The sequence below is a fragment of the Bufo gargarizans genome, chromosome 5 (assembly GCF_014858855.1).
Source record: "Bufo gargarizans isolate SCDJY-AF-19 chromosome 5, ASM1485885v1, whole genome shotgun sequence".
Lineage (NCBI taxonomy): Eukaryota > Metazoa > Chordata > Amphibia > Anura > Bufonidae > Bufo > Bufo gargarizans.
Window position 1 is genome coordinate 75,763,575 of NC_058084.1, and position 113,672 is coordinate 75,877,246.

Here is a 113,672-nt window from a genome sequence, read left to right on the forward strand (position 1 = left end):
AACAAAAAAGTGTGAAAAAACTGAAAATATGTCATATTCTAGGTTCTTCAAAGTAGCCACCTTTTGCGTTGATTACTGCTTTGCACACTCTTGGCATTCTCTTCAAGCTTCAAGAGGTAGTCACCTGAAATGGTTTTCACTTCACAGGTGTGCCCTGTCAGGTTTAAGAAGTGGGATTTATTGCCTTATAAATGGGGTTGGGACCATCAGTTGCGTTGTGAAGGTCAGTCAGTCCGAAAAATTGGGAAAACTTTGAAAGTGTCCCCAAGTGCAGTCACAAAAACCATCAAGCGCTACAAAGAAACTGGCTCACATGTGGATCGCCCCAGGAAAGGAAGACCAAGAGTCACCTCTGCTGCGGAGGATAAATTCATCCAAGTCGCCAGCCTCGCAGGTTAACAGCAGCTCAGATTAGAGACCTGGTCAATGCCACACAGAGTTTTAGCAGCAGACACATCTCTAGAACAACTGTTAAGAGGAGACTGTGTGAATCAGGCCTTCATGGTAGAATATCTGCTAGGAAACCACTGCTAAGGACAGGCAATAAGCAGAAGAGACTTGTTTGGGCTAAAGAACACAAGGAATGGACATTAGACCAGTGGAAATCTGTGCTTTGGTCTGATGAGTCCAAATTTGAGATCTTTGGTTCCAACCACCGTGTCTTTGTGCGACGCAAAAAAGGTGAACGGATGGACTCTACATGCCTGGTTCCCACTGTGAAGCATGGAGGAGGAGGTGTGATGGTGTGGGGGTGCTTTGCTGGTGACACTGTTAGGGATTTATTCAAAATTGAAGGCATACTGAACCAGCATGGCTACCTACAGCATCTTGCAGCGGCATGCTATTCCATCCGGTTTGCGTTTAGTTGGACCATCATTTATTTTTCAACAGGACAATGACCCCAAACACACCTCCAGGCTGTGTAAGGGCTGTTTGACCATGAAGGAGAGTGATGGGGTGCTGCGCCAGATGACCTGGCCTCCACAGTCACCGGACCTGAACCCAATCGAGATGGTTTGGGGTGAGCTGGACCGCAGAGTGAAGGCAAAAGGGCCAACAAGTGCTAAGCATCTCTGGGAACTCCTTCAAGACTGTTGGAAGACCATTTCAGGTGACTACCTCTTGAAGCTCATCAAGAGAATGCCAAGAGTGTGCAAAGCAGTAATCAAAGCAAAAGGTGGCTATCTTGAATAACCTAGAATATGACATATTTTCAGTTGTTTCACACTTTTTTGTTATGTATATAATTCCACATGTGTTAATTCATAGTTTTGATGCCTTCAGTGTGAATCTACAATTTTCATAGCCATGAAAATAAAGAAAACTCTTTGAATGAGAAGGTGTGTCCAAACTTTTGGTCTGTACTGTAAATGCCCTCAAATTAAAGCTGACAGTCTGCAGTTAAAGCACATCTTGTTCGTTTCATTTCAAATCCATTGTGGTGGCGTATAGCGCCAAAAATGTTAGAATTGTGTCGATGTCCCAATATTTATGGACCCGACAGTATGTCCGCAGATGTTCCTATAAGGACTCATTCACACAACTGTGCCGTGTATTGTGGTCTGCAATTGGGGATCCGCCAAACACGGACACCAGCCGTATGTGGACCGCACAAGGCCGGCGCTATATAGAAAATATATATCCTAAAGTGGCAATTAAAACATCCTCCCTGTGGGTATACAGTCTGATACCCAGCCAGATCATTCCCATCATGGAGATGACTACCTACTTCTACCATATGTTTAAGTGGACCTGGTCCCACTCTATATCTTGACCCAGGGCTAAGGTCTTCTGAATTCTATCAAATTGGTGGCTGCCATTTTGCAAGATGAATCCATCTCTGTAGTTGATAAATTTCCCAGTTTGTGGTTCCTCGTCCACGATCTCACAGGTGTTCTCTGTTCTGCCTATGACCTCTTAATCAAAACTACTCACTTCTTAAGCCCCTTTCACATGAGCGAGTTCAACGCATTGGACTCGCAGCTAGAGCACCTATCTTAACCTCCCAGCATAACATATTGTTTTATGATGCTATGTAACCCTTAGGGGTCTGGAATGTATTGTATAAGGGCTCTTGCACAGGAACGTGTGCTGGTGGTTCCCCAATGCACTGGCAACATCCGTGCGGTTTCCGTGATTTGCGAATGGGTCCACATCCGTGATTCGGTGCACAAACTGCCGATGCGCGCATATTGCGGAGCCGCTGTTTGCATGCCACAATACGGGCATGGCCGGGCAATGGTCGTGTGTAGGGATGAGCGAATTTCATATTTTGAAGTTCAGGTTGTGGTATAATCTGAACCATAACGCAATACCATAACGGAATGCCTTCCGTTATTCATTCCGTCATAATAGAAATCTATGGCCTGCATAACGGATCCGTCCAGTTTCCGTTTGCAGGAGAAGGGTATATTTCCACTGGACCGGGGGTCGAGTGGAGAGGTGGACCGTAGGTGCAAAAAAGCAAACCAATAGTTTTTTTTATATTGTTATCGTGACCGCGTTTCGGGGTTCTGCGGACCCCTTTTTCAAGTCTGTGGATGATATCGCTGGTGGAGACAGCGCTGCTCCCAGCTCCTTGTATGGGGTAGAAGTTTTGGTTTATATATTATAGGCAGAGTCCCTCAACCACAATGCTGCACTGAGTGAAACTGTAAAACATAAACCTATACCTATGAAAAAACTGTACCTAATTATAGGTCAAGTTTTTGAAATCTAAGCAATCAACCATTCTAGTGAAAAGATTGGCAAATCAAGATGGAGTTCAAAACACTATTTGAACCTTGATGTATGTTGTGCAATGAGATTTTCTTTCATAGGCCTCTCCACAGCAGCAATATTTTCTGGGAAGGATTTCTTGCTTGCGTTCCAAGTCCAGTCTCGATGTCCAGCGGCTATTTCGACAGGCTCTTTGATCAGTTCAATAAGGAAGTCTTAATTAGAACTGTTGTATATTGCCCTGAGAAACCATGCTCTACGGGCCTTGGAATACCGCACCTATTACCTGGGACTGCCTACTGGAGACCCGCGTCGAGTAGATTCTGTGACAACTGAATGGACTTTCTTGCAGTTCTGATTGCGATCCATAAAGGCTAACTGGGTTCCTGCTACCATGCCGTCCATAAAAAAATGCTGCCTTTTAGTGGGCTATTTTAGAATTGCACTATGAAAGACTTCTAAGTCTCTGGTATGGCAAAAATGTGATATTTTCTTTAGGTCGTTCAGTAAACGCTTGTTTTGAACAATCTTAGGCTCCATTCACACGTCTGCAACGTGTCTTGCGTATCCGCAGAACACGGACAGCGGCACTAATAGAATATGTGTCACAACCAGACAGCTGAGAAGCTCTGACAGAGGCCTTTCAGAACCTCCTCCTTGAGTTTCTTTGTTGTGGTATTCAGTTCCTCATCTTGTTAGCCTCTCTCACCTGTCATGTGTTGGACTAATTGCTTCCCTTTAAATTCCTCCCCAGAATGCTTTTCTGGGCGGCTTATACTACTTCCTGGAGTGTGTGTGCATGCTGATCTTGTTCTCCTGTCTGCTACAAAGTTAAGTGTTGAACATTTATCTGTTATTTTCTGTTTGCTGGATCCCAGGTGACCCTGACTCCCTCCGTATCTTGTGTAGGGAGCCGGTGGTCGTGTCCCCTCACTATTGTAGGGTGCTCAGGGATTATATAGTCAAGGTACGTGGATATGCAAACTTCCACCATTCGGATCTTTGCATAGGCTGAGCAGCCAGGGAAAGTGCCAGGTCTTCTGCAGGGGTCTCCCTTTGGTTCCTTAGCTTTTGGATCCAGCGAGTCATTTATGCATGTTGCTTTGCCTTGTTTCCTGTACACCGTCCGTGACATTATAAGCCGCCATAACCGTCTCAAGCATGGATCCGGTTTCACTTTTGGCTGAACGCCTTCAGGGTCTTTCATTGGAGGTAGCTGATCTCCGCAGGACTTTTTCTCAGCTTCAAGTGACCGGTTCAGCTGGCGTTCATGGAGTTTGTTCTGAGCCTAAGATCTCGCTCCCGGATACGTTTTCCGGGGGTAGTGAGAATTTTGTGCGTTTTAGAGAGGCTTGCAAACTCCATTTTCGCCTTCTTCCCCATTCCTCTGGTGATGAGGAACGGAGGGTGGGGATCATTATATCGCTGCACAGGGGTAACGCTCAGTCCTGGGCCTTTTCGCTGCCGGAGGGGGCACGGCCCCTCCGTTCAGTGGATTAATTCTTTTTAGCCCTGGGTCAGATATATGATGATCCGGATCGTATTGCTCTGGCGGAGTCTAGACTACGTCTCTTATGCCAGGGTAAACAATCCGCAGGATATACTGCTCAGAATTTCGGAGATGGGCAGCTGATACTGGTTTGAATAATGCTGCACTCCGAAGTCAATTTTGCCATGGTCTTTCAGAGGGATTGAAAGATGCATTTGCCTTTCATGAAAGGCCTATTTCTTTGGACTCTGCTATGTCTCAGGCCGTTCGTATTGACAGGCGTCTTAGAGAGAGAGGAGAGATATCTCCTTCCTGTCATACTCAGTCCCAGGACAGTGCAGCGGTCCCATTCTGTGCGCAGGGGTCTCAGTCGCTGTCAGCCCCTTCTGAGCAGGAGCCCATGCAGCTGGGGTTGATTGCTTCTGACAATAGAAGATTCAGCCCGCATGGGAGGGTTTGTTTTTGTTGTGGAGGTATTAATCATTTGGCAAATATTTGTCCCTCTAGGAGATTCAGGCAGTTCTCTGGGAATAATAAAGAAACAAAGAGGAAAAAATATTTTAAAAATGTTCCGTCTGTTACTATTGGCAGGGTTGAGGCGGAAATTGAAGGTTTTCCGTTTGCTTGTAGTTCCCGTTTTGTCCTGCCTGCTAGGGTGGCGCTAGAGAGCAAGAGCATTTTTTGTGAGATTTTTGTGGATAGTGGAGCAGCGGTCAATCTCAATTCGCAATAGCTCATGGTTTCCAGGTGTGCACTTTGGGAAAGGATATTCTGTTTTTTGCGATTGATTCCGCTCCACTTTCTCAGAAATCATTAAAGGGCATAGTTCACAATATCCGTTTGATTGTGAGTGATGCTCATGTTGAGGATGTGTCATGTTTCGTCCTTAGCGGTTTGCCTACCCCTCTAGTGTTGGGGCTACCCTGGCTCACTAAACATAACCCCACCATTGATTGGCAAGCGAGGCAAATAAATGGTTGGAGTGACTTTTGCAGAGAGAATTGCCTCATGACATCTGTTTCTGAGGTTGCTACTAAGACTGTACCATCTTTTCTCTCTGAATTTTCAGGATGTCTTCTCTGAGAGTGGAGTTCAGGATTTGCCCCCGCACAGGGAGTACGATTGCCCTATTAATCTCATCCCAGACGCCAAGCTGCCTAAATCTCGTTTATACAATCTTTCCCAACCTGAGAGGATCGCTATGCGTGCTTATATCTCTGAGAGTCTGAGAAAAGGACACATACGACCCTCGAAGTCACCTGTTGCCGCTGGTTTTTTCTTTGTTAAGAAAAAAGATGGTTCTTTAAGACCTTGTCTGGATTTCAGGGAGCTGAACAGTATCACAATTCGTGACCCTTATCCGCTTCCTCTGATCCCGGACCTGTTTAACCAGGTTGTTGGGGCTAAAGTCTTTTCCAAATTAGATCTAAGAGGGGCATACAACCTGGTCAGGGTCAGAGAAGGGGACGAATGGAAGACGGCCTTCAATACCCCTGAGGGCCATTTTGAAAATTTGGTTATGCCTTTTGGTTTGATGAATGCCCCAGCCGTTTTTCAGCATTTCGTGAACAGCATTTTTTATCATTTGATGGGAAAATTTGTATTGGTGTATTTGGATGACATTTTGATTTTTTCTCCCGATTTCAAAACTCATAAGGAACATTTACATCAGGTCTTGCTCATCCTGCGGGAGAATAAATTATATGTGAAACTGGAAAAATGTGTGTTTGCGGTTCCAGAAATTCAATTTCTGGGGTTTCTTCTCTCCGCTTCTGGTTTTCGCATGGACCCCGAGAAGGTCCGCGCTGTGCTTGAGTGGGAGATTCCTGAGAATCAGAAGGCGCTGATGCGTTTTTTGGGCTTTGCCAATTATTACAGGAAGTTCATTTTGAATTATTCTTCTATTGTTAAACCACTCACTGATATGACCAGAAAGGGGGTAGATTTTTCTTCTTGGTCAGTAGAGGCGCGTAAGACTTTTTCTGATATCAAGGAGAGTTTTGCTTCCGCTCCCATCTTGGTGCAACCTGATGTTTCTTTACCCTTCATAGTTGAGGTTGATGCTTCTGAGGTGGGTGTGGGGGCGGTCTTGTCTCAGGGTTCCTCTCCTGCCAATTGGCGACCGTGTGCCTTTTTCTCAAGAAAACTCTCCTCCGCAGAGAGAAATTACGATGTGGGAGATAGGGAATTGTTGGCCATCAAGTTGGCTTTTGAGGAATGGCGCCATTGGCTAGAGGGAGCCAGACACCCTATTACCGTATTTACTGACCATAAAAATCTGGCCTACTTGGAGTCAGCCAAGTGTCTGAACCCGAGACAGGCCAGATGGTCTTTGTTCTTTTCTAGGTTTAATTTTGTTGTCACGTTCTGCCCTGGAGTTAAGAATGTGAAGGCAGATGCCCTGTCACGTTGTTTTCCGGGAGGCGGGAATTTTGAAGACCCGGGTCCCATTTTGGCTGAAGGTGTGGTTGTCTCTGCTCTTTTTCCTGAATTGGAGGCAGAGGTGCAGGCAGCCCAGTCAGAGGCTCCTGATCTTTGTCCTCCTGGGAGGTTGTTTGTGCCTCTCGCTTTAAGACACAAGATTTTTAAAGAACACCACGATACGGTCCTTGCTGGGCACCCGGGGGTAAGAGCCACACTGGATCTCATCGCTCGGAGATTCTGGTGGCCTGCGCTTCGTAAGTCGGTTGAGGGTTTTGTGGCAGCCTGCGAGACTTGCGCTCGTGCCCAAGTCCCTCATTCACGGCCATCAGGTCCTCTCCTTCCCTTACCCATTCCTTCCCGTCCTTGGACACATCTGTCCATGGACTTCATAACGGACCTGCCTCGTTCCTCGGGGAAGACTGTGATTCTGGTGGTGGTGGACCGTTTTAGCAAAATGGTGCATTTCATCCCTTTTCCTGGTTTGCCCAATGCTAAGACGCTGGCGCAGGCATTTATTGATCACATTGTCAAATTGCACGGTATTCCTTCAGACATAGTCTCTGATAGGGGCACGCAGTTTGTTTCCATATTCTGGAAGGCTTTCTGTTCTCGCTTGGGGGTTCGGTTGTCATTCTCTTCTGCTTTCCACCCGCAGTCGAATGGCCAGACAGAGCGCGTCAATCAGAATCTGGAGACATATCTGCGCTGTTTTGTGGCGGAGAATCAAGAGGATTGGTGTTCTTTTTTGTCCCTTGCTGAGTTTGCTTTAAATAACCGTCGTCAGGAGTCCTCTGATAAGTCACCATTTTTTGGTGCATATGGGTTTCATCCGCAGTTTGGGACTTTCTCGGGAGAGGGGTCTTCTGGTTTACCTGATGAGGACAGATTCTCCTCGTCTTTGTCATCTATTTGGCAAAAGATTCAGGATAATCTAAAGAGCATGAGTGAGAGATATAAGCGTGTGGCAGATAAGAGACGTGTGCTTGGTCCGGACCTGAATGTTGGTGATCTGGTGTGGTTGTCTACCAAGAATATCAAATTGAAGGTTCCCTCCTGGAAGTTGGGTCCTAGGTTTATTGGGCCTTACAAAATCCTGTCTGTCATCAATCCTGTTGCATACCGTCTTGATCTTCCTCAGACTTGGAAGATCCATAATGTTTTTCATAAGTCCTTATTGAAACCTTATGTTCAACCCATTGTACCCTCGCCTTTGCCTACTCCTCCGATTATGGTTGATGGGAATCTTGAATTTCAGGTCTCTAGGATTGTGGATTCTCGTCTTGTCCGCGGTTCTCTTCAGTACCTTGTTCATTGGGAGGGGTATGGTCCTGAGGAGAGGATGTGGGTCCCAGTGACGGACATTAAGGCCTCTCGTCTCATCAGGGCTTTCCATAGGTCCCATCCTGAAAAGGTGGGTTCTGAGTGTCCGGAGTCCACTCGTAGAGGGAGGGGTACTGTCACAACCAGACAGCTGAGAAGCTCTGACAGAGGCCTTTCAGAACCTCCTCCTTGAGTTTCTTTGTTGTGGTATTCAGTTCCTCATCTCGTTAGCCTCTCTCAGCTGTCATGTGTTGGACTAATTGCTTCCCTTTAAATTCCTCCCCAGAATGCTTTTCTGGGCGGCTTATACTTCTTCCTGGAGTGTGTGTGCATGCTGATCTTGTTCTCCTGTCTGCTACAAAGTTAAGTGTTGAACATTTATCTGTTATTTTCTGTTTGCTGGATCCCAGGTGACCCTGACTCCCTCCGTATCTTGTGTAGGGAGCCGGTGGTCGTGTCCCCTCACTATTGTAGGGTGCTCAGGGGTTATATAGTCAAGGTACGTGGATATGCAAACTTCCACCATTCGGATCTTTGCATAGGCTGAGCAGCCAGGGAAAGTGCCAGGTCTTCTGCAGGGGTCTCCCTTTGGTTCCTTAGCTTTTGGATCCAGCGAGTCATTTATGCATGTTGCTTTGCCTTGTTTCCTGTACACCGTCCGTGACAATATGCCTGTTCTTGTCCGCAATTGAGGACAAGAATAGGACATGTTCTATTTTTTTCGGGAACGGAATTGCGGACCCGGAAGTGCGGGTCCGCAATTCCGTGTCCGGGCCCCATAAAAGTGAATGGGTCCGCAATTCCGTTCCGCATAATGCGGAACGAAATTGCGGACGTGTGAATGGACCCTTATGCAGAGCATCATCATCAGCACTGTCCTTGCGCAACCATATTCTTCTGGCTGAAACATCTTCGTCCAGATCATCATGCTGGTATTTTTTATAGTTACTGTTCTCATCTTCCCATGAGTGCACATTTATCACATGATATAGAAGAGAGTTCCATTTGGTTATTAGTACATCCTCATCTTCCTTACATCTGCTTGCGCACTACCAGGTATGATTTTTAATCTGTGCTACCCAAGCAGCAAGAGCTGAGCAATTTCGTTTGTGGGCAGCAGCCGTAATTTTTTCCCACACTTTTGGCAAGGTACCACACATCGAAATCATGAATCATTCCCTGGAATTCCTCAGATATCATTTTTCTTATGGCAGAATGTCTATTGGTGCATATGAGTTTTATGTACATGTTATGCTTCTGTAGAAATTGTATAGCGTTTCGGCATGCAACTTTCTCAAGTCCAACTGAGGTGGTACCTTCTCCGACTTGCTGGATATTGAAATTGGGTATCTTACCACTATTGACATCTAACAGGCTGTATACACAACATTTGGCATTGTGTTCCGGAGAGTCGCATTGTCCATCGCCCGCCAAACATAATGGCTGATTTTCAAGGGATTGCAGAATGTTTGACTGTTGTTCTTTCCATTTGAAGTTGATGGTTGGATACACATACTGATTTTGGTGACTGTAGAAAGTAGCTGGAGCTATAAAATGTATTCCTGCAAGGTGAAAAAACTGTCGTATTTTCACATAAGTATTTCCATTGGCTAAAACTGCTGCAGATAAAATAATATTGCCAACAGGTTTCCCTGTCGTCCTAACCAGCAGCACAAAAGGGGATTCCTCCCCTGTGAAGCCGGTCAGGACAGGAGAAGTTTACCATGACAAAACCCCTTGTCCACGACAAGCAGCTAGTCTTGGAGGACTCCATTCTCCAGTATGTCCAAAAGAGAGCTCTAGAGGCGGTCCCTCCTCGCGAACGGGGTCGATTGGTCAATTCCACGATTTTTCTTGTCCCAAAGCCGTCTGGCATATGATTATCGACCTACGCTATCTGAATCGCTTTATCAGGCCACAGCGCTTCCGGATGGAGACCATACGCTCAGTAATCAATATTCTGAATCCTGGAGACCTTATGGTCACCATAGATCTGAAGGACGCGTACCTTCATGTTTCCATCTATCCAGCACACAAAAGGTATCTGAGAGTTGCTGTATCCATAAAAGGTGTGGTGAAGCACTACTAGTTTGCTGTACTGCCCTTTTGGCATCTCCTCCGTCCCCCCACACCTTCACCAAGGTTGTGGCTCCGGTTGTCGCTCAGGTTTCAGGGACTAGAGATCGTCCCATACTTAGACGACTGGCTTCTAAAAGCTGCCACTCTAGACGTCTTGCAATCTCATCTTCAGCTGGCTCTTCAAACTCTTTAACGCCTAGGCTGGCTTATAAATTGGGACAAGTCAGAAATTCTTCCTTCCCCCACAAGGAAATTTCTGGGTTTTGTGATCAATTCCGATCACATGACTCTTTCTCTGGAGAGGAAAGATCATGTAATAAGAGCAGCGGAGTTCCTTCTGGTACCCAGACGAGTTTCCATCAGAACTCTTATGAAGATGTTAGGCCACATGTCAGAATCTGCAGAGGCAGTTCCTTGGGCCTTGTGGCATCTACGTCCCCTCCAAGAGGAAGTGTTAGCGGTTTGGAATCGCAATTCCAGGGGATTGAACAAGACGCACTCCCTGTCCACCGAAGTCCGTTCTTAACTCAGGTGGTGGAAAAACCTATCAGATGGGAGGTCCTTCATTCAACCTTGTTGGATCACATTGACCACAGATGCCTCCCTTCTAGGTTGGGGAGCCCATCTGGAGGAGAATCCAGTACAAGGTACTTGGAGTCCTCAAGAGAAACTTCTCTCATCCAATATGAGAGAGTTGAGAGCAGTCCGTTTAGCTCTCAGTCACTTTGCTCCACTTATCCGCAACAGGGCGGTGAGAGTTCGTACCGACAATACGACAGTAGTCGCCTACATCAACAGACAGGGAGGCACAAGATCCTAACTACTCCTTAGGGAAGTGAGTTTAATTATTTCCTGGGCAGAGACCAACCTATCCCACCTAACGGCGGTTCATATCAGGGGGGCTCTCAACATAGTTGCAGATCGCCTGAGTCAAGGCCTTCCAGTTCCAGGCGCGTGGTTGCTGAACAAGGGCATCTTCACCAAGATAACCCAGCGCTGGGGAACTCCAGAGATCGACTTGATGTCAACTCGACTAAACACCAAGGTGAACAGGTTCTGCTCCTTTACAAGGAGGACAATCCTGTAGCCATAGACTCTCTGTCCATAACATGGAGGTTCAGGCTGGCTTATGTATTCCCTCCAATTTCCGTGATACCAAGGGTATTGATGAAAATCAAGCAAGACCAGACCTCAGTGATCACGGTCATTCCATTCTGGCCAAAGAGGTCTTGGTTCACCCAGCCTATGCAGATGAGTCAGGGTGTATATTGGAGACTTCCCCTAACACAGGACCTAGTGTATCAGGACACAGGTTCCTGCCTAGATCTGAGGAGACTCAGTCTGACAGCCTGGAGATTGACAGGTTCCTACTAGAAGCTAGAGGGCTTTCAGCGGGTCCCTACTAGAAGCTAGAGGGCTTTCAGCGGAGGTCTTGAGAACAATTTCACACTCCAGGGCGGAGTCTACAAATAAGAAGTATTCCAGGATAAACTAGATCTTCCTTCAATGGTGTGCTAATAAAGAGGTAGTAGCCTCAGATCCTCCTCTTTCAGCTATTTTACAGTTTCTTCAAGATGGTGTGAACAAGGGTCTAAGCCCATCTACACTCATATCTCTGCTTTATCTGCCTGTCTTGGCAGATCTCTTTCCTTAAGACCCTCTAATCAGGAAGTTCATTAAAGGAGCTGAGAGACTTAAACCTAGCATCCTGAGACCAATCCGTGAGTGGGATTTATCTATTGTTCTAAAGGGGTTATGTTCTTCCCCATTTGAACCTTTGGAAAGTGATGACCTTAGGTTTTTGTCCCTAAAGGTCACCTTTTTATTGGCCATTACCTCGGCCAAAAGGATTGGAGAACTTCAGGCCCTGGGGGCCTCTGAGCCATAACTATTGTTTCTTCGGGACAATGTCCTGCTAAGATTCCTTCCAACCTTTGTACCAAAAGTTCAGTCTTTCAGGAATACCAACCAGACAATAGTCAATAGTCAATACTGGACCCCCCTTATTTTCTGATGCCACCACGTTCGCGAGGGAACGACTCTGTAATTGTAGGGTTAGGGGTTCGGACCCCTCACAGATCACCCCCGGTACCACGCTACAATCTAACACCAATCAAGTCACAACCCAGTTATGTCTCTAATACCAGTCGACTATAAAACAGGTAGGTCTCTTCAAGGCGTACAAGTACTTTGTTGCACTTAGAGCAATAAGAGAGAGACAATTTAAAAGATATAAAAATATCTTTTACTTTGAGTAACACAGAAGTGAAACAAACAATGCATACAGGGATAAAAAAGAGAAATTACTATCTTGGACCTTGCCTATGCAAAATCCAGGCACAAACTTACGTTCCAAAAGGCAGCCTATCGGCGGTGTGACCACAGGGCAAAAAGCCCCCTTTTTCCTTGTACACAAATTTTTATGCCCCATATTCTGGGAGGGGCAGGGGTTTGGCCCGGCCAGTCACTGAACAGTGGAAGCTGTTCGGTGAGTATTTCCTAAGGCGGGTCTGCTTCGCCTCCCTGCCACCCCCGGCCAGAGATTTCCCATTTTTACCAAAAGGGCCCATAATTTTGCCTGCACAATAGTTATGGAAAATCCGGCGCTTGGGCTGGGTTCCCCATGAATTTATGAACAATTCCGTGGGTTACATACCACCCCTCTGCCTTACAGGAGACCGGTACCCTGTTTCTCATATGAGGGGGGCCCTAGCTCTGTCATATCTGGGTTCTGTCTGCTCTTCTCGATACAAGCTTCGCTTTGAGGGGGCTCCCATGCCGGTACCCTAATTCCGGCCAGAGTTATGGCCAAATATGTTTTCCTGGGTGACTAAGAGATTGGCTCCCAGGCCCTCCCTGCGGACACCACATGCCATTCCTTTGAAGTGGACAGTGGAGGGGAGTGGGGAATAAGCATTCGTTTACCCTGGGTGCCTATCAAAGCAGTTTGGAGACACATGTCTGAGGGTTTCCTTTGATGCTATACTGAACGTGTAGTCTAGGTGTCGATTCTCTCCTTTGAAGCTTGCCCCGAGTATGAGATACTCTCAGCAGGGGGGTAATAGAGTATTATAGCTACAGGAACGGCCATATATGGACATCCTGTTCCCTGGCTAATGTAGAACTCTTCTCCTCCTTGAAACTAGTTCATATTAAACGGATGGTCAATCGGACCTCAGTCATAAAGTCATTTTTATGAGTAAGGTCCGGACGGTGGCGTGACATAGCATCACAGTGGCTTTTGGACAGTCTATTCTAAGTGCCACTCTCTCTTGAAAAAAAATAAAATGGGGGCCCTCCCAATTTGTGTGCTGTACTCCTTGCTAAGTCCCCATTTGTGCTGCTGGTTAGAACAACAGGGAAGCGTTAATTTTTAATGTAAATTTGTTTTCCCTTAGTCCTAACAGCAGCACACAAATTCCCCACCCTATCTGGGTTATTATTTCTACTTGCTAAAAAGCACCTCCTGCCAGGACGGGAGTCCTATATAGGGGGTGGGTTTAATTATTTAATTAATTATACTTGGCAGTAATTTTCTTTTTTCAACAAAAATTCCGCCTGTCCAGACAGGCTTCACAGGGGAGGAATCCGCACTTGTGCTGGTGTTAGGACTAAGGGAAAACAACTTTACGTTAAAAATTAACGCTTCCAACCAATTTTGGGCTGGCTGTGAAAAATCTGCCTAAAGTGTTTATTTGTACATTCGCCATACATTGAAATGAAACTACCTGTTTTACGTTTCACAGGTCTCTTTTAAAGGGCACCTGAAGTATGAATTGATCTAGAAAGGATTCAGATATGAATTTGCTCTCGTTCACAGGGTTATTTTCTCTGGAAGATTCCATATTAGATGAGTATTCTTACAGTAACTCCTCATCTTCATCATCACCGGGAATTCAATTTTCATTTATTTCTTCGTCTTCAGAAGATCCAGATTCCATTAGTTGAGAAATACGAAAAGTTGAATCATGTTTGTGTCTGGTTGAGGCATTGCTCTCCTCATCTGAGTCAATGATATTACCATTTACTGTCATATCATGTGGTATGGGTGAGAACGGACATTCTTCCAAGTTTTTCCTAGCCATTAAAGGCTCAATACCTCATTATTGACTTAATCCATCTGTACTTCAATTGTAGCTCTTGTTTGTAGGTCTAATATGTTAAAATCACCTACATCAAGGTCAAATTGACAACCAAAACTACTGGATTGTGCATCTATGTTAATTACCAATGGAGTGCACGCATTTTGATTATTCGGTTCCGGATTTGCGTGAGTACGCTTCTTGCTAGATGAATTGTGCTCCTTATCTAAAATCCTTACGTAGATTTTTTTTTTTCTTGATGATGCACGTAAGCATCTTGTTGAAAAATGTAAAGAACACATTCTGTAGGTGTCAAACTTTTTAGCATCCAAGACTTTCTGAGCAAATACATCAATATTGCCAAAATTTTGCCCTGTCTGTTGAAGCCACATCTTTATCAAATGTAAGTTTTTTGGGGAAAACATGTAATATTACACTTGGGTTGCGAACTTGGCTACCAGAAAAACATCCAGAAATCACACAAAAGGAAAAATACAACAAAAAATTGTTGTTACTTATTGAGTGGAAAGAGGTAAGTATGATTATGAATATTGTTGAAAAAGGGCTGTGTTTGTGGAAGGGATGTGCAGGTGGTTTTGACTTACCTTTTTTGTCCGGTGTGGAGAAATAGTACTTCTGCAATTTTGTTCAATTACACGGCTGTCCGTCAGGAGTTTATTTAGCAATCTCAACAGTCACTGATGAAAAACAAAAATTTCAGTTTACACTATGTCTGCTATATATTTTTCAAAAATATCAAATTCAATAAATAATAAAAAAAAAGGGAGCCTTGTGGTTGATATTTGCAAAGGGATTCATCGTAAGTCGGGTTGACTTGACTCTACCGACACACTATATAATGTCACAAAAGAGTAAAGGTTAGAATGTGAAAAAAAGTATAAATTTAAGATCCTGTAAGGTAGGGTCACACCACGATTCAAGTCGCGCGACAAGTGTCATGTCCGGGTTCGCTGTGCAGTACTGACTGAACAGGCATGCATACAATCAACATGGCAATTGAAAAAAATCTGACACGGTCGGATTTCAAGCCTTTTATGTGGTGATGAGATGCATCTATAATGTCTCAACTAAGATAGTATGTCAAGGTTGCACAAGTACTCTCGCCATATGAACATATCCTGAAACTCAATGAGATTTATTAGGAAGGCTAAGTCATTTATTATTGTTGAATCATTTTGAATTACAATAAACGTAACTTTTTAGTACAGTTCTAAAGAAGACAGAATTCCAGATCCTATTTCAACTTGTTAGGTTTACAAGGTTGTCCGTCAATGGTGTACTGTGTGAGTTTAGAAGGCCCGAAAATAATAAATTTAATTCCAAAAATTAGATTGTGTTTCTCCATTCAAGAACAACGTCAATTCAGAAAAAAAAAAAAAAAAAATATATATATATATATATAAATAAATAAAAAATAAAAAAACTAGTAAAATCTTTATGTGTAAGTAAATAATTTGATCTGACTGAACCGCTGAACCTATGCGTCAATATTATACAACTGCATGTCTCAACTAGAGCGCCTTGTCTATGCTTATTTATTTATTGAAATTTTTAAGGGAATAACACTAAATTAGACAGTATGTCATTATCAAGCCACAGATAGGAAGCAAGCAACATTCAGTTTTGTGTAAGTACGTTCGGCCCAACAACCTATCCTATTTTTTGTTGTAACACCCGATTACATTGGTTGAAGAAGGAATAATTCGATCAAATGTTAGCGTGTAAAAACTTGTGCGTAGATTACTAAGCCTGTAAAATGTGAGGGGGTAAATGATCAGAATAGTGTAAAATAGAACTGCCTTTGTTGACGCTAGCAACCCCTCCTATTCCGCCTTTCTTTTTGGGCAGCTCATTGTGAAAAAGAAATGAGGACTTTTTTTGGGTTGCTATGGTCAACTGGACCTGTTCTTGATAAATGACCAAAAAAAATAGTGTCAGAAACTTTTGTGCCTGTGTCAAACAGAATCCATTCTGATTTATGCATGTCTGTTTCTATTTGTCCATCTATATCAGACCCGTGAAATCAATCATGGCATGCAGTGCAATGTACAACCCTTCCAACATATTGAAAATAGGCTGCCAAAGAATTGAAGCTATATTGTAGTACACAAGTAAAGGAAATCGTCTGACATATACAAGGACTACATAAAGTGAGGCATGGTTGGATGCTTACCATTCATGAGAAATCACTTTTTATGGTAATATGTCCCAAATTTCTTCCTGGCACACACACAAAAAGACTGAAGAGGAAGGTTACCGTGAGATCTTGGATATACAAGTCTCATCCCACCGCCATGAGCTCCACTGCTATGGAATAGGTAGAATAATCAGAGAATGAGAGAGCTATTTGGCCCAGGGGTGTAACTATAGTGGAAGCAGCTTCTTTGGGGCCCTGACACAGAAGGGGCCCACTAAGGAGGACTAAAGGATTTGGTCAGGGACCCCTCAACAGTATTACACAATGAAATTATATACAGTGGCAGTATAGATAGTGTATAAAACGGATGGAACAGCTGCCGGGCCTGGTCTGAGAGAGCGGTCTTTACTAGCCACAGGAATGAGGGCGGCATGAAAGGAAGGGGTTGTGAATTACTGGGGGAGGGGGGCCCCATTCAAAAATTTGCTGCAGGGCCCAGTCATTTCTAGCTACGCCACTGATTTGGCCCATATACAAACACAGATTTCACAGTAGAATGTAGACATGCTGCAGTAAGATGACGCCAGGCGCGCCTCTCCTGCCACTATGCCTCTTGCCGCGCTCTTTAGCTGTGCAGGGGACTCCGCCCAATGCTGTGACATCACCGCTCAGGGGAAAGCTGGGTAATGAGAGAGCTCTTCGGACAGTGCGAACAGGAAGAAATCCGTAGACACACGCAGTGAGTCAGTCTACGGATTATGCCTGACAATGGAAGACGTCCTGAATGTTTGGGCGTAATAAGACCGTAGCAACCGCAGAATAGAGGATTTAGGAACTACTTCTAAATAGACAATATAATACCTATTTGAAGTCTAAGATAACAGGTACTGAATTAAAGGGTTTCTACCACCTGGCATTCTAGAGGAGATGGGCGGGCTTGACGGACGAGCGGGGCGGCATACAGTGTGAGTAGACCGAGCCTCTAGGTGCTGAAAAGACGCCCCCATAGCACCTAGAGGCTCATTAGCATATCAATAAAAGTTAGTTTTTTTGTGAAACGGATCCACACAAAGGTCTGAAAATAGCATGGTTAGGTAGAGCAGACACTAGCAGATCGCTAGTGTCTGACAGCTAATTAGGTCCAAATCAGGTGGTAGAAACCCTTTAAGAAAAAAGGATTGAAGTGATAGGTACACTTTAAAGAACATTTGCTTGAGGTTTCTCTGCTTCACCATTGACTTGTATAAAATCCACAATTAAATCCAAGAAATAACGTCACTTCTCAAGTGGTTTTCAAATCAGCTACTAAAAAACCCTCTACCATTGTACACGGTGTGCTCACTGCGAGCTGGGGTACATTTCAGCTATAACTTAGGCCTATTTCTGGCACAGCCTGATAGACGCACACACTGCAGGCAGGTCTTAACCCCTTGGCTGCCATGCTGAGACATCAGCACCCTGTGATCTCGGACAGAAATGGCTCGAATTTTTTTTTTATCCTATGCATAAGGCCTCATGCACACGGCCGTTGTTTTGGTCCGCATCCAAGCCGCAGTTTTGGCGGCTCGGATGCGGACCCATTCACTTCAATGGGGCCGCAAAAGTTGCGGACAGCACTCTGTGTTCTGTCCGCATCCGTTGCTCCGTTCCGTGGTCCGCAAAAAAAATATAACCTGTCCTATTCTTGTCCACTCTTTGCGGACAAGAATAGGCAGTTATATTAAAGGCTGTCCATGCAGTTCTGCAAATTGCGGAACGCACACGGACGCCATCCGTGTTTTGCGGATCTGCGATTTGCGGACCACAAAACACACAACAGTCGTGTGCATGTAGCCTAACTGATGCAACAGGATCCGTTTTTTTTTTCTGATGCAACAGGATCAGAAGAATGGAAAGCTAGATGGTAATGTAAATGCACCCTAAGGCCCCTTGCAGACGAGCGTGTGCGGATTAGATCCGGATGCGTTCAGTGAAAACTGAGCGATTTCGCAAACAAGTACATTCAGTTTTGTTTGCGATCACGTTCAGTTTTTTCCGCGCGAGTGCAATGCGTTTTAATGTGTTTTGCATGCGCGTGATAAAATACTGAATGTCTCTTAGCAACATCTCTTATCAACCATCCATGAAAATCGCATTGCATCCTCTGAAACCTGCCACCAAATACGACCTGCTGATGATTTTTCCGCCGTTGATTTCGGCGTGTGAACTCAGCCTACGGCCCCTTTCACACAAGCGAGTATTCCGCGCGTGTGCAATGCGTGTTGCAAAGCACCCGCACCGAATCCAGACCCATTCATTTCAATGTGTCATGAGCGTTGGTTTTCACGCATCACTTGCGCGTTGAAAATGGCAGCATGTTCTATACTCTGCGTTTTTCACGCAACGCTGGCCATATTGATGTGAATATTTATATCACGCGCGTGCAAAACGCATTCAAACGCTCAGAAAAAACTGAACGCGATCACAAACAAAACTGAATTTACTTGTTCGTGAAATAGCGCAGTTTTCACTGAACGCATCTGGACCTAATGCATACACGCTCGTCTGCAAGGGGCCTAAAAGTGCAAAATGTGCAAATAAGCCCGCAGAATCACAAAGCCCTATTTTGCAACATTTTGAAACCAGAATTCTGGCGCGTAGGGCGTGAACCTCCCCCCCGCCCCCCTATTAGACGGGATTATTATCTGCCTGACTCTCCATGGCGCCTCTAGTCACTCAACCCTGTGTAATATGGTGGTGCTTTATAACCACAGGGTGATAACATCCATAATTCCTACATGTTTTAGGGTACATTCGCACTTGCGGCAGAGTGATCCGGCAAGCAGTTCCGTCGCCGGAACTGCCTGCCGGATCCGTCAAAACGTATGCCAACTGATGGCATTTGTAAGACTGATCAGGATCCTGATCCATCTTGCAAATGTATTGAAATGCCGGACCCGTCTTTCCGGTGTCACTTGGAAAAACGGATCCGGCATTTATTTATTTTTTATTTATTTTTTTCGGTCTGCCTAGATCCAGCACTCTGGTATTTTGAATGGCATTCAGGCAAGTGTTCCGTTTTTTGGGCCGGAGATAAAACCGTAGCATGCTGCGGTATTATCTCCCTCCGTGATCAGTCAAAAAGACTGAACTGAAGACATCCGGATGCACCCTGAACAGATTGCTCTCCATTCAGAATGCATTAGGATAAAGCTGATCAGTTCTTTTCCGGTATAGAGCCCCTAGGACGTAACTCTATGCCGGGAAAGAAAACCGCTAGTGTGACAGTACCCTTACATAAAACAGACACATAACCCGTGTGTGAACCAGTCCTGCCAGGCAGGCTGCACGGCCCAGCACACTGCCCCCATCATGAGGCGGCTCTCTGCTGTGTGGATTTAGCAGAATGTAGGAAATCCTGTCAGGGTGCTGGGAGGGGAGAGTGAGGGAGGGAGTAGGGAGGAGAAGATTTCTCTCAGCTCACCACACAACACACTGACTACAGGAGCTGACATCGCCCGGCTGGTATACAGAGGTGGGTGCCTGGGTTCTGGCCTCTAGATACATGGGTTGTGTTGGGTGCTGGGTGCTGGGTGGGGTAGATCCACACTTACTCTCTGCAGGTCGTGTGTCTGTGGGAGCAGAGCTAAATAAGGAAGGGCCCAGTGAAACGTTCTGGTCACTGCTAATGTAAGTACTGCCATAGTAATGCCTCACACGGTAGTATGTGGGTGTGTATATGTATACCTATGTGCCATGCATACAGTATTTACTGTGGGGCTTTGTGACAGAATTGTTGACACAAGGTTTGGCCCATTCTTCTCATTGTCTGTACAGAAGAAAAAGTTTTTGGTGAGCAGCTGAACGTCGTGTCCGTATTACGTACGCATTCACATGCTGATGATAGACGCATCTTATCCTCTAGGATTTACATAAAAGCAAATGGTGAAGTTTAGATTTGCTTTGATAACGGTCTACACAACGGCCAAGGTTTATTGGCCATGTGGGCTAGGCCTCTGCCAGATCCCTGTTGACTATAATGGGATCCAGCCGTGATCATCTGTTAACAGAAATGTGAACGCAGCTTTAGGGCCCATTCACACGACCGTAGTGCCGCTGTGCTCTTGTTGTGGACCACAAAACGCCGTTGTGCAAAACACTGGCACCGGCCATGTGAACTCCGCGTTGCGGTGCTGATCCAATGACTTCAATGGGTCAGTGATCTGCAAGATAAGACAAGTCCTATGTAGTGTTGAGCGAACTTGTGTTTTAAGTTCAGCGTCTAAAGTTCGGGTTATCGAAGAATCGTGTTATGCATTCTAAATTCCGTGATGGTCCGTGGTAGCGGAATCCATAACGCGATTCTTCATAACCCGAACTTTAGACGCTGAACTTAAAACACAAGTTCGCTCAACACTAGTCCTATGTTTTGCGGCACAGACCTGGAAGCCTACGGAAACGCATGGAAGCCCTTCTGTGGGCTTCTGGATCCATGCCTCCGCACCGCAAAAGATAGGAAATGTCCTATCTTTCGCTGTATTGAAGTCAATGGGTCCAGATGGCGATACAGAATTCACATGCCAGTGCCCGTGTCTGGTCTGCAGCACGGGCATGGCGGCACTGTTGTTGTGTAAATGGGCCCTGGTATTCTCTAGGAGAGACTAATAATGGTTGTGCTCCTGAGCACTGATGGCCAGTTTCCATTGTTCGCCCGCGAACACATGCGGGCTGCCATCTTAACTCACAAGTCCGGCGAGGCACAGGTAAGCCCTTACCTGTGCCGCGAGCCGGTCTGAAACAAATGCGGTCACCAGGAGCAGGCAGTTACGAGAACAGCCCGATGAAGGCCCCCCGACACTGCACTGTAGAGATTCACTAATACCATTTTCTTGCGTATTAAGGCACGCCACTTACCTGCTCGCTGTTACAACTGCAGCGGTGATAGGTCATCAATATAAGAAAGCAGACAGCCCCTTTAAGCATCCATTCACACATCCGTGTGTGTTTTGCGGATCCGCAAAACACGGAAACCGGCAATGTGCGTTCCACATTTTGCGGACTGCACATCGCCGGCACTAATAGAATATATCTATTCTTGATTTTAATGTGTCTGTTCATATATCAGTAGTTTTGTACTGATTGTGAGTCAGTGAAAAAAAAATCACAGAGAAATGCCTTAGGCCTAGTTCACACGTCAGTGATTTTCATCAGTGAGCCAAAACCAGGATTGGAGCCTCCACAGACATAGGGCCAGATATATCATTAGGCAAAGTCACTTTTGTGGAGTGGAAAAGTCGCAAAAAAAGTCCCAAAGGCTAAATCTGCGCACAAATTTGCGACTTTTTTCTGCTCTGCACTATGCTCGCCAGTTTTCTGAAAGTGGGCGTGTTTTCGTATGTAAATTAATCTCTAGACAGATTTACTATTGGGACTTTTTTAAAAAGTCGCAAAAAAGTCGCAACTTCACTCCAGTGAGGACCATGCTTATCTTATGAGACTTTTTAATAGAACATGCGACTTATTCATAAAGATGTGCGACTTTTGTAAAGCTGCTTACTGACGGATAAACTGCTACCGTCAAACCACATTTATTACAGTCTTAAAGGGGCGATCATAAATCTGACTTGGCTAAAACTGACTTTAGCCATATGTTAAAGTGGAGTGAGCTGTCAGAGTCATGATAAATCTGGCCCACAAGGTATAAGGGAAAGATCTGCACCTGTTCTGTGTTTTTGACTTACACCTGGTGTTGGCTCACAATCACTGACCAAATCACTGAAGTGTGAACCAGGCCTTACTTTGGTCCGTGATGCGGACCAAACATGCCCATTAAAGTCTATGGGTCAGTGTAAAAACCACTGAATATATGGACGGCATCTGTGTTTGGACCTTTTCTCAATGACCACTGATAGATGCTCTAGAAATTAATTTTCAGCTAAACATTGTCCATGGAATACAGATGACACACAGAGGGCAAAAAACGGGCACACAGATTTTTTTTTCATGAACATCAAATGGACACGGCGAATGAGGCCTCAGTGTTTGGTCAGTATTTGATCAGTGATTTTCATTGGTGGTTGTGAGCCTAAGGGCTCATGCACACGACCGCGTGCTGGCTGTTCCGTGCATTGGGGACCTCAATTTGCGGTCCCCAATGCACGGCAACATCCGTGCGGCGGCCGCAGACAGATTCGGACCCATTCAACTTGAATGGGTCCATGATCTGTCCGCACCGCAAAAAAGTAGTGCATGCACTACTTTTTTGAGGTGCGGAGGCATGGACAGAAAACCCACAGAAGCACTCCGTAGTGCTTCCGTGGGCTTCTGTTCTGTGCCTCAGTTCTGCATCTCCCAGATTGCGGACCCATTGAAGTGAATAGGTCCGTGATGCGGAATGCACACGGCCGGTGCCCATGTATTGTGGACCCGCCGTATGCGGGGCGCAATACAGCCACGGGGGGCACACGGTCGCGTGCATGAGCCCTAAACCAGGTGCGGGTCAAAAACACAGCACAAGTGCAAATCTTTCCCTCGTATATGATCTCTGTGGAGGCTCCACTTGTGGCTTTGGCTCACAATCACTGATCAAACACGCTGAAAATTAATTTCCAGAACGTCTCCTACCAATGGTCCGTGAAAAGGTACTGACGGATCGCGATGCCGTCCATGTTATCAGAGGTTTTTCATGGACCCATAGACTTCAATGGGCGGTCTGCATCACAGATTAAAGTAGGGCATGCTCCGTGATTTTTCAATTGTGAAAAATGACTGATGTGTGAATAGCCATAATAAAAATCAGCGTGTACATGTGCTGCACGTGGAGAACACAGAGAGCACACATCCGTGATTCAATGGGAACAAGGCCAGACTGTAAAAGCGGCCGTAAAGTGTACCGCCAGGGATACTCCCCCTCCTGATCTGGCATTGAGTTTGGATGGTAGATTTTGTCCACGGGTTCGATTGCAGGGACCTTCTCCGCTCTGATAGCAAATTGCACAAGAGGGTGCCCTCAGGTTGAAATACTCAGCAGAAAAACAAGGATAGGCCATGAATATCAAAATCTTGGAGAACCCCTTTAAGTAGTCCCGCTTATGTAGTATAATTGAGAAATAGTGAGCTACGTTATAACTGATAAGTAATCTGTTCATTCATGATGCTGTCATTTTACTACACGGAAAAAGACACCTCTGTGATTTATTTATGACTCGTTTCGGGAATTTAGAGAGTGTCTCAAAACCTCCGGACTCTTGGAGTGACTATGACTCATTTATTTCCATGAGATTTGTGTTTGTGCTATCATGACGGTGCTGAGGTCACTGCTGGCTTTCGGATTTCTATATAATGGGACTGATCTAGGAATCAGGACTGTTGTTCTTGACGGCACTTACAGGGTGATCTGTAATACGAGAGCTCGTGAGCCTAAGGTAAGTCCATTATAATGGAGTTGTGTCTCACAGCGGTTCTCCTGTTGGATTTGGGAGTGATATAATTATAAAGGCGGCCAGTGATGGTTCTCTTTACAGCAGCCTATACTCTGCGTCTGGTGTTCGAAACGTAGGATGTTGTGAAGTGTTATAGGACTTGAAATTACTGAAAACCGCAACGCAATTATTGCATGGATCGCCGTACGCCCATGGGATAAGTAATGTGTTGATAAATCCAATGGAGATAGAAAATTGCTACCGCTACCTAACTTTTTGGGTTACCTTTTAGGGCTCAGTGCACACAAACGTGTTTTGTTTCCTTGCCGTTTTTTTTTTGGGGGTGGACCGTACGCGAAACCATTAAAAAAACACGGAAGTTACTCCGTGTGCATTCCATTTTCGTATCTCTGTTCCGCAAGTAGGTAGAACATGTCCTATTATTGTCTGCATAATGGACAAGGATAGACTGTTCTATTAGAGGTCAGCTGTTCCGTTCCACAAAATACGGAATGCACACAGACGTCATCCGTAGTTTTTGCGGAACAAAAAATACATACGGTCATGTGCATGAGCCCTTAAGTAGAGATGAGGGAATAGATTCTAAATTAATCATATTTGTTACAAATTTCCCCCAAAATTTGTATTCTAGTGAGTCTGAAACTTTTACAATTCATTTCGGACAATTCAGTAAAAACGACTATTAAAGGTCAGCAGACCGAGAAGAAGGCATCTGCCAACTTAAGGCGATCATTTTTGGATCATTTTTGTATGGAAAAACAAAAGAAAAATCCTGGCACTGCAGTGAGTTATTGAATCGTCTACCATCTGTTTACCCATAGCCATATACAGTGTGTCACTTTGACATTAAGGCTACATGCACACGACCGTGCTGTTTTTTGTGGTCTGCAAACCGCGGGTCCGCAAAAAACGGAAGCCGCCCGTGTGCCTTCCGCAATTTGCAGAACAGACGGCCATTGATATAACTGCCTATTCTTGTTAGTTTTGCGGACAAGGATAGGACATGCTGTCCGCATCTTTTGAGGCTCCATTGAAATGAATGGGTCCGCATCCAAAGCCAAAACGGCGGCTTGGATGCGGACCCAAACAACGGCTGTGTGCATGAGGCCTAATAATGCTGTTTTGGTGTAAAAGAGCTTGAAAGTGGTTGGCTACAGTCCTAGGAGACCCCAGAGAGTCATACAGGACCCTTCATGGTAATTGGGGCTCTTTTATTTATTCGGACCGAATAGAATCTGATGGCTGATGCATGCGAATTAGATGTGAAATGAATTTCAAGAAACACTTTTAAGTTATTATGTTGGCCCACTAAGTGTACATGCACACGGGCGAAGGTTGATAAACAGAAGTTCTTCACCAAAATCTGCATGTTCTACTATCGTTTTTTGTTGCGGATTTGAAGCGCATATGCCTTAGATCTCAACCTTGCTTTGCAAAGGGTGAAATTTTCACACAAAAATCTCCAAAAAACGCACAAACAATTGACATGCTGCGAATTTCTAAATCTGCACAGTTACATCAGAGTAGACAAATCCCACGAACGTGCGCGCCCCGTGGCCGTGCTGTGGGCCGCAATGCACGAACACCGACCGTGGGGCAGCCCCAGTGGATCGCGGACCCATTCACTTTAATGGGTCGGCGATTTGGCCGTTCCGCAAAAAAATAGGACATGTTCTATCTTTTTGCGGAACGGAAGCACAGGACGAAACCCCACGGAAGCTCTCCGTAGTGCTTCTGTAGGGTTCCGTTACGTGCTTCTGTTCCGCACCATTCCGAATCTCCAGATTTGCAGACCCATTGAAGTGAATGGGTCCGCATCTGTGATGCGGAATGCCCACGGAACGGCGCCCGTATACTGCGGATCCGCAAATGCGAATGCAATGGGCAGCACACGTTCGTGTGCAGGAGGCCTTATGCTGCGGTTTTTCCGCACCAAAATCTGCAATGTGTGCGGGTAGCCTAAGACTCGAGCTGGAACCAGGAATGGTTTTTCTGGCTCCTAGTACATGATATTATGTCCAGTCGTGATGAAAAAGACCTTGTGTTTTCCTCTATAACACTGCTATAAATTGTCCAGCCCGTGCAGCGTGACAATCAGTTGTAAATGAATGGAGTAGATGTCTTGTGTGAGGAACAATTCTAGCAATAAGGACAGTACAATAGAAATATTGCGGGAGACGTGAGTCCTGCGAGGGTCTGCCGCTGTGGCATCTTGGCATTCACACTGGTACTCAGATAGAAACCTGCAGCAGGAACTCGCAGCCGTCCTCACCTCTCAGGTCCTGGGTGTTCTGCCAGTGTCATTGCTGCTCAGTACCTAGACAATCTGCTCCTAAAATAAGTCACCTTTAATTGCTATGGTTACTTTGGTGCTGATTTATTTAACTTCATTTTCTCCCTAAAATTAAGGCAATTTTCTGTATAGTCTTCCTTAAATCTGTCACCTAGAGAACTTAAACCAAAGGTATGTCCTTACCGCATTTCATACCTTCTTTCCATATGTTTTTCTTTTGTTTTTGGAGCTGGTATTAGGCTGAGTTCACACGAGCGTGACAGATTTGGTCCGGATGCGTTCAGGGTGTGTTCAGTTAAACTCGCACCATTTTGCAAGCAAGTTCAGTCAGTTTTGGCTGCAATTGCGTTTAGTTGTTCAGTTTTTTCCGCGCGGGTGCAATGCGTTTTGATGCGTTTTTCACGCGCGTGATAAAAAACTGAAGGTTTACAAACAACATCTCCTAGCAACCATTAGTGAAAAACGCATTGCATCCGCACTTGCTTGCAGATGCAATGCGTTATTAACGCAGCCCCATTCACTTCTATGGAGCCAGGGCTGCGTGAAAAACGCAGAATATAGAACATGCTGCGATTTTAAAGCATTGCAGAAGTGATGCATGAAAAAAAATGCTCATGTGCACAGCCCCATTGAAATGAATGGGTCAGGATTCAGTGCAGGTGCAATGCGTTCACCTACTGCATTGCACCCGCGCGGAAATCTCGCCCGTGTGAACTCAGCCTTATAGCTTCATAAAATCCACATGCTAATGAGGCATTAAGGTGTCCTTAAGGAGGAATTAAGGCGTTATTTTCATTCAAAGGTGCCCAGGAACGCCCCCATCGAGTCCCAGGGCCCTCCCCCTACATAGCCCAAGCACGCCTCTCCTCCCCTCAAACACTACGCCCCCAGCAGCGTTGTCAAAGCCCCCTCGCTACATCACTAGCAGCCGATAACAACGCCCACCCTTTCCCTCCAGCATAGCCAACAGGAGCAGTGCCGAACACTGGCTGCGCTCTTCCAGTTCTACTCAGGGAATCAGCTTCAACTGTTTCGCTGGGCATGCGCCGAACCCAGTGACATTTACGGCGCATTCCCAGTGAAACGGTTGAAGCTGATGCCCTCAGTTGAACTGGAAGAGTGCAGCCAGTTTCTGGGCACCTTTGAAAGAAAATAATGCCCCTCAGGGCACCTTAATGCCTCATATGGCTGAAAGTGTATTTTATGAAGGCTAGCAGAAGGACCTGGCTTTGCACGGGTATATTTCATCTATTTCATTTAATGTTTGTGTCATTAAAACATATCAACAGTATCCCCCATAACAGTGACCTCTACAGCACCATGCCCCACTGTCTGCTGAGCTGTGTATCTAATTCTATCCTGTGATACTGTCTGCTGAGCTGTGTATCTAATTCTATCCTGTGATACTGTCTGCTGAGCTGTGTATCTAATCCTATCCTGTGTGATACTGCCTGCTGAGCTGTGTATCTAATCCTATCCTGTGTGATACTGCCTGCTGAGCTGTGTATCTAATCCTATCCTGTGTGATACTGCCTGCTGAGCTGTGTATCTAATCCTATCCTGTGTGATACTGTCTGCTGAGCTGTGTATCTAATATCCTATCCTGTGTGGGACTGTCTGCTGAGCTGTGTATCTAATCCTATCCTGTGTGATACTGCCTGCTGAGCTGTGTATCTAATCCTATCCTATGTAATACTGTCTGCTGAGCTGTGTATCTAATACTATCCTGTGTGATATTGTCTGCTGAGCTGTGTATCTAATCCTATCCTGTGTGATACTGTCTGCTGAGCTGTGTATCTAATCCTATCCTGTGTGATACTGTCTGCTGAGCTGTGTATCTAATCCTATCCTATGTGATACTGTCTGCTAAGCTGTGGACCTAATCCTATCCTGTGTGATACTGTCTGCTGAGCTGTGTATCTAATCCTATCATGTGTGATACTGTCTGCTGAGCTGTGTATCTAATCCTATCCTGTGTGATACTGTCTGATGAGCTATGTATCTAATCCTATCCTGTGTTATACTGTCTGCTGAGCTGTGTATCTAATCCTATCCTGTGTGATACTGTCTGCTGAGATGTCTATCTAATCCTATCCTGTGTGATACTGTCTGATGAGCTGTGTATCTAATCCTATCCTGTGTAATGCTGTCTGTTGAGCTGTGTATCTAATCCTATCCTGTGTAATGCTGTCTGTTGAGCTGTGTATCTAATCCTATCCTGTGTAATGCTGTCTGTTGAGCTGTGTATCTAATCCTATCCTGTGTGATACTGCCTGCTGAGCTTTGTATCTAATCCTATCCTGTGTGATACTGTCTGCTGAGCTGTGTATCTAATATCCTATCCTGTGTGATACTGTCTGCTGAGCTGTGTATCTAATCCTATCCTGTGTGATACTGTCTGCTGAGCTGTGTATCTAATCCTATCCTGTGTGATACTGTCTGCTGAGCTGTGTATCTAATCCTATCCTGTGTGATACTGCCTGCTGAGCTTTGTATCTAATCCTATCCTGTGTGATACTGTCTGCTGAGCTGTGTATCTAATATCCTATCCCGTGTGATACTGTCTGCTGAGCTTTGTATCTAATCCTATCCTGTGTGATACTGTCTGCTGAGCTGTGTATCTAATATCCTATCCTGTGTGATACTGTCTGCTGAGCTGTGTATCTAATCCTATCCTATGTAATACTGTCTGCTGAGCTGTGTATCTAATATCCTATCCTGTGTAATACACTCTGCTGAGCTGTGTATCTAATATCCTATCCTGTGTGATACTGTCTGCTGAGCTGTGCATGTCGTTGTGTAGCTCTAGCCTAAAGCTGACCTACAGCAGTGGAGAAAAATGGCTGGGTTGTTATGGAAACCTGGAGTAAAACTGTGTGTATGTGTAGACTAAGAACCTGCGAGCTTCTATTGGCTGATAAGGGGCATGTGACCATGTGTATGGCAGTTGGTAGTGATGATCAAGCATGCTCGGCCGAACACCATCTCGATGGCAATGCTCGAGTCTCCGCCCCGCACGTTTCTTGGCTGCCTATGCAGCCAAAAAACGTGCAGGTAAGTACTGGCTTCACTGTAATGCCGTAGCCATGTTGGTTGCTGGCATTACAGTGATTGGCTGGCCGGAACGCGTCATGGGGTGCTATATAGCACCCCATGACGCATGTTCGGCTCATTATTGTGCTGAGGAAGGGACAGACAGTGTAGGGAGTGATTTAAGAATATTTTTACCACCAAAACTTTTTTCAGAGACCCAAAAGTCGTTTTAATGACTATTGTGTGTGTGTGGCAGCAGCAACCTATATTTATAGCGCAAACTCCGCTAAATTGCTAAAACTTTACAGACCCAAAAGTCCTTCTAAGGACTATTGTGTGTGTGGAAGTAATATCTATTTTTAGCGCATCCTGCACTAAATGGCGTACAGCAGTTAGGCAGCTGCAGACAGCTGCGCCACATCTCCAGTGTAAAGTGTGCACATCCCCAAAAAATCTGTGACATACAGTGTACTTTTTCAATAGACAGTGTCTGCTTCTGACAGTGACATAACCAGTACCACATCTGCAGTGTAATGTGTGCGCTGAAAAAATGTATCTGTGATATACAGTGTACTTTTCCCGTGGACTGTGTTCGCTGCAGACAGTGACATTAACTGCGCCACATCTCCTGTGTAAAGTGTGCGAATCCAAAAAATATCTGTGACATACAGTGCACTTTGTCAATAGACGGTGTCCGCTTCTGACAGTGACATTACCAGGGCCACATCTGCAGTGTGCGCTTCAAAAATTTACCTGTGACATACAGTGTACTTTTTTGCATAGACGCTGCAAACATATAACGTTTCCTCATCCCAAATACCTGTGACATTCCCTGTGAATTTTCATTAGCCGCTAGTGACAGCATTGACATTTCCTGCGGGATATCTCCTGTGTGACGTTTCCACATCTCGGATACCTTTTTTAATTTGTTTGCGCATACACTTCCAAATCCTACGCTACTGTACGTGTGACAGACTTTCAATCATATATAACATTTAATATGAAGAAGGCGAGCAGTAAGGGACGTGGCAGTGGCCGTGATACTGATGGTGCACGCAGAGGCCGTGGCCCTGGGTGCAGTGAAACTGTAACTGCTGCCAGAGCACAAGAAAAACAATCATCCACGATACCTAGCTTCATGTCCCAGTATGCAGGGCGGCGCAGGATGCCACTCTTAAAGTCAGACCAGTGCGACATGGTGGTTGGTTGGATTGCAGCAGATAATGCTTCCAGTCGGTTAAGCACCACCCTGTCTTCCACCAAGTCCAGTCTCAGTAGCCAAGAGTCTGCTTAACCCAATCCTCACCCTGATCCTCCTACCTCCCACCGTGGAGAGTTTGGGCAAGCAAGTGATCCCACACTCGGATATTTGGCCCTCTTGCCAAGCACGCTTGAAGAGGGACAGATCTCGTGCCCTGATTCCCAAACTCTTGAGCATCCACAATCACAAGAAGATGACGGTGGGGAACGGCAATTACTGTTTAATGAGGGGGATGATGATGAGACACAGTTGCCAATAACTCAACGGCAATTAGTGTCTCAAGAGGTTGACAAATGTGTCTTATCCTCTTCATCAATCACTGAGATAGTGGTTAGGTCAACAAATCAGGAGGATGAGCAGAGTGAGGAAGTGGAAGAGGAGGTGGTGGACGATGAAGTCAATGACCCAACCTGGGAAGGTGGAAAGCCGAGCGAGGACAGCAGTACAGAGAGGGAGGGATCTGCCGCACCGCAACACGCTGGAAGAGGTAGTGGGGTGGCAAAAGGGAGGAGGAGGGCTACACCAAACAGGCCTTGCGGAAATCTCCCTTGCCAAGGGGTAGGTGTTCTGCAGTAGAAAGTGCGGACAACAAAAGAATTGTAGTTTTCAACCTGTGCTGTACCAAAATAACCTGGGGTGTGAACAGTAGCAACCTCACCACCACCAGCATGATCCGCCACATGGCATCGAAGCACCGTAATAAGTGGGACTAACACCTGGGTCCACAATCTGTGTATGCGGGTCACACCACTGCCTCCTCTTCCCCTGTGTTAGGTGCTGGCAAATCCCCTGTTGAAGGCGCAGGCCCGGATGCTTCCCCCCCCCCCCTGCACCTGGACCTTCGCAAGCATGATCAGCAACCACATCCATTTCCGTGTCCCAGCGCAGCGTCCAAATGTCATTATCCCAGGCATCTGAACGCAAGCGCAAATACCCAGCCACCCAGGCCATAGCACTAAATGCGCAGCTTTCCAAATTACTAGCCCTGGAAATGTTGCCATTTAGGCTTGTGGACACTGAGGCCTTCTGGAGCCTGATGTCGGCAGCCGTCCTGCGTTACACAGTCTCCAGCCGCCACTATTTTTCAAGGTGTGCCATGCCCACCTTACACCAACATGTGTCCCGTAACATCACACGTGCCCTGACCAACGCAGTTACTGGCAAGGTCCACTTAACCACAGACACATGGACAAGTGCATTCGGCCAGGGACGCTACATTTGCCTGACCGCACACTGGGTGAATGGTGTGGAAGCCAGGAGCGAGTCGTACCCTGGGATGGCACAGGTGCTACCGACGCCAAGGATTGCGGGCCCTAATTCCATCAGAATTTCCGCACCACCTACGTTAGTGTCTCCAACCCCCACTTCTCCTCCTCCACCTCCGAATTATCTGCGTGCAGCACCAGTCAGTCATCATTTGGTAGCTGGAAGCAGTGTAGCACTGCAATGGGGAAGCAGCAACAGGCCGTGCTGAAGCGGATATGTTTAGAGGACAAACAGCTCACCGCCGCAGAGCTGTGGCAGGAGATAAGAGACCAGACTGTTGTGTGGCTCTCGCCACTCAACCTAGAACCAGGCATGTTTGTGTCTGATAATGGCCGTAACTTGGTGGCGGCTTTGGAGCTCGGGAACCTCACACACATCCCATGCCTAGCCCACGTCTTAAACTTAGTGGTTCAGCGGTTTCTCAAATCCTTCCCCAATTTGCCTGAGCTACTGGTGAAAGTGCGCCGCGTGTGTGTACATTTCCGAAAGTCATCGACAGCTTCAGCTGGTCTGTCAATGCTGCAGCAGCGCTTGAAATTGCCAGCTCAGCTGCTGTTGTGCGATGTGAGCACACGCTGGAACTCTACGTTCCCCATGTTGGCCAGGCTTTGTGAGCAGCAGAGGGCAGTAGTGGAATACCAGCTGCAACATGGTCGTCGCCTTTCCAGTCAGCTTCCGCTATTCACAAGCGAGGAGTGGGCATGGATATCTGACCTCTATGAGGTTTTAAGAAACTTTGTGGAATCAACACAGATAATGAGCAGCGATAACTCTATTATCAGTGTCACCTTCCAACATCTGTGTCTACTCAAACTCTCCCTGCTCACAATTAAGGACGACGCTTTGCCTGTGGAAATGGGGGAAGACATTACACAGGGTGATAACCAGACCACCCTCAGTTCATCTTCTCAGCACGAATTGACGATGAAGAGGAGGAGCATGAGACGGTTGCCTCCGCTACAGAGGGTAGTACCCATGGAAGTTTAAGTCCACCTGTTCTGCATTGGTGGGTGGAAGAAGATGAGGAGATTGAGAGTGATCCTGATGACGACAGCAAAGTCTTGCCTGTTGGTACTCTGGCACACATGGCTGACTTCATGTTAGGCTGCCTTTCCCGCAACTCATGCGTTATTACGCATTTTAGACAACAAAGATTACTGGTTGTTCACCCTTCTCGACCCCCACCCCCCCCCTACAAAAAAAACTTCTCATCTCTCATTCCTCTGATGGAAAGGACGAGCATGTTTATAATTATATGGTTGAATCTTCTTTTTCTCATCCTCCTTCTCCTCTTCCATCATATCAACATGCTTATTCGTCGCAGATAATGCCCTCACATATATGCCCTTCGCATATAATTTTTTTAGAGGGTCAGCTCAGCTGTAGGCCATCGCATATAATTTTTTTAGAGGGTCAGCTCACCAGCAGGCCCTCCCCTACAATCTTTTACAGGGTAGGATCACCAGCAGGCTCTCACCTACAATCTTTTACAGGGTCAGCTCACCAGCAGGCCCTCACATTACATTTTTTAGAGGGTCAGCTCACCAGCAGGCCCTCACCTACAATCTTTTACAGGGTCAACTCACCTGAAGGCCATCGCATATAATTTTTTATAGGGTCAACTTTCCAGCAGGCCCTCACCTACAATCTTTTACAGTGTCAGCTCACCTACAGGCCCGCACATCAAATCTTTTACAGGGTCAGCTCACCAGCAGGCCTGCACCTAAAATATTTTACAGGGTCAGCTCACCTGCAGGCCCTTGCCTAATTATACCTAATAGGTAATTTGCGCACATGCTGCCTTGCTTGGATATGGTAGCCGTAGCTGTTTCTCAGGCTTCCTCTCCGGAATCTAACTCTGATTCCCCGTTACCCGTGGTCACCATGGTTGGCGCTGAAAATAACATCGAAAGTTGATAGGGCAGACATGCGAATGGATCGTCGCCGTCACTGGGACAAGCGATCGTCCCTAGGTTATCTAGAGTCACCAAAGCGGCAGTAGGCCCTCGCCCATGTTTTAGATGGCCAGATCAGCAGGCCCTTGCTCCAAATGTTTTTGAGGGTCACCAGCAGGTCATCAATCATAATTTTCCAAGGTTGTGTAACCAAGGGGGTATTGGAGTACCAGTTCCTTGTAATTTTTGGCAGCCCTTTCACTTAGTGCATAGGCTTTGAGTGTAGGAGTCCCACTACCTGAACAATTGTACCACAATATAAATGAGGGCCTCATTCACGTGATATACAGGTTGTATCGGAGTGCCTCTTCCTTGTAATTTTTGGCAGCACTTGTACTTAATGTACAAGTAAATATACAGGAAAGAATGTTTCCTAACAAATTTTCCTCTAAAATCGATTTTATCTTCGGTTTTGTGCGTATTATTGTCAGTCTGTAAAAGTGGCGTACTACTCGGACATCGTTCCCAGCAGCAACCTGGGAGTTTAAGATGCATCCAGACATCCTCCCCATGCTGTTCCTGAACCATTTCAATGGTGTTTCCATCAATTTCTGACCTTTTCCTATGAACCAGGCACCCTCCCCTCTTCAGAGCAGGGGGTGCCTGATTTAATGCTCGGCCAGAGCATCCGAGCACTTTGGTGCTTGATCAACACTAGCAGTTGGGATTTGAAGAGAAAGGCTTGTAATGGCTAATGCAGGTAAATTTTTGGGAATATCTCAGGAACGGTACGTCCTAGAGAGCTGAGACACGGTCAAAAACCTTCCCGGACACCTGATGTACCTGTGTGCTAAATTTGGTGAAGATCGGTTTAGTCGTTTTGGTCATGCATAAAGAACAGACAGACAGACTTCAGGACAGACAAAAACTCTATATAATTATTATAATACAAGCTCCAAGGAAAAAGATAAACATATGGAAAGAAGGTATGAAGTGCTGTAAGGGGATACTTTTGATTTAATATTGATTCTCTAGGTGACAGATTAAAAATTTGCTTCTGCAATGTGTCTAAGTCCTTCACCTAGTTCAGTGATAGGCAAACTGCGGCTCTCCAGCTGTTGCAAAACTACAACTTCCACCATGCCCTGCTGTAGGCTGAAATCTGTAGGCAGTCTTTGCATGCTGGGAATTGTAGTTCTGCAACATCTGGAGAGCCGCAGTTTGCCTATCACTGACCTAGTTGGTGGTGCTGCTGACTCAGACATAGTTTGTCAGAGTACTCCTCCTGTTTTAATGACTTTCTCTGCTCCCCTCTTCCCTTCTCTGTGTTAGGGCTCATGTGTGTCTGCCACTTTCTCTTTTTTTTTCCACTTCTGTAGAAAAGTCCTATCTGTGCCTGCAAAAAGGACAAGAATAGGATATGTTCTATTATTTATTTTTATTTTTATGGGGGCCGTGGAACGGACTTGCAGATGTGGACAGCATCTTCTGCTTCACCCCATTGAAATGAATGGGTCCTCATTCAATCCACAAAAATTGCGGATAAGATGCAGACCGAAACTATGGTTGTCTGCATGAAGAGGATCCAAGGAAGGCAGTAGATAAAGCATACACAGAGTAGTTTGCAGGGGGAAGACAGCAGCATCCTGGACACACAGATCCTGCATGTATTACTCGGAGGGACAAGGGGCAGCCTACCCCACATGAGAAAAGTATGAAGCTAGAGATGGGTTGTAAACTGAATATATGACAATGAATGAAGAAATGAAAACCGCAGACCGAAAACTAGTTCAACTTTAAAGTTACATTCACACCAAATAGGTTCATTGCAAACATTTTGCATACATCTAGTTGGCTTCTGCAGCATGTGCGTGGATCTTTTGCAGATAAATTGGATGGTTGCAGACTTTACACATTAGCTACGTGCAAAGTTTACTGCTGTTACAGTTGTAATTCAGATTCATAATCTTATTAATAGAAAATCTGCCTAGTTATGCAGAAATCCAGGTGTCCTTTATGATATTTATGTACAGGTCCTTCTCAAATAATTAGCATATTGTGTTAAAGTTCATTATTTTCTGTAATGTACTGATAAACATTAGACTTTCATATATTTTAGATTCATTACACACCAACTGAAGTAGTTCAAGCCTTTTATTGTTTTAATAGTGATGATTTTGGCATACAGCTCATGAAAACCCCAAATTCCTATCTCAAAAAATTAGCATATCATGAAAAGGTTCTCTAAACGAGCTATTAACCTAATCATCTGAATCAACTAATTAACTCTAAACACCTGCAAAAGATTCCTGAGGCTTTTAAAAACTCCCAGCCTGGTTCATTACTCAAAACCGCAATCATGGGTAAGACTGCCGACCTGACTGCTGTCCAGAAAGCCATCATTGACACCCTCAAGCAAGAGGGTAAGACACAGAAAGAAATTTCTGAACGAATAGGCTGTTCCCAGAGTGCTGTATCAAGGCACCTCAATGGGAAGTCTGTGGGAAGGAAAAAGTGTGGCAGAAAACGCTGCACAACGAGAAGAAGTGACCGGACCCTGAGGAAGATTGTGGAGAAGGACCGATTCCAGACCTTGGGGGACCTGCGGAAGCAGTGGACTGAGTCTGGAGTAGAAACATCCAGAGCCACCGTGTACAGGCGTGTGCAGGAAATGGGCTACAGGTGCCGCATTCCCCAGAAACAGCGGCAGAAGCGCCTGACCTGGGCTACAGAGAAGCAGCACTGGACTGTTGCATGTCATTCGGAAATCAAGGTGCCAGAGTCTGGAGGAAGACTGGGGAGAGGGAAATGCCAAAATGCCTGAAGTCCAGTGTCAAGTACCCACAGTCAGTGATGGTCTGGGGTGCCATGTCAGCTGCTGGTGTTGGTCCACTGTGTTTTATCAAGGGCAGGGTCAATGCAGCTAGCTATCAGGAGATTTTGGAGCACTTCATGCTTCCATCTGCTGAAAAGCTTTATGGAGATGAAGATTTCATTTTTCAGCACGACCTGGCACCTGCTCACAGTGCCAAAACCACTGGTAAATGGTTTACTGACCATGGTATTACTGTGCTCAATTGGCCTGCCAACTCTCCTGACCTGAACCCCATAGAGAATCTGTGGGATATTGGGAAGAGAAAGTTGAGAGACGCAAGACCCAACACTCTGGATGAGCTTAAGGCCGCTATCGAAGCATCCTGGGCCTCCATAACACCTCAGCAGTGCCACAGGCTGATTGCCTCCATGCCACGCCGCATTGAAGCAGTCATTTCTGCAAAAGGATTCCCGACCAAGTATTGAGTGCATAACTGAACATAATTATTTGAAGGTTGACTTTTTTTGTATTAAAAACACTTTTTTCTTTTATTGGTCGGATGAAATATGCTAATTTTTTGAGATAGGAATTTTGGGTTTTCATGAGCTGTATGCCAAAATCATCAATATTAAAACAATAAAAGGCTTGAACTACTTCAGTTGGTGTGTAATGAATCTAAAATATATGAAAGTCTAATGTTTATCAGTACATTACAGAAAATAATGAACTTTATCACAATATGCTAATTTTTTGAGAAGGACCTGTATTTTTAGTAGGCAGAGGGGGCTTTGGTTCCACCTCTGCTCTTCCTACAGCTATACCCTGGCCCTCATGCACACGACCATATGACGGGTCAGTATTGACCAACCCTCTGTACAGATGAGCACAGAAGTTACTTTGAAGACATTTTTGTGTTGATTGACCTTTTAAGAAAAGTAAGAAATCATTTACTGCATGCTACAGCCATGCATTCCCGCTATTCTTCCGTGTGTGAGCGAACAATAGCATTATGACGTAGCAGTGTCCGAGCCGTGGATGCCTCTGGGCAGATGTAGCCACCACTCTTCTCACCAGTCTGGTTCTAATGCCATAGAATAAACACACCCTTTGTCTATAATTAGGCCGTGTTTGCACAGCACAGTTGGCCTCTTTCACATGAATGATACGGATTGTGTAAGGGTCTGTTCAGTGAAAAACTGAAGGCTTTGCATGCAAGCTCAGTCACTGATATTGCAGTGTTTTCGTTTTTCTGTCCAGATAGCATCCATTCTTTTCACAAAGAAAAAATAAAGAATAAAACTCAACATCTCTCGGCGAAACACACTGCATCTGGAGACCTTCTGTTTTTCATGCAGGTACATGAAAAACGGACAATATAGAATATGCCGCAATTTTTATTTTTTCTTAACACAAAGATGATCAGTGAAAAATAATGATCCTGCGCCCAGACCTATTGAAATGAATGGGTCAGGATTTTCACACACACACAAAAAAAAAAGTTACCAAATGTGCATTGTATGAACAGGCCTTAAAGGGAGCCGTCTCCACCGGCCAGGCCTTGAAATCTCGCGCTGACGTAAACTGCTCTGTTTCGTCAACAGAGCAGTGATGAGCGTCTTAGTTAAATTTCAAGCAATCATTGAGAGGGGAGGAGTGTGGTGCAGTTGAAATTGGAGCAGCTGGGCTCTTGCCGATGGGTACTGCCCCCTGGCCTTTATTTTTTTTTCTTTGCAAATTTGCATATCAATATAAAGATCTTTAAAAAAATAATTACTGGTGACGTGATGACGTAGGGAGGAGGTACGTCGCTCCCAATCCTTCTACCTCGCTATGGTGAATTGCGGTGTCCGCATGGAACGGAGCCACTCTGGATGATGGCGGTGCCGCCGTGCTGTCTGTTAAGTTGGCACTCCCTGGGCCTAGGAGGCTGCGGGCTCCCACTTGGGTCTCTTTGTCCCCTCCACTAACCATAGACGGGCTCGGAAGGCTGGCGGTCTGATTCTTTCATCTATAGCTACCTCCTTCTGACTCGACGCTTCCTCCTGCCTTCCAGTTTCATGAATAAGCTATCTCCTTCTTCCACTTCACTCCTGATAGCATTGGAAGGTTTAGCTGTTTGAGTTTGTCGCTTTTATTTGTTTTCATCTCCCTCAATGTCTGCTCCTGGCTTTATGAAAAATTCATCTTCCGCCTCTATGAATAGGTTACCCCTCTTATGAGCTTTGAATGTGTCTCCCTGACCCCTTGGCCATTTATCAGACATATATATGTGTGGATAAGTGCCCACAGCCTGTGCGGTTTGTGATACTCCTGAATCTGATATCAAATAAGCATTGGGACTGACTTGGATGAACTGTTGCTGAATCTTCTTGAACTGCTTGGAAATTATTGGAAACTATTGGAACGGTTTATATTGAGGCAATTTTTTGCTTTTTTTTTTTTTTCCCCTGTGGCTTGTCTTTGTTTTTCACTTATTTCTTTTTCTTTTCTTTTTTCTCCTCCCTTGCTCCTCAACTTTATTTTGGAGTATTGAAATATAATTGAACCGGAGGAAAAGAAGGGAGAGAGAGGGAAGTGGAAAGGAAAGAAAAAGGGAAGAGGGAAAGGGTTTTTTAAAAAAAAAAAAAAGGGGGGAAGGAAATGGCCCCTAAACAAAGTAGACGTTCAGTGGGACATGCGTCTCAAAAAATGTGACCGACAACATTGGAAGCGACAAAAATAGACCAGTTTTTAAAGTCCCCAAATGTAATTACAAGAGCAGGACAAAAAGAGACGGCCGATATAAATGGTAAAAAACAAGTGCCGGATCCAGAGTGGGTGAAGTAATGGAGGAGGATCTTCAGAATGAAGAGGTGAGTAGGGAAGAGTTAAATGATTCATCTACTGTGGAGTCTGCCCCATTAATAGAAATGCTGGCCGCGGTAAAAAAAAATGGAGATTTAATACAGAACATCTCAACGCAGCTCGGGGTAATCCAGACAGATGTGGTCCTCCTAAGGGACGATGTTACAAAGATCCGGGACAGAGTTACAACTATAGAAAAAACAGTGGGGGCTTTGGAGAACGAAGCCAAACTATCCAAATCTGAAATTTCCACTTTAAGAATGGAGGTTAATACTCTTCAAAAGAAGGTGGGGGATCTGGAGGACAGGTCTAGGAGATGTCATCTGAGAATTTTAGGTCTACCCGAAGGCTCTGAAGAAAAAAATCCTGCCGAAATGATACAGACCCTAATTCAGGAAAAGTTTGGGAAGGAGCATTTCTCCCCTCCGTTTCTGATGGAAAGGGCACACCGGGTGCCAGGGGGTAAATCTATCCCTGGGAGACAGCCACAGATGCTTTTGGTGAAGATATTGACATCTCTGTATAGGGATACGGTTTTGAGAAGGGCAAGGGAGTGTCCTATTGTGTATAATGGAAGTAAATTGCTTTTCTTTCTGGATTTCTCTAAAGAGATCCAGGAAAAGAGACGCAGTTTTATGGTGCCAAAAAAACATTTACAGGAAAAGGTCATTAGATATTCATTTGTTTATCCAGCTAAACGGAGAATGATATTCAATGGTGAAACCCATATTTTTGAAACCTCGGACTCTGCTATAGACTGGCTGGACCGGAATAATATTTAAACAGGTTTTTTATGTTCGTTTTTTCCTTTTATTGTTCCCTTTTTCTACTTTAAATATCGGAGGGGGAGGGGTGATCTTAGGTGAGAGATCTGTGCAGTGATGTGGCAGATCAAGAAGTGTGGGGGGGATGGATGTGACACGGGTTGCAATGCGTCTCCTAAGGTGGGGTTGGGGGTGGAGATTTGGATTATATTTATAATAGGGGAATCTGTTGGCTGGTTTGATGGCAGTTAGAATTTTCTAGCCCCATGTTGCAGACGGGTCCAAATTGACAGAAGATGGGGCAACATATGTAGGTAGGGACAACAGAAGTAGGCAGGGCCAGTAATACCATAGTGCAGTGCAAAATACCACCCCAAATGAACCAAATACCACAGTGAAGCAAACAATACTGCCACCTGTGCCACAGTATTGAACTGTATCACTGTCCTAAGGATGTTAATACATTTGAATTCAGGAGGGCAAAGGGGGCTGCTGGCCAGGTGCATAAGAGAGAATTGGTTTATTAAGAACCTTGCTGGCGGCCATGAGGAGAGCTTGGCTGGCGCTCCTAGGCATCAGTGGCCAATCCGCCTCTGCTCAACACAGATCTTCAGTGTCTGTTCAGTGAAGATCCAACTCCCAACACCCTCAGCGATCAGCTGTGCTTGGTGTTACACCTCAATGACATTTGCTTGAATGGCGCTGAGCTGCACAAAGGCCATATAACTGGTGGACGTGAAGTCACAGGCTGAGGAAGAACCCACAAGGCTCAGGGAGCGCTGTGGCCCCTTTCAACAGCTGATTGGGAGGTGGGGAGGTGCCCAGAGTCAGACCCCAACTGATCAGATATTGATGACCATCAAGATTTCATGCCTCAAGTTCTACTCCTAGCTGGCACAAGCCTATGTTTAGTCAGCTGTGTTTATTTAGTACAGATATCATGTTTCAGCTTCATCTTTTATGACCTTAGATGCCGTATATATCTGTAGCCTGCCGTATATATCTGTAGCCTGCTTATTTTATGGTTGTCCTACTGAATGATTATATGGGATGTGAGATGGGTTGCGATACGTTTCCTAAGGTGGGTTTGGGGGTGGAGATTTGGATTATAATTATAGTAGGGGAATCTGTCGGCTGGTTTGATGGCAGTTAGAATTTTCACTTGGAATGTGCGAGGCCTTGGGGATAAGATTAAAAGACAGGCGGTTTTTAACCAGGTTCAGAGACAACTACCTGCGATTGTTTGCTTGGTGGAGACCCATGCTACTGCGCAAACTTATCATTCTACCTCTACTAGTTACTCTAGAGGTGTTACAGTTTTGATTCATAGGGGGATAGATTTTGTCTGTGAGGCATCCTCTACCGATAGGCAGGGGAGTTTATTTTTTTATTTTTATGGGAAACTCTCGGGAAGATTTCGTATTTTGGCCTTTGTTTATATTCCGCCCCCCCCCCCTTTTCTCTACAGGTACTCAATTGTTTATTAACCATTGTCAATCAGTGGCCTGAATGTCCCTCGCTAGTTATTGGGGACTCAGAAATAGACTATAATGGGGACGGGGACGGGGGCGGAGCTCCGGCGGCGAAAGGCCGCAGGACTAAAATTACTGCATGTCAGGCTTTTTAGTCCGGCGGCTTTCGCCGTGCACCGCCGTGCTGCGCCGGAGCTCCACCCCATCCCCATTATAGTCAATGGGGACGGAGCGGCGGCACGGCGAAATAGCCGCAGGACGGATCCGACATGGTGAACAGCCTGTCGGATGCGTCCTGCCGCAAGTGTGAAAGTATCCTGAAAGCAGGATATGTGGATAGATGGGAAAAGAGCTTACTCCTGCATAAGTAAATCTGGAAATTCTATGTATTGATAAATAAAAACCATCTCAGATTTATTAAATCGATGAAATACGAGGCCAGGTCGCTATCGGACCATGTGCCCCTATCTCATGAAATAACCAGGGGGGGGCAACGACTATAAAGTAAGACCTCTATTTAGATTGAACCCCCACTGGATTTTTATAATGGATCGGCATACTCATGAATTGGTCAAACAGGAGATGAGGCACTTTTGGGATAGTAATGAGAACACAGCTGGAGTACAATTGGTATGGGACACATTTAAGGCCTTTTATGAGGGGAATTTTTGTTAGTAATATTGCAATCTAAGGGATACGATCAATGAGTTCACCAGGCATAAAACATCAGGAAATAGGGAAATTATGCAGATGGTAAATCAGGCGTATGCCGATTTTCTCTTGGAAAAGGCCCAGCAGAGACTCTTTTTGAAGCATTTTGCTGAATTATATAACTCAGATGAAGAGATGAATTTGTATTTGGACTCTATTTCTCTTCCAGTTCTTACTGATACTCAGAGGGAGTTTCTAGATTCGGATCTCTCTCTAGAGGAGCTAGAGGCTGCACTGAAGGCATGTTCGGGGAATTCTTCCCCCGGGTCAGATGGACTCCCATATGAATTTTATCGTGAATATGGGGAGATTATCCTTCCTCGTTTATTGAGGGTTGTTTTAGGATCATTTGAGGAGGATAGCCTTCCAGAGTCAATGACAGAGGCTGTAATAATACTAATATTGAAAAAGGGCAAGGACCCCCTAGAAATAGGGTCATATAGGCCTATTTCTTTATTGAATACAAATATGAAGCTTCTCAAGAATTCTGGCTACAAGGCTATCCAAGGTAATTACGTCAATTATACACACAAATCAAAATGGGTTTATTCCTAATAAGGGTACTCACTATAATTTGCATTGTCTGTTTGCACACATACAGTCCTCTGGGGGGTCTCTCGCTCCATTCTGTCCTTGGATGCCTCTAAGGCGTTTGACAGGGTTGAGTTGGGATTCCTTTGGAAGGTTTTGGGAAAGATGGGATTTGAGTAGAGGTACCCATCAGGGTTGTCCTTTCTCTCCATTATTACTTGATATTTATATTGAGCCCCTCGCTGCTAGAATTAGGCAGGATTCTGGGATTGAGGGGTTTGGGGTACTAGGAATAGAGGATTGCATCTCTATACGCGGTTGGTGTGTTGTTTTTTATAAATCATACTAATACTTCACAAACTTATTCAAATAGTGAACGCCTTTGGTGCAGTCTCGAGCTTTGATATTAACTGGTCAAACACAATGCTTATGCCTGTGGATAGACCTGAATACTCTATTAAAGGGCTCTTGAGTTTACTTAGAATTTCTGGTTCATTTAAATACTTGGGCATGATTATATCTAGAGGTGGGACGAATCCAATTTTTTTTCTAATCTGAATCCGAAAAGGTTCTCGAATATATCGAATCTTTCGAATCTTGAATCCTACGAATCCTGTACATAATTGTGTGAACGGTGTAAGAAACAAAGTCAGACCGCGTCAGTTTGTCTGAACCTCCACCTCCCAGTCACGGTCGCACCCTATATGACAGCAATGCTCCTATCACTACAGAACATACAGGGTAATACAGCCCCATACCTCTTACATTCAGTGACGTCTCTTGTAGATGTTCTCTTTCCTCATCTTCTCCTTTCAGACCTTCAGACCAGACCACCATTTTTCAGCCATTTTTCGTCTCTGCAGCTTGACAAAAAAAAATCTTAGTTCACTACTTTTCCATCATCCTCCCATCTTCTGGACAAATCATCCTAACACCCCCAATACTGTGCCGCTGTGCTCCCCAATACTATACTGCAGAAACAGATAATACCCCTGATAATACTAGTACCACACAGAGCCCCCCATATAAAATACCCCTTTTTTGTGGCCTCAGTAGAGGCCTCATAGTGCCCACCAATAATGTGCCAATAAGAAGTGGCCCCACAGTGCCACCCAATAATGTGCCAGTAAGTGTCCCCATAGATGCCCCCCTAATCATGTGCCAGTATCAAGTGCGGAGTGCCTCTCTCCTCCCCCCCCATGTGCCGGTATCATAGTGCCATCTCCCCCCCAATGTGCCAGTATCATAGCGCCATCTCCCCCCATAATGTGCACCATTAACAGTGCCATCCACAGACCCCCCCATTGCCGCTCCAGTAGCTATAAAATGTGTAATTCTGATTAATAATCATGCTTCCCCCCTCTGTCTGTAGTATAACATTCAATGAATCTTACTCACAGGGCTACTGCTATCCTAATGCAGACCGGCCGGGCAGACGAGCAGCAGCGTCACTGACTGACGTCACCTGCCTGCAGACGGCTCAGGCAAGTGACGTCAGTCAGTGACGCTGCCGCTCGTCTGCCCGGCCGGTCTGCATTAGGATAGCAGTAGCCCTGTAAGATTCATTGAATGTTATACTACAGACAGAGGGGGCAGTATGATTATTAATCAGAATTACACATTTTTTAACTGTACTGGAGTGGAGGGGCCGGAGCACAGTGAACGCACCGGCCCCCAGCTCCGCCTCCCAGTCCCTCCCACCGGCATTCGTCGGATTCGTTTCAGGCAAATTACGTCAGGATTCGAGTCCACGAATCCCACGAATCCAGCAAGATTCGAGGGATTCGTGGATTCGACGAATCCCCCGTCCCATCTCTAATTATATCCCTTAAAGTTGAAGATTTTTTACATCTAAATCTGATTCCATTGATAGGCAAGTTGAGGTCCAAAGTGACGGTATAGCTTCGACTTCCTCTATCTAGAGCTGACAGAATATCCCTGGTTAAGATGGGGATATTACCCCAACTCCTCTACATTCTTAGGAATTCCCCATTTGTGGATTGAGGATAAACTCTTGAAGTTAATTGAGAGGATTATTAATGATCTGGTGTGGGGAAGATAGTTGGCGAGGCTCAAACTTAAATATCTATATAAGCCGTTGGAACAGGGAAGGTTGAACCTTCCCTTTTAAGGGCTTTTTTATAGCTTCACAGCTATGGTTTAATAATCACTGGGAGGAAAGTCCACTCTGTAAGAAAATGTTGAGTAGATCTACATATGATAATATGTTTACATTATTAGAGTCCGGGTTATTATCCAGAGTTCAACTGCATTATAAGGAATCTAGAAAGTCATTTACTAAGACGTGGAGCACTATTAGAGATTGGTTGGGAATAAGGGGATCTCTCCATTGTACCCCTCTTTGGTATAACTATTATTTACAGGAGCTGGATAATTTAGCTGAAGATAAGTGATGGCGTGTAATGGAGATATACTTCCTTTTTTGGAGTTGACACAAAGAGAGCATATAATTCATTTATCGTGGTTTCGATATTTACAGTTACGTTCGGCACTTCGTAGTGTAAAGGGGAAACTTTTGGGCAGAAGTTAAAAATTTCTCAACTTTATAAATTATTTCTTGATGCAGTATTTAATGGTTTACGTTCCCCAGGACAAATGGTTTGGGGATCTGTTTTAAGGATCCAGCCAGATGACTGGGGGAAAATAATGACTAACTTAAGAGCAGTGTCACACAATTTTAATCATGTTTTGGTTCAATTCAATATCGCACATAGATTATATGTCACACCAGTAAGGCCTCTTTCACACGAGCGTGACGGATTAGGTCCGGATGTGTTCAGTGAAACTCGCACCATTTTGCAAGCAAGTTCAGTCAGTTTTGTCTGCGATTGCGTTCAGTTTTTTCCACCCGGGTGCAATGTGTTTTTATGCATTTTTCACGCGTGTGATAAAAAACTGAAGGTTTACGAACAACATCTCCTAGCAACCAGTGAAAAACGCATTGCATCAGCACTTGCTTCCGGATGCAATGTGTTTTTCACTGAAGCCCCATTCACTTATATGGGGCCAGGGCTGCGTGAAAAACGCAGAATATAGAACTTGATGCGTTTTTCACGCAACGCAGAACTGATGCGTGAAAAAAATTGCTCATGTACAAAGACCCATTGAAATCAATGGGTCAAGATTCAGTGCGGGTGCAATGCGTTCACGTCACACATTGCACCCGCGTGGAAAACTCGCTATTGTGAAAGGGGCCTAAGTTGTGCAACTGGAAACCACATTACAAAACAGTCCCAATCCACGGGACAACCATGCGTAGTTTAATGCTCAGTTCTCAGCTGTTTGTCATGCTACATTTAGTAGCACCCTAGATGTTATGATGGATGATTAAAATTTTGAATTTTCCACAAATTAAATATTGATGACCTATCCTCCGCACCAGGGGCGGACTGGTCCTTGGAAAAAAGGTAAAAGTAGCCCCATTTGCAGGCGGGTCCAAATTGACAGAAGATGGGGCAACATATATAGGTAGGGACAACAGAAGTAGGCAGGGCCAGCAATACCACAGTGCAGCAAAAAATACCACCCCAAATGAACCAAATACCACAGTGAAGCAAAAAATACTGCCAGCTGTGCCACAGTATTGAACTGTATCACTGTCCTAAGGATGTTTGATACATTTGAATTCAGGAGGGCACCTGGGGCTGCTGGCCAGGTGCATAAGAGAGAATTGGTTTATTAAGAACCTTGCTGGTGGCCATGAGGAGAGCTTGGATGGCCCTCCTAGGCATCAGCGCACCGGGTCTATGACCAATCCGCCCCTGCTCAGCACAGATCTTCAGTGTTTGTTCAGTGAAGATCCAACTCCCAACACCCTCAGCGATCAGCTGTGCTTGGTATTACATCTCAATGACATTCGCTTTAATGGAGCTGAGCTGCACAAAGGCCATATAACTGGTGAACAAGAAGTCACAGGCTGAGGAAGAGCCCACAAGGCTCAGGGAGCGCTGTGGCCCCTTTCAACAGCAGATTGGATGGGGGGGTGCCCAGAGTCAGACCCCAACTGATCAGATATTGATGACCATCAAGATTTCATGCCTCAAGTTCTACTCCTAGCTGGCACAAGCTTATGTTTAGTCAGCTGTGTTTATTTAGTACAGATATAATGTTTCAGCTCCCAGTCTCTCCCATTGAAGTGAATGGAAGCACACTGCGCATGCGCGGCCACCGCTTCCATTCATTTCTATGGGGCCGACGGAAACAGCCTAGCCAGCGCTAGGGTGGACCCTTCCCAACTTTCTCTGCTCCGTTCTCCTTGTAGGTGCTGGTCGCAGAGTTGGGACCCACATCTATCAGACAATGGGGGCATATCCTAGCGATATGCCCCCATTGTCTAAGATGGGATAACCCCTTTAAGGATCAAAAAGGGACAGAGGGACTTCACCTTAGTGAAGTGGACAGAGAAATAAAAAAAAGAACATACGGTAGGTGGCGCTATACAGATTTTATTGAATAACTCGGTGGCCATACTAAATTTTCAATTCCCAAAGTAGTCAGATCCAGGTGCTAGTTTGAATTTTTTTTTGTAGGACCATCTTTCCACATCTAATATATTGAAATAATATCAAATATTAGCTACAAAACCTGCCCTAGACGTCCAGGCATATTTGACCATAACTACTCTAGGCCACCATAGACAATAGATATCTATATTAGCACCTAAGCCATTATACACTGCAGAGCTATTACAGAAATACTGATTAAAGGGCTTATCCCATTACTAATGTAAAAAATGAAAATCAGAGATCATATTATACATGACAATCTCTTTCTAACAAAGCTAGAACAAGCCCTGTACCTCATTTTCTAGAGTTACATCAAGCTGACTGCTCAAGCGGAGTGTCCTTTCTGCTGCAGCTAAGGAGGCGTGCCTCAGCTCTCCCTATGACAGCCCAGGAGGCAGTTGAAGGATGAAACTGAGCATGTGCGGCCTTCTGAGTGAGCAGGTCAAAGAAATAAGAAAAACGCGGGATGAATCCACTGTCTCCTCCTCCTCCTCTCCGGTTCTTCTTCCAACATTGCTGGTTGATGTCCAAATGAACAGCAGGTGGCGCTATACAGATACAGTACAGACCAAAAGTTTGGACACACCTTCTCATTCAAAGAGTTTTCTTTATTTTCATGACTATGAAAATTGTAGATTCACACTGAAGGCATCAAAACTATGAATTAACACATGTGGAATTATATACATAACAAAAAAGCGTGAAACAACTGAAAATATGTCATATTCTAGGTTCTTCAAAGTAGCCACCTTTTGCTTTGATTACTGCTTTGCACACTCTTGGCATTCTCTTGATGAGCTTCAAGAGGTAGTCACCTGAAATGGTCTCTCAACAGTCTTGAAGGAGTTCCCAGAGATGCTTAGCACTTGTTGGCCCTTTTGCCTTCACTCTGCGGTCCAGCTCACCCCAAACCATCTCGATTGGGTTCAAGTCCGGTGACTGTGGAGGCCAGGTCATCTGGCGCAGCACCCCATCACTCTCCTTCATGGTCAAATAGCCCTTACACAGCCTGGAGGTGTGTTTGGGGTCATTGTCCTGTTAAAAAATAAATGATGGTCCAACTAAACGCGAACCGGATGGAATAGCATGTCGCTGCAAGATGCTGTGGTAGCCATGCTGGTTCAGTATGCCTTCAATTTAGTATAAATTCCCAACAATGTCACCAGCAAAGCACCCCACACCATCACGCCGCCTCCTCCTCCATGCTTCACGGTGGAAACCAGGCATGTAGAGTCCATCCGTTCACCTTTTCTGCGTCGCACAAAGACACGGTGGTTGGAACCAAAGATCTCAAATTTGGACTCATCGGACCAAAGCACAGATTTCCACTGGTCTAATGTCCATTCCTTGTGTTCTTTAGCCCAAACAAGTCTCTTCTGCTTGTTGCCTGTCCTTAGCAGTGGTTTCATAGCAGATATTCTACCATGAAGGCCTGATTCACACAGTCTCCTCTTAACAGTTGTTCTAGAGATGTGTCTGCTGCTAGAACTCTGTGTGGCATTGACCTGGTCTCTAATCTGAGCTGCTGTTAACCTGCATTTCTGAGGCTGGTGACTCGGATGAACTTATCCTCTGCAGCAGAGGTGACTCTTGGTCTTCCTTTCCTGGGGCGGTACGCATGTGAGCCAGTTTCTTTGTAGCGCTTGACGGTTTTTGTGACTGCACTTGGAGACGCTTTCAAAGTTTTCCCAATTTTTCAGACTGACTGACCTTCATTTCTTAAAGTAATGATGGCCACTCGTTTTTCTTTACTTAGCTGCTTTTTTCTTGCCATAATACAAATTCTAACAGTCTATTCAGTAGGACTATCAGCTGTGTATCCACCTGACTTCTCCACAAGGCAACTGATGGTCCCCACCCCATTTATAAGGCAAGAAATCCCACTTATTAAACCTGACAGGGCACACCTGTGAAGTGAAAACCATTTCAGGTGACTACCTCTTGAAGCTCATCAAGAGAATGCCAAGAGTGTGCAAAGCAGTAATCAAAGCAAAAGGTGGCTACTTTGAAGAACCTAGAATATGACATATTTTCAGTTGTTTCACGCTTTTTTGTTATGTATATAATTCCACATGTGTTAATTCATAGTTTTGATGCCTTCAGTGTGAATCTACAATTTTCATAGTCATGAAAATAAAGAAAACTCTTTGAATGAGAAGGTGTGTCCAAACTTTTGGTCTGTACTGTACATTTTATTGAATAGCTCAGTGGCTATGCTAAATGTTTAATTGCATGCAATTACTAAAGTATTCAGCAGATCCAGGTGCTGGTTTGAAAACTGTAGAATTTTTTTTTTTGTGGGACAACCCCTTTAACTCCTAAACTCTCCTGTGTAAAAATTTAGAACGTTCTCAAAGTGAGTATAATCCAAGTGGAGGGGAATGATACCACCTCTGTCATGGGCACTAGCTTACTTAGAAACTCTACCGCTTTGCCTCACAGAGCAGAGAGGCCACACCTGGTGCCTATGGGTCTATGATGGAGACCCTTACGGTTCTTGTGCAGTGTGGGGTTCGTGCACTTTACTTTGCTTGTCTTGTTACTTTTCTTACTGCACAAGGATCTGAATATATACTGGAACACCTTCCCAATTAAAATATACCTTTTAATGATATTCTATTAAAATCTGGCCTACAGCCGGACTACACATACAAGGAAGGTCGACAAACAATGTCCTATAATGGCAAAAAAAAAATAAAAAATGGCTACAGTTACACCTATATAAAGGTAAAAATACACGACTGGTAAGCAATCCTGGGGATTTTGATTACCCCCACACAGGGTACTCTGAGTGTGGGGCACAGCTGAGGACCAGGAGAAATCGTTAAGGAAACCAATATATTGTAGTTCACTATTGATCTTATTGCATAGGTTCACATGGTACACATTCCGTGATTGTTCACGGTTAGCTGAAATATAATACACATTCCGTGATTGTTCACGGTTAGCTGAAATATGATACACATTCAGTGATTGTTCACGGTTAGCTGAAATACTGAATCTGTATATCGTGAATATTCACATATTGTTGAACCACAACAAAGGTTACTTGGTAACTTACGATTTGCTGAAATACCAGAACAGATGGAATCAGAAGGTTACTCACGATTGCTGAAATACCAGGGCAGATGGAGTCAGATGGTTAGCTCAGTCGTCAAGGGGTGTAGTGCTCCATAACTAGATGGAGATCTGGTGCTGGTAAAGGAAGCGTTACGATGATTATTAAGCACTAATGATGATTGTGGTAGTCTGTAGGTCGTGATAGCAATAATACAGCTCACAACTGTGATACCCAATAGTAGGAGAAATAATCCTATCCTATGAATGTCCCTTCATGACCCTACATAGACTCAGCCCAGGGACACCCCTTAATGGTAGAGGTTCCCTGTCCTCGTGCCTATACTGGCTCTCCCTTTATCACCCTATCCTAATTGCCCAAAAGGCTAGGCATATTAGACACACTAGAAAAACAAATACAAACATACAAATCCCAACGCTACGTTTCCCCAGTCCATATATTTTCCGACTGGTTCGTCAGAGGAAGTGGAGACCAATACTCCATCAGCAATATCTCATGATAGAGATTTTCAAATTTGGCGTCTCTCAATCAAGACCCTCCAGGAATAGAAGCCCAGATGTAGGCAAAAAATGACCGGTGTCCCCAGGTCCTGTTCAAAAACAGCGCCTTATAAAGTGTCCACCCCCAATTAGTCCCTCCCCTCTTAGATAATTAGGTTACCAAGATAGATGAACTTAATGTTCAGAGTATTCTCTCCTGGATTGTTTACCATCCCCCCTGGTCATGGTGATAGCACATTTCGTGAAAAACATATTATATAGTCATAAACTAGCTCACAGTTGATGATCCATATAGGCAGCATGCAAAACGCCAATTTGGAACGCATATGCGTTCCACAGACCGGAAGTAGTGTCCGAAACCGGAAGTGACGTATCTAGTGCTGTCCCGATACCCGGAAGTTGTTTTGGAACGCAAATTGCGTTCCACCAAGCGATTAAATATTCAATGAGGCTGTGCAGTTAGTTTGCAATCATCATAATGTTTAAATCATTATAAATGGCATGTTTATTGATGTATCATTGCCATCCGTATATTATTTCCGGAATCAATTATTAAGTGGATAATATGATATAACATTTGGTAAACAGTAAAGAAGGGGGGAGAATGGGACACAGGGTGGAGGCTTAGAGGGAGTTGGATCAACCCTAAATAGGGATTAAGACACTTTATATATTGACAAGGTTCCACTGGACCAGATATTAACAAGCCATCCGGGGGGAAAAGAATTACAAAATACACCCCCTTCCTGCACTATGATAATTACTATGGGATCAATTCTGATCCGATATTTTAATTTATGACAGAATGTATGATAGCAATAAAGTCGCCATTGGTAGTTGGTTTAGTTGAAGAAAGAGAAGGGGGCCACCCGAGGAGGTGAACCCCATATACAGCCGGACATAAAGAATTTAATAGTCGTGCCAGAGTGGACGGATGAGCAAGAAAAGAAGAGTAATTCATTTTGTAGGTGCCCTGAACAGGTGATGATTATAAGAATGAATTCTAGTCGTAGCTAAGTGGGAGTTGTGGATAGTATATCTCACTCAATAATTATATTTATGTGGGAAAAGTCAGGAACGGAGGATGCACCTATTTTACAGGAAACAGCCGAACGATAATTGTTCATTGAGGCCATGTGGACTATAAGTTTTTAATCTATATATCCACTGGCATTCCTTCTGTAAAATCTTTTTATCCCAATCTCCTTTACGTGGAGAGGGAGGAATGATTTCAATGATTTGAAATCCCAGGGATTTAGGATCACCCCCATGGAACTCAAGTACATGATTCGACACTGGTTTGTCTCGTTTATTTCTAATATCCCCTAGGTGCTCCCCCACTCTCCTCCTCAGCTCCCTTTTAGTCTTACCCACATAATTTAAGGGACAAGTACATGTTATAAGATAGACCACTCCACAGCTCCTACAATTTCCAAAGTCCCTTATCTCAAAAGTTCTATCCGTTGTGACACTTTTAAAGGATTTTGATGTAATGATGAATGGGCATGCTATGCAACCACTACATTTAAATGTTCCCAACGGTCTCCTATCCAGCCAGGTTCCAGAGGTTTTCGGTGTGGTGTAAAAACTATGAACCAGATGGTCCCTTATCGATTTTCCTCTCCTGAAAGTGATCCCTGGTTTGGGTGGGAGCACATCTACAAGATCTCTATCTGTTCGGAGGATGTCCCAATGCCTTCTCAAGATTTCAAATATCCTCTCATGAGAGTCATCGTACGTTCCAATAATCCTAATAACTTGATTCTGTGTTTCATCCTTTTTATTAGGGTTCAGAAAATCATCTCTGTTGTGTGTGAGGGAATGCCTAAACGCCTTTTTTAGTGTCACGTCAGGATAGCCTCTATTTAGAAATCTTTCCCTAAGGTCCCTAGACTGTGCCATAAATGTGGGGGTATCAGTACAGTTCCTCCTGATCCGAATATATTAGCCCTTAGGAATGCCTCTTTTTACTGGGTTCGGATGAAAACTACCCCAGTGTAGAAGGCTATTGGTGGCCGTCGGTTTTCTAAATGTTTCAGTATACAGTGTTCCATTCCTTTTCGAAATTTTGATATCTAGGAATGAGATCTCCCTCTCATTTATTTCGTGAGTAAATCTTAGACCTATGGGATTGTTATTCAGTGATGTGACAAAGGACTTGAAGGCAACCTCTGGACCATCCCACAAGGATCTGGCTCCAATCATACAAATGAATAAAGTCTCCCATCCTCTTCTCTGCCTTGCCAGATGAAAGCTGTGGAGATGATGATGTTCAGATTGTGTTAATTACAGACACTGTAATGGGTGAATACAGTGCTGGAATGATTTATGCTTTTATGTACACACATGACGAAAGTAAATCACCCAGGCATTGAAATGAGCCAGCAATATACAGGGTGTGGTGGAAAGATGTAACGCAAGAGCCATGCCAGCTTGAATAATGAAGCTGCAGATCCTCAGAAGAAATGGTCCATGCAGCGTTACGTGGGAAACATGACTGATGCTCGTTAACTTTGACGCCGGGTACTTTGTATATCAGCCTGCAGAAATGTAAGCACCAAACTTAGGCCTCATGCACACGACCGTTGTTGTGTTCCGTTCCGCAAAATGGGGTTCCGTTGTTCCGTGATCCGTTTTTGTTTCCGTGTGTCTTCCTTTATTTTTGGAGGATCACCAGACTTGAAGGAAAGTAAAAAAAAATCTAAGACAGGTTTGCCATGCAAATGATAGGGAAAAAACGGACGCGGAAGCGGATGACAATCTTGTGTGCCTTCGTGTTTTTTAGCAGTCCCATTGACTTGAATGGGTCCGCAAACCGTTTTCCGCAAAAATAATAGGACAGGTTATATTTTTTTGACGGACTGGAACCACGGATCACGGACGCGGATGACAAACTATGCATTAGCCGAGTTTTCAACGGACCCATGGGTCAGCAGAAAATCACGAAAAACGGCACAACGGACACGGAATAAAACAACGGTCGTGTGCATGAGGCCTAACACGGAGGATATAGAATGTTATAACTTTCAAAAGGGGTGTTTCATAAAGATAACCCCTGTCTATATGGACTCCAGGATGGAGGACTGCTAGGTGACAACGGCTCTAGTGGGCTTGGGTTGTCCATGCATTACATGGATGGTCATTCATCTGAATGGCTACATGTAATACTAGTTTCTCCTTCAGAAGTCAATGTAGGAAATGAGCCCGTCCCCAGTGAACAGATTATTCTGAGGGTTACAGGAGCCGCTCTGTCATATTAAAGGGATTCTGCAGGAGGATGCAGGGGAGCATGGACCATTCTCATTACAATGAGCTGCAGAGGCTTGAAAAAACATGGCTTCTCCCCCCACCCCAGAAAACAGCTGTCCATGTACTGTAGCTAGGCTCAGCTGAAGTGAATGGGGCTGAGCTGCAATACCCCTAAGGAGATGTGGAATCCGCAGAATAAAGATGAAGATAACGATCCATAGAAAGCAAGTGTTCACATTGTATGTCATTTGTGAAAGTATTTGTGAGATCATGGACTGTGGTTCCACCACGAGGCCCTGCGTTTACTAAGTACCTGTTACTTATTAACACATGGTTGATTGAATTTGGTGATTAGGCCTACATCAGATGATACAATTACCATTCGCGCTATAGTCTCTGGTAAATGATTTGCAGGAAGGCCCCCGCCTCTCCCCCATCTGACACATCTCCTTCCCATAAAGCGGATGTAACAGGAAAGGCCCCTTTACACGGCCGACTCAACAGGCGTTTATCTGGAATGTTAATTTCGGATAAATGCCTTAACGTTGGTGGAGGTGAGAGGTGCATTTATATGCAGCAGCTATCTCCTCTGTATTGGGACGAGCCATTGCTGCTGCGATTGCCTGTGCCCATAGAGATTCATTGGGGGAGATTTATCAATCTGGTGTAAAGTAGAACTGGCTTAGTTGCCCCTAGCAACCAATCAGATTTAACCATTCAATTCCCAAAGGAGCTGTGAAAAATGAAAGGTGGAATCTGATTGGTTGCTATGGGCAACTAAGCCAGTTCTACATTACACCAGTTTGATAAATGACCCCATTGTTTCTGGGCAGTAGACCCCTGTATACATAGCACTACCACTTCCCAGAAATGATGATTTTGTGTCTGCATCAACAATGCTTTCCGCCGATGGACTAGTGTTCAGTCATTGAGTGATCGGCAGCATCTTCCTAGGAACGTTCCTTCCTGATAATTGCTCTGATCATTAGTCCGTGTAAATAGATCAGATTTATAGGGTTACAGAAGACTATCTAGTTCAGCCTACTCGACAACCAAATACAGTAAACTTCAATATAATACCGTATAAGGGTCCAAGGTGAAAATGCTAAAAAAAAACCTGGGTTCACACTTGAGCGTTTTACAGCGCGTTCCTACGCGCTGTAAAACGCACAACAAGGAGAAACCAATGCTTCCCTATCAGCATGGTTCTCACCTGGGCGTTTTACAGCGCGTACGATCGCGCTGCAAAACGCCCGACGCTCAAACAAGTACCTGACCCTTTTTTTGAGCGTTTGTCGCGCGTTCCCGTACAATAGACTTTCGGGAACGCGCGACAATGTGTGCACGCCTGTCTCTGTATGCGCGCTTGTAAACGCCCGTACAAGCGCGCATACAGAGCGCTCCTTTCGGAACGCTCAGGTCTGAACCCAGCGTTAAAGCTGTGACTTTTGCCAATATATTCCTGTCGGAGCCCATCATGCACCACGTCACGGTCTCTCAGCATGGCAAGGGTCCTACCACTACGCTAACGATGGTGTGAACACGGTCTGAAGGTGATGAAATCCAGCTTGCATATCCGTTTGGTGCATTTTTTTTTCTGTGATTTATATAATTATATGTTCATCCGCACAATGTTCCGTTTTGTGTAGGATGCCTTTGTGGTGCATGTGGACCGCGCCGGCATCCTCCATTGTACGCATTTTTTGCTGGGGATGATCGTTTGCTGCAGTCCACATGCGGTGGGACTGCTCCCCTAATGAGAAACACGCTACAGTGTTTGGGGTTTGAGCAGTTCCCCCATATTTGCCACTATATTTCTGTGATTTTGTTTTATATGTATTGAATGTGCCTTTACCTGGCATTTAAACATTCTTTTGCACCTGGTAGCCTCCATCACACGGTCTGATATGGGTGTTGCTTACAGTCTTGCTTTATTCACATTGCATTAGTTGTCCTGCTAGGCGGCTGTGTGGAAGCTTGGCTGTGAGCTGGATTTCATCACCTTCAGACCGTGTTCACACCATAGTTAGCGCAGTGGTAGGACCCTTGCCATGCTGAGAGACCGTGACGTGGTGCATGATGGGCTCCGATGTGTTCCTGACAGGAATATATTGGCAAAAGTCTTAGCTTTCAATATCTGCTTGTATGACTAGCTAGTATAGTCAGTGGCATATCTGTTTGGTGCATTTTTTTCTGTGATTTATTAATTTAAGTAGGTTAAAAAAAAGTATGTAAAACTGTTCTGTTCGTATATATTTTGTCTGTAAACCCCTGTATTATTTAAGTGGCTATTAAAAGGGTTTTCCGGGAGTAGAATATTGATGACCTATCGTCATGGTTAGGTCAACAGTACCCAGTCGGTGGGGATCTGACACCCGGCATGGCCACCGATCAGCCTCTTGGAAGAATACCACAGCGCCATACATTGCATAGTGTGTGCTTGGTATTGCAGCCCAGGGCCATTCATATGAATAGGACTGAGCTGGACACAGGCCATGTGACTGGTGAATGTGACATCACTGACCTAGGAAGAGGCCACAGCGGTCATCCGGAGTGACTTGGGATGTTCAGACGGCTGATCGACAGGGGTGCTGGGAGTCTGACCCCCACCAATCTGATACTGATGACCTATCCTACTGGAAAACTATTTTGACTTTAGTGCCCCTTACCCTTACAATATATATTGGAGCTTAGATAGTGGTGATCTATCAGTGTAAACCTGGCAGAGAAGTGGAATCTACATAATGAAAAATGACTGTTCCTTTCTTGACTTATAGGTAACATATCTATAGGAGGTTGAGGTTGCACTTGGGCTCTTGTACCTGAGGAGTATGTCTTAAGTGTAGATGTAGGGTTAGGCCAACCTTCTCAAATGTAGGCCATCGTTTTCTGACCTTGGATGAGAAGTAATAAAACACCAGCTGCCACAATGGTTCCTGCAAAATTATTTATACATCAGGCAACTCGGTCCCAGAATCTTCTGGCCCACCCTGGGACAGAACCAAGAAATGTGTCAAGGCTTGCAGACATGTAGGGAAGAAAAGGAGTACACAGTATATCATGTCTAAACTTGTAGGGTGGTATAGACACAAATCTAACAATTAACTGTATTATGTGCTTGTGTACCCTTAAGATTTAAAGCTCTCGGCTCTATTCCTCCTCTGTAATCAGTTATGCATTATCATTTAGCCCACGTTAGGAGATTACAGATGGATATTCATTTCTAACAGTCTTCTCTATTGTTTCAGAATTGCAAATGGCAGCACAATGTGTAACCAAAGTGGAACTAAGTGTTTCCTGTGACAATCTACTAGATAAAGATGTCGGGTCCAAATCAGATCCATTATGTGTCTTCCTCATGAACACAAGTGGCCAGCAGTGGTTTGAGGTAATCCATTATTACATAAAATATTTTATATTAAGTTATTTATCATTTTGAACCTTTTTAGGCTATTGAGTCTGCACGCCTGGTAATATCGATAGTCTTCAAGTCAGTACTAAACGCATAGGGAATACACTGGCTGGAGTAAACAGTAGCAGTGTGGCAAGTGAAAATCATTAATGGTTAAATATGTGTGCAGTGCACCAGCCTGCAGGGGAGGATGGGAGTGGAGGTGGAGACAATAAGGGTGGTCATAGTCCTCACAGTGGCTATTCCCTGCTCCAGCGCTCTCCCAGGCCGTATGTGCAACAAGGTGAAGGGGAGCAACGCTTCTTACCCTTGGGGCTGACCCTGGACTTTAAAGGTCTCCTGCCTGGTGGTGTCTGGGGTGGCCTTAATGTTAGGTTAGCAGCGGGGTGCAAGGCAGGAGAACTTGGAAGAACAACTTGGATTGGGTAGGGTGACCAATGACCAAGCCGTCTTGGTTATCAATAAAATCTCTCCTTTGCTGAATGGATAATGGGGGGTTTAGTACACACACAAGTGAGGCACAGTTCCCAAGTACTTAACAAACTAGAATTTTCCCCAAAGACTGTGCATAGGAGGTGGGTATTAAAATGGTGGTCCTCCCTAAGTCTCTCTCCATAGACACTAACAATCCTCCCAATTGACCAACAGAGTGCCATTCCTCAATGTTTCAATGCAATGTCCAACTACAGAGTGCAGTCCTAGATCGGATGACCGCCCGTCTCTGTAGTGTGGCAGGTTCCAAAAACAATATAACCAAAACCACAGGCAGTAAAGTCTAAAGCCATATGCGTGCGTTATCTTTATGCGTGCGTCTAACACGGCCTTTAAGTGGTCCTCACCCTTCTGCAATAATTCAATGCTACTTTCCCCACTGACAGGAATGGTGACTCCTGAAGAATGATTCTTTCTTGGCCTTCTTTGCAGCAGCCCACACCAAGATCAGGTGTTCACTCTGGCTTGCTTATTAGCAGACTCACTAGCCAGGGGAAATGGGACCAGTCCACTACCCGGCAACTATTACTAAGAGCTGCCATTTAACTATTTGTAAACCAAGAAACTACTATGGCGCCCAAATCAAGGGGTATGGGGCGGTGCTGAATTCCTTCTTCTGTTCCCAGCATGAAAACCTTCCATTTTCTTACCTCTATGGGAGCTCGGTGCAAAGAGATTTTACAGCCTCCATTGTAGACAATGGTAACTGTATAAATTCCCATGCACTGAGCTAGTGGTGGCTTCAGCCAGATAGTTTTATAATACACTGTATGATGAAAGCTGCAGACCTAGAGCTGTGTGGGTGTTTTTATGCCAGTTGTCTGGTGTATATGCATAAATATGGTGTTAAGAATTAATGAATTAACAAACTTACAGAAATAATGTGTCATTTATGAAGCATGTGTTCCACTTTTTCCAACATATAATAGTGGTTGAGGAGAGAAACTTTTTTTTTTATATAACCTTTTTTTTTAATTAAAGTTTTCTCCAAAAAAAAACAAACTAATTTATAAATCTGGGTCATCATGCGTTGTGTTCTATATTGCCTAGGAATGTTTAAGGTACATGTACTGGAAACAGGGTGGGGCACGGGGCCCATAACAAGTTTTGCGATTGTTGCCTAAATGTGAGCGCCCCTGAATAAAAGCATTTATTTTGGTAACAGACAAACTCTTTCTCTTATTTCGATTTTGTGATGTCTGGATGGACACCAGACAACATGGCCATTGCAAACGCCAGATGCCAATACCCAGTTATGCTATCCATACATTTATCCTTGTAATGTCCATTAGGGCATATGGACATCTTAAAGCTCGAATGGCTGGCATGTAATGCTACATTTTGTCAAAAGTGACAACAGAGGGGTAAATGCATGGCCAGATGCAGCTGCAGACTATGGTGCTTTATAAAAAATTGGCCCTAACTCATGGGCTGCATCAGTATCACTTTGGTGGCTCCATGTGTGGGGGCCAATGCGTCAGAAATTCATGGGAGGATGCATGAAAGCTGAAGTTTTAGGCTAAATGCACACGGCCATGTTCCGCGGCCGAGAGCGGTCCGTGGTATGCCGTGCTGGATTCCTGTTCAGAGCAGGAGCGCACGGCGTCATTGGTTGCTATGACGCCGTCCGCTTCATGCCGTCGCTGCTGTACAGTAATACAGGTGTATTACTGTACAGCAGCGGCGGCATGAAGCGCACGGCATCATAGCAACCAATGACGCCGTGCGCTCCTGCTCTGAACAGGAATCCAGCCCGGCATATCACTGACCGCTCTCGGCCGCGTGCATTCGGCCTTAAGCTATTGTCACATGAACACTTTGCAGTATTTACAATGATTAAAGGAGTTGTCCAAAACCTTACAAGTGATGGCCTGTCCTCAGAATAAGCTATCTGATGGGAGTCCCACACCCTGCATCCTCCCAATCAGCTGTTTTGCAGTAGCTCCAGTGCCCGAACTACACATCTCCATCCATGGTGTTTTGGATGGAACTGTTGACCATTCACTTCAGAGGGAGCAGTGCTGCAGTAACCAGCTCTGTCCACAGCACAACGTATGGAGCTGTGTGCTTCCGAACAGAGCACTGGATCCACTGCAGAACAGCTGATTGCAGGGGTGCGGGGTGTCAGACCCCTGATCATCAGATGGGGACAGGCCATCACTTGTAAAGTGTTTGACCACCACATTATTTACTGGGTGTCATTCTTCATACATTTATTACTAGATTGTTCTTCCTAGATTAGTGTTTCTGCAGTTCACGCAAGGTCCTGCTTTTTCATCTGATGTTCTCTACAGCCAGGGCTAAGCACAGACTTATTACATTACTGCTAGACACCAGGGCCACACACAACATTAATGTGTGAGTTCTTCTTGGCGCAGAGCCTGAGAGGGTGGAGCAGGTCCTGACACTACACATAACACAGCGCATTCATTTGCCTGGAGCATTCTTTCTTTTAACCAGCTTAACTGCTGCCTGTAATCTTACGTAAAGACGCTAAAGCTTATATTATATGGGCAGGTAATCTTTCAGATCATCGCCAACAGGTTTAAAAATCCTTGTTTACTGGTGGCAGATTGCGCGGTGCAATCACAGTCTGCCACCGGCAAATAATGATTTAGTATGGGGACGAACAATGGCATTAGCGATCGCTCGTCTCAATTCTGAGGTGGAGATCTCTGCATGTAATAGCAGTGCTCTCCTCCACTAGCGAGCAGGCGATTGCCGCTTCCCACCCGACAATCGCCTGCACGATCTACTCGTGTAATAAGGTAGATCAGGCACCTTACTGTTATGTAGGGTTGGGTGATTAGGACAAAAATCTAAATCAAGATTAGTTGTACATTTTACTTCGATTACGATTAATGAAAGATTATTATTATTTTAATTTTTTTGCCCTCATAGTTCACTGTTAACAGTTGGAGCAGTGGGGGGAGACTGGCCGCAGTGGGAGTAGTTGGTCACAGTGGGGAGGGGAGGAGGCCGCAGTTGGAGCAGTGGGGGGAGGAGGCTGCAGTTGGTGCAGTGGGGGGAAGAGGCTGCAGTTGGAGCAGTGGAGGGAGGAGGCCATACTTGGAGCAGTGGGGGAGATGATCGCAGTTGGAGCAGTGGGGGAGGAGGCTGCAGTTGGTGCAGTGGGGGGAGAAGGCTGCAGGTGGAGCTTTTGGGGGAGATGGCCACAGTGGGAGGAGGAGGCCGCAGTTGAAGCAGTGGCGGGGAGGAGGCCGTAGTGGGAGCAGTTGGGGAGATGGTTACAGTTGGAGCAGTGGGGGGAGGAGGCCGCAGTTGAAGCAGTGTGGGGAGGTGGCCGTAGTTGGAACAGTGGGAAGGTGAGGAGGCCACAGTTAGAGCAGTGGGGGTAGTAGGCTGCAGTTGGTTCAGTGGGGGTAGGAGTCTGCAGTTGGAACAGTGGAGGGAGGAGGCCATAGTTGGAGCAGTGGGGGGAGAAGGCCGCAGTTGGTGCAGTGGGGGGAGGAGGCTGCAGTTGTAGCAGTGGAGGGAGGAGGCCATAGTTAAAGCAGTGCGGTAAATGGCCGCAGTTGGTGCAGTGGGGGGAGGAGGCTGCAGGTGGAGCTTTTGGGGGAGATGGCCACAGTGGGAGGAGAAGGCCGCAGTTGGAGCAGAGGGGGGAGGAGGCCACAGCTAGGGGAGGCTGCAGTTGGAGCAGTGGGGGGGAGGAGGCCGCAGTTGGAGCAGTGGGGGGAGGAGGCCGCAGTTGGAGCAGTGGGGGGGGGGGAGGCCGCAGTTGGAGCAGTGGGGGGAGGAGGCCGTAGTGGGAGCAGTTGGGGAGATGGTTACAGTTGGAGCAGTGGGGGGAGGAGGCCGCAGTTGAAGCAGTGTGGGAGGTGGCCGTAGTTGGAACAGTGGGAAGGTGAGGAGGCCACAGTTGGAGCAGTGGGGGTAGGAGGCTGCAGTTGGAGCAGTGGAGGGAGGAGGCCATAGTGGGAGCGGTGGGGGAAATAGCCGCAGTTGGTGCAGTGGGGGGAGGAGGCTGCAGGTGGAGCTTTTGGGGGAGATGGCCACAGTGGGAGGAGAAGGCCGCAGTTGGAGCAGAGGGGGGAGGAGGCCACAGCTAGGGGAGGCTGCAGTTGGAGCAGTGGGGGGAGGAGGCCGCAGTTGGAGCAGTGGGGGGAGGAGGCCGCAGTTGGAGCAGTGAGGAGAGGCCACAGTGGGGAGAGGCGGACGCACTTGGAGCATTGGGAGTAGTTGGTCGCAGTGAGGGGGGGGTTGGCTGCAGTTGGGGAGATGACTGCAGTTGGTGCAGTGGGGGAGGTGGCTGCAGTTGGTGCAGTGGGGGGGGAGGAGGCTGCAGTTGGTACAGTGGGGGGGGAGGAGGCTGCAGTTGGTACAGTGGGGGGGAGGAGGCTGCAGTTGGTACAGTGGGGGGGAGGCTGCAATTGGTACAGTGGGGGGGAGGCTGCAGTTGGTGCAGTGGGGGGAGGAGGCTGCAGTTGGTGCAGTGGGGGGAGGAGGCTGCAGTGGGGGGAGGAGGCTGCAGTTGGTGCAGTGGGGGAGGTGGCTGCAGTTGGTTCAGTGGGGGGAGGCTGCAGTTGGTACAGTGGGGGGGCTGCAGTTGGTGCAGTGGGGGAGGAAGCTGCAGTTGGTGCAGTGGGGGAGGAGGCTGCAGTTGGTGCAGTGGGGGAGGAGGCTGCAGTTGGTGCAGTGGGGGGAGGAGGCTGCAGTTGGTTGCAGTGAGGGAGGTGGCTGCAGTTGGTGCAGTGGGGGGAGGAGGCTGCAGTTGGTGCAGTGGGGGGAGGAGTGCTTGCAGTTGGTGCAGTGGGGGGGAGGAGGCTGCAGTTGGTCAGTGGGGGGGAGGAGGCTGCAGTTGGTACAGTGTGGGGGGGGGGGAGGCTGCAGTTGGTACAGTGGGGGGAGGCTGCAGTTGGTACAGTGTGGGGGAGGAGGCTGCAGTTGTACAGTGTGGGGGGGAGGCTGCAGTTGGTACAGTGGGGGAGGCTGCAGTTGGTGCAGTGGGGGGAGGAGGCTGCAGTTGGTGCAGTGGGGGGAGGAGGCTGCAGTTGGTGCAGTGGGGGGAGGAGGCTGCAGTTGGTGCAGTGGGGGGAGGAGGCTGCAGTTGGTGCAGTGGGGGGAGGAGGCTGCAGTTGGTGCAGTGGGGGGAGGAGGCTGTAGTTGGTGCAGTGGGGGGAGGAGGCTGCAGTTGGAGCAGTGGGGGGAGGAGGCTGCAGTTGGTGCAGTGGGGGGAGGAGGCTGCAGTTGGTGCAGTGGGGGGGAGGATGCTGTAGTTGGTGCAGAGGGGGGGGGCTGCAGTTGGAGCAGTGGGGGGGGAGGCTGCAGTTGGAGCAGTGGGGGGGGGAGGCTGCAGTTGGAGCAGTGGGGGGAGGAGGCTGCAGTGGGAGCAGTGGGGGGAGGAGGCTGCAGTGGGAGCAGTGGGGGGAGGAGGCTGCAGTGGGAGCAGTGGGGGGAGGAGGCTGCAGTGGGAGCAGTGGGGGAGATGGCCGCAGTGGGGGGAGAAGGCCGCAGTTTGCAGCTATATTTTGGTCTCTGTGCCAGGATTGTGGGGAAACAGTCAGTCTTAGCAGTTAACCTCTTCAGTGTCAGTATAAATAAACAATGGAGAAAGACCAGGCTAGGGTCCCCAGTACTGTTTTTCTGAGTACCTGCTAAAGCATACCACTGCCACTGACAAATACCTAAACCCATAGGTATCTACCCTACAAGAGATAACTGAGAGACTGGCTGCTTAACCCTTCAGATGCTTCAGGCATATGCGACTGCAGCCACTGACCTATCATTCGCCCATTGCGTCCCTGTGTGACATAATAAGGTGTCAATGGTTCATCATGGCAGCGGCGGGTCTAGGGAAGGCACCCCAGGCCTGCCAACTACTCCCACTACACCTTTCCAGAGTCGGGGTGTAATAGGATGATGCCGCAGGCATATAACGCTGCAATGCAAAAGTATTGCATTCTATTGGGCAAGCTGTCAAGCGATCGAATGTTCAAGTCCTCTACCGTGGTCTTCTGACACAAACGGAGAGCAGATCATCTGGAGCCCAAAGATCCCAATGAGTTTGCCTCTTGGAAGTAAATGGATCTGTCACAATTATGTTTGAATAATGTTATAACCCAACAGGAAGCCCAGCAGCGGCTAACGGATATTATTTAATCCCACATAATTGCATTGCACAATGTAATGTATTATTTCCTTACTGATGCTTTCTCTTCTTTCTGACAGATTGATCGAACAGAAAGAATTCAGAATAATCTAAACCCCAAATTCTGCAAGAGGTTTTTGGTTGACTACTACTTTGAGATCGTCCAGAAGCTGAAGTTTGGGATTTATGATATTGATAATAAAACATATGATCTGGACGATGATGACTTCTTGGGAGAGTTTGAATGTACTTTGGGACAAGTGAGTAGCATTCTTTCATACTAAGGGTCCATTCACACGACCGTAGGCCGTCCGTGTCTGTATTGCGGACCGCAGACGGCGGTTCTGCAATATACAGGCACCGGTCGTGTGAATCCCCTATCAATCTTCAAGATACGGTGCGGAGCGGAGGCACGGATCGGAAGCGCTTCTGTGGGTTTTTGGTCCGTGCCTCCGCACCGCAAAAGATAGGACATGTCCTATCTTTTTCCATATATTGTGAATCGCGGACTCATTCAAATGAATGGGTCCACGCTGCAATACGGAATTCACACTGCTAGTGCCCATGCATTGCTGACCACAATTTGTGGTCCGCAGCACGGGTGGCTTACATTCGTGTGAATGGGCCCTTAGTGTCATCATGGTGATAAGAATATAGATGCATATACAGTGGCATACCTTGCCCATAGGCTTTCATGATAAATTTATATTTATACAGCAGTATGTAGTATTATTATTATTATTATCATTATTATTATTATTATTAGGGACGCCATTAATAAAAGCTGTACCAAAATATACCAAAAGAACAATTGTTTGCCATCTTTTTTAGAAATAAGATTTCTTGAAAGCTTAAGCTGAATGCAGTGAAAACCACTGTGAAAGAAGTGAACAGTTTGCAGGCTTTTACTAGTGATTTATTAGGATTTTCTTAGTGAGAAATATGTAAATTATATCCTTTAATACATTAACTACATTTATTTTTCCCTCAAGATTGTCTCCAGTAAGAAAATAACCAAACCTCTTGTATTAAAAAATGGAAGACCAGCAGGAAAAGGAACAATTACGGTACGGGGAATTTTGTATTTGGCCTATAATGGGTTGTTTTGGGTATTTTTGTGATATACGGTAGATTATGCTAACGGTAGCCTGAACAAAGGCTTATATTATAAGGGAATTTGAGTTTATTTAAATGGAGTCTGTCCACAGTTTTAACCATGCTAAACTGCTGACAGCACTAGGTGGGGCTGGAGAGAGCAGGACAAGCATACCCTAACCCTAAGTTCACACCTGAGCGTTTTACAGCGCGTTCAAACGCGCTGTAAAACGCTCAACACATGAAAACCAATGCTTCCCTATGGGAATGGTTCTCACCTGGGCGTTTTACAGCGCGTACGATCGCTCTGTAAAACGCCTGACGCTCAAACAAGTACTTGAGCTTCTTTGGGGCGTTTTGACGCGCGTTTGTGGCCATAGGACACTGCAGTCAATGACACAAACGCGCGTCAAACGCGCGTTTACTATTACAAAAAGCGTGCGTCACAAACGCGCGTTTGACGCGCGTTTGGGAAACGCTCAGGTGTGAAAGCAGGGTTAGTGGAACTTTTCTCATCAGGAGTAGTCTGATTATGAAGTCTTATTTTGCCAGGTTCTGCCCCTGAAATGACTGAGAGGTAGAGTTTCACTGTGCAGTGCTCTCTATACTGAACTGTTTCACAGCCCTTCCCTGTGTTCTAAATGATAACTTTAGCATCCACCCAGGTGACGACTACAACCACCACTCAGACGAGGTGAGAGGCTGTGAACAGCTCAATGCAGAGTAAAATCCCTCCTACTGGGCACTTGCAGAAGCAGAATCTGGCAGAATAAATGTATATATAATAACAAAAACTCCAAAAAGGGTATGCTTCCTCTGGCCTCTGCCTAGTGTTGTCAGCAGTTTTACATGGCAAGACTGCTGACCGACTCTTTAACTGTTTAGTGCAATTCCAGCCAGGTTCTAAAACATACATAAAAAAAATATATATATATATATATATATATATATATATATATATATATATATATATATATATAAAAACCAAAAAAGAAGCAGCACACTACTAAATGCACTAAGAATGGGTAAACAGGTGAATGTGTGAACAGGGTCAAATACATGACGCCAATACTTACTATTAAGCGGGGAAGAAGCTCTTAGCGCATATAATTTATCAAAAATATGTCAGGCCCATCTACCAGATGTCAAGGTGGCTTCTCATCAGATAGGACCTACTCTAACATGGAGTGTCCAGCTCCATTGTTACTCTGATTTAAAACACCAGGGGGTGGGCGGGGAGTGCTAAGATCCAAAGAGGATGCCTATTCCTCTATAATATACATATAACCAAAAAACGGAACAGCACCTCCAGAGACAATCGCAGGTGCAAGCTACCAACAATGTAGAAAAACAAAAAAAGTAGCAGCACACTACTAAAGAGTAGGTCCCATCTGATGAGAAGCCACCTTGACGTCTGGTAGATGGGCCCGACATATTTTTGATCAATTATATGCGCTAAGAGCTTCTTCCCCGCTTAACAGTAAGTATGGGCGTCATGTTTTTGACCCTGTTCACACATGCACCTGTTCACCCATTCTTAGTGCATTTAGTAGTGTGCTGCTACTTTCTTTGTTTTTCTACGTTGTTGCTTGGTAGCTTGCACCTGCGATTGTCTCTGGAGGTGCTGTTCCGTGTTTTGGTTATATATATATATATATATATATATATCTATATGGTCAAAAAATCCATTTATAAGTGGGCTCTAAAGTAAGTGCATTTTTCTCATTTATGTCTTAAGAACTTGACATAAATAATTCAGATATAAACGATTAAGGGTACTTTCACACTTGCGTTAAACTTTTCTGGTATGGAGTTCCATCCTAGGGGCTCAATACTGGGAAAAAACTGATCCTAATGCATTCTGAATGGAGAGCAATCCGTTCAGTATGCATCAGGATGTCTTCAGTTCAGTCACTCTACAGTTTTTGGATGGAGAAAATACCGCAGCATGCTGAAATGTATTAATGCCGGATCGGTATCAAGTGTTCTGGTAAAACGGATCTGATTTCCAGGTCTGGGCATGCGCAGACCTTTAAAAATGTGAAAAATTATCAATACCGGATCCATTTTTCCAGATGACACTGGAAAAACTAATCCGGTATTTCAATGTATTTGTCAGACTGATCAGGATCCTGATCAGTCTGCAAATGACATACAGTACAGACCAAAAGTTTGGACACACCTTCTCATTCAAAGAGTTTTCTTTATTTTCATGACTATGAAAATTGTAGATTCACACTGAAGGCATCAAAACTATGAATTAACACATGTGGAATTGTATACACAACAAAAAAGTGTGAAACAACTGAAAATATGTCATATTCTAGGTTCTTCAAAGTAGCCACCTTTTGCTTTGATTACTGCTTTGCACACTCTTGGCATTCTCTTCATGAACTTCAAGAGGTAGTCACCTGAAATGGTCTTCACTTCACAGGTGTGCCCTGTCAGGTTTAATAAGTGGGATTTCTTGCCTTATAAATGGGGTTGGGACCATCAGTTGCGTTGTGGAGAAGTCAGGTGGATACACAGCTGATAGTCCTACTGAATAGACTGTTAGAATTTGTATTATGGCAAGAAAAAAGCAGCTAAGTAAAGAAAAACGAGTGGCCATCATTACTTTAAGAAATGAAGGTCAGTCAGTCCGAAAAATTGGGCAAACTTTGAAAGTGTCCCCAAGTGCAGTCACAAAAACCATCAAGCGCTACAAAGAAACTGGCTCACATGCGGACCGCCCCAGGAAAGGAAGACCAAGAGTCACCTCTGCTGCGGAGGATAAGTTCATCCGAGTCACCAGCCTCAGAAATCGCAGGTTAACAGCAGCTCAGATTAGAGACCAGGTCAATGCCACACAGAGTTCTAGCAGCAGACACATCTCTAGAACAACTGTTAAGAGGAGACTGTGTGAATCAGGCCTTCATGGTAGAATATCTGCTAGGAAACCACTGCTAAGGACAGGCAACAAGAAGAAGACTTGTTTGGGCTAAAGAACACAAGGAATGGACATTAGACAAGTGGAAATCTGTGCTTTGGTCTGATGAGTCCAAATTTGTGATCTTTGGTTCCAACCACCGTGTCTTTGTGCGATGCAGAAAAGGTAAACGGATGGACTCTACATGCCTGGTTCCCACCGTGAAGCATGGAGGAGGAGGTGTGATGGTACTTTGCTGGGGACACTGTTGGGGATTTATTCAAAATTGAAGGCATACTGAACCAGCATGGCTACCACAGCATCTTGCAGCGGCATGCTATTCCATCCGGTTTGCGTTTAGTTGGACCATCATTTATTTTTCAACAGGACAATGACCCCAAACACACCTCCAGGCTGTGTAAGGGCTATTTGACCATGAAGGAGAGTGATGGGGTGCTGCGCCAGATGACCTGGCCTCCACAGTCACCCGACCTGAACCCAATCGAGATTGTTTGGGGTGAGCTGGACCGCAGAGTGAAGGCAAAAGGGCCAACAAGTGCTAAGCATCTCTGGGAACTCCTTCAAGACTGTTGGAAGACCATTTCAGGTGACTACCTCTTGAAGCTCATCAAGAGAATGCCAAGAGTGTGCAAAGCAGTAATCAAAGCAAAAGGTGGCTACTTTGAAGAACCTAGAATATGACATATTTTCAGTTGTTTCACACTTTTTTTGTTATGTATACAATTCCACATGTGTTAATTCATAGTTTTGATGCCTTCAGTGTGAATCTACAATTTTCATAGTCATGAAAATAAAGAAAACTCTTTGAATGAGAAGGTGTGTCCAAACTTTTGGTCTGTACTGTACGTTTGCATGCAGTTTTCCTGATCAGACAGGCAGTTCAGGCAACTGAACTGCCTGCCGGAATCAAACACCGCAAGTGTGAAAGTACCCTTAAAGGGGTTATCCCATCTAAGACAATGGGGGCATATCGCTAGGATATGCCCCCATTGTCTGATAGGTGTGGGTACTACCTCTGGGACCCGCACCTACAAGGAGAACGGAGTGGAGAAACTTGAGGAGGGCGCACTGCGCATGCGCAGCCGCCGTCCATTCATTTCTATGGAGCCATAGAAATGAATGGGAGTGGTGGCTGCGCATGCACAGTACGCTCCCATTCATTTCAATGGGAGAGGTGGGGAGCTGCGTCTGGTGGTGGACGGACCCCGGGAAAACCCGGGGTCCTCCAGCCACAACTCTCTCCGGCTCCGTTCTCCTTGTAGGTGCGGGACCCGCACCTATCAGACAATGGGGGCATATCCTAGCGCTATGCCCCCATTGTCTAAGATAGGATAAGCCCTTTAAGGAGCTGTCCACATTGGAAATTGCTTTTTGTAAAGAAGATCCTTGGTTTACAGCCGTTTAAAATGAGGTGAAGCAGCCATGAAGTATGAATGTACCCTGCAGCACCTATTGAAAATAATAGGTATCTGTATAATGTATGAACGTGACCGGTCCACCAGATCACAATGGAGTCATAGCTGTGGATATTTGCTTCCCTCTCTATGACTTCTTCTAAAGTAGATTTCCAATTATATTTTAAGCTACCGTAATATCTCAGAATTTTCAGGAAGTCTATAACTTTCTTCTAGATATTTGCAGAAGAAATTAAAGATAACCGAGTGGCGCAGTTTGAAGTTGAAGCAAGAAAACTGGACAATAAGGTATTGGATTGAGCAATAATAAATCACAATGCAAGCTGAGATGAGGGATGGAAGGCCTCAGTGGTGCAGCGTGGTCTAGTGGAGCCATCATGATGCTGTTGGTGGGCCTAAGGGAGAGGCTGGAAGTACCACAGCGTTGCTGCATATGAATGCCTGTGCTGTGTCTGAGAAAGAAACCAGTGGAAGACAGACTGTTACAGTTTGGGAGCCATTGTTGAGTTTGTGTGGGATGTGGATACCAGGGTATGAAAGACTGGCTGATCTGAGGCCTAGCGAGAAGTCTGTTCATCCAGGCTCGGTGGAGTGAATGGACTGGTTAGAGAGTATTCTCTCCTTCTGCATAAAGTAAAGGTTCAAGTGTTGTACTGTGCCTGTAACTGACAGAGGTTTTCCATGATATCCATGCCATGAGCTCACCTTCCCTAACATCTGCCTGTTAACTGACTATGAGTATTGCCTGATGCCTCAGTGCTTCACACTGGTTTCTCTGACCTCTTTGGGTCAGCCGCCAACTACATTGGGACTATTCCATAAGGTAGTGGCCTGGTGGCTCCCTTAGAGTGAACACCAGATTCCTGTATAGGGGTTAAAGGGTAAAAACCAGGGGACCGCTAGGATAATGCCCTTAGGACTTACCCAAAGCAAAACCAGTTAGTTGGTACAGTGGTACAGATCTCCACAGATCGTGTCCGTGCAGATCAGAGCCTGCAATAAGGTATGGCTCTGAACCCCCTCCTGTGCCCCCATTGTCCCATCTGTGGTCCCCTGTCAGCCATCTGTGCCCCTGCCACCCCCTCAGTGGAATGGAATTGGTGACACTGTGCTGCAATGATGCTGTCACCGATCCCGGCTGTTTAACCTCTTAGATGCTGCGGTCAGTAGCCACCACAGCATCTAAAGTGCTGCGGAATATGGTGTGGCTATATAAATAAATATTATTAATATTATTATCATCTATGGGGTTAACAGAAGGAGGGAGCTCCCTCTCTCCCTCTCGGGCCACCATGCTGCGATGGCAGTGTCCCAAAGGTTACCATGGTAGCTAGATGCCTTACAAAGGCCTCCAGGCTTCCCTTGTACCTAAGGGATCATGCACACGACCGTTGTTGATTTGTGGTCCGCAAATGTCGGATCCACAAAACATTGATACCCTGGATCTTCAGGGTGCTGCTGTATTCAGGAAATAATGAGTAACAAATTGTGGGGTGCATTTTCTCCTAATACCCCTTTGGGGACATTTTCCTGTACAAATGTAATTTATCGTTTTCACAGCCAAGTGTTTCTAAATTCTATGAAACACTTTTTGGTTAATGTGCTAACTGCACCCCTCGATAAATTCCTTGAGGGGTGTAGTTTCCAAAATGGGGTTACTTTTTGTGGGTATCCTTTCTAGGGGTACCTCAAAAGTGACATGGTGCCCAAAAACCATTCCAGAAAAATACGCCCTGCAAAAGCCTATGGCGCTCCTCCCCTTCTGAACCTTGCTGTGTGCCCATGTAGAGGTTTACAATCACATATGGGGTGTTGTTGTAAATTTCAGAATCGGGGTAAAAAATATTGAGGTTCGATTTGCTGTTAACACATGTTGTCTTGCAGGAAAAATAGATCAAAATGAAAAATCCACAAAAAAAATAAATCTAAATGTTAAATTTCAGCTCCATTTTCCTTTAATTCTTGTGGAACACTTAAAGGGTTAGCAAAGTTAGTATGTCAGTTTTTAATGACTTGAGGGCTTTAGTTTCTAAAATAGGGTCATTTATAGGCGGTTTCACTTTTTTAAGGCCCCCAAAATGACTTCAGAACTGATATGGTCCTTAAAGTCTGTTTTGAAAATGTGAAAAATTGCTTCTAAGTGTACTTTCACATTAGCGGGGGAGTCTGGCAGGCTGTTCCGGCGGGTGATTAGCCTGTCGTATCCGTCCTGCCGCTAGTTCACGTTTGCACCTGTACCGCCGCTCCGTCCCCATTGACTATAATGGGGGCGGGGGCGGAGTTCCGGCAGCAGCACGGCGAGAGGCAGCCGGACTAAAAGTACTGCATGCAGGAACTCCCCTGCCGCTAGTGTGAAGCTAGCCTAACCCTTCTAACGTCGTAAAAAAAATAAATGACATTCTCCGAATCGTTTGGATAAGTGAAAGCATTCCAAAGTTATTACTACATAGTGACACGAAGGTGAAAAATGGCTTGGTCCTTAAAGTGAACCTGTCATCTACTTTATGCTGCCCATACTAATGGCAGAATACAGTAGAAACAGATGAGTTGATTTTAGCGGTCTGTCATCTAGAAGTAATAAACAAGTGGTTGATAAAAACCAACAACATAACCTTTGAAGACTATGCCTAGAAAACGGCCCCGGCCGCCTGAGAAGAGTCATGGTTATTCATGAATTCTTTCTCTCCCTGCCCACCTGCTGATGATTAACAGTCTAATACCTAATTTTCTCCTGTTTTTATCTTGGAGAGAATTGCCGGTCATCAGCAGATGGGGGAGAGCAGGAGATTATGTATAACCAGGACTCTTCTCAGGTAGATTTGACTCTTTTCCAGGTCTGGGCTGTAATGATTATGATGCTGGTTCTCGGCAACCACTTACTATTAGCTCATGAGTGACACTACTTTATGCTGCACTCAGTGAGGTTAGCGGAAAGTTGATGACAGGTTCCCTTTAAGGTGTTATTTGGAACAACCTGTACAAAAAATTGATAGTTTAGTGTTTGGAGAAAAATGTAAAAAAAAATATTTATGTTTTGCATTCTACTAAAAAAAAAAAAGTAAATGTAATCATATTATATATGTAGCACCAAATGACACACAAAATAATCTTAAAAAAAAACGAAACAAAAAAAAGACTTCACACTTCAGTACTGTCAGTGAGAAAATAAAAGTTACGGTTCTTGGAATGTGCGCAGCAAAAATTAGAAGAATATACAGTGTACTAAAATCCAATATTATCCACGTCCATAAATAAATATTCAGAGATTTCAATTGATGCATCCCCGTCGATCAGCTGTTTCGGAGTAGCCGTGGTGCTAATACTATATAGACCTGTCCCTTTGAAGTGAATGGGAGCCGAGCTACAGTTACAAGCTCTGTCCACTGCACAATGGATGGAGCTGGGTAGTTCAGGTGCCGACTTCCAACGCTGAAGCTAGTCTGAAACAGCAGATTGGTAGGGGGCAGGGGTGTCAGACCCCTTCTGATCGGATAGACCAATATAAAAATCCCGGGTAACTCCTATAAGGGGTTAAGTTTTTTCTGTTTTTTTTCGTTTGCCGACCTATTAAAAAGTCTTTATTGGCTTGAATATGTTTAGGTGGTACACACAGATTTTACTGTGAAGAACCTCTTGACCTAGGTATTATTGTGTTTACTGGAATTGCCGAACACTGTAGCATTATCACATGCAGTATTATCGCCAGGGCCCACTAGAGTACCGTCCTCCGGTGGGCCCAAACTCTGACAATAATGGACAGCTAATAAAACATGGCCTGTATATACAGTGGTTGGGCCCTCGGAATCATTTTCTCTGGTGGACCCAAGGGGCTTCAGTCCGACGCTGATTATCACTCACCATTTCACCTTTTTTTGCAGGATTTTTTTGGAAAATCGGACCCTTACTTGGAATTTTACAGGCAAGCTGATGATGGAAGATGGCAGATGGCCCACAGAACAGAGGTAATGATCAATCTCTTATAGCTACAAGCACCTCTATGCTTGAGTCCATCCTATTACATGCTACGTAGTTGGTGCATTTTAATTCCAATTTTTTCCAACCTGTGAAGTTATTACTTTGGTATACACAAGACTTTGATGGAGTGTCCAACAGCTCCATCCTTGCCAGTCTGTATATGCCAAGTCCTAGACCAGTGATGGCGAACCTTTTAGAGACCGAGTCCCCAAACTGCAACCCTACCACCCACTTATTTATCGCAAAGTGCCAAGACATATGCAATGGCAATAAATACCAATATAGTATATCTTCAATGTAATTTATCATTTAGCTATAATATCCTGCCTACACTCAATGTGCTGCCTGTGCTGTTCATAGTACGCCCTGCGCTGATGAATGGCAGGAAAATTCAAAGGCATATTGGTACACCATAGACTTTTTCCAGGGTGCGAGTGCCTACAGAGAGGGCTCTGAGTGCCGTCTTTGGCACCCATTCCATAGGTTCGCCACCACTGTCCTAGACCAATCAGTATACCCGGTGGTTGACATGATCCTAACAAAATAAAACTATGCATCTGAATATACTGCATGTAATATGTAGATGTGAGCATCATGGTCCTACTGTGTTATGAGTATCAGGTCTGTATATTTTTGTAGGTCATTAAAAACAATCTGAATCCTGTGTGGAGACCCTTCAAGATACCACTTCAGGCTCTCTGTAATGGGGACATGGACAAGCCTATCCGGGTGAGTTGCTATGGTCATTTTGTGTTGAGTGGGTAGAATATGGGCACATCTTACTGTATATAGCATGAGCTTGTAAGATGAGAAATTATACTAAAATGTTTGTCTGGTGGTCTGAACAAGACGCTAGACTTCTTGTCTCCTGCCTACTGCCAATTTGTAGGCATCTTTAAGTTTGTAAAATATGGTACTTGGCTTCTATAAAGAAAAGGGAATAACATAATGAAAGAGTAACTATGATTTTTTATTTATTTTTTTTACTTTTTAAATAAAAAAATAAATAATCGAAAGTTATTTTTGATCACCAAAATGAGGCGTTAGAAGCACTCAGCTGAGTGGTGCTTCTCCTCAATGCAGGCCACGGAAGTGAAGATGGCCTCAATAGAAAGTCTCAATGCTGAGATCCCCACCGGTCAAAACGTAAAATATGTCCCTATAACAAATCAAAAGTTTCAGATGGGTGTAGTTACTCTTGAAGGAAATGTCAGTACTGTAGATCTGTGCTGAGTTTACAAGTCAGTATTTTCCTACATGCATTCATGCGGCAATCTTTTTAGGATTTGGAGCACATTGGGTAAATTTTGCACCATTTGAAATGACCAGAACCTCACGGAGAAAGTTCCAGCACTTCATCTGTACACAAAATCATGACTGTGTGATACAAATTAAAGGGGTTATCCAATCCCCATAATGACCCCCAGAATGTCAGAGCCCCTCCTATAGATCATACTTACTTACCTGCTTCCCGAATCCCTGCACGGCAGCCACTGCATTTCCCAGTCGTACATCCAGCAATGGGGGGAGCAGCCAATAGCAGGCCGCGACGGTGACCAGCCTCCCTGATGTCACCCGCCATGCTAGGGAGGTTGGTCACAGTCGCGGCCTGATATTGGCTGCTCCCCCCATCGCCAGATGTTTTGATCCGCGCAACTTGGAGATGCAGCGGCGGCCGTGCAGGGATCCGGAGGGACGCGTGTGCTGGGGAGCAGGTAAGTATGCTCTAGAGTAGGGCATTCTGGAGGTCTTTATAGGGGTTGGATAACCGCTTTAAACGTTCATATAGGATAACTACTCGTGGCTTTCACGTGCTTGGCCGCAAATGCGCACTAAGGAATTATTAAAGTCAATGGGTTCGCAAAAAAAAATTCAAAAAAACTGATGCAACGTGGACGTCATGTGTATTTTGCAGATCCACGTTTCGGTCATGTGAATGCACCCTTAGGCCTCTTTCACACGGGCGTCCCGGATTTGCTCCGGATGCGTTGCGTGCGCATTGCGGGAAAACTGCGCAAGTAGGTTATGAAACTGCAGTCAGTTTTGACAGCGATTACGTTCCGATGTTCAGTTTTGTCGCGCAAGTGCAATGCGTTTTGCATGTGCGTGAGAAAAAAACAATGTGGTACCCAGACCCGAACCCGGACTTCTTCACTAAAGTTCGGGTTTGGGTTAGGTATTCTATTCATTTTATTATTTTCCCTTATAACATGGTTATAAAGGAAAATAATAGCATTCTTAATACAGAATGCTTAGTAAAATGTTGCTTGAGGGGTTAAAAAATTAAATAAAAAATTAACTCGCCCCATCCACTTGTTCACGCAGAAGGCATTGTCTTCTTTCTTTATCTTTCAGGACCTGCAAAAGGACCTTCAATGACGTAATCAGCGCAGGTCCTACTGAACGAAGATAGAAGGATCAATTTACTAACATAATCTCCTAGCAACAATGCGTGAAAATCGCATTGCATCTGCACTTGCTTGTGGATGCTATACGATTTTCACGTATCCCCATTCATTTCTATGGGACCTGTGTTGCATTAAAAACGCAGAATATAGAACATGAAAATCACCGCTCATCTGCACAGCCCCATTGAAGTGAATGTGTCAGGATTCAGTGCGGGTGCAATGCATTCACCTCACGCATTGCACCTGCGTGGAATTCTCGCCCGTGTGAAAAGGGCCTTAGGCTAAGGCTAGATATAATGGTTGTGGTTCAAAAGATGTGGACACAAGGCGCATCAATTTTACCGCAATTTGTTTTGCAGTACTAATTTTTTTTGCATATCTTAAACACTTGCAAAAAATGAGCATTGAAAACCGCGTTGATTTGTAGTAATACTGCACGTGTATACGGGTTCTCTTTTTGTACCGGTGTAAACAGCACATGGTTAGGACAAGTTTTTAGCCTTTGGTATAACCAAAAAGTTTTCATTCACGGAGAGTTATTGAAAATGGCTTGGAACTTTGTTAGAAAGTTCCAGGACTTTACATTGTGTGATGAAGCAATATGCCGGCCGGTCTCCTGCACACAAGCGTGCTGCAGTATGGGACGTGTTTCATAAACTCCACTATCTGTATATAGTAAACAGGGCAGATGTTTTCAGCATTTCATGCATGACTGTAGGGGGTCACGGACAAGGCCTCTGACCTTGTGGATACTAATTCTTCTAATGGAAGAAATTCCATTTAGCTGATGTAATAGGAAACGTATAGGTGAATGTTTGACTCTGAAATCTCCTTTTAGGGTACCTGCACACAGTGTAGATTTGTATGCAGAAAATCCAAAAGAAATCGGCATCAAAACCACACAAAAAACTCCACAGAAATCTGCACAATTTATTGCAGTTTTTGTGCATTTTCTGTGTTTTATATGCAGTTTTTGTTGCAGACTTTCTGTTTATAACAATAACCCCATTGAAGTCTATGGGGGAAAACCACACTACAGAACATTGCACCAACAATTGACATGCTGTGGATTTTAAAATCCGTACGTAAGAGAAAAGCAAAGTGTACATGAATCTTATTCACTTTGCTAGTGCTGTTGTACACAGCGTTTGTTTTTTTTTTGCTGTAACAACCTGGACCACCAGAAGAGCACACCCAGGCCATTTAATCCCATAAATGCCGTCTGCAAAAGCGACATTGGCATGTAAGCGGTTACTGGCTCTGTCTCCCATCGGCACCCCATGAATGAGATTGCGGTTGCCGATGTCTGTGAAGGCCCCAGCCATGCCTGCCGTGTATCCTAGCATGCTGTACCTCTCTGGCACAGCCTGCTGGTGGATGTTAGTATAACACTGACAGAATTGTAGCAAATTGCAATAAATTCTCCAGCTTTTTGTTATATATGTAGAATAAATAACCTTATTGCGTTGATCTGTGTTTCAGGTTGAGTGTTATGACTACGACAGTGATGGCTCCCATGACTTGATTGGAATTTTTCAGACCACGATGTCCACACTAAAGGAAGCAAGTCGCTCAATGCCAGTAAGTAACAAGCAGCAAGTAAATATCCTTCTCATGGCGTGAAAATATATTACTATGGAAATGAAATAAACTGAGCAGATTAATTGAACTCTAGTTTTGGAGCCTGGTATGTGAACGGGTATTTATCCTTTAGTTATTCTGATATCACTCACAGAATAATAGGCCACTGTGCTTGGGATATCCCTTGAACTCTTTACAGCGGTTGTCCAATGTTTTTATTGTACTTTATGCACTGTGTGTTCTATAGGCTGTGTTTGGGGAGGGAGGAAGCTCCCTTGTTTAAGTGGTTCAGTCTAGGGTAAGCTGTGAGTGAGTAAACCACAAAAAGCAGCAAGGAACAAGTGACAGAAAATGTGCCAGACCCTGAGGGAATTACCTACTGGATTTAGTAGCACATTCAGCAGTCACATAAGGTAGAGGGTCTGAAAGGGTAACACCTATGTTGAAGTTACAGACTTCCCTGCATTGTGGTTGGGACAATATACCTCAGGGCCCGTACCATATTACATGTTCAGACTGGCCATCTGTTTAGAGAGACTGTATCCTGCTGAGGGTAGGATATTTGAAGATAGAGAAATTAAAGCCTTTAGTCCGAAAAAGAGAGATTGTACAGACTGAGTGAAAGGACAGTGCCCCAAATTGGACTATTAAACTACCTTATACACTCTCCCATATACAGCCTTGGGAAACTGCATATGCCAACTATAAAGACTGCATTCAATATGATCAGTGACTGTGTTATCGCAATTCATGCGATTCTCATCTTCTTTGTGTGGTGCCAAATCAATTAGAAGTATAAGTATGAACGCGCCATACTGCTTTCCTAATGAGACCAGACACACAAGTTGGTTTCATGAAAAGATCTTCTCATCCCCCTGCACAAGAGAGCTTTATTCAAGTTACATTCACTTAAATAGCAGACATGACATCACAAAAGGGGTGTTCCTTAAGAAAAGACTATTGGCTCCTTAACTTGATAGGAGTGGTTTCAACAACTTCAACTCTTGAGTTTCATTGGCACATTCAAAAATGGCACCCTAACTCCCCCTCTGGTGTTGAATTGCCTCAGTACAGTAAAGTACAGTGGACTTGTTGCATTAAACCTGGCCTCATCATTGCTTCACACTTCAGGAGACCCTGCCTTGCATCTCAAAACCAACCTACACCAAAGGCAAACCAACTAACACCAGTCAGGAGAAACCAAAAACCAGGGAGTGCCACAAAGGGGGGAAAAGTTGCAACCTTCCCATCATTGCACCACCCTAGGGAGCACTGAGGAGAACAGTCACTGTGAGTAATACAATTCCAATTTGTGCAACTATCATCACTCTCATCCTCTCCTCATCACCTCCTGGCCGCTGAATGTCCGTTACTACATCCACTCCGATCCAGCTTTGCTGCTTTGTCTTTTTTCTGGGTTGCAACCAGTGACATATTGTTTGGCTGCAGCGGTGACATTCTGTATAGCGCTGCAGTCAATCACTGGCTTCCCCGGTATAAGACCAAGACCACTGCGACCATTGATTAGCTGCAGCTTTATCTGGAATGTGACCACTGCAGCCTAACAATGTTACTGGCTGCAGCCAGGGGAAGATGACAGTGGCTGTGGTGGATCAGCACTTTAGTAAATTTAAAAAATACTTGGAAACCCCTTTAAAGTTTTATGGGCAATGGGCACTCGATTTAACGGTTTATTTTGTGAAAGAGCTGGGATTCACAGCCGCTTTTGGTCACTGTACGCCACAACCATCATATCACCTTCCGCCTTCTCAAACAGCTGATCAGCGGGGGTCCCGGGTGTCGGACCCCGCTGATCAGATGCTGATGATCTATCCAGAGGATAGATCATCACTTTAAACAAAGTGCAGAACCCCTTCAAAGCTTGTGCACTTCAGATGTATATGGTACTTTGGGAAATACGCTGCACACAGTGTGAATAGACCTTATGTGTAATGCTGCCATTAATTCATCTCGCTTCTAGCCTCATTAACTGTCCTGTAAACCCCTGGATGCAGAATCCAACTTTAATGAGGTTTTTGTCATTACAGGTGGAATTTGACTGCATAAATGAAAAGAAGAAGCAGAAGAAGAAAAGCTACAGAAACTCTGGGGTAGTCAGTGTCAAGCATTGCCAGGTTGGTGGATTAAGATTTTACTATTTGGGAAGACAAGTAGTCAGTGCTATTAGCTTGTCCTACTATACTTAGGTCTGTTTCACACTTTCGTTGTGGATTTCCGGTTTTGAGATTCGGCAGAGGATCTCAAAACTGTAATTAAACCGATCCATGCCATTTAATACATCCGGATGCATCCGTTTCAGCCAGATCCGGTTGTATTAAATCTAAACTGAACAAACCGGATTCGGTATTGTAAGTCAATAGGCGCCGGATCAGTTTTTTTTCGCTGACAAAATAAACTGTATCCGGCACCTTTGACTTGCATTGATATTTTTGCCAGACCCGGTTTGTTCCGTTTCGCAGACCGGACACAAAACCGCATATTGCAGCGGTTCTGTGTGCGGTCAAAAAACCCAACAAAACTGATCAGTTTTGGGCTGGTTTTGAGATCCTCTGCTGGCTCTCAAAACTGGAAAGCCACAACGCAAATGTGAAACGGGCCTTACAGGGGTTGTTTAGCCTGGAAACCGACAACCCTGACGACTTCCGGTTCAGGAACAGATATGAGAGGAATGTGAGAGAAGAGCTCCCGATAACATCCCCCACAGACCATCAATAAATTACCCACAAAGGCAAAAGACACACTTACAAAAGAGACACATGATGATGACCTAAAAGGAAACAAGAGAGTAAAGAAAGAAGGAGACGTTATCACAGCTCTGCTATCAGACACTGGAGTGCAGGCAGCAGCAGCAGACGCCATCACTAGCCGAGGGTGTCATGGAGGATAAACGAATACGGGGCTTATTACAGCAAGGAAGGCTGATTAAGGCCTCATGCACGCGGCCGTTCCGTGCATTGAGGACCACAATTTGCGGTCCCAATGCACAGGCAACATCCGTGCGGCGGCAGGACGGATTGAGACCTATTAAAGTGAATGGGTCTGCATCCGTGCTGCGGGGAGTACACGGCCGGTGCCCGCATATTGCAACGGCCGGCCGTGTGCATGAGGCCTAAAAAGAAAACAGACTGAAATTATAACAGATAAGGAGGAGAGAACAGAGATAAGACAGAAAGAGAGGAGATAAGAAAAATAAATAGAAAAGGAAGAGTGATCAGAAACACAGAATATAGACCCAGCTGAGAAAAACATTATCATAAAAGAAAGGTAATAAGAAACAGAGTCCAGCTATAAAAGAGTGACTGACAGAAAAGAGGGAGACAGGGAGAGATAAAGGCTAGGAGATATACAAGAAAAACAAACAGCCATTACATAGAAATACAAAGTAACCTGCATGAGACAGCTGACACAGTTTTAAAATAGATAGTCAGCATCAGAAGACAGATACAAATAATTTCCAAAATGTTACATATCCAGCTCACCTTGTGTAGAAACTCCTCGTGCACGGAAGGAACAGGTAATATGAAGAAAGGAAAAATATCTGGCACTGGAATGATATTCAGTAAAAACGTCCTCTTTATTAAACGTAGCGTAAATCCAAATACAAACAGATCCTCGCACGAAGCGGTTGTTGACCCGTTTCGGACAGGTGTCCTTAGTCGTTACGAGGATCTGTTTGTATTTGGATTTACGTTACGTTTAATAAAGAGGAAGGTTTTACTGAATATCATTCCAGTGCCGGATATTTTTCCTTTCTTTAGATACAAATAACTACCTTATTAAATTGAAAAAAGAGAAACTAAATCCAAGATACACATATAGCAAAGTAAATGAAATAAAAAGAAATAACAAAAACTCTAAAAAAGGACAAGAGAAAAATATAACATCCACAATTAATGTGGGGGAAACAGTTGTTTTTCTATCTTATGATAAATAACAGAAAATTGTAATTAAGCTGATATAACATAAAAGGACAAACAATGTATATAATGAAAACCCCCCAAAACAGGAAAAAAGATCACCCAGTCCACCAATTGTAACTAAAGAAATACCATCCACACAAAGATCTTCCTCACCAATGGATGACACATCTTAAGACGTAAATATAGACAAAATATTGAAAAAAATCATAGACTATAAATGCTTAGCAATTGAAGTTGCTTTACGCCGTGTTCCGTATATTAAAAAAACATTATAAGATACAGTACAATCCACCCTTATAACTCTACAACAAGAAATAATACACTCTAAAATATCTGAAATAGAGACAAGAGTGTCTCAAATTGACAACTTAAATAATATACACCTTGAACAAATGAAAAAACTCCAACAAGAAAACAAAAAAAGACCAACAAATTAGATGATCTTGAAAACAGATCCAGAAGAAACAATCTACGTCTTGTTGGACTACCAGAAACAAGAAAACAAGAAGACATGCAATATTTTTGTAAAAATGAACTTCCAAAACTACTCGATTTATCACACAATTGCAGAGTTGAAAGAGCGCATAGGTTAAGCCATGACCCCAAAACACGCAATGCATTATTGACTAACAAAGAATGACAAAAAATAAGACCTCGTCAAATAATCATAAAATACCTGGATTACAACGACAAAATAGCAATAATGAGAGCCTTCAGAAAAAGAAGCGATCACCTACAAATAAAAGGCTCAAGGCTCCTTATTTTTGAAGACTATTCAACTGAAGTTTCAAAACGCAGTAAAACCTTCAGTAACATATGCACAGTTCTAGTCCATAAGAAAATTTGCTTCCAAATTTATACAGCTACTCTCAGAATTTTCTATAATGATGGCTCAATAGCAAGATTTAACACCTCAGATGAAGCAGAAGAAGCTTTAATCAAACACAAAATTCTCAAAAGGGACACAGTATATCCAAATAGAAACCAACATCTTTATGCATCAGCTAAATGGGAAACACAAACTCAGAACAAGAAGGAACCAGCTCACCAAATGAAGATCAAAACACATCCACATATTCTAATAGAGAAATACAAAAGACCAACCAACTACGAAAGCGATCCATATCACTAACTGATGACAAAACTACAATGACATCTCCAAGACTAGAACAGAAGATGACCATCAAACCACAAAGAAGAACGAGATCACCAAATGAAGATAGACTACACCAGTCTACAAAAAGAGACACACAAAAGGGCACCCAAACCTGTGAAAGATCCAGATCACCTCTTCCAAAAAGGTGTAAACTAAATATACAGAAAAACCACAAGGAACTAAGGCACTGGACTGGTAGGGAACATGGGGGTGAGAAACGATAGAGGGTTAGATAATTTTGACTTTTAAATCCTACTATCCTCCAAGTCATTTTCCTTGCACTTCATGTTGAAATGTAGAAAAAGTGATAAAAGTGATGTCTTACATATCAGTAGGAGAGACAGTAAAATCTTACAATTATAACGGTTATTTTAACATTTTTTTTCATCCACTCTCAATCCCTCACTCCTCTTTAAAGGGTAATTTTAAAACAAATAATGAAAAAAAAATTATGGGAAGATTTAATGGGACATCCTCAAAATATCTGAAAAAAGTGAGGTCCAAAATGCAAAACAGAGAGGCACAAAAATGAAAATGCAAAACAATCCGTTTTCATATTTAATCTCATACAGCTGGGCATATCTTATGTTATATCTTATGGTATATTATTTTATTAATATTTAAGAAAATAGTTGTAAAAGACACAGGTGTAGACAAAAAACTAAAAACTCTAGACCATTCTTGTATATTATAAGTATCATTCTTTCACAAAAGATGATGATACACACACACACACAAAAAGATACAATTAAAACATGAAAATAATCTCATGGAATGTAAAATTATTAAGATCACCAAATAAAATATCAAAGATTTTACGCCATCTTGAATGTTTTCATCCAGATATTGCTCTCTTACAAGAGACTCCCAAGATTTTCAACAAATGAAAAAATTCTGGGTAGGTGAAGTATATGGCTCATCAGCAGTACACAGAAAAGCAGGAGTCCTTACTTTAATCAACAAACATTTCTCAGGTAAAATACTTCACAACCCCCATGATAATAATGAAGGAAGATGGTCCTGCTCCCTGTGCTGCTGTCGCTTATCGGACCCCCGGCTGAAGTGACTCCTGCGGACAATAGTAACCGCCTCCCGACACCCACCCCAGAGCCGCCACATCTCAACCACCACACCTTCTACATGCAGCACAAAGCTGGAGAGCGAGGGGGCTTCAGTGACCCCGAGGACTCCTCGGAATATTACTCTGAGACCACCGCCACCTCAGGGGTGGAGGAGGATGATCCCCATCTCTATGAGCGAAGCCCATATATTATCCCTCCAAAGCCATCACACATCCTGCTGGAAGCCAGCAAGAGCCCCTCGTACCCCAAAATCATGCTGGTAAAGCCTTGCAAGGGGAGCCAAGGAGACCATGCAGACAAGACTCCTCCTGCACAGAATATAAAGGACTCTCAGGAGCCTAAAGACTGGAGAAGGTGTCACCAGGGGTCTGCATGGACTAAACAGCCCCCCAATTCCAGGACTCAGTACAGTAGTAGGCCTCAGGGCCACAGAACTACGCCACCAGCCTACTGTACAAAGGTGACAGGTCCCAGCGGCTCCATCACCACCGTGACTGCTACGGCTTCCGTGACCGTCGCAGTGCATCCAAGCTTGCCCGGATCAGTGAGGGCTTACAGCCACGAGGGTTATGAGGACAGTGATACGGACTGTGTGGAACACAGGCCCAAATGGGCCAGAGGCAAAAACCGCCACCTGGAAGTGTTTGAGCTGGAGGATGTGGAGCAGAACCGAAGCGCAGAGCACTCATCCGCTGTACGCTAGTGTTGTCCGCTCTGAGACGCTGAACTTGTACTGCAGCCCCGACCCCCGCAGAGAAGAACAAGAGATACTAATGATATAATAAGATTAAATCCATAAGTATTAGAGACTGCGAGCACGCCGTATATTATACGTGGAAATGTCTATTTAATAAGCTGACAATGTACTGTAGAGGCCAGGGAGGAGCAAGACCCCAAACCTCCCCTGCCTCCCCCCTAGTCGCCCCTCTTGTCTCCTGCAAATCAGACTCGACAGTTTTGCTGCTATTTGTTAACTCCTTTATTGCTGGAGCCATTTTTTATTTTTTTTGCGCAGTGTTCCTTTACTTCGGGAGAAAGACGACAACAACAAAAAATAATAATGAGGCACTTTCCTTCCCCGAAATAAAAGTTCTGATTCCTCTGCTCCCAATGTTCCCGCGGAGCGGTCGTTATAGATGACCTGTTATGTCATTTACATATACATAGGGGGTCTTCTGTCATAGACCGGCATTTTACCCCAATCTTTAATAGCCCCTGCGCTGCCGGAGAATGCGCCAACTAAAAATTTTGGGAAATGACCCCCATTGTATCTTCCGGCATCTATGCAACTCCTCCCGCACGGATACATTGTTTCACTGCAATTGGTTAATGTCTCAAAGGTGAATGAAAATATATTTAGGAGCGTTAACGCGGCCAATGTGACCTCTGTAATTAGTGTGGGGCCAGAAAGAGGTAGGAGGTACAAAATGCCTCAATTATGTCGCAAGCTCCAAAAGGCCTTATTTTTATTCCCCAGGCCCTTAAAATGGGCGCAGAGAGTCCGGCGCGGTGACCATGAACCCCTACCTCCGGCAGTATCCACTGTAGTCCCCCCCAGAACGTGTAGCACTGCAGATTCTCAATTACTACATGACTAATTAACCTCTGTATTAACGCCTTCACTGCCAGAATGTTGTCCAGCACTGAAGTGGTTAAGCCCCACTTTGTATCTGCTGTGAATGATGGATCGTTATGAATGGCTCTATATAAAGATATAGGATTCTATATAAGTGGCCTGTCCTGTATAGGACATTGTTATATTGGTCCCGCTTCAGGGACTGCGAGTGATTAGTATTCTGGTGTTAATTAATATAATAATTATAATTATTATTAGCGTGGTGTATATAAGATGTGAATCGGCAGCTTCTCTAACAAATATATATATAAATATTAACCCTCGTGTCACTACCGGAAGCTGCAGGGCGACGCAGCACAGACCGCGCGTCTCCCTGCGGATTCCTGCAGCAGTGACGGGAAGGGTCGGTCTAAGTGTTTGTGTCTGTTCTGTGGACTGAAGCTCGGTACAAGGTGTCGCTGCGCCAAATCTAAATTATTTATATTAAATGAAACAAAGGTTTATTTTTGTAGATTGTACAGAAGTCGTAGTCGCCGACCGAAGTCTATTTTTAAAGAGTAAAATATATATTGTCTATGATTTATAAAAAAAAAAAAAAATGAAGGAAGATGGACATTAATATTAATAGAACATAATGGTGAACACTGGTCTATATACAATATATATCGACCAAACGGAGAAAATAGAAAATTCTTTAATGATTTAACAGAACATATACAAGACAACACGTAATCAAAAATAATAGGAGATTTAAATACAGTTCTATCCACATCAGAAGACAGAAGGAAAATGACTCAAACACAGACAATAAGCCCCAGCACTACACGCAATAGGGATAAAATACTACCTGAATACATAAAAGAGAATAAACTAAAAGACGCATGGCGTTTATTATATCCAGAAGAAAACAAATTCTCACATTTTTCACACACACATTAAACATGGTCAGTCACGCATTGACTACATACTGATCAGTGAAGGAATATGTCAACGACTAAAGGAGTAAAAAATTCACCAACAAGTAATCTCAGATCATTCGCCAATATCAATATCTATTCATCCCAAACATATAAAAGGAAACAAATAAACAACTAATTTCAGATGACAATTTCAGAAAATTACTAAAACAATGGTGGAAAGAATTCAAATCGGATAGCAAAAATCACAAACAAGACCAGATCTATATTGGACAACAACAAAAACTGTAATAAGGGAACAATTAATTTCATATACAACTACACTCAAACGCAAAATAAACGAACAATACAACAAGGCCAGAAATAAATTAAGAGAAGAATACACCGCTTTCATTACACAACCTAACTAAACAAAGAAAAATGTCTCACTGCAAAATCAGATTTTGAACTATGGATAGAAAATAAAATCTATATCGTCGGTCTTACAAAGCCACCCTATACAAATACGGTAACAAAGCAGGAAAACTATTAGCAAGATTTGCAAAAGGACATCACACAACCTCCCATATACTGGCTTTAAAAAATACACAAGGAACAATACGTACAAATCCTAAGATATAAACTATTTTACACACATTTTATGAAAAACTATATCTCGAAGACAACAGAGATATGAATCAACATTCTTTCCTTGGAACCTTACAATTGCCAAAACTAACTAACGAACAAAACCTAATGCTTAATAAAGATCTCACAGAACTAAAATTCCAAAATGCTATCAAACAGATCAAAAATGGAAAAGTACCAGACCCAGACTGTTACACAGGAGAATTTTACAAAACGCTAAAAGATGGTATCACACTAGCACTTACTATGCTCTTTAACGACATACCGCTACATTCTAATATTGCTCATATAAAATTACTTCCAAAAATAGGCAAAGACCCAACAATTCCTGGATTATACAGAACGATTTCTCTAATAGACCAAGATATTAAAATAATATCCAAAATAATGGCAGATGGGCTAGCCTCTCTGTTGCCAAAACTTATAAAACCTGCACAAGTTGGATTCATCAAAGGACGAGCATCAGTCACCAACATTAGAAAGGTTTTAACTATACTAGACAGAACTAAGCACTGTTCCCAACCAGATGAACATCCAACATTAATAACCTTAGATGCTGAAAAGCATTTGACAATATAAGGTGGTCCTGGCTGGGGTCAGTGCTCGACTAAATGAACATACAGAACAACTTTAGAACGTTTCTCAACGGCCTTTATTTAAAACCTATGGCCAGAATACATACACCAGGGTTCCTATCTCCCACATTTCAATTATATAAAGGAACAAGACAAGGATGTCTTGTTTCTTTATATAATTGAAATGTGGGAGATAAGAACCTTGGTGTAGGTATTCTAGCCATAGGTTCTTATCTCCAACATTTCAATTATATAAAGGAACAAGACAGGGATGTCGCCTATCCCCATTTCTGTTTGATTTGGCCATAGAACATTAGATCATTAGAAGAATCAAAACTATACAAGGGAATCAATATTGACAAAAAGAAGTAAAACTAGCTATGTTTGCAGATTACATAATATTATTTATGTCTCAACCACAAAAACAATTAAAAAAGTACGGACACATATTCAAGACTTAAATAGCAGGACTGTATATTAACATATCTAAAAGTGAATTCTGAACAGTTCTGATGTCAGAGAGGCATAAATCTAAAACCAATATCCACACACATCACTTACTTAGGGATAAAAATTGGACGTACCCCTGACACAATATATAAATTAAACTATCCCCCTTTATTCAAAAAAATAACTGAAGAATTACAAAAATGGGAGCATTTACCACTATCATTAATAGGATGATGTCAACTATTAAAAATGGTAACATTTCCAAAATTACTATATCCACTTCAAACCATCCCTATATTATTAAAACATACAGATACAACAAACCTAAACAAAATGTTCACAAAATTTCTATGGCAAAGCAAAAAACTAAAAACTGCACTACAAAAACTAATGTTACCAAAAGAGGAAGGAGGAATAAACCTCCCAAAAATTCAAAACTACAATATTGCCTGTTTGAGTCGACACATTCTAGACTGGTTACAGGACTCAGCATTATTCCAATACTCCTTTAGAGCTTGTTCACACGAACGTATGGCGTCAGTTCCGTGCATTGGGGTCGCAATTTGTGGTCTGCAATGCACGGAGAACGTTTGTGAGGACTCCTGGATGGATCCAGACCCATTCAACTTGTGGATTTTCGTGTTCAATGGCTTAAGCACACCCTCCGTTCCACAAAAAGATAGGACATGTTCTATCTTTGTGCGGAACGGAAGTATGGAACGGAACCCCACAGAAGCACTCCATAGTGCTAACATGGGTTTCCGTCCCGTGCTTCCGTTCCGCACCGCTCCGGATTTGCGGACCCATTTAAGTGAATGGGTCCGCATCCGTGATGCAGAATGCACACGGAACGGTGTCCGTTTATTGTGTATCCGCATATGCGGTCCGCAATACGGCAACGAAACCCATACGTTCATGTGAACAAGCCCTTAGTGGAAGCATTAATAACTCCAGAAAATCTCAAAAGTCTCTTACACACAAAATACACCTACTGGCCGAACATAGCAAAGAGATCAATAGTCCTAAGAGACACACTGGTAACATGGAAAGAAATCCGAAAAATTCACAAACTACCGTATCTCTTATCTAAACGCATGCCACTATGGAACCACATAGAATTTACTCCTGGAGAAGACAGACCATTATTTAAAGAATGGAAAGAAAAGGGAATTCACACAGTGGGTCACCTAATGCATGAATCTGATAAAAGATGGCTTACAGAAAAATAAATAAAAATTAAATATAACCTAAAAAATAACCAGTTCCTTACCTACGCACAAATATCCTCTTTTTTTCAATCTAGATTAAAGAATCTAGATAAAGAAGCTACAGAAACAACATTTGATCTTTTACTGAAAACACCTCAAAATTAAAAAAAACAGTCATGTGGGGAGGCCCAGCATCTGCCACTGGGGAAAGGAAGGATCAGGCTGTACAATTTCAACTTGCCCAATCCTTTTGTTCTCGGTGGTTTACCCTCTCTCCATTCAAAATTATGAGCATGCGTATGGCTTGCCACATTTATTTACCATCACTTACGTATGATTATTCTCTTTTTAGATTACAGTAGAATACACATTTCTTGACTACATTATGGGAGGATGCCAGATGAACTTTGTTGTAAGTATGCGACATGGATTTACACCATGACTGGGGCAAAATATTCTCCCATCGTAACATAATGTAAAAAAGAGAAAAAGTTTTTTTTCTTATTTTATCTTTTTTTTTATTATATAAAGGAACAGCTGTGGTGTTTTATATCGTGACTTCTGTTTACTGTGATTAAAATAGGTTGGAATTGACTTCACGGGATCAAATGGCGATCCTAGATCACCAAACTCCCTGCACTACATTAGTCCCAACGGAGTCAACGAGTACTTGCATGCCATCTGGTCAGTGGGCTTGGTTATTCAGGATTACGACACGTGAGTCTTAATATTTTTTTCTTCGTTTTGTCTTGAGGATATGTGGGAGTGAGATATCTGTTTTCACAGAATTTTTCAATACATGATTTGGGTAGGTGTATTACAAATATTTCGCTGAAAAATTGAACCTACTTTAAAAATTAACTTTTAATAGATACTTTATAAGATAAATCCCAAATAACAATATTTTTACATATATAGATTTAGATAATGACTGCAGTATATTTTATACTGGCTGCAGTTTCATATCTAGCATAGAGAGTTCACAGGGTTCTTTTGTATTTCCAATGTGTATCACACTAGATAAAAAAGATTGTTACCACTCACGGTTATCGACGGTGATTCACAGTGGGTCCCAGACCAGGTTTTTCAGAGGATGACTGGATGTTGAGTTCCGGATCCGAATACCCTTGATATTCAGGTGTAGGTGCGGTTCCTCCACTAGCGATTTTGCCAATATGTTAGATTGGAGAAAAACGGAACAAAACAATAAGAAAATATAGGGAGGTCTGACCCTAAACTACTTGTGAGTCCCTGCCTAAAAGTGGAGAGACCCTCTGCCTAAATGCAGAGGTATCACCCCCTAATGAGGCGACCCCACTTATCGACGGCTAAACCCTGAGTGGTAGCCCTGAGAATAATCTCCCAAAAACAGAATAGTTGATCCCGACGCGTTTCTCACTGTCACTGGTTTGGTGACAGGATCATCAGGGGATATCAGATGTGACTGGCACAATCGCCCAAAAAAAGTTTTTAAGCCAGATGAGAGCTGCTGGTGTTGCTGCTAGGTGGATATAGAGATGGCAGTCCAGGACTGCAGTCATTATCTAACATATTGGCAAAATCGCTAGTGGAGGAACCGCACCTACACCTGAATATCAAGGGTATTCGGATCCGGAACTCAACATCCAGTCATCCTCTGAAAAACCTGGTCTGGGACCCACTGTGAATCACCGTCGATAACCGTGAGTGGTAACAATCTTTTTTATCTAGTGTGATACACATTGGAAATACAAAAGAACCCTGTGAACTCTCTATGCTAGATATGAAACTGCAGCCAGTATAAAATATACTGCAGTCATTATCTAAATCTATATATGTAAAAATATTGTTATTTGGGATTTATCTTATAAAGTATCTATTAAAAGTTAATTTTTAAAGTAGGTTCAATTTTTCAGCGAAATATGAGTGAGATATCTGACTGAATGATGTTACTGTGAAAGCTATTTAGCAAAATGAAGATGTTTTATTTCCAGGAGTTACATAATAATACTTTATAGTGTTACCCAGATTGTCTTGATCAAGGCCATAACTAATGTTCTACCCATAGTCTTATGACAAATTTGAAATAGAATAAAATAGCATCTACAGAGCCCACTGTCCCGGAATTGTAGTCAGCGAGCGCATGTTCATATATAGTGATACCTGCACCACAAAAACTTAAAGGGGTATTGCAAGAATGGGTGGGTTTGGCAAAACCCCCCAATTCTGCCATACCTGCGGATCCGTCTGACAAATGCATTGAAATACCGGATCCGTCTCTACGGTATTCAGTGTTCAGTATTTTTGGCTGGAGAGAAAGCTGCAGCATGCTGCGGTATTCTCTCTGTCTAAAAAACGTAAGAGGGACTGAACTGATGCATCCTAATTGCTCTCCATTCAGAATGCATTAGGATAAAACTGATAAGTTTTTTTTTCCGGTATTGAGCTCCTGTGACGGAACTCAATATCGGAAAACAAAAACGCTAGTGTGAAAGTACCCTTAGCAATCGTCAGTGAAAAACTCATTGAATCCAGAGGCCTTTCGATTTTCAAGCCCAATTTACTTCTATGGAGCCTGGGCTGCGTGAAAAAAGCACAATATAGAACATGCTGCAATTTTTCCTGAACGCAAAGATGATGCGTGAAAAACGTGTGCACAGACCCACTGAGATGAATAGGTCACGATTCAGATGGATGCTATGCGTTCACTACACGAATCGCATCCGGACAGAGCACTCGCTCATGTGAAATTAGCTGTCAGCAGCCACTGACTAGTATGCTTGTATATTATTCATTCTTTTTTGCTTAATTTCTGCATTTGTTTTATTTTTTTAGTGATAAAATGTTCCCGGCCTTCGGCTTTGGAGCTCAGATACCACCAACGGGGCAGGTAATAAAATACACAATTAGGACCAGTTCACACTGAGAGTTGATCTTGAGGCGTGTTCCGCCTCAAGATCAACTCCAAAAAATACCTAAAAACAGCCTTCCATGCATTTCAATGGGAAGTAGCACATGCTTTTTTTTTTTCACAATAAAAAAGCTGGTCCTGATAAATGTCCCCCTATATTTTAGGTCCCACAGTACAGTACAATGAAAATAATTACATGATGTTCTCCCAGAGATATGACGTTTGTAGTGATGAGCGAGAATGCTTGGCTGAATACCTGTTCGGCTCGAGCATCGCTATGCTTGGCCGAATAATCGGGCATCCCCTGCTCGGAAGAGAAGAGGGTGTCTGGTTCATAAAAAAAAAGTTAGAAATTGATGGAAACCCCATCAAAATAGTTTAGCAACAGCATTAAAAGGATAGCTGAATGCATCTTAGACTTCTATTATGTACGACATACAATAGACAACCACACAAAGGCTATATGCCAAAAGCCAGGTATGTACAAGCCATCCATCTATCCATAAGACAGATAACGGCCAGAATACCTTACAATGGCAGCCTCGTGCACTATGAGACATTCCAAACCAGCTCTCATCTGTAAACCTCAGTTATTTTGCATCTGTTGGATGGCTTGGGAGGACCTGCACACCTAGATCAATATCATTAGGACGACAAAAAGTTTTCCAATTATCCTAACATAATATTCAATAACCTTTCTATACAGTTTTGTCATGTAAAAACTAATTTGCATAAACATGGACTATTGGTAAAGACATGCAAATGAGCAGAATCTGCCTTGTTTTTCAGCGGTCATAAGACTATAAAAACCAATAGATGCCGCTATTGCGTTATGAACAGCGCCCTCTATTGGTTTTACAGTCTTATGACAAGACAAATATTCTTGTCAGAAGACTATGAAACCAATAGAGGGTGCTGTTCATAACGCAATAGCGCCCTCCATTGGTTTCATAGTCTTCTGACAAGAATATTAAACTGTATTCTTATGACAAGCTTATTAGCCTTTTGCATGGAAAATTCACAATTAGAATATTCGCAATCTACACTCGGATGATATCTGATACTGGGAAAGCTGGTTAATAACTCACAATCTACACTGAGTTATTACCCAGCTTTTCCAGTGTCAGATATCATCACTGACTTGCTACATAATTATTACATAATATTCGCTATATTGCTATATATTTGTTTTTTAGAATATTCGTAATATTCTAAATAAAGAATATATAGCAATATAGCGAATATTATGTAATAAGTCAGTGATCATATCTGACACTGGAAAAGCTAGGTAATAACTCAGTGTAGATCGCAACCTTAAAAAAAGGTTATTGAATATTATGCTAGGACAATCGGAAAACTTTTTGTATTCCGAGCAGGGGGTGCCTGGTTGTCTCCCATTGACTTCCATCATACTCGGGTACTTGGCCGAGCACACGAATATAGCTCCAGACATAGACATTGCAGTGTTAAAGGGGTTCTCCAGGATTAGAAAAACATGGCTGCTTTCTTAATAAAACAGCACCACCCCTCTTCACAGGTTGTGTGTGATATTGCAACTCAGTCCTTTTGACTCCAATAGGGGTGCAATAACTAACACAACGCATCGACAGGGGTGGTACTGTTTTTTGGAAGAACGCAACCATGTTTTTCTAATCCTGGACAACCCTTAACATTTCTTTCATCTGTTTTGTTACTATACTCCATATTCCAGAATTTCCTACTACACTAAAACTGGATGACCCACTTATCTGACCCCAATCAAGTGGCTTCACCGGGGGCACGGCTATAATCTTAATAGTGGTAACGGCCATCATTTTACTCACGTGTGTTGGAGGCGTCTCCTCTGCCCCACATATGTGCATGATGCTCTCAGAGAAATGGCCTTTCTATATCTACACTTGTTGTATTTTGTCTATTTCAGGTCTCGCATGAATTCCCGCTAAATTTTAACCCATCAAATCCGTTCTGTGCTGGTAAGAGTTTGCACAATTAGGTTGTAATCAGAGTGTGAGCACATGGGGTAATCACACTGCAGGGTAATGGCTTGAACTACATCACTGATGCCTATTAGCCTGGGGATGAATGTGGCCCTCGTGAGCCTGACACGAGGCTGCAAGGGAAAGTGGCTTCATGTTCTGCATCTGCTTTCTCAATAATAATGGTCATGTATGTACCCGGAGCGCCCTGCCTGACTGTAGGAAGTGGGTCTGTTTTATCCTCTCTCATGGGGGCACTGTGGTAGTGTGTGCATACTTGTCTATTTGGAGTTTTTATTTTTTATTTTTCTTGAACCAACCTGTTTTAGCTAAATAAACAGAGAAAAGGGCAATTACAAATGTGAGCCAAGTGTAAGGCAGGTGATGAGGATGACCATTACATGTTGTGGCAGGCGCAGCACTATGAAGTGCCTTTTGCGCTGTGGCATTAGAAAAATTCTGATATCTCTGACTTTTTAGTCTAACCACACTGTCTAATAGGCTCCATTCACACATCCACAATTCCATTCCGCATTTTGCGGAACGGAATTGCGGACCCATACATTTCTATGGGGCCAACTTCCTGCTCCGCAATTCCGATCCTGAAAAAAATAGAACATGTCCTATTCTTGTCCGCAATAGCGGACAAGAATAGGCATATTCTCTTTGTGCCGGCAATGTGCGGTCCAAAAAATGCAGAACGCACATTGCCGCTGTCTGTGTTTTGCGGATCCGTGGATGCGCAAAACACACACGGATGTGTAAATGGACCCTTACTCTGTAATTCCTCTAGCGCCGTTCTATGGAAACAGTAGGTTTAAAGAGCACACCAAATGCTTCAAATAACTTTAACTTTTCTTCATATAACACTGCTGCCTCCGCAGCAGATAGTCCATGTACAAAACACATTTTGCCTAAAGATATATGAAATGGCGGTATGCATAAGATGGTGGTTCAACTGTTCAATCTTGTCATTCAAGATAAAATGGTGGATATATTTCTCTCGAGTATCTGTAATATCACTTTAAGTTATTTAAGCACTTTATGATCTCTCTAAGAGGTATATCTGAGGTCTAACTAATAGTTCACTCGCTGAATTTGGTTGCAATTTGCAATATGCAGTTAGCAGTAACTATTTGCAGATTGGTTGAGTATGATCTGGTATGGTTGTATGCAATTTGGAATTTGAATTTGTATGTGAACTTTGTAGTTTGCAATTGGTGTAACTGTAAGTAAACACACATATAACTGGTTCAGTATACAGTTCTAATCATTACATTAACAATAGGAACATTATATCGTCCGTTCAGTTTCTCTCTCTGGTGAATAATGATTCCAGCAGCTCCTGCTAGGGGAATTTCACACACAGGCTGTGTGTGAGGCTGGCTGTGATTGGTCAAGACTCCTGCTGTGTGTGAGGCTGGCTATGATTGGTCTAGACTCCTGCCCAGCAACAACAGTTTAACTCTATGCTTTCTGTTGTTTCTGCTGTGTTATTGAGCTTACCTCACATCCATATAATGAGTCTTAAAGGAATATTATCTTTTCTGCTTCTGTGAACACAATATATAACAGTTATATGACATCCAAACATGAAGTCACTGTAAATAACTCTGCTTTTGTCTTTAACACACAAACGTAGGAACTGTATTAAGGTTATTGGCAGGTCTGGCTGTATAAACACACAAGCTATATTAGCAACCTAGGACAGGTCTTAGCTGGCCAGATACACATGTCATGGATGCAGCCCGGGCACAGCAGAAACAGTCAGCTTTACTGTAGTATGGCAATATAATAGTACAGCACCCGAGGGATATCCACAGGGGTTCATGTACGAATGCCAGTTTGGTGAAAAAAAAGGCGCAAGAGTTGTTCTTGTGCGGATTTCGCACTTTGCAATGGAAGGGTAAGATCTGTGGAAAATCTGCATCTAATCCACACCAAACAATTTAAAAACCACACCAAAATTGGGCCCAAAAAAGCAATAAATAGTGTAGATTTATGTGCGTTTTTTTTTTTTGCGGATTTTCTGCACACAAATCTTCACCTTGTGCAGCTACCATTATAGTCATGCTTCATTCACACTTTAGTGTTTTGATCAGTGATTTCCATCCGTGATTTTGAGCCAAAACCAGGTCTGGCTCTAAACACAGAAAAGGTGCAGATCTTTGCCTTAGGCCTCTTGCACACGACCGTGTGTCTCCCGTGGCCGTATTGCGGCCCGCATACAGCGGGTCCGCAATACACGGGACACCGGCCGTGTGCCTTCCGCATCACGGATGAGGACCCATTCACTTGAATGGGTCTGGAAATCCGGAGATGTGATGCAGAACGGAACGGAACCACGGAATGGAAGCACTACGGAGTGCCTCTGTGGTGTTCCATGCTTCCGTTCTGCAAAAAGATAGAACTTGTCCTATCTTTTTGTGGAACGGACGGATTGCGGACCCCATTCAAGTGAATGGCGTTGTGATCCGCATGCGGCTGGCCCGCGGTCGGTGAGCGTGCATTGTGGACCGCAAATTGTGGTCCGCAGCACGGGAACAGGCAGCACACGTTCGTGTGCAAGAGGCCTTATACCTAATGTCTGTGGAGGCTCGAATCCTGGTTTTGGCTCACAATCACTGACCCAGACACTGACGTGTGAATGAGGCTTCAGTGTGATCTGTTTGGCTACGTTCAGGTCAGTTACGTCCTGAATCAGACGTTCAGTTTTTTGTTGTTCTGCTCCTATAATTGAGCAGAGCAATGGAAATCAATAGCGGCGGTGTGAACCCAGCCTAACAGGCACACTTGGCATGATGACTAGGTTGAGGGAAGTGAGCTTGGGATGCTACATACGAAGTCACTTCAGTCAAACTTCAGATTAATACTGTACGGAGATCCATGCGTTTTAATACTGTACAGAGACAGATCTCCATACAGTATTATTCTGAAGTTTTGAAGGAAGTGAGTTTGGATGTAGCATCTGTAGCTCGCTTCGCTCAACACTCAACACTAATGATGACGTGCAACACTATACTTCCTGGGGTCTCCTAAGCTAACCCACTTTAGTCCTTCCCATTTGGCTGGGGTCTCCAGACTGGCGCTGTTCACTGGAGTTTCACTAGGTCACTCCATTCTCTTCTCGTTGAACCAGTACATGGGAACTAATATCCGTCCTCTTCCGTCGTTCTACGCACAGGTTAGAAATAGTTCTACAGGTGGTAATCATATATAACAGTCTCTGCAGGTACAAAAAAACAAATGACAATAATCCCGCACACAACCAGAGGAGGGTGTGAAATGGTGAAATGTGAAATGTTTGTGTCTACCTCTTGACTCTGCCCTTGCTGAACGAAAACATCTTTATCCATTAAATAGGCTCTCCTGAGGAGAGAAGACACATTGAGCAGTACTTACTCCTCTGTAGCCTATTCCGCGATCCTTGCTGACATAACCACCGGACTGGGTGCAGGCTCTTCATCTGATGTCACAACCAGATGTGCTCCTCTTTCTTTCTGTTCGCTACATCTACAATATGCAACTGAACAGGAAGAAAGAGGAGCAGTCAGGTGGTCACGTGATCCCAGCTAGAATTGCAGAAGCGGCAAAGCGGCAGAACACCAAATGGCTTTTATCATGTAGAGAAAGTTAATACAAGGCACTTGCTGGCTGGATAATTTTTCCATCACATTATACACTGCTTGTATCCAGGGGTTACGTGCACCCTGAAATCAAGCAGTGATGGTCGTGCTTGCACACTATAGGAAAAGGTGCCAACCTCTGTGGTGGGTGGGACCCTGGGAGTGCGCATAGGTATACATGCTCAGCAACTCTCCTTCCCGACCACCTTGTCTGTGCGCTGCAGTGGTGGTCGTGACCCCTGGATATGAACAGTGTATAATGTGATAGAAAAATGAATCAAGCCAGCAAAGGAGGCAATATGGACAATAGGGGCGGATTGGCCATAGACCTTACAGGGAAAACTCCCAGTGGGCCAATGCTCAGGGGGCTGCCCAAGCCTTCCTCTCTGCCGCTGGGTGGGTCTGCTGTGAGAATCAGGTATTCATATACTCGGCCAGCAACCACACATGCCCTCCAGAATTCAACTGCTGTGGCCCGCATCTCACCTCCTAAGCCATCTGCTCCATATTGGAGACAACTGGAGGAGGAGGACAGAAAATGGCGTTTATTGATGGCCACCACAGAGGGACAGATTTTGGGATAGTATATTATGCTGCGCTGTGGTATATGGTTCTGATGGGACGGTATTTAGCGATATGGTATTGCTGACCCCGCATACTTGTGTTGCTCGGCCTTCTGTAAATTTGGATATCGCCTACAACATGGGGACACTTTTTTACTTTTTTCCCAGTCCGTCCCTGATGGACAATCACAACACTTGTACTAACTTTCTCTACATGATGAATGCCATTTGCTGAAGTGACACAACCCCTTTAAAGTGTCTTCTGTCCATAGGTTTGCGAAAGAGGCTTTTTCGATAGAGGCCCAGAGAACGCCTTTAATAATATATGACGACTGTGCCACCCTTTTATATACTGTTTAATGCCTCTAAGGATTACATGACTTCTTGTGGGAAGGACATGGGCATAAAGTCTATGGGGGTCATTTATTAAGCTGATATTGTAGGCGTATTTCAGGCGCAGATTGAGGCACAACAGTTAGCTGCTGCACAATGTGCGACTTCTCCCCGCTCACGCCAGGTGTAAAATAGTGGGCATGGCGTGGAAGGGGCGCCAGGCCAGTCTCATTTACCATTTTCTGCACCTGTTTTAGGCATAGTAAAAGGTCTATATGTGAGACAGCTCGGAAGCGGTCTTACATTTAGAACTGGCGCTGGATGTGGAGAGGCCGGCACCTCTTCATAACTTCGGCAGATCCACCGCCAGTGCAAGGCTTTATTAAGATAAGCGTCTAAAACGCCGGTCTTAATAAATGTGCCCCCTATATTTATGCCCCTGCCAGCTTATTTTACAGTCTTCTAGATGCTAATACAAACTTGAGTATAGACTCCATGCCCACTCCTGTGCACCCCGAATTTGGCAGCAAAATTTCACAAAGTATTAAGTACTCCATGTGCTCCCACTTTGTAACCCTGTGTTTAGCCTGGAACACTTTACTGGTTTATTATATATTGTTTTCTCATACAGCACTGTATTCACATATTCGTTATGATCGCAGGTATCGAGGGAATTGTATCTGCGTACCGCAGTTGCCTCCCCCAAGTAAAACTATATGGACCCACCAACTTTTCTCCAATCATCAACCACGTGGCCAGATTTGCTGCGGCTGCCTCACAACAACAGACTGCTTCGGTAAGTGCTGGGGTTATTCAAAAACTATACTTTCTTTATGGCTGCAGGACTTTGCCCAAATTGACATAGAATTCCAATAACTGTTTTCAGCTCTCTGCACATGCGTCCTTCTGTTCAGGATTCGGGGTCTCCTCTACTACACCTGTATATTTCTCAGGGCCCATCAATGTACCTATGATCCATTTGCGGCGCATACATATTCCCCTGTGTAAAGCTGTCGTTCTTTATTTCTCAGCAATACTTTGTGCTCCTGATCATAACCGATGGAGTGATAACGGATCTTGATCAGACTCGACAAGCCATCGTCAACGCTGCCAAACTCCCAATGTCCATAATAATAATTGGCGTTGGGGGTGCTGACTTTAGTGCCATGGAATTTTTGGATGGAGACAACGGAGGACTGCGATCACCTACTGGGGAGATGGCTATAAGAGACATTGTGCAGTTTGTGCCTTTCAGGAATTTTGCACAGGTTTGTTTATTGCTAGGTAGATGATGATGATGATTGCGATGATGATATTCATGCTATTTTCTTATGTTATTTAGGTTGTAGATGCCTGCATGCATTTTTCTGCTGAAGGCCACATGTACACGGAGGCCGTAAGGTGCACATAAGTCTTTCTTGGCTCTTTACTACAGAGCTGCAGGGACTGCTTGTGCTGCTGTATGGTGTATGTCATGCGTTACTGTCATATGGCATCCGATGGAACATAGTACAATTTTAATCTGATAGGGTTTGTGCAGAAAAAAACCTTACACATTCAAATGTCATGTTAGGTAGAAGACACAAATATGATTTAGGCCTCATGCCTGTATCCGTTTTGCGATCTGAAAATCATGGATCTGCAAAATACAGATGTGGTCCATGTTGTGTCCCGCTTTTTTTTGCAGACTCATTGCCTGCGGACAAGTATATATTCTATCTTTTTGTGGAACGGACATGCGGATGCGGAAAGCACAGATAAAATGTGGACAGCACATGTATTTTGCGGATTCATGATTTATGGACTGCAAAACAGATACCGTTATGTGCATGAGGCCTTAGGGATTCAGAGTAGCAGTATAGCATCTATACGTATCTGCCGCCATACATAAAGTATAGCTCTATTTCAATGTTTCACACTGTTTAGCTTACAGGTGATTGCCGAGACTTGATACAATTGTAGCAGACTCTCGGCTGTGAAATATATTAGGTCTGCCCCTGTTGTTTGTCAGCGAATGGAAGCATTCTTGTTTTCATCCATTCGCTGACAGCAACAAACATGCAGAAAAGTTTTTCTTACATAGATTCCTTTAAAAGGGAATGTGTCATCAGAAAATGACCTATTGTTAAAATCCAATTTTTATGGTAACCATATTTTTTTGAATTTTTGGTGAGGTGTTTTTTTTTGTTCCATGTCACCATCTGTATTAAAAAAAAAATCCTGCAGTTTTCACACTAGCCACTAGGCCTAAGGTATGTTACGACTTCCTGTCTTTTGAGAGCAGCCCCATGGGCCATAGATACAATGGACAGGAGCTGACCTCATTGACTTCTGAAGGAGAGTATTCTAGGCATGCTCTGTGCAGAGGTGAGGAGGGAGTAGATAGGCTGTGGTATCACCTATTGTGAATGGGGGATCCTGCCCTATCTATATAGAGGTGTTACTTGTCATTGTAATCCTGCCTGTGGTGATAATTATAATGGCTACTAAGTGGCCAGTGTGAAAATTGCAGAATTATATACATCTTTTAAATATAATCACCGTGAAAAATTAAAAAAAATTCCAAAAATATGTTTAACACAAAAATGTGATTTAAAGAGCAGGTCATTTTCTGATGATACATTTCCTTTACGTACTGTAGCACAGAATTTGAAATGAAAATCAAATGTCTTGGCCGCTTCCATTGGTTTCACCAATATATGTAATATGCATGGTTGCCATGTTCTCACCCCCAGCACTAAAGGGTATTTTTCAGACTATAAGATGCACATGATTATAGGATGCACCCCGGGGGTAGGCAACAGAAAAATGTTTAATCAAAATGAAACTTCCCTGGTTGTCTAAGGAAGCAAAAGGGTTAATGTGACCAACATCAGTCTAGGGTAGTGCGTCCTTTCTTGGTGTTTTAGGTTAGAAGCAGGGGCGTAGCTATAGGGGGTGCAGAGGTAGCAGTCGCTACCGGGCCCAGGAGCCTGAGGGGGGCTAAATACCCCTGTGCCACTTAAGACACTGGCATTATAGAAAGTGCATACTGGTCAATTTACACCTCTGGCTGGAGGGAAGGGGTTAGGTTAAGAATTTGGCATGAGGGGGTGCCCTTTCAATGTTTGCCTCAGGCAGCAGGAAGGATATGTGCTCCCCTGCCAACAAGCACTGAGGGACAGAGGCCCAAGCTAAACTCTTGCACCAGGCCCTATGAGCTTTTAGCTACGCCCCTGGTTAGAAGAGTGGGTTACTACTTTATTCACCATCATTTATTAGCACACCCCAGTGCCCCCTAACACCCTGCTTGATATAAATCACATCTGGTGAAGTTGCCATTCTGTCTGGTACCTATGTTTGCCAGTGGCACGCAATCATTTTTATGTGTGGCGTTAGACTATTTTTTATTTTTTTTTATATGATCCCACACTTGCTATATTATCTTGTGGCACACAATCATTGTAAGACTTGTCCCCTCCACAGGGTATAATAAAGGCACAATATGCCAGACACTCCAGCTGCGTTGTTGGGGCTTCGTCCAGAGAGAAAGCAGGTTTACACAATGCATCACCAGGCTGGGAGAGGGGGTAACTCAGATTTATGGGCAGGATATTTCTCGAGCATGGTATTAAAGGGGTACTTAGAGTTAGGCAGATTTGCCCCACATGGTGCTGTCCTCCATTGTTTGTAGGTTGCTTTGTGAGGGAAGCAAGGATCCCTGCCTTGTAGGCTGCTGCTCTTGGCACTAACAGAAGGCTCGAACTTGCCCACAGGGGTACAGGTGAATCCCCTGGTGGGCCCCTGAGCAAGTCTACTATCCCCTGCACAACTGGCATATAACACAATAGAGTGATAGACTGGTTGAGATGTTGTATGCTGCCTACATTTATCTATATGTAGTACATGTTTATATAACGGGTATATTATTTCAGAAACTATCCAGCTTATTATCATAGATGCATCAGGTGGCTGAGATGACTTCTAGGTACAAAGACAGGCCAACCAGTATCCTCTTTTATTGAGGACCAACCTTATCAAAGTCGCTGCAGGGACTCTTGTCTGCTGCTGTGTGAGCAGGTAATATTTAAATGTTTGGGCCCTCAAAACAATTTTTTACTGGTGGGCCCTAGGCACCCCAGTCGAACACTGACTAACAATAAGCGTCGAGGAGGTTTGCACAGTGAGTCGTCAGTAGGCTATGGTGCAGAGTTTTGGTTCTTCTCTTTGGTCATTGTCTATGAACCTGATATCATTAGAGGACTTTTTTAGCCGGCATAAATCGCCAATATGCTTTGCTACTTGCCTGATAGTCTGCTGGTGGTGAAAATCGAGGTCCTGACTGTGGGGCATGGGCAGGCTGTGAAGATGGCGTGTACACCATTTGGGAGAAAGTTAAAGAACCGAAGAACAGGCCAGTAGTTGGTTTTGCTTAAATTAGTCAGGTATTTCAATAAATTGTTTAGGAGCTGAGAATATGCTCCCTGACTGCAGAATAGACTCGGGGACTATTTTAAGATTTTTTTTTTTCTTGCATCTTATAGTCTGAAACCTATGGTAAGTCTGGAAGACAAGCCCAGTCCAGGAGAGTTTTTTTTCAGCACTTTTAATTTTTTTTTATGTGAACAATCTCAGCTAGCTCTGACACGCCCCAATTTCCTCTGCATTGGTCAGTGTGTCCTCTGCCTGCACTTATTATGTGTGTTAAAATATAAGGTTCTGTAAAGCGTACTAAAGTTTGCATAATAGCTGTGCTTTTTTGTACAATTATAACTGTGAAAACATAGGTGTTTTTGGACTTACCTGAAGTCCTTTTCAGACATTATTATCCCTTGCTTCAGCTGCACATATAGATGCATTTCACTAAGAAGCAGGGGTATATCCCTTGAATTCTGCCAGCACTGTACTGCTGTGACATCCTTTCCCTTACTTCCCACTGTGCTTGTTTTCAGCTCTGGAGCTCACAGAACAGATAAAGAGGGAGAGGTCTCCTGTTGTCTTCAGAAGCAGTGTAGAAGCTCACAATCTCAGCTACATAGCTCTGAAACGCCCCAATTCCTCTCTGCCTTCTTCTGAGTACCAGGGACAGATCTTGCCTGACAACAGGCAGTGGACTTCTTATTAGGTGGAACTGAGACCCTCTAGTGGTTGTGACTTTACATTTTTTTTCAGATGGAGGCAGGCAGATTTTTTTAATTAAGTGATTTAGAAATTTGCTAATTACACCATTCTGTATAAAATTACATTAAAGTGACTCTTTAATATAATTTTTCCTTGTTTCCTTTACCGTAGGCTCCAAAGGAAGCGCTTCAACAGAGCGTCTTGGCCGAGATCCCACAACAAGTCGTCTCCTATTTTAATACATACAAACTAAAGCCACCAAATGACCCCGCTGCCAAATGAAGACGCTGCCGTGACCTTAATAAGTGGTGTAGATTATATATGTATAGTAACCCTTCTGTATATAACATGTCCTTATTGTAATATGCTAAGATGCCACAGAAAAGTTACAACTCTTATTTTATAACTTTTACTTATCTGCCAAATCTGCCGACTATCACACTATTGCGGGTTTGATTTCATCATTTTTTATGACAGCTTATGTGACTTGCTGGAGCCGCCGGGTCATCCACAGTGACAGCCTCATTATATAAAAGACGCGGCGATGGGTCTGTAGTACATCTGGGAAATGCTGTGTATAATGTGGGACTGTAATTGGATAGGTCTTTATTCATCTCTCATGGTTTATCATTTCAACATACGGTATATTGAACTAGACAGTCTAACAGAAAATGGAAAACCCAAGAGACTCCTCTTAATTCTAGGATACGTTTGAACTGTCTGCGGAGCTTCACAATTCGCAGTTCATCTTTCTCATTAGTTTAAAATGGTCTGATATTGAGGTAAAGGTGAGAGTTCTGCAGAACTTAGAACTTCAAAAAGTCATTGCGGCAGGAGTTACTATTGACCAAGGATGACCCTTTTCTGGTCCAAGGGACGCACAGTCCTATTGAACCACTCCCAAGGGCCACAATAAAACTTGAAAGGGTATTATCATCTCAGAAATTTATGGTATATCAAAAGTATCTGTCCTAAATGTTGTTTCCACTTACAGAACCCCCAGGTATCAGGAGATTGGGCGTTCCCTTCTTCCCTCTTCGCAGGTAACCATGCGTGTGGCTGTCTCCATTGTAGTTTTCCGAAATGACCAAGTGCCACACTGCTCTTATAAAACTAGAATGAAGATGGTTGCATGCATCCAGATGGTTAGTGGCCCCAGTGCTGCAGGTTGTGCACACCTGCTGTAGACCAAATACCTGCAATGACTATGCACACAAAGAAAGCTAAGCTACAGTATGTAAGTACCATTGGAGCAGTTGTCCCTCACATTACAAGTGCATTGTCCAACCTGCCTAGTGAAGACATTTTTGGGGCAAAAGGTTAAAAAGGGTTAAAAAAATAAAAGCAGTAATACTCAGCCTCACCAATTTCACCACAGCTCCTGTTTGATCATTTACCAGGTCCTTGCTGGTCTCTACTTCTTGGTGCTAGCTTGACAAACAGGAAATAGCTGCTCGGCCAACCACCGGGTGAGGCGGGTCAACAATTCAACTAGTAATTAGATGGCATTTCCTGTGTGTGGAGACAGGACCAGGAAGTAGATACTGGCAGGAACCTGGGAAATGCTGAAACGGGAACAGAAGGGATCAGTGAGGAGGGTATCACTTTTTAAATTTTTGAATCCACTCCTTTGCCCAAACTTTTTCCCAACTGGACATCCCCTTTAAAGGAGTTGTCCTATCTCAGTCTTTCATGGTCGAGATGAGAATAACCCACAGTAAGCACTGACCCAGGGTGGCCAGAGTTATGGAAACATCTGAGCGGTCGGGGCTCTGCTGTTTCCATAACTCCCAAGGCAGTGAATGGGAACTATACCAACAGCGTAGCACAGTTATTTCTCCTGCTTCTGTAACTTGCTTACTTGGGTTATCTTCATGTTGGGCATGAAAAGCTGAGATAGGAAACAGCCCATTTATGAAACTGACTTATTTCCATGCACAAAACTGCAGGTTTTCTTTGCACATTTACTCATATTGAAAATTACAGCATACTACTCTTGAGAGCAAACATATGAGTTATGTTGTTGGCTATTGTTTTAATAGTTTTACTTATCGATTATTGTAAAATTTTTATATATTGTTATTATTGTAGGTTGTATCTCATTTATGTTTATATAAAGCAGATTCATTTTAACAAAATGTTGTTTTTACTTTCTCCAATATTGAGGGATGGAAAGAGTTATGTCTGATAACAGGACTTTCTGTGAAATAGGTTCTAGACTTCAAAAGGGTTTTCTGGTTTGCATTAATATACTTTAAACTTATCATTTATAAAGGTCTCTGTAATGTATTCCTTTTATCTTTATTGCTGTTTTCCATTCTGGGATGTGGTCACATGACCATGTCCATGCAGCTGTTTACTTCTTGTGATATGTCCATATATGTGTCAAAACAGCAACTGTGATAGGGGAGTGTCCATGTAAGTACCTGGTGGGAGGAGCTATAAACTAGCTGGGCGTTGTTAGGGGCAGTAATAGGGGAGTGTCTATGTAAGTACCTGGTGGGAGGAGCTATAAACTAGCTGGGCATTGTTAGGGGCAGTGTTAGGGGAGTGTCTATGTAAGTAGCTGGGTGGGAGGAGCTATAAACTAGCTGGGCGTTGTTAGGGGCAGTGATAGGGCAGTGTCTATGTAAGTAGCTGGGTGGGAGGAGCTATAAACTAGCTGGGCGTTGTTAGGGGCAGTGATAGGGCAGTGATAGGGCAGTGTCTATGTAAGTAGCTGGGTGGGAGGAGCTATAAACTAGCTGGGCGTTGTTAGGGGCAGTGATAGGGGAGTGTCTATGTAAGTAGCTGGGTAGGAGGAGCTATAAACTAGCTGGGCGTTTGTAGTGGCGATGCTGGAGATGTGGCAGAGAAAGGAGAAGTGCATCATGTGTTTGGTTGGATACAGGAACAGGAAGTGCTACATACAGGATGGAAACAAACCAGAGAGATTTGTGTAGATGGTGAAAACGGGTCAGGAAAAGTCCAAACTGAAAAAAAAACACAAGGGCATGACGTATATGGAATAAGCAACTACATGAGCAGATCTGTTAAAAATCATAGTAATCCTAGAAAGCCCCTTAAGACGCAGGGAGATTTTCCCCCACTTTGGGTGGGAAAAATGTGTCTTATGGGGTGAAAAATACGGTATTACTTTATTATAAAAAAAAAAGTAATATCACTTATATATTACTTGCATAATACCCTATTCACGTCCTAAGCTATATGAAAAATTCTGCTTGTTTCTGAGCTAACAACTCCCAGGAATACCTTCTGGTTCATTGTCTGGACATTCTGTGCTGATTTAGGCTTTATCAAGAGAAAGGACTATTCTTTTTGCGATACAAACAAGAATATGACATGTTTTATCATTTGTGGAATGGCCACACAGATCCACAATAAATAAAATGAATGGCTCAGTGTGCTATCCACAAAAAATACAGGAAAATAGGCTTGTGTGCATGAGGCCTTACAATTTGGAATGTGCATGGCAGTAAACCAGTTGCAGACAGCAGAACCTCTACGTGTAACGCCAACACCCCTGTTACTTCTAGAGGCTCATTTGCATACATTAAAACTTTTTTCAGCAATGCGGGCACATGTGAACTTGGGGCCAACACAGATGTCTTCAGCTGCCAAGCGCACATGTAACAGGTCAGCCAGTGTCATAGGGACAAATCTGCTGACAGATGACCTATAAACTCTGACAACATACTGTATGAAAAGTTTGGGATGTTCATACCCTTTTATAGTGTGAATGTCTTGTTCACACAGTGCTGCGATTCTAAAAGAGAAAATATGCAAATTAGTTCTCTTTCCAAAGTTAAAAGAAAGCTGTTACCTCAAGTCACAGCTACTGTACATCATTTTTGTGCCTTAAAAAAAGATACTGTACCTGTTGCGTCTTTGCCAGTCACCTGTTTATAGAGGCATCAATCTCGCCGGAGCTGCTGCAAAAAGGCATAATTATTGGCTTTCAGACCAAGGGTGGCCAACAGATGGTCGCTGCACCTCTGGTAACTAAATGGTGTCTGTAGAAAAGGCTTTAATTTTCATAGGTTATCAGAATTGGACCTCCCCTGATTGTTTAAGGATTGCCTTCTCTGAGTCTGAGTCACATTTTCTTCTTCAACAAACGGATGGAGGGTCAGGCGAGAAACATCAGAGAACAAACAGCATGCAACCATTGCTGGAAGAACACAAACTGGTGGTGGCAGCGTTGTGGTCAGGGGAATGTTTTTGTGGCATTTCCTGGGCCCACTTATCCATGAGGAAGGCCCTCTCAACCAATTTGGGTATGAGTCCATCCTTTCAGATCATGTACACCCATATATGCTGATGTCACATTGCTACAAATGTCTGACATTGGTTGGAAGAGCATGACCAAGACTTCCAAGTACTACCCTGGTCTCCTAATTTCCCAGAGTTAGGAATGAGCGAACTAGTGTTTTACAAGTTCTGGTTTTATTACAATTCCGTTATGGATTCTGTTATCCTCTTGGTGGGAGTGGGCGGATCCTACTTCCTGCCAACAGGGGGAGCTCTAGAGAGTACTAGAAAGAGGTAGCTGAGCAAGCCTGGAGTGAGGGAACACGTCCATCTGCTCCTGCTCCAAGGTCCCTGGGACTATGAAAACAGCTTGTCTGTGAGGACCACTACTCCAGGGAGGCTACCGAGTCCAAGGCCATGATGGATCTGCAAGGTTGTTGGGGAAATTACCCCTGCGTCTATGATTACTGGGGTTCAATTCAAAGAAGAAATCATATGTGTGCACATATTGAGAAGGCTAATACAGGCAAGATGCTGTAAAACAGTGATCTCGTTTATTGTCTGGAAAAAATACATTCTCCAAATCCAAGAGCTTTATTGGCAGGACCAAATACATTTAGCATTGCCAAAGCAAAACAAAGCATTAACAAGGGAAGGGGGGGGGGGGGGGGGAATTCGGTTGTGGGAATAAGGGAAGGGTATAGGGGGTTAGGGTATTAGAGTCCATAAGGGTGTGGAGGATATAAGGGACAGTATGGGGGGCTGGGATATACAGTCCATAAGGGAGGAGTATAGGGGGCAGTAAAAGGGGTATACAGTCCATGGGGTATCATATTCCTCTCCGTTGATGGCAGGTAGTGACGTATCGTGCAGCTATTTGCACGGTTTTTTCCTCTTCCCCCAGTAGGATGTAGAGTTTCCTCTCCTCATCTGTGGAGGTGAAATCCGGGATGCGGGCAGAGAGTCTCTGGAAGTGGTCAGTTCTCACGGGTGCCGTATTTGCTGCAGTGTAGCAGGAAGTAGGCCTCATCCTCCAGGGCCCCCTGGTCACAATGTCTACACAGTCTCTCCTCCCGGGGCTTCCATGTCTGTCTGTGCCGCCCTGTCTCTATCTCCAGGCTGTGGGCGCTCAGATGGTACAGGCTTTGGGTCTGTCTGTCTTTGTGGTGGTGTAGGCTCTCCAGATAAGGGGCCATTGTGTACGCCCTCTGCAGTGCTTGGTAGACGGTGAGTTTCTGGGAGTTCTTTATGTCACTCCTCCAATCCTCTAGGTATCGTTCCTTGTAGCTTTCTAAGTCTTAGATCAGAATTTTACTATTAATAAATTAATTTTCCATTTCTGAGAATAGAGAGGGGGGGGGGGGGGGTCATCTGTTCCCCCACGCCTGCATGAAGCTGACATATCACTAAACTCTTGTTGACCTCTTGGACAGAAGAACAAGATGAAGTTATATCTCCCACAAGGTATAGTGTACACAGTCAGCAGAGTGATCAACACTACAGCTATACAGACTTTGCTGCAGGTGAGGGGATCAGTTAAGGCACCCAGCACCACAGTTCAGGACACAACAGACATATCCATAAGTGTCAGCTTATTACTGTTGGTGAAGGGAAATCAGGAGAGCGAGAAAGACTAGTCTATAGTGCTATTGTCTGACATATTGGCTGCCACCATACCTCACCATCTGGGGATATAGACATTGCACCTTGTACAGACGACAGCTGACTGTACTGTAACAAATTCTTTGCACTCAGTAAAGAAAAATGTTTGTGCTTATATGTCTGTCTGATCCTTTCACACAACCTCTTCACTGCACCGAACCCCAGAGAGTGACTTAAGTAGTACATTGTGACACAACATCTCATCAGGGCCACTAACACTCCCATCCTCTGCATCGGCTCATCAGGGGCTCGCTGCAAACCTACCAGGACCTTCAAGAAGTTTACTGCTGAACATTGATGGTGCAGTCAATCACAGGTCACAAACACTTTCCACATAGGAGAGTCACCGTCATATTTGGCCAGGACCTCAGGCTGCCTCTGACCATCCACAGCTGCACTCCTGCTCTCTGGTTACAGCAGCTGCTTTCCTGTCATACTGTACCTGTGCTCTGCTCACTGCGCCAAACCTGACTTCTTGGCAGGAATGGGGTTATATTTCACTGCACCCCTTGGATGACTCCTAGCATGCCATGCACCCACTCTGGTTATTTTTCTTTTCTTCGAGGGGTGTTCCAATCTGAACCAATAATCTCCTATTCACTAGATCAGGCATGACCAACCTGTGGGCCCCCAGCTGTTGCAAAACTACAACTCCCAGCATGCGCGTCGCAGCAAATTTTTTCCACACTAGGCCACACCTCTAACTCCACCCAAAACATAACTAAACACCTAATCCCACCCAGTCCCCTAAATGTCCCCACATAGTAATTATTCCCCCTTTATGCCACCGCACAGTATTTATGCTCACATTATGCCCCTTCACAGATTATGCCCATCTATGTGCCTCCTTCACAGTAGTTAGGCCAACATTGTGCCTCCTTCACAGTAGTTATGACAGATATGTGCCCCCTCACAGTAGCGATGCCCATATATGTGCCTCCTCACAGTAGTTATGGCCAGATACGTGCCCCCTTTAAGTAGCAATGCCCAGATATGTGCCCCCTTACAGTATCAATGCCCAAATATGTGTCCCTCACAGTAGTTATGGCCAGATACGTGCCCCCTCGCAGTAGCAATGCCCAGATATATGCCCCTCACAGGAGCGATGGCCAGATATGTGCCCGCTCACAGTAGTAATAGCCAGATATGTGCCGCCTCACAGATATGTGCCACCAGTAGTTTTGCCCAGATATGTGCCCCCCTCACAGTAATATGCCCAGTTATGTGCCTCCTCACAGTAATATGCCCATTTGTACCCTCTCACAGTAATATGCCCAGATATGCGCCCTCTCACAGTAATATGCCCAGGGTTGTGCCCCCTCACAGTAATATGCCCAGGGTTGTGCCCTCTCACAGTAATATGCCCAGGATTGTGCCTCCTCGTAGTATTATGTCCAATTATGCCCCATCACAGTAATATACCCAGATATGTGCTCTCTCACAGTAATATGCCCAGGATTGTGACCCATCACAGTTATATGCCCAGATATGTGCTCTCTCACAGTAATATGCCCAGGATTGTGCCCCCTCGCAGTAATATGGCCAAGATTGTGTCCCCTCGCAGTAATATGCCCAGGATTGTGCCTCCTCGCAGTAATATGCACAGGATTGTGCCCCCTCGCAGTAATATGGCCAGGATTGTGCCCCCTCGCAGTAATATGGCCAGGATTGTGCCCCCTCGCAGTAATATGCCCAGGATTGTGCCCCCTCGCAGTAATATGGCCAGGATTGTGCCCCCTCGCAGTAATATGGCCAGGATTGTGTCCTCTCGCAGTAATATGCCCAGGATTGTGCCCCCTCGCAGTAATATGGCCAGGATTGTGCCCCCTCGCAGTAATATGGCCAGGATTGTGTCCTCTCGCAGTAATATGCCCAGGATTGTGCGCCCTCGCAGTAATATGGCCAGGATTGTGCCCCCTCGCAGTGATATGGCCAGGATTGTGTCCCCTCGCAGTAATATGCCCAGGATTGTGTCCCCTCGCAGTAATATGCCCAGGATTGTGCCCCATCGCAGTAATATGGCCAGGATTGTGCCTCCTCGCAGTAATATGCCCAGGATTGTGCCTCCTCGCAGTAATATGCCCAGGATTGTGCCCCCTCGCAGTAATATGGCCAGGATTGTGTCCCCTCGCAGTAATATGCCCAGGATTGTGCCCCCTCGCAGTAATATGCCCAGGATTGTGCCCCCTCGCAGTAATATGGCCATGATTGTGCCCCCTCGCAGTAATATGGCCAGGATTGTGTCCCCTCGCAGTAATATGCCCAAGATTGTGCCCCCTCGCAGTAATATGCCCAGGATTGTGCCCCATTCATAGGAACTAAAAAATAATAATAAACTTCACATACCTCATTCCCTAGCAACAGCAGGATACACGGAGCTGTCAGCCGTCCCCTCCCAGTGGTGTTGCAAAACTACAACTCCCAGCAAGCCTACAGCTATCAGCCTACAGTGCATGATGGGGTTATAGTTTTACAATAGCTGGAGGGCTGCAGGTTGAGCATCCCTGCACTAGATAAGTGATAAATAGGGATGAGCGAACTTGTTTTCAAGTTCAGCGTACAAGGTTTAGGTTTCCATTATGGATTCCGCTACCACTTACCATAAGTTACGGTCAGGGGTAGCGGAATCCGTAACAGAATTCTTAGATAACCTGAACCTTGTACACTAAACTTGAAAACAGAAGTTCGCTCCAAACTACTGATAAATGCTAGATCAACAGGTATTCGACCAAATGGTGTTTTTGAGTTCATGACTAGGAGCATTTTAGAGTTTGGATTTTCCCTGGGTGGAATGACTAAAATTTGCTAGAAAGGCAACACATCTACGTAGCTTGTGTGTGAAACGTTTGCTGCTCATGGAGAATATTCACACGTTCTAGAAATTGCTTGTTAGAGTCTTTGTCTTATGCTGTGCAATGAGTAATTACTTAGTTTTCAGAAGCAGTTGTACAGGATGTCTAACTATAAATGACCACTAGATGCCCCCAGCACTCCAAACTACAGATCTGCCTGTCTATGGATGTGTGGGCTATGTATAACAGCACAACACCGCATGTGAAGACGTCTTAAGGAAAGTCACATTTCTAAAAGACTTTTATAATTTCAGTGGGCAAATATGATCAGAGGTGAGCATGAAAAACAGGCCTTAAATGTATAGTTTTTACTGTGCCTGTGCTCACAAATGAAAAAAACTAAACAAAAAAATACATTCATGATTCTTTTTGTTTGTTACATGTGTCTGTGCAAGCCGTAACTTTTTTTCAGTTTAATTAATGTAAATAATTTTTGCGCCTCTTTTCAGTAATACACAGGGCTTATTTTTATGTTAGTCTGATTTTCACATTTGTATTTATTTCTTTGTTAATATCACAACATGCAACAAAAAAAAATATATATAATTTTATTATATCCCCTTTTCATAAAGTTTTTTTTTGAATAGGGGATGTATGGATTATGGTTACAGGGAGTTAGAAGCTGTGGTGTATGGTGGCATACTTTTTAATTTATAAATTTTTATTTTACACTTTGTGACTCTTCCCCCCCCCCCCCCATAAGGTCAAACAAGATCTTTGTGGGACATTTACCATAACTTTTTATTTATTTATTGCTGGTTTCTCCAGAATCCAGGTCTTTACATATTAGGCCCAGTTACAGTCAGAATACAGCTCCCAGAGAGGTTGCACAGGCTGCACGACTTTATGCAGTGCTGATCTGAGTGTGCTAAGACCCAGCAGCTTGTGCAGATGCATGGCGATCACATTGCGCTCATTTTGAAAAAACATCCCTCCTTTCTCTATAGGGAGCCTGCTGTGGCAACGACGATCTCTGCAAGGACATATAGAAACGTCCTAAAAGAGGTAAGTGCCAACTGCCAAGATGTACATAGTTAACAGACGGTTGGCAAGTGGTTAATTACATCTAATTAGCGTTCGTAAATTTTTATTTTGATATCCAGCACTAAATACTTCACATGATATCCCTGTTAGGCAGGTAGCTAAAAGTCAGCTTTTTTCTGTAAACCACACCATTCTTGTCTATAGCTGGTGATTGTTACTAATTTGTATAAATTCTTGTGCAATTTACAACTCGTTCCAAACTTTACAGAATTTTGACATGAGACTTTTAGACCTTGTTCACATAATGTCTTTTGACAGCACAATTTTCAAGCCGTTTCCATTCATGTGGCCAGTGGTTTAAAGCTGCCACATTTTCTTTCTTGCCGTGGTGTCCAGATACGTGAGCTGGAAGCTGCAGCTGGTGTCCATTCACGGTTTTGCTCCATTCAGTGGGGGCTAAACTGCTAGTGGCTCAGCAACATCATTCAAACTGCCTTTGCAGAGTTTGCTGTGTGAACAGGGCTTAATATGATCTTTAAAACAAATCTCAAGGA

At 44.2% G+C, this 113,672-nt stretch overlaps 1 protein-coding gene across 2 annotated transcripts; it reads left to right on the top strand.

The window, feature by feature from the left end:
* The first annotated feature begins 19,706 nt into the window (after nucleotides 1-19,706).
* On the top strand, nucleotides 19,707-105,538 carry CPNE3 (copine 3). 2 transcript variants are annotated; one of them, XM_044292928.1, is made up of 16 exons: nucleotides 19,707-19,784; nucleotides 57,179-57,318; nucleotides 64,027-64,206; nucleotides 64,939-65,013; nucleotides 69,602-69,673; nucleotides 73,264-73,347; nucleotides 74,000-74,089; nucleotides 77,251-77,349; nucleotides 79,398-79,484; nucleotides 89,234-89,293; nucleotides 89,465-89,598; nucleotides 91,696-91,750; nucleotides 93,693-93,744; nucleotides 98,932-99,065; nucleotides 99,301-99,537; nucleotides 103,541-105,537. In XM_044292928.1, the coding sequence occupies exons 2-16, from the start codon at nucleotides 57,187-57,189 to the stop codon at nucleotides 103,649-103,651; spliced, it is 1,602 nt and encodes a 533-aa protein (XP_044148863.1). In that variant the 5' UTR covers nucleotides 19,707-19,784; nucleotides 57,179-57,186; the 3' UTR covers nucleotides 103,652-105,537. The 2 variants fall into 2 exon arrangements, with proteins under 2 accessions (XP_044148863.1, XP_044148862.1); XM_044292927.1 differs by lacking the exon at nucleotides 19,707-19,784 and adding an exon at nucleotides 19,821-19,939 and having other exon boundaries at nucleotides 103,541-105,538.
* Nucleotides 105,539-113,672: the final 8,134 nt, after the last annotated feature.

What these genes read in the sequence shown, in the direction of transcription:
- CPNE3 (XM_044292928.1), top strand. Translation starts at nt 57,187, where the DNA reads ATGGCAGCACAATGTGTAACCAAAGTGGAACTAAGTGTTTCCTGTGAC. An exon ending in GTGGCCAGCAGTGGTTTGAG is followed by an intron (nt 57,319 to 64,026) that starts GTAATCCATTAT and finishes TCTTTCTGACAG; the next exon opens with ATTGATCGAACAGAAAGAAT. An exon ending in GTTATTCAGGATTACGACAC is followed by an intron (nt 89,599 to 91,695) that starts GTGAGTCTTAAT and finishes TTATTTTTTTAG; the next exon opens with TGATAAAATGTTCCCGGCCT.